Source organism: Lissotriton vulgaris, chromosome 6, assembly GCF_964263255.1.
Source record: "Lissotriton vulgaris chromosome 6, aLisVul1.2, whole genome shotgun sequence".
NCBI classification, from domain to species: Eukaryota; Metazoa; Chordata; class Amphibia; order Caudata; family Salamandridae; genus Lissotriton; species Lissotriton vulgaris.
Genome location: NC_141694.1, coordinates 1,438,087,079 through 1,438,231,257, shown reverse-complemented (window position 1 = coordinate 1,438,231,257; position 144,179 = coordinate 1,438,087,079). Strand labels below are relative to the sequence as shown.

At 43.8% G+C, this 144,179-nt stretch overlaps 1 long non-coding RNA gene across 2 annotated transcripts; it reads left to right on the top strand.

Moving 5' to 3' along the window:
• Positions 1–39,958: 39,958 nt before the first annotated feature.
• On the top strand, positions 39,959–104,927 carry LOC147708964 (uncharacterized). Of its 2 annotated transcripts, XR_015296529.1 has the most exons (4): positions 39,959–40,029; positions 41,012–41,133; positions 98,197–98,329; positions 104,414–104,927. It is a non-coding gene; the product is annotated as an uncharacterized LOC147708964 (long non-coding RNA). The 2 variants fall into 2 exon arrangements; XR_015296528.1 differs by lacking the exons at positions 98,197–98,329; positions 104,414–104,927 and adding an exon at positions 41,688–41,885 and having other exon boundaries at positions 39,978–40,029.
• Positions 104,928–144,179: the final 39,252 nt, after the last annotated feature.

The following is a 144,179-nucleotide window of genomic DNA, read 5'->3' as shown; positions in this document are numbered from 1 at the left end:
CAATTTTGGTAAGAAGGGGTGATTGCTTATCCGATTTACGGTATGCACATGCAGGACTGCACTTTTGGAATTTCTATTATGACTCTAGTTGATTATCGTGGTATCGGGTAGTATGCTATGAAAGCGCTCTATATAGGCAAGTGACTCTCAGTGGCTTTTGCTGTACTGTTATTTTGGGATTCGAAGTTTAACAAATTAGTATTTTTTTTAATTATCACACTGTTGTCATATAATTGGATGATTTTAAAGGTAGGGAAGAGACTGGCTCATAGCGATTTTTTGTTCTATTACTGTGGGATTTAAACGTTGCCATTGTTGTAAATTTTGGGGCTACTATTTTTCTATCATATAATTGTATGACATTAGGTAACTGACATAATACCTTTTGAAATGATACTATTGATGTTGTTGTAACCAGAAACCTGCTTCTCAGGGGTCTCACTGATACGTAGTCCATAAAAGCAGTAAGAGACTGAAACAGAACTCTGAAATATCAAAGGACAGTTTATTACACTCATATGAGGTGGGGCTGCGTCGCCCAAAAGCCGTGGCAAAAGAATGAGACAGTCTGAGGAATTCAGAAGGCTGGCGCCTTAAATACATTTCAGACTTACACAGTAAGCATACATGCAAGGGGCAGTCCTGGCTCCTGTGAGCACACAAAAAATACCTAATATGGACATACAAGTTCTCTTTGTTCAACCAAGTGGGAGGAGCTAACAGTTTTCAGAACGTAGTGAACACATTTCTATTTGAAACTAATCAGTAACAGCTGCAGATCCTACCGGGCATTTCTGAGCATGCGTTAAAGTGGAGGAGGCTAAATATATCCTGTTACTAGGCAGACTTCAGGCGCATCTAAAAGGAAAGTAGGACAAAGCACATGGTGAGCACATGGCAGCACATGGTAGGCAAGATGGCTGCTAGGAAGACAAAATGGCTTCTAAACAGCAGATAAGATAACTTCTAAATGCAAGATGGCTTCTGCTAACGCTAACCCATTGCTGCTAATTTACAACAATGTGACCTTTCTTTTTCTCATACTAGGTCACACACTTGTGATTCATATTAGCTTACTACGTGCCTTACTTGATATTATTTAGAGATCTGCCTCATTATGCACGGGATGCGTCCATATGCACATAGCTTATTTTAGTGAGACTTACTTTTTAAGTATTGTAGGGTAGATTTAAGCTAACAACATTTGACCTTATTTGTGATCCCTTTATCTAATTTAGATCCCCTTTTTATATTTTTCCTCTTAGATAACTTTATTCAGTACATTTTCATGGAGATACTTCTCTTTTGATGCCTACTGAACTTGCAAGAAAAGGCAAGTTGATTACTGATGCTGTGAAAAAATTCTTTAATTTAAGTTAATAAGTATCTCTAATTCAGTTTGTAATCATTAATCTAATATGGTTGTTTACATATACCGGTTTTTGAAGTACCTAATATACTAAGCTGTGGACCTTTAGAATGCTTTAGAACTTGACAAACAGACTGACTTTGGATTTTAGGGTGAATACACCTAGCCTAGATATGGGTTTCTCAGTTTCGGGTACATTTTTCTGCTCTCTTACAGACACTACTTGGTGATTTATTACTTAATAGAGTTGATGACTATCCTTTTTACACAGGGAGAACTAAGTTTTCCCTTCATGCTTACGGTCTTATTTTACTTTGCAAATTTGTTGGTAATTTTGAATTTCTTTGCAGCCCTGAAGAACTCTTCTGTGCATTATACTGCATGTTGAAACACGTGTTGGCAATTTTCTGCATTTGAGAACATTAGGATCAACCTCTGTTTTGAAAAACAAACTGCCTGGCTGCATTGTGATGTGAAGATTGCAAATAAAATCTGAACCTGGACCTGGATCAAGCGTTTGTTGGATACTATAAAAGATTGAAAGTGTGCTCATGGGGAATTTGCAAGTGATGAAACATGTAAGATGATGATACAGTCTAAGGTGGCTAGAAACTATCCAGAGAAGGCGTGGCAGGAGGTTGCGCTGGATATATTAGGGCCATAACAAATTGGAGCTGGTCAGTTGTATGTGATGGTCTTAATTGATGCTTATTCGAGGTGGTAGGAAATTTGTATTTTCACATGGAATAGAAACAGATAATGTTATGACATTTTTAAAGGATTTATTAGCAGGGGAAGGAATTCTGGGGTGCGTTTTTACAGACAATGGGGTTCAATTGGTCTTTAATGAAATGGAAGAATTTCTAAGAAGCACAGGAATACAGCATAAGAAATGTTTGCTTTATCGTCCAGAATCTAACGGTATTGTAGAAAGGTTTAACTGAGTATCAAAGGAACGCTTCCAACAAATCAACAAGCGGTGCAGGCTTAGAAGCGTGCGCACTGGTGTATCTTCCTGCTTATTTGTTTACTGTTAGTTGAAGCACACTCTACTCTCAGTAGTCCCACTGCGCAATTTTTTCCCTCAATATAACCTTAGTCCAAGAGGAGCGCCTTGATTAATCAACTTTCCAAGTTTATTGCTTCATAGTAACCATATTCACAGAAAGTCCATAGGCAGTCTACATATGTGGGGACGGATGAAACGCGTAGGCTGGCATTGAATATTGTGGTGTGACCTGGATTTGTGAAATGAAAATTGTGAAATAAATTTATTTGGATACATATGAAGACTGCCTATGGACTTTCTGTGAACATAGTTACTATGAAGCAATAAACTTGGAAAGTTGATTAATCAAGGTGCTCCTCTTGGACTAAGGTTATATTGAGTATTAAAAGGATTGATTCAAATATTAAAATGTCAAGGAAAGTGATTCAGGAAAGGGTGAAGGTTTATTGCTTGACTTCACATTCAGTCACAGGTAAGGTACCTTATGAGTTCTTCATAGGTAAAAGGCAGAATTCTCTGATGTGTTGTCCTGAATGAATATTAAAGAAGTAGGTGCCAGAAAGGAAAAGGATGAATGGGAAAAGAAGCAAAAAACAAGAAGGAAGGTATTGTTGAAACCCTCAGTGAGTTCAACTTCAGTGTCATTGATCTTGTGAGAGTAAAGATACCTCACGTGGGTGGTAAAGTGACATTTTCAATTATCCTTCGGGGTGAGCAAATAGTTTCAAAATACAGAGAATATCACAGAACCCAAGTTTTATGAAAGATTATGTCTAAAGTACAGTTAACATATTTATAATTTTCAAGTTTCTAATGTGATTTGGTTTGCAGTTGTTTTTGTTTTTCGTTATGATGAGGGAGATGTGTGGTATTGTTGCTTGTAGTGAGTACAGCTTTAAGATGTTAGATTGTAGTATGATTCTATATGTTGTGATGGAGAGCTTGTTGAGGGATCTAGACTTTGTCTCATGTGAAAGGAGGAGTTAGAAGGTAATCTGTTGGTCTCAGAAGTGGATGGGACATTTTTCTGTAATAGATTTTTCGTTAAGGAACTACATTAACTTCTTTCCATCATATGTGTGAGGACAATCATTTCCATACTGTAAAAAATGTATATCTTCGATTCCCCTTATTGGATTGTTGTCTTCCTGGTGTTATTTATTAATTAAATTTTACTCTGCGTTTCGAATTCAGTTTGGGATTTTTATTGATTGGCATTTTAACTTTATTATTGTTTTGGAAATGTGAAAACCTTACTTTACATATTGCCTTAAGTTAAGCCTGCCAACTCTGTGCCATAGCTAAATGAGGGTGAAGCTAAGGTTGCCCCTCCGACATACTGCGCTAGCAACTCAAAGCAGCTCGCTTGAAGTATAAAAAACACATCCAGAATGAAAAAAAACTTTTTTTCTGCTCCCTGCTGGATAAAGTAAAAAACAGGTCCAGGGAGCTCTTTAACATCATTAGACAACAAACCTCCAAGCCCGCTACATCCTCAGTGCAAGCTTCCAAAGAGCTCTGTGACAACTTTGCAAACTTCTTTGAGGACAATATCAACAAGACTGAGCTATCACTGGACATCAGCATCACTCCCCTCAGTAAGAACATCTCGCCTGGGACCAAGGACATTACATCCAAGCCTGGAAATCTCTCATCGATATACTGGAAGCTGAGATAGTCAACCTGATCTCCACATCCAAGTCCTCCTCACACGCTCTAGATACTCTTCCTCCACACCTGACCAAAAAGCTTAAACTCTCCCTTCCCCTGTTCTGTTGCAAGATCATAAACAGCTCCCTGAGATCCGGAGTCGTCCCTGACTGCCTCAAAGTAGGGCAAGTCACGCCACTGCTAAAAGAACCAAACCTAGACACAAAAGATTTGAATAATTTCAGACCAGTTTCTAACTTATCTCTTCTATCCAAAACCTTAGAAAGATGCATGCTCAGCCAACTAACTCAGCACCAGGATAGCATCAACCTCCTCAATGCCCACCAATCTGGTTTCAGAAAGGGCTGCAGCACAGAAACCTCAAACCTCAACGTAATTGATGACATTCACAAATCACTGGCTACGGACAAATGCTGCTTGTTCATTCTCCTAGACCTATCAGCAGCTTTCAATAAGGTCAACCACAAACTCCTCATTAAGGTGCTTCAGAAAAGGGCAGGTTTAGATGAGGTGATCTTACAACGGTTCTCCTCCTTCCTTCACACCCGCACCCAAAGAATAAAAATCAAACATTTTGCATCCAACCTGCACCCTGTCAGCAGGGGTGTCCCCCAAGGTTCAGTGCTCTCCTGACTAACAGACTGAATAGTTATAAAGCGCACTAATGCAGAGGTGTCTTGGTGCTGAGTTGTGTGCAATCCAGGAAAGCTAATAGATCTAGAACATGGTGAAGAGCCAGATTTGTATCATTCTTCGAAAAAGAGTCCTGCTCGACTGTAGTCACATCTGTATGGGGAGGGAGTTCTACAGTTTAGCCGTATGGAATGAGGAACCCTGTCCTCCCCACCTGACTCTTTTTATCTTGGGGAGAAGTACCAGTACCAGGACCTTAGGCATCGTAGTGGCACATATTGGGGGAATAATTGTCGTATATCTTCTGCGCCTCCTCCATATAGGGCTGTGTGCACTAGGAAAAGAGCCATGAAATCCACTCGCCGTCGAAGTGGAAGCCAGTGGAGTTGTTTTATGCTTGCGGACGTAGGGTGATGCTTAGATAGATCAAGAAATACCTGTGGCCTGCATTTTTGAGTGACTGGAGTTTAGAAAGCGGCCTTGCGCCTGCTCCCAGGTATAGAGCATTACAATAATCTACTTTTGACAAAACTAATCACCCGACTACCAATTTTGTTAATGAAAAAGGGATGAAAGGAAGGATCTTATGCTGAAATTTCAGTGTGAAGAAACACACTGAAGATACTTGATTTATTTGTGGGGCGAGCGTTAGATCTTTGTCGATTCCTAGCCTTTGCCACCGGGGAAGGGCACATACCGGCTTCCGGGGGCCACCATAGTTGGCTCCAAACTGATGGTTTCTGACCGAACTCTACTATCTCAGTTTTTTCCGTATTAGGTTTCAGAAAATCAGTCTTCATCCATGCCATCAATGCTGTAAGGCAATTGCGGAACCATTCTGCCATCAGATCCACGCTTTTAGTGACTGCTACCACTAACTGGGTGTCATCTGCATATGGCACAAGCATATGACCCTGTTTTTTTATTAGTTTTGCCAGTGGGGGGACGTACAAATTAAACATAGTAGGGGTCAGGGCCGATCCCTGGGGAACTCCACAATGAATTTTCCTGATTGAAGTCCATCCCAGTGAATTAATTGTTCCTTGGCAGACAAGAATGATGTTAGTAAGGCTAAAGCCTTATCCCTAATACCGGCCACCTTCAGCCTGCTCACCAGTACTGCATGATTTACGGTGTCGAAGGCTGCGGTTAGGTCAGGCAAAATAAGGGCGGCCCTATCCCCTCCATCCATCACCTTGCAGATCTCTTCAGTCACCATTATCAAGGCAGACTTAGTGGAGTGCCGAGATCTGAAGCCACTCAGAACCCTACTCAGAAAAGCCAACATCCCCTTCCACCTGTATGCTGACAACACACAGATATATCTGGAAACCACCTCCATTGATGACATTCAGAGACTCAACAACATGTTTATAGAAGTCCAACACTGGATGCCAAGTAATCACCTAAAACTTAGTCAAGACAAGTCTGAAATACTACTCACCTCAAACAAAGAATAGAACCCCCAAATTGTGGAATGGCTAAATGCGATCAATGCACTCAACAGAAACATCACCCTGGTGGACTTTGTAAAATCACTAGGCATCACTCCAGACCCGAAACTGAACATGACCAAACACATTAAGAACTCTGCCAAGAGTGCCTTTCTCAACCTGAAGCTACTGAACAAAATAAAGCCTTTCATCTCATCCAAGGACCTTAAACAAGCCACCCAATAACTGGTATTATCTAGATTAGACTATGGGATCGCAGCCCTCTCAGGCACATCAAAAAGGCACACCCTGCTCCCCTCAAAACAACGCTAAACGCAGCAGCCAGAATGGTCACAGGAGTGAAGAAATTTGACCATATCTCAGCCGCACTCAGAGAAATAAAATGGCTCCCAGTTGAACTGCGTGCCAGTTTCAGAATAGCCTAGCCTCACCCAAAAATCCCTTCACACAGGCAAACCTGAATACCTGTGCTCCTAACTCAAAAATGCCAGTCAGACCAGGAACCTCTGGAGCTTGAACACTCTACTACTCATCCCGCTAAAAACACGCAAACACAAAACCACTGCCCGGTCTTTCGCAGGCAACACGCCCAAAATGTGGAACGCTATTCCCCCCCACATCAGAACTATTCCCTCCTTCGCAAAATTCAAAGGACAGCTCAAACATCTTTTCCTAGATCGTTCCCTAGCAAAGGGACATGAGCAGCAGAAGCGCTGATGACATTACTCCCTGAACAGGAGCGCTGCCCTAGACTATGACCCCCGGCGAAGGAAGTACAAGTTTTATTGCCCCTTGGTTACTTAACTCGCTGAAACTCACCGTCCATGCTTGATACTGTCACTGTATTTGTGTTACTTGTATATTTGGTCTTTTGCAATACGACTGTTGTTAAGCGCTCCGATTCCCTCGGGTATGGCCAGCGCTATAAAAAACTTCAAAATAAATAAATAATACATAATAAATGCTAAATAAATACATAAATAAATAATTTAGTGGCTTTGAGGTTTGACACAGACAAGAAGTGTTATTATTCATTAAGGTGATCAGACGTCCACACCAAATAATAATTCACTTTCTTACACCTGCACCACAGGAAAATTACCACAAATGCCCAATAATCTTTTCTACGGCATGACTGGTATTTTCTTCTGTTATTGATTCACCATTATTACATATTAGGAAGATTTTGAATAGAATCATGTTTGTTCAATGACTCATAAATGGGAAGAGCAGGTGCTTATATGATCTAAGATGGCTCATTAAGTGAAATGCTTAGCAATGTTATCTTTAGTGGCCTTCAGCTTTCCATCCTTTCAAGCTGATAAATCTGGTATCATTCAATTGGTTACCTGTTACAGCTATTTTTTACAACACGTAGGAGCGTATCCACATACTGCATTTTTTACTATGTGAAGTAGTACTAAAGTAGTACTGCTCACATACTACAAAATGCTATTCACTAATCTATGGGAGTGGACACCCACCTCCCTTATCCTTTCTATGCAGAGACATCTGAAAAGGTCATGGATAATGATAATTCAAATCATTCTATTAAGCATTAATTAATTATTTTACAGTTTTAAAATGCATCACTAAACACATACTTTGAAATAAAAATATAATTAAGCATGTGTGTCAATAAATTAAAAATGTCAATTAATTTTACACATAATTTTAAGACAATGTAATATATATATATATATATATATTCAATAATGTTCCTGCTCACCACTCCATGGCGAGAACCCAGGTAAGGGCCTCTTTTCAATGACCATTGGAATATTCACAGCATCAGGCAACCAAGAAAAACTCCAGAGTCCTTTTCAAGTGAAAAGCAGAGTGCTTTAATCCATACAGAGAATAATCGTGGACATAATGTCATCCATGACGCGTTTCGCTCCTCAAGGTTCCTTGAGCACCCAGCCCAGGAACCATAAAGCGCCTCCACTAGTGCAACCACGCAATAGACGCGTTCCCACACTGAACAATAGTTCACATTTGATATGGTCTGTTAATTCACAGCCGCACAGGAAGCGCTTACCACCGCATTACCACATTAAATCTGGAAGCTGCACACTTACCTCACAAACACACATTCTTACAACAAAGACACAACCTGCGAGGCATCAAACAGGCACTTAGCCCGATACTGCAAACCTCCAAAACCCAACAGTTAAATACAATTGACGCAGACATGCCAAATACCAAGCGCGTAACACAATACATAGCGCAAAACAATGTACCATAGAGATGTAGAATGCATGTTGGTTAAATGACATTAATTTGACTACATAGCCCACAATGCAGTGCGTGTCACATGTGTATTTAATGTGAAAGGGAAAAGGGACTCACTGTCTGATAACTTGCCATGATAGAGAACGCTATGTTCGAAACGCGTAGGCGATCACAGTTGTTGAAATAAAACCCTTTAAACTTCCCCGAGTGGAGTGCCAAAATTCTTATGGAACTTTGCGTTGTGATATTTGATGGGATACTGCCTTGATCCCGACGATGGCACCAGCTCCTGAGTGCTCCCCCTGCGACGAGGCAAGTTGCGAGGTGATATTTACATATATATACATATATATATATATATATATATATAAATATATATATATATAAATAAATGTTACTGTGAGTGGGATGATTTTTAAATTATTCTTAATGGAATTATTTATAAATTAAGTATATACATTTTAATTGAGTAATTATTTAATACACATATATTTTAAATAACTTAATGTGCTGTAGCATTTTATGCTAGTTTCAGAAAAATAATAAATATTTTTAATTATTTTCAATTAGAATTTAGTATTAAAAATGTTTAAATCATCTATTTTTATAGACTAAACCGTATTACTTTTCTAAATACTTTCACTTAGGACAATCTTAGACACAAAATGCAATATTTATGACCTATCAATAAATGTGCAAATAAATTAAAAACACCTAAAAGTAAAATGTAAATATATACAGTGAGCCGCAAAGAACTGTGGCTCACTGGTTAAAGGAGGCAGACCTGGAAGCAGCGGTCAGCCCAGGACCAGGGTTCAATTCCCGGCTCGGCGGGGGCTTGAGTCCTAAAATGTCCATGAACTCGACAATTCTCGCTCCGGTGCCTACTCGATTCACGGGTTCACACTCTGTGACTCTGGGCAATAGCTTGCTTAAACTCCACAACGGCCCCTCGCGGCGGGATGCCTGGCTTTCACCTTGCGGATAACCTGCCGGGGATATCTCACAGGGGAATACCAGGATGGGTTCCCTAAGCAAGCGCTTAGAAACCGCTCGGTGATTTGTGCTATATAAATTCATTTACATTTACATTACGTCACATAATTAAACCAATTAGTGATACTACATTTATAATTGTCTCTGACAAGTTGGTAGGGGTTATCTGTGAGATGATTTACAATGTTTTAATTGCATCTTTTTCATTAAGGGTGGAGTCATGAACTTATGGTTTGCATGGCTGTTGTGTGAGTTAAGGATTGTGGTTCTACCCACAGCTTGAGTCTTTCAGAGTTTTTCATTTTTTTGTCCTCATCTCACCAATAAGCTTCTGCGGATCTTACGAAGCTGATATTTCGATCTGTGCACCCTTCGGCTTACCGCACTTGCTTAGGTCACCCAGCCCAGCCCGATTTAGTAGGAGCTTAGTGTAATCATTGGACTGATTATATTAGTCTCAAATTGCCAAATGTTAATCGGGCTTTCCCTTGCTCCATTCTGATCTAAACGAGCTATGGCAAAAGCCGCTTTGAGCCAGTCATCACTCTTCGGGGTAGAGGGTCTTTCCACTTCTTACAGACATCTCTTCGGGCGATAAGCACCAAGTATAATAACAACCCGCCTTGTGGCGGTGATGCATTCTGGCTAAACAATCCATTATCACCAAAAAACACTAGAGACAAGTTGACTTCAATGCACAATTTAAAAATGCCACAAATAGCATCTCCCACGCTTTTCTAAAAGTTTCTTAGTTCGAGACACTCATAAAAGATGTGAATATCGTTGGCATTAGAGGTCATGCACCTAGGCAAACGTGGCTATTTTGGCGTCCGTGTAGTAAAGCTTGTTAATAACAAAAAGTGGTTCTTTTTTAGGCTTGCTGGTTTAATAAATTTGTATAGTAATTTCAGAGAAGGCTCGAACAGGGCATCTATAATGGGTTCAAGGGGGGATTGAGTCAACACCGAGAATTTCCAGGACTTTCGCGTCCAAAAACTTGTTGTACCACATTGATATCTCTTTCTTAATTGAATGCAATGATAGAAGAGAAAGCTCAGTTCCCAGTTTCCCAATTTCCTCTAACCTCTTCTTTTTTCTGCTTCAAACCAGGAAACAAGATGTAGATACGTAAACTTGGAGAACCCAATACCGATCATAGTCTTTAAAACTCCCAAGGATGAATCCCCTCTGCGTCTAACAATTCCGACCAGATGTTGATTCCGGCCCTCTTAATAGGTACAGCCAAGCTGTGCCTGAGGCATAATGGTGTACTGGGGGAATCCCAAATAGGTGCAAAATCTGAATATTGTCCGCTTCCCCATCTGCGTCTCACTTTGTACCACGTTTCCAAGGCTGCCCTAAGGACCTTCATGCGTACTCGTTTTAAATACCTCGGGCCCCAAACTTATACAGAAAGCCCTCTCCACCTCCACCACCTTCCATCATAGCCATTTCACCCAGCAGCCTTACCCACGCTGACTCTTGTGGTTTTGATAGTAAAATCTGTATGGCTTTAAATTGGAATGCAACCGAATACCAACCAATATCCGGAAGAGCAATCCCCCTTTTATAAGCCTGCGCCTCAGCTTTTTCCAGGAAAGCCTCACACTTTTCTTGCCCCAAATAAAGCTCCTGATCTTACCCTGAACCTTACTTATGCTCTTAATGGAAAACCCCAGTGGGACCATGTTAAACAGGTAACTTAACTTAAGGAGGATGACCAAGGTAAGATTCCTCCATCTACTAAAGAGGCAGTCTATTTCGATTTTATTCAAATTCTTCAAGGGGATTTTATCCAGATCTTTAACAATGTGTATACCCAGGTATCTAAACCCATTGCTAGTTATACTCTCCCATTGGTCGATGTTCCAACACATCACCTCGGTTTTTGAGGTGTTGGCTTAGTAACCTGAGAGCGAACCAAACTCCTCTAGTGGAGCTTCAACCCAAGGGATAGTCACCTCAGGGTTGTTGGTATATAAGATTTAAGTCATCAGCATACAGAGCTAACTTACAGCTATATTGTTGAGACTTAAATGGGTAGATTGAGTCATCTAATCTAATGGCTTGTGCTAATGGCTCTAAGTAGATGCTGGACAGGAGAGGTGAAATAGGGCAAATAGGGCAGTCCTGTTGAGTTCCTTACTGGATATTACAACTAGAGGTCAACATGCCATTTAGAAGGATCCTAGCAGAGGCCCCTTGATAGCAGTTCCTCTGGGTTTAAATGAAGATGAGGCCAAAGCCCATTACCTCTAGTACCTCTGAGAGGTACACCCAGCAGACCCTATCAAAGGCCTTGGCCGCATCCAGGGCCACTGTGGCCAGAGGGTCAGATCTTCCAATGGCCAAGTCGATGTCACCTATTAACAATTGTGTCTGTCCCTGGATGTACCTCCATGTTACAAAGCCCTTCTGATCAATATGAACCAAACTGGGGACCAGTTTAACTATTATCCCGCCAAAATACCCATAAAGATCTTATAATCGGCATTCAGCAGGGAGATTGGATGATAGGAGTCGGCTTTTAAAGGATCCTTCCCAGGCTCTGGGATCAATACAATTGTACCCTCCTTCCAGGAGCTAGGGACTTCACCCGTAAGGCCATATACTGAGTCAAAGGTGGTACCCAATGCTGGGGTCACTTCTTCACCTAGAAGTTTATAGACTTCATTCGGAAGTGCATCCATGCCTGCTGCCTCTTTATTCTTGAATTTGTTTATTTGGTCTTTAATCTCTACAAGAGTGATGGGAGCATCTAGGATGTTACGGCTCTCATCAGTAAGAGTTGGCAAAGATTTACTCTTCAACCTAGTTTGTATATGACCAATACATGGGGCCAAATCTTCTTTATAAAGATCTGAAAAAAGGGAAAGCAGACAGGCTTGCATGTCCTCAACATTACTAGACTTATTTTCATTGCTGTTTATTATCAATTCATTGATGTTTGTTTTAGAGCGATCCGCTCTTGCATTTCAGGCCAATAGGGCACCAGTTCTCTCCCCATATGCAAAGTTTTGCTTACTCTTTGTGAGCAATTGTGCTTTATATTTTACATCTAATTTACCCCTGTATTCCTACTTAGCACATTCCAGGTCACCCTGAACTTGGGACAGATTTCCTGGGTTCCCGTGGCTGAGTCTATTACTCTCATCTTCTTACTGGAGAATTCTCTCCTCAATAGCATGGAGCTACGAGCCTCAGCCCTATTCTTAAAACATAAAACTCCATGAAGTCTACCCCACAGGTTAGCCTCAAATGCGTCCCAGATAAAATCCATGGAGGTAGAGCTCATATTCAAAGAAAAACATTCTAAGGAGGATAACTTAATGGCCTGAATTATCCCAGGGTCCAGGAGCATGGCTCTGTTATGCGTCCATCTAGATCGTAACTTAAATGTTTTACTAATATATAAAAAAAAGAACTACAGCATGGTCGGAGAGATGACTTGGTAAAACTGAAATCTCCATTAGGCCAACCAAAGTAGACCTATCTGTTAAAATATAGTTGATCTTGGATGAGTGACCATGTTTTTTGCTATGGAATGTAAACCCCTGAAGTTCTCCCCTCTTTGCCCTACAGACATCTGCCAGGTCCAAGTCAAGCAAACATATTTATCATTGCGCGGTGAGCACGAGGCACCCCTACGTAATGACTTTGAGTGGACCTGTCTTTTAATGGCTCAAAGAGGACATTTAAATTGCCACCTACAAACACAGGGGCGTTGCCAAAGTTAGTTTAGATTTTAACTTGCAGATAAATGTCTAATCGTCAACATTGGGGCTGTAGAATAAAGCACATACTAGCTCCACACCTCCAAAGTCCAGCTGAGCAACTACCCACCTCCCAGTCTGATTCGTCTGCACTGATTTAATAGAGCAAGAAGCCCTGTGCTTAATCAAAATTGCAACACCTCTGCTGTTAATCGTCTGTTGTGAAGTGCAGTAACATTTTATCCAGGGAATTCTGGAAAAAATTAAACAACTTTCTGTCAAACTTAAATGTGTTTCCTGCATAATACAGATCTGAGCTGGGGAAAGTTCTTATATTTCAAAATCTATCTTTGCCTATGATGGCACCTTAACCCGTTAACATTCCAAAAAATAAAGGTAACCTTGTTATCTTTTAATGAGGTTCCTACCATCAGCTTGTGAACCGTTTATACCAACAGGACAGACCTTCTTTAAAATTGAGTGAGATGAGGTTTCATTTCTTTTTGTTTTACCCACTGCACCCCACCCAGTGAACCCCTCCCTCCTCCTGTCCAGCCCTCCACTCTAGGACCCAACCCCCCCTTCCCATGAGGAACCCTCCCTTCCAATAGGCAAAGCCCATTCAGTCCCCGTCCAGAAAAATACATTAAATCTGGGGTCTTACTTAAGTCTTGCTGCCTATAAATTTCTGTCTATAAATTCCTCCCACCTCAGCGGCCCCCACCTCTACCCCCCAACTCTATTTTGATTTTTGCAATAAGAGCATCGGCCTCCTCGATTGTGTGAATCTGGTGCATATGGTTATTCCACATTACATGCAAAAGTGCAGGAAACTTCAGCTGAGCCTTAGCCTCCATATTGTTTAGCTCCTCGAGCCTCTTCTCCAGCTCCCACTGTCTCGTTGCGGTAATATGGGAGATGTCAGAGCTTTTGGAAAAAGAAAAAGGACTTAGACCCTCAGATATTATCGTGCCTTCCTTGAAAGCTGAAGATAAAATCAGCTCCTTAACAGAATACGACAAAAAATTAACCAGGATCTTCCTGGGTTTTTGCCTTGCTAGGTTCCTCTTAAAAAAGATCATGATGCACCCTTTGTATCTCACGAACGAGATCCACATCAGGTGAGTTCTTCAAAACAGTCCCCGTTAATAAGGAAATCACAAACCCTTTTATGTCTGACCCCTCCAGGGCTTCGGTAACGTTCAAGAGCCTTAAATTGTTCTTCCTGGAGTGGTTTTCTAAACATTCGAGATCTTCCTTAAGTTCTTTGTTCTGGGCCGATAGCTTAGCCATTTCTATGGAGGTGGCATACATAGTCTCTTTAATTTTAGGAATCTCCATCTCAATTGCATCAGTTCTTAGGGTAACTTTGTCTAATGTCTTCGTCAGCACTTCGCAAGAGGCTTGGATAGCTGCCTGGTTTGCTTCTGAAACCAAAAATCTGCTGGCCATCTCGGCCTGGTTCATCTCAGAGACGGAAAATCTACTTTACATTTCATCCTTCAGGGTGAGTAAAACATCTGCCAAGGAGCGTTTTGTGGGTCTATAGTCATGTAATCATCTGTGGTTTACAAATCACTCTGTGGTGTTTCATGAGTGTCATGGGTATCCAGAGTGGAATATCTGTTCCAAAGGCTCACTTCTGGATGTATAGCTGGTGCGCCACAAAACTCCCTACAGTGTCTTCTTGCTGAGCACTAGGCGCCTTCTAAGGTGCTGCACATGTTTTCTTCTGGGGTGACTTGCTCACCTACTGAGGGACAATCTTAGCCCATGCTCTTTGAGGGGTCACAGCCAGAAGCAATTGAGGCAGTTGACTACATAGTATTTTTTCGGTGAGGGGGTAATGTTTAGTTTTTGGGGTGATTCCTTCTTGCCCCTTTCTCTGCCCTTCCTCTTACCAGCCACATCCCCCTTAGAGACAGCCCCGTCATCATTTGTAACCCCTTTCTGCTTACGTTGTTTTAGTGATGGTCCTACTTTGGAGACGAGAGGGGAGACACGTGGAGGGAAGATAGGCTTGGTAATATCAGTGTTATTAGACAAGTGTGCCACTCTTGCCCTCAAAATATACCGATTTATTTTAGGTGGTGAGGCGTCCGCTATCACTGTCACTGTCTCACCACTTATCTCCATGCAGTTAAAGTGAGCCTCCTCCTCTGTGACCGATTTAGAAATTATAACGGCCGTCTTGTAAGGGAAACGCACATTGCCACCCAAGCCTCCAGACAAAGAAAAAAGCCTCCTTTCACCTTCGTCCCATCCGGTGTTCTTGGGGAGGAAATAGCTCCAATCTGGACTCCCTACCTGGGTGTCGAGTTCTGACTTCCACCTGCACTGTACACGGAGCCAGTGCTGGCTCTGCCCTGATGACCCGGAGCCAAAATTGGGCCAGATCCTGTCTTTGGTGCTTCAGCGCCGCCTATTCCCAGTGCCAGCCGCCGGACATGCCATTGTCACTGCTGGTATGCGGGTCCGAGTCCCCGCCGGGGCAGAAAGGAAGAAAATCACCATGCATAACCCCCCTTAAAGTACTAACGGAGGGTAGACTTGCCTTGGTACAGGAGAAATAAAATTGCAGTTAGACCCGTTAGAACACCATTAGCACCCCCCCGGAGAGCAGACCGCGTCCGTTTACCTAGCTGCTGCCATGTTCCCCTGAGTTTTTTTCTCTCCATTTTTTATTTTATAACCAAACTGTTATTTACCAGTGTTTTCTTTTTAGTGAATAAGTTAGTTTCTGAGGTTTTTCCAAACAAATCTTAAGGTATTATATATACTGTTGCTAACTATTGGTTTATCAGTGAATATATTGGATGCATACACTCTAAGGTGGGCAGCATATCTACCAATTTTTGGCATATCTCCAACAACCATAAAACTCTAAATAATCCCCTAAGTTTAAATCAGTGGAAGTGTTCAAATTAAGATCTAGTTTGCAGATATGCAATGATGTTGAGGTTTTTGTGGTGAGTGAAGCTGCGTGCTTTGTTGGATTATATTTGTCTCAGTGGCTGCCAGTTTTGAGATTGCTTATTATTCCATCTTTAAGAGTGTGATGTGTGTAGCTTTCAGATATTGATGGACTGAGAATCACTACTGTTGTTTGCGTATGCAGGCTTTTATCCTAAACAGATATGTGAAGCTAGACTTTACGAGCACACAAAAGAAATGGAAAAGGTTTGACAGAATAAGCTTGATGTCTGTCAATTAAATAGTGCAGTGATAGTAAGTATATGCCTGCTGGTTTTGTGACCATTCGTCTTCACGCTGTCATCTCTACTACAGGCTTTGTCAACCAAGTTGATGGCCCACTTCATGCCCATAACACTGATTGTCTAAAGCTTAGTTTCCTTTCTTTACCTTTTCTGGTCATATGTTTCCTCTCTCCGATTTCTTCTGTGTGCTTGCCTTTCTCACCATTGCTGTCAATCTCAAATGTATTCATAAATTCTCCATGAACTATTCTTAACACATCTAGTTCCTAACTCACAAACGCAATCTGAAACAAAAGTCTAACTTTACATCTTTTGCTATTTACAGAGGACATTTACGAGTTATTTCTTTACGTCCACAGTCGGCCCGAAATCTCCCCACCTGGCCGTTTATGGCTCGAGTATGGCCCGAGCAGGGTAACAAGACAAAATATCAAATTCAAAATATAGAATTACCAAAATATCGAAGTCAAAATATAGAATGGACAAACTATCGAATGGACAGAATATAGTGGTCAAAAATATTGAATTGAAAGTAAGTAATATAATATACATTTTTTAAAATATAGAAAGTCAAAATATCGAAGTATATAATTTAGGTATTAAAATATATGGAATTTTTAATAATATCACATTTTTTAAAGTGTTTTGTATGTTATAATATGTGTGAAAGTGTATATTATTTTTGTAATTTATTTTAAGTGACGAATTTTATGTTATTTAATTTTTGCGTAATTTAATTCTGTAGCGGGTTGTGGGTTTATAGGGAAATAGGGTGGGAAGTAATTTAATTATATTAGATTAAATATTAATTTTTAGAAATTACGAATTTTTTTAATGTAATTTTGCGTTTTATTTCTGTAGCGGGTTATGGGTTTATAGGGGAATAGGTTGGGAAGTATTTTAATTGTAATTATTAAATATTTTTATTTATTTATTGGTATTCATTTTGAATTAATTGTTAATTCATTTTTAATTGGTAATTCATTTTTATTAATTGATTAAATTGATGTGTATTGATAATTAATTTACTGTTAATTAATTATTAATTGGTATTCATTTTTATTATTAATTTGTTTTTGTTATAAACACATAATTAGTTGGTAATTAAATATGAATAGGTAATTAATTGTAATAACTAATATGTTTTTTGTATTTATAATTGATTAATTATTACATAATATTGAATTGGCAATTAATTTTAATTAATGTTTTAGTGGTATTGATATTTAATTTATTTTTATTAACATATTAAATCATTACTTTCCCTACTGTTAAATTCACTAGAGTGGGAATAGTAATGTGAACCCCTACGCTATCCAACGCTTTCCCTACTGTTGCACTCTCCGGAGTGGGAATAGTCATTTTTACCCCCACGCTATCAAACGCTTTCCCTACTGTTGCACTATCTGGTGTGGGAATAGTAATTTTTACCCTCCTGTTATCCAATGCATTCCCTACTGTTGCACTCTCTGGAGTGGGAATAGTAATTTTTACCCTCCCACTATCCAACGCTTTCCCTACTGTTGCACTCTCTGGAGTGGGAATAGTAATTTTTACCGCTACGCTATCCAACGCTTTCCCTACTGTTGCACTCTCTGGAGTGGGAATAGTAATTTTTACCCCTACGCTATCCAATGCTTTTCCTACTGTTGCACTCTCTGGAGTGGGAATAGTAATTTTTACACTCTCGCTAGCCAACGCTTTCCCTACTGTTGCACTCACTGGAGTGTTAATAGTAATTTTTACCCTCCCGCTATCCAACGCTTTTCCTACTGTTGCACTCTCTGGAGTGGGAATAGTAATTTTTACCCCTATGCTATCCAATGCTTTCCCTACTGTTGCACTCACTGGGGTGGAAATAGTAATTTTTAACCCTTCGCTATCCAATGATTTCTCTACTGTTGCACTCACTGGAGTGGTAATAGTAAATGTTACCCTTCCATTATCCTATGGTAAAAATATTGTATATTTTTTATTAATATTATATTAATATATATATGTATTAAAAAATACAATTGTATGTTTTTTTATAACTTAAATTAATTATGTAATAATTTTAAGGTTATTTAAGTATTTTTAAGTATGTTTTAGTTAATTATATTTATTATTTCAGATTGCCTTTGTGAATAGGGCCCCTTGTCTTTTAATATGATCTGCCATACACCCTTCTATAATATTTATAAAATCAGATCTCTGTATTACTTTTAACACTTGTTCTTTGTCAATTAAGCTACTAATAGCTCGAGATTACCATTGTTTCTCACTTCAGTTTTAATTTCTTTGTACCATGCTTAAAATGTATTCACCCTCCTAAACAATAAATTCAATGTTCCACAGTAGAATGGTGTTAGAAATGGAATCTCTGGTTGGCTGAGGCTTGCGCCAAAGCCAGGCAGATACCACCACTCCAGTTAGGGAAAGGGAGTTACACTCCTAAAATAACCCCTGCTCACCCCCTTGGTAGCATAGCATGAGTAGTAAGGCTTATCCCGGAGGCAATGTGTAAAGCATTTGAGCACGCACCCACCAGCTACAACATCCCAGGCCCCCCACAAACGGAACTCCACACAAGCTAATACCAAGAATAGCCTTTGTATTCTCAAAACACATCAGATAGTAATCACACAATATACATTGTGCTAACTGGCACAGGGCAATATTTACAAGGGATTATTTACACATGACAGGGCCACGTGGCCACTGTCATAATTATTACAGAGTGAACTTGGTAAAGAAATAGTAAAAGAATACATATGAACTTAGAACACAGCTAGTAATCACTGGCAGACACTATACTCAGCGTCAACCTGTAATATAAATCATAACAGGCACATTATTCCACAAGTCTAAATACATTAGACCCTAACCACCTAAGTAAAAATTACACTAGGGGCGTAAATCACACAGGGAAGTATAATCTCCCTAACACAAACCAAGATAGGTAAAACAACCTCATAGTCATAAACCATATTTTGGAGGTATCAAATGGGGTGCGCAAAACATACTATACACAATACATTTCCAAACACCCAAAAAGCATTAGCACATAAATCACATTAGGGCCTGGTGCCCTAAAATTTAATAATTCCCCAGGCCAACTGGCCATCTCAGAAAGGGGGGGGCTCAAACGCCCTATGTCTATAAAGTCAGAGCTGCTGCCTCAGCAGCGAAGGTCAAGGTTGCGCCACTGGGCAAAACCTAAAAGTTGCAGCTGCCTACTACTTGCTGGGCAGCTGAGAACAACAACATGGGGCCTAAACGATGCAGCTGGCACTAAGTGCTGCGCAGCTGTCGAGGCCAAGGTAGGGCGAAGGAGTGTGTCTCACTCCTAGACTCAAAAGACATGTCCCCCTAAAATAAAGAGTCCTAAAAGATGCAGCTCCCCACTACTTGCTGGGCAGCTGGGAAAGTCAACAAATGCGGTAGGGGCTCTCAATAGCCCTTAAAACAAAAATGTGCCACATGTTTTGAGCCCTCTAGGCTCTGGCAAGAACTATGCCCCAGGGAGTACACTGGCTCCTTAAATAATGAGGCCCTTTTAAGACAGGAACTTGCCCTTGGGCAATAGAGCGTGGGCCCCTCAGGGCCCGGGTCTACCAATAAACAATGGGGGTAGCCCCTCAGGCTCTAGAAATAACTGTGGGGTCCCAAGCTGCCCCTGGGCCACTCTGGCCCTTTTAGAGATAATTGCCCGATCGTTGGAGTGGCCCACTGACAGTCGGGCTACTCTGACGCGGTTCCTTGCACTGGCACCACCACAGGGTCTGCTCCCCTAGGGAGCGGGTTGCCACCATGTCCCCTGCCCAGCCCTTACTCACCGGGCTCCGGCGCAGGGGACTCCTCCTCTCTCAATGTGCAGGGGGGCAGGCACCAGCAATGTGCCTCGCGCCCCCCTCTGCAGGACATTGGCGGCAGCGCTTGTGGGGCTCTTCTTCCTCAGGAGAGCCCCACCTTCACAATGCGCCTGGCTTCACCTGGTCCCCCATCTCAGGAACGGGACTTGAGATGTGGAGACCGCGAGGCTCCCGGCTGCCGCCTTCTTCTTCCGGGGCTCGCTCATGGGAGCCCTGCAACTTCTTCCGGTTCTGCCACCGGCCATAGAGTGGGCACGGGGCTTTCCTCGGGGAAGAGGAAGTCCTGCCCCACGTCAGGCAGCTCCACCTGACTTCCGGTTTCAGCCCGGCCGCGGCGGTGACTTCTTTTGGGCAAAAATGAGGGGTAGGCTCCCTCAATAATAGAAATAAAGTTAGCACGCGGGGTGGGCACCCGCTAGGACTCCAATCAGTGGGGTGGGCAGCCACATTAATTTATAAGACAAAATGAAGATGCAGGGTGGGCACCTGCGCATAATTAAATAAGCGGGGTGGGCACCCGCGCTGCCATTATAAATGTAGCAATGAGGGGTAGTGTCCCTCAATATAACGGGTTAATCAAGATAAAGCGCTCCCAGGCACTAAGGGTAGACAGCACCCAGTTTAAAAGAGCCAAAAGGAGCAAAATAGAGCAAAAGGGTCCTAGGGCATCAGGGAGGGCAGTGTAGGGCCCAGGGGTCAGCACACAGGGCACTCCAGCAAGGAGACAGCCCCAATGGCGGTCCCTCCTGGGCCCCACCAGCAGCACGCCCCTGGTAGATTCAAGTGGAAAACAAGAACATTTTACATGGGGTCACAGCCCCTTTATATACACACATTTCCTTTGTCTCCAAAGGTGCAGGCAAGGGGAGAACCAGATGCAACTGGTTCTGGAGCACTTTGTTTGGCTCAGCTCCCCTCTCTATTCACAGGACAGGCCAGGGACATCAGACGCACCACAGGGGGTGGAGCCAACATTGTGGAGGGAAGGCCCAGCCCTATTCAGGTCCCAGGTGGAACTCCTCCCTCCCATCTACATGCAGATCTCCTTATTCACCACCGGACAGACCCATCCTGGGTCCTGGAGCCAAGCACACCAGCCAGCTCCTGTCACTCACAAGCCAGACAGTCAATTCACATTCACTGCACACAGAAATGCCAACTTCTAAAAGTGGCACTTCTACACTAGACACATTAAATCTGCACACACAAGTGTGCAGCATTTAATCTCACCGGTTCGCACATCCCAAACTCGCCCCTGCACTCCTCTCCCATCAGGAACTACCATGGACACTCATATACCCCATGCATTCCTATGGGAAGGCAGGCCAATCTCACCACACACACTAAGAGAGCGCACGCACTTCACACTGGGCCACAGTGCTAAAGTGTGCAGAGGCCACAAATCAACCAACATCACGTCACACCAAAAGGCAAAAAGTTCAAGGGTGAACCGGCCAAAAGGGCCAAGTCCAACAAATGTTAATTTTGTTTTTTGCTTAGAGGTTATCAGTCGTCTTTTTGTGTAGTGGACAGTAATTTATTCTTTTTACTTCCATTCAATCAATCAATCAATCAATCACCCGTGAGGGTCTCAAGGCGCTGGGGGGTGGGGAGTGGCTCCAGATCAGTCGAAGAGCCAGGTTTTGAGGTCCTTCCTGAACGTGTGTAGGGTCGGGGAGCTTCTGATGTTCACGGGGAGCTCGTTCCAGGTCTTGACTGCAATGTAGGAGAAGGCTCTGCCGTCGGTTCTGTGTCTGTTCAGTGAATTCATATTTTTAATAGATCATTAATCAATTCCCAATTCTGAAACAGTGTTTAAAAAGTTTGCTCAGTCCAGCGCAAATTGCCACTCACCTTGATCGCACCACTTGGACCTTGCCGCAGAGACTTGGATGGGGGTATTGCTTGCAGCTGCTTTGTTGCCGTTTCCCCCCGCCGCTAGCGCCACTGAACACCAGGCACAGCCGCAGAGAGGGGGAAACGAAGTACTACAATCCCCAGGAGCCCTCAGCATGCCCACGCCCATAACGCGCCCGGAGGCGCTTAAAAAGACGTGATCTCTTCGGCTGAGCGGGTTGCTCAGTGCAGCGCGAATTGCCACTCGCCTTGACCGCACTACTTGGACCTTGCCGCAGTGACTTGGACGGGGGTATTGCTTGCCGCTGCTTTATTGCCTTTTCCCCCCGCCGCTAGCGCCACTGAACACCAGGTGCAGCCGCAGAGAAGGGTAAATGAAGTACTACAATCCCCAGGAGCCCTCAGCACGCCCGCGCCCATAAAGCGCCCGGAGGCGCTTAAAAAGACGTGATCTCTTCGGCTGAGCGGGTTGCTCAGTCCAGCGTGAATTGCCACTCACCTTGACCACACTACTTGGACCTTGCAGCAGAGACTTGGATGGGGGTATTGCTTGCCGCTGCTTTGTTGCCATTTCCCCCCACCTCTAGCGCCACTGAACACCAGGCGCAGCCACAGAGAGGGGGAAAGAAGTACTACAATCCCCAGGAGCCCTCAGCACGCCCATAACGCGCCCGGAGGTGCTTAAAAAGACGTGATCTCTTCAGCTGAGCGGGTTGCTCAGTCCAGCGCGAATTGCCACTCACCTTGACCGCACCACTTGGACCTTTCCGCAGAGACTTGGACGGGGGTATTGCTTGCCGCTGCTTTGTTTCCGTTTCCCCCTGCCGCTAGCGCCACTGAACACCAGGCGCAGCCGCAGAGAGGGGGAAACAAAGTACTACAATCCCCAGGAATCCTCAGCATGCCCACGCCCATAACGCGCCCGGAGGTGCTTAAAAAGATGTGATCTCTTCGGCTGAGCGGGTTGCTCAGTCCAGCGCGAATTGCCACTCACCTCGACCACACCACTTGGACCTCGCCGCAGAGACTTGGACAGGGTATTGCTTGCCGCTGCTTTGTTGCCGTTTCTTCCCGCCGCTAGCGCCACTGAACACCTGGGGCAGCCGCTGAGACGGGGAAACAAAGTACTACAATCCCCAGGAGCCCTCAGCACGCCCACGCCCATAACGGTCCCGTAGGCGCTTAAAAAGCGCGCCTGGACCGGGCCTAGGGCCACCTCCCCTGCCCGTTTATCCACTCACAACCCTGGAACCGCCATTAGATACAATTCCCTATGCCTTCGTGCGCTAAATCCCACCTCCCACCATTGCCAGCGTATTAATCTAGCAAATCAACCACGCCACCTTCCGTACATTTGTCCAAAATGTTCGTTTGTCATTAATAATTCTCGACCTCTACCTACAACATTTACAACCAAAAAGGTATTACCTAAACCTTATCTAGCCGCTCTGCTAAATGTACGCTCCCTCCCAAAACATAAATATGAAATGTGCAATTTTATCGAGTCACAAAATATCGACCTCCTATTCATTACTGAAACGTGGGGCGATCTCTCCTGCGGACCAGATTTCGCCACGGCCACTCCTGAAGGATATTCCATTGTTAGATTGGACAGACCTCCTCCTAAAAGGGGAGGCGGACTAGCCATCATATACCGTTCAAATCTAACAGTACGAATAGAAACTATCCCCACCTCTAGCTGTGAAGCTCTGTCCTTCTCGATTGCTGTCCCGAACGCGCCTCCTTTCAAAGGTTCACTTATCTACCGCCCACCAGGACCTCGCAGTCCTTTCCTTACCAATCTACCCATGCTCCTGGAACCACTGGCAGGTGAAGATCATTACACCATTCTGGGTGATTTTAATTTTCATCTCGAGCTCCTGGACAACCCCGATACCTCTGCTCTGCTATCAGAACTTATGAACATAGGTCTCCCTCAATTGGTCACCGGTGCCTCGCACATTGCAGGCCATCTTCTGGACGGTCTTTTCTCTAGTGAGAAATCCCTAGTGATAAAGGATCTCCTCCCCGTCACCTGGTCGGACCACTCTGCCATTCTTTTTAACTTTTTACTTCATCCTATTTCCCCCAGAGCCCATACCACACCTCCAGTGAATAAATTCAGAGCCTGGAAAAGCATCGATATTCCTGCTTCCCAGTCTTCACTCTTAGCATCCCTACCACCCACAACGGAGGACCCTGAACTAGCTGCTAACAACTACACAACTTGGATTTGAAACACTGTCGATCAGACAGTCCCACTCAAGAGACAATCCTCCAATAGAACCACTAAGTCCTCACCCTGGTTCAATGACACTCTAAGACTAGAAAGACAAAATTGCAGGCGTCAAGAACGCAAATGGAGACGTGAATACGATCTAGAACAAAAAGCCCTCTATAAATCCATGTTGCTAAAATACAAACAATCAATCATCACAGAGAAAAGTAATTTTTACACCCATCAAATTAATCTTGCTCAAGATTCAACCAAACAACTCTTCCAGGTAGTGACGCATCTCTCTGGACAAACAATCTCTACCCTGGTCACGTATACCCAAGAACTATGCAATTCCTTGGCAAATCATTTTCCCAAAAAAGTCACTGACATCTTCTCCCAATTTGAAGCTCATGCTAGTGACACTGGACACTCTTACTCCGTCTATAATGATCAATCTCCTCCGGCCACGAATTCCACCAATCCCCATCAAACAATCCCTTCCAGCTCCTTCCAAAAGTTCTCTCAAATCTCTTCTGAACTGGTGTCCCATCTCCTAGGCACCACGAACTCCGGTTCCCCAGAAGACCCGTGCCCTCCCTCCATTCTCAAAAATTTCCCTGAAATCTTAAGCCCTAAACTCACCGAGATATTTAACGCTATGTTCCTGTCCACTACTTTTCCCTCCATTTGGAAAAGAGCCATCGTCAAGCCTCTCATCAAAAAAAGCTCTCTTGATCCTACCATAGTTGCCAACTACCGTCCAATCGCTTGCCTCCCGCTCCCTGCCAAGATTGTAGAGAAAATCATGAACAGACAAATCTCCGACTTTATAGAGCAAAACAACTGCCTGGACGAAACACAATTTGGCTTCCGTAAAGGACACGGGACGGAAACTGCGCTTATCAAAGCCACGGAGGAAATTAGGAAGTCTTTGGATGGTGGAGGTGTGGCGGTGCTCATTCTACTGGACCTGTCTGCGGCCTTCGACACGGTCGATCACTCTATCTAGATCGACCGTGTCGAATCAACGGGCATCACGGGTTCAGCGAAGAATCTCATTGCCTCATTTCTCACCAATCGTGTTCAATCTGTTACCTTCGGCAACTTCAATTCACCTTCCTTCATTCTTCCTTGTGGTGTACCCCAGGGATCCTCGCTAAGTCCAACATTATTCAACATCTATGTGTCGGACTTGGCGAGGACCATAAAAATCCATCACCTGGCGGTTACATCCTATGCCGACGATACCCAGATTGTCCTAGCCATAAATAATAACGGAGATGAAGTGGCCTCCAACTTCAATCTGGGAATGCTGGCTATAAGCAATTGGATGACACGAAATTGTCTGAAGTTGAATTCCGATAAAACGGAGGTGATGTTATTCGGCAATCTTTCCCCTGCCTGGTCTCCCACATGGTGGCCTGATGCCTTGGGACCTCCCCCCCTCCCCGTAACCAAAGCCAGGAACTTGGGAGTTATACTGGACACCAAGCTCACCCTCATGCATCACGTCAACGCGGTAGTATCTTCCTCATTTTACACTCTGAGGATGATAAAAAAACTTCTACCTTACCTTCCGATGATTATGAGAAAAACTCTAATCAGCGCACTCATCATGGCCCGCATTGACTATTGCAACGGACTGCTAGTCAACGCTCAAGAAGGTGTCCTAAAGAAATTACAACTGGTGCAGAACACGGCGGCCAGATTGATTACTGGATGCCCCAAGTACGCCTCTATCTCCGGAACACTCCGAGAGCTCCACTGGCTGCCAGTGAAGAAGAGAGCCAAGTTCAAGGCTCTCTGCATTGCCTACAAGGCAATTCATGGTCAAGGACCAACGTACTTGAAAGACTCCTTTCGTCCTTACGAACCTACCAGATCCCTACGATCCTCAACCGCTGGACTACTGCAAGTCCCTAGGACTAAGAAAGTCTCCTGGGGAGATAGATCCTTCATAGTCACCACCACTAAACTTTGGAATAGTCTTCCATCCTTCATCAAAACCTCCACATCTCTGCTCTCCTTTCGCAGACAGATAAAGACCTGGCTGTTTAAGCAATAACTCCTCATGAACTAGTTCTCTCACTCAGCGCCGAGACACCCACGGGTAGTTGAGCGCTCTACAAATCGCCTAAATAAAAATAAAGACGGATCTCTCCCGCATTGCGGGACGCGCGGGACCAGTCGGGCTAAGCCCAGGCAAAGGGCGGGCCCTCTGGGGCCCTCAGGGGCCAGAAGAGGCTGGGCAGGGCTACCCCCTATGCTACAGGTAATCCGGGACTTCGAAAGCAAGATTATACATTCTCCCTAGTATTACCACGTATTTGCCCCTCTGACTATATTGTTAACTTATTTTATTGTAAACTGTTTATTATCTGTACATAAGGACCCTAGTGCAGAATATACACAATACTGGAAGATGACCCAAAGGTGCAGTAAAGGAAAAAAATCCTTAGTGGGTGGGACAGTCAGAGGGACCTTAGATCAGTTTATCACCAGGGCGGCCTCAGTGTTGGAACACGAGATAGCCATTACTGAGCACCGCCTGTCCACTGAACTCCTCCAAAACAAACGTTTTTCCCTGGTTTCCTTTCAATTAGCGATCACTCCGACACCAGGACAGAAAAAATCCTCATACTGTGATATCAGCATCGCCTCCCAGCTACAAGACGTAACAGCATTGCCGGAGTTAAGCAGGGCGCATAGTAATAAGGACTCTAGTATAGATCCTGTGTTAGAAGATATTTCGGAGGAATCCATAACAACAAATACTCCTAAGCCTAACCCCAAGAACAAAATTCGGTCCACATCACTGGCAAAAGCGCCTACATTAAAAAGAAAGTGCGGAGGGATAGACACAAGGGAAGGCATACTAAACTACCCAAGATCCTTTCAAACTCTTTAACAGGACGAATGATAGGAACTGAGAAGTACGTATCTGATCCGCTACCCATACCTCTTTCTTCCAATCAAGGGATAATGGAGAACATCGAAAATTTCGTGAAATCCCTATTACTACCACTCGTGGAAAGAGTGAAAAGGATAGGTGATCAATTGGGGTCCATACAGGAAGCAATATCCTCAAATACTGCTTTAATAAAGGATCTGTTAGCCCATAAGCAGAATGAGATCACATGTGGGCAAAGCATGTGGCATAAATCAAACAATGTGAGCAAAAAAGCAGAACCTTTACAAACACCGAATTACAACAAATCAGTTGCACTGAAAACACACAGTGGCCCTACAACACTTGGGGCAGAAGGTCCTGTAGGACATACTAACAGCCTAGCGGACGGACCGGGAAACATCGTCAGGGAGTATCCAATTACCAAGAACTTCAAAGGTATCGAACAACATATGGACCTGCCACCGGAAGCGACTTTTTATGTTGCAGTACTGATGGGGGTGCATGAATTGGCCACCAGGAAAATTGAAGGGTACTCCAAACTTAAAAATAAAGTTATGTACTGGCTGAGAACCAACAGGCCACTACCCCCCAATATAGATGGTGAAATCCTGAATGTGAGAAGATTAAGCTGGGTGGGGCATAGGCCTAAAGACATCAAGGGAGACGTTATAATCGTCAACTTTAGGGATCGTAGGGTAATCTCCTACATTAGTGATTGGTATCTCGAGAGTGGTGGGGAAGGGCTAATGACACATGATTTGAGCTACTTCTACCCCCGGTCTCTACTACCTAAGCCATCAAGACTTGTGAATCCATATGAGAAGACTGCAGCAAGTTCTAGCTTTAATATTTTCTCCTCCAATCGATTTGCTGCACTCTCGGGACTGGAATGGGTAGATTGACTTCGTAAAGAGAAGTCAACGATTCTGTGTATGTCCAAGCATACTTACAGGCTGTTCCTAAGGGAGCTTTTCTTGTTTCTTCCCTGCCACGGATGGAGCATACTAACTGTTTGGCTGCAACAAAACCCATCGCACAGGAAACCCCACAGAGTGGGGGCTGGGGAAGGAAGCATGAGATGAATCATGTAGACAATGCTTCTTTGGTCTCCACTAAGGTTTTTTTTACCGAAGGAGGTCTTGACGAATATACCCCTAAAGATATAATTGGGGAGTTTATAAATAAGGAATATAATCCTAAACTGTTTAGTAGTCCTTCAAATAGAAATCATAAATCTCAGGTTAAGGGATCTACACATTTTCTACAAATAAGTATGGCCTTTAATACCCCCGCTAAAATTGCTAACTCTACCAATGTGAACAAGTTCCATATTCCTAATTCATCCATACCTAACACCTTAGAACCATGCAAGGAGCACCCATAGCATATTAGCCCTTTACTAATGCAGGGAACTGCAGCTGGATCGAAAGTAGGGGCTGATAACAGCGTCTCCACTATTGAGATGCCGCCCCCGAATAGCATCCTATGTTGGAATGTGGCGGGCCTGTCTGACAAAATTATTAATCCACTATGGCTAGAAGTGATGTTTAAGCATAGTATCATATGTGTACAAGAAACCTGGATCAGTAAGAAGGCACACATTCTGGGATATAAAACATCCCATACCCCAGCTACGCCCAGCCAATGCGGCAGACATAAGGGGGGACTATGTACTTACATCTTGTCTAATGCAGGAACCCCAAATGTAAAGTTCTCTACTACAGATTTTTACCAAATTATAGTCACCTCCTGGGGAGTTCTAAAACATGTGACACTGGTGAATTTTTATAACAATATTCCAATCCCTCTGATTGAGTCCGTCGTAAATAATCTCATGTCGGACCTCTTACAAATCGAGGAGCAGACGGCGGGTGACATGGCCCTATTATGGGTAGGGGATTTCAACTGCCCTTTCTGTCCTCGAGGAGAGGCGGATGTCTGTGGGATGGGTGATTATAAGGTGGAGGCCCGACCCATTTTCACCATTCCAAACGAAGGGATCTTTTGAATTCCCAGACCTCCCATTTTATTCTGTCTTTTGCCAACAAACTAAGCTCCCCTATTAAACCATTCAGACCCACTTTCAACGGGAGGGGATGTAATTCAACCATTGACTTTACGCTCCTATCATCAAGATATGCAGGGGCTATACTCAATTGGGACACTTTAGACACCGCCCTTAGTGATCAGTATCCTATTTCTGTAACTATGATGCCCAATGATCTTGCTGCAAATCCAATGAATAACATTGTATATAATTTAACACCAAGGCTAGCGAGCAGCAACGGGTATTGTATCAAATGGGATAAGGTGGTGCCTATGAATTTCACCCAAACTCTAGTTGAGAATACATATGAGGAATTTCTAATATGCCTCTCCAATGAAGGTGATCACCGAATTGTTATCAACTCCTTTATAAAAATATGTTCAGGAATAAAAACTCTATTAACCAGGGTGCCTCGCCATGCCCCAAAAGAGAGTCAGGGTTGGTTTGATAGGAGTTGCCCCAGGACACTTGCCGCTTTGAAGAAAGCCCTCCATTCTTCTCCAAGGTCTCAGGAAAACATCCAGATAGCCTGGCGTCTTTACCGGGCCACTATAACTAGTAGGAAAAAAGAACTAAAAAAGAAGGCTTGGTTGGCTCTCCATGAGGCATCAGAAAGGAAGGACAACGTAGCCTTCTGGAAGGCAGTAAATGCCCCTTTCCTGCAAAATAATCAGGGACCCCGAATAAACCTAGCAATACCGGCGAAAACCTGGGTCACACACTTCGAAGGCCTATATAACAAGGTAGAGGTCCCAGGATGCGTATTGAAAGACCTCGGCGCATCTGTGGAACATCAATCATTAAGCTCTTTCCCACTGGGCATTCAAATCCGATACGAGGAAGTCATCAGGGCATTGAAGGAAAGTCCGTCTAGGAAGGCACCTGGTCCAGATTGCGTCCCAATAGATGTATTCAAATGAGAGATCAATCTATGGGCACCCATGCTCACTAATGTACTCAACTCTTCAAATAATATTGGATTCATCCCAACCTGGCCAGAGGCTATCGTAGTACCGATCTTTAAAAAAGGGGACAGGAATGATCCCACCTGTTTTCGCCCGGTTTCGCTACTCGATGGCTTAATGAAGGTTGCGGGGAGGATCATCTTAAATAGAATCCAGGTTTGGTAGGAGGAGCACGATGCCATTTCAAATCTACAATATCGTTTTAGAGCTGGAAAAGGCACCATAGAACAGGGACTTAATTTGGCACTAATACCAGCTAAGTACACCCAGGCCAAAAAAGGAAATCTTTTTGTAACCTTCCTGGACTTAAGTTCCGCATTTGATTGCGTGGAACATGAGATGCTCTGGCTAACACTCTCTGAGAGCGGCCTGGATAACCATATTCTTATGTTTATTAAAAGAACTCTACAAGGGGGCAGGTGCACATGTTAGATATGGCAGGAGGGGTGAGTGCTCTGATATGTTCCAGATCCACAGAGGAGTAAGACAGGGGTGTATTTTAGCACCCCTGCTCTTTACCCTATACATTAATAAGGTCGGACAACATCTCACTGAGGACTACCATGATTATCCTACAGTAAATGTAACACCTATACCCATACTTCTCTACGCGGATGACGCAGCAATTATGTCCCAGACAAGTGTTGGCCTGCAAAGGGCAGTGGGAAAATTTTCTGAATTTATGAAAACCAGAGGTCTCCATTTGAATGTCTCAAAAACATACACTTTGTCCTGTGGAACAGGGAATAGAAGGACATCCTGGCCAATCTTCCTGGATGGGAGAAAGGTGGAGAATACAGATAGATTCTCCTACCTCGGCATAAATTTCGACAGAAAGGGCACATGGCAGGCGGCTGTAACTGTTAGGGGCCTAGGGTTCTCAAGAGCCACGGGCGCCTTGATTAACTTTGCAAAAAGCTTGGGTGGGAGACCAGTTGGAGAACTCCTACAGATCTATAAGGCCAAATGTATCTCGAATGGCACATATGGAGCTGGCCTCTGGGGGATTGAGCATGTGGATTCTATCCAACGCGCTGAGAACTGTTTTCTTCGATATTTATTGGCAATTCCCAAAATTACAGCAACATACGTTGTTCATAAAGAACTAGCCCTACAGTATATATTGGACATTATAAAATCTTCACCAGTTCTGCTGTGGCACAATGTCTGGGTAAATCAAGAGACAACCCTGAATAGAGAGGTAATAAAGGATTGTTTGGCCTTAGATGGCGTTCATAACATCAAATGATTCAGATATGTCAGAGAAATGTGGAAAGACATTGGGCATTCAGAATTTTTTTCCAATCCTGCAAGCATGGAGATGGTGCCCAGGGCAGGTTTGAAAACACTTCTTTTACAGCACTTAGACAGCAAAAGATGGTGGGTATAAAAGGTCAAAAGTTCGGTTATGGAACATCAATTAACCACCATTGTTGACAGGGTACAGCAGTATCTGCTTATCGAACCATCCCCCTTCAATCTCATGCTTCCGACCCGCTTTCGCACAGACACTTTTTTAGAATATTTACTTTTCCACACTGTAATTATTGGACAAGAGACAAAAAATGTGCCCGTGCGATAACATTTCATACCAGTCTAACATTCATTGTATGCTATTCTGCAGCTTCTATAGTTTTCCGAGGGAAAGACTGCTAAAACCTCTACTTAAAACATGGGGCCTACGAACCTGTAGAGGGGCATACAATAGACTGAAAACTCAAGATAACTACATACCATTATAGTTGTGTCTACCTATCTAAAGGCGATTGTTAGATTCAGGAACTCAATGTAACCCCAGTATAATTGTAATTAGCCTAGATAATATAATCAGTATCCTTACCATGAATGTATCGAATGATTAGGCACAGTGTGTCCCGGTTATATAAGGCTTTTATGAGGAATTAAGCATTGTATACTTTTAAGCTACTTTTTAACGCATTTAATTTATATGTATTGGAAGTTTTTATTATGCTATTTTTAAATGTATGCCTTTATGATTCTGTTTTTACAAATCGAATAAAGCTTTATTGAGTTGAGTAAAAAGTGCCCAGCATTAAGGGTTCAGAGGCAAAACTGCATTGGTGTTCCGAAAACCAGAATGGTCAATTCTGGTTATTTCTAGGTGTTTTTTTCCCTTATGAATGGGAAAAAAGGGAATTTATGTTTCTACACAAGTTCTTATACCCATAAGGCACTTTTAACTGCTTGTACACCAGTGGACCTTAATTCATAAAAATACAAAATCCTCATGTATGACTACTGTAAATTACTTTGACCTAGGGTGTTCACAATATATTCAACAATGAGAAAATGGAAATGTTATTAGTAATGCATATTTCAGCATTTTTATGCAAACATAAACATCAGTCCCTTACTGGTGGAGCACCTGATATCCATTTCCCTCAAAACTCACTCCTCCATGTCTGGTGGGGCATCCACCTTCTCTGTCTTGCTCTCTCTTCTCTTGTTCTCTCTCTCACTCACTGTTTGGTACTCTCTCTCTCCACCCTCCCACTCCTCTGTAGTGAGCAAGGGAAGAGTTGAAGAGGACAAATGGCAATGTGTGATCATATGGTTGTGGCCTCCAGACTGCCTGATAATGCATACTTATTTGCCTGTCCTCCCTCCTGCTCTCTCTCAGTCTTTCCCCTGGCAGCAGCCAAGATCCTGATACTGAGGGAGCCCACCCTCCTCACAGAGCCATTGCACAAGCCCCTCATTAAAACAACTGAGGATATTAGGAAGGTTGTGGACCGGGGTGGCAAAACAACCTTGGAATAGAGGCGCATGGTGAATTCATGCTTAACTACCTAACAGCAGGCATCATTCCATTAGGCCTAAGAATTAGAAACATCCCAGGCCTTTTTGTTGATGTAAACATTCCTACATAAATGGAGTATGATAGCCAGCAGGTGCTCGCGAGATCTTATGATCTTAATTATAGCGACATCTAAAGAGTTAGCTTCAGATTTAAAAAAAGAAATAGAGGAACTAGAGGATAAAATAAAAAAATCCACTACATTAGAGGAAGCAGACAAACAGTTAGAACTTTAAAAAAAGAATATTTTATCCTTTGGAGAATATCTCACAAAGAGAAAACAAGAGAAGTTCTCCAAGGATAAAAGATTTTACACATTAGAACTTATGTATCCTTATCTAGGAGATAGTTTCTACAAAACTGATTATCATCAAGGAGGAACTAACTACAATCAACCCAAAATAAACACTTTTTCAGATTCCTCAGATCCAGATTCTGACAATGACTCCAATTACCAAGAAGATGGCCCATATAATTCAAATAGTGGACGTAGAAACCAACGCCAGCCTTTTTTAGGGCACCGCGGGGGCAGACGAGGGAGACAGAGAGTAAGATTTCAACAACAGTCGAGAGGCCATTATCAAACTCACCAGTATCCCTCAGAGCCACAACAATATCTGGAGACCCGCAATAAGCAGTATCAAAGGCAATGGATATAAAACCTATTTTCAACCTCTCTAAACATATTCTCACAACATCAGATATAACTATACTGACAAAAGGTCTATCTTTTGTTCCTCACATTAATTTGTTTGAATTACATCAGGACATACATTCCTTTTTTAGGAAGATAAGACTACACAAATTCTTTATGAATAAGGATGATATAAATCTAGAGGTAGGAAATAATAATATTGTAGCCCTGCCATCCACTTTTACCCCTACACTGGACCAACTTGGCCCTGAGATGGCCATATTTGAAAAGGTTGTTCTAAATAAATTGGAACAGGCTCTTCAATATGTACCAAAACCAAAATACAATATCTCCAAAGAGGAATATGTAGCCCTTAATACCATGAGAAACAACAAATCCATTGTCATAAAAGGTAGTGATAAGGGAGGTGGTATTGTTCTTATTGATTCTACCACTTATGAAACCAACATGCTAAATATGTTGAATGACCTCTCATTTTACAAAAAAGTCATGAACAGCCCCACAGAAAAAGTAATTAAAACTATTCAAAAGATGACAACTGTGTGGTGGTGCTACATTGTACTACATGACGCTGTGCTAACTTATAATTGTGCCCCTCGCTCCCCCTTTGATTCTATCACCTAGAAAATAATAAGAGCTAACAGGACTTACCAATTTGGGTAAACTCAGCGCCGCCTCACTCCCGACCGCCATTTTGGGTGTGGGTTCAGAAGCGCTCCAGGGGCGAACGTTCTAGTGGTTGCAAGCACATTCTGGCAAACACTATTTAGGGGACCAGTCAGCCTCGCGCGGACAAACAAACAGGATTGTCACGCTGCTGCTGCTGTTTTAAAACCTTTGCTGCCTGATAATTATTTTAGGAACACTCTGCTCGTTTTATAAAAATTGTTCGGAATTTTAATATTGATTGTGTGGTGGTGCTACATTGTACTACATGACGCTGTGCTAACTTATAATTGTGCCCCTCGCTCCCCCTTTGATTCTATCACCTAGAAAATAATAAGAGCTAACAGGACTTACCAATTTGGGTAAACTCAGCGCCGCCTCACTCCCGACCGCCATTTTGGGTGTGGGTTCAGAAGCGCTCCAGGGGCGAACGTTCTAGTGGTTGCAAGCACATTCTGCCAAACACTATTTAATGTCCAGCATGCCAACGCGCAGCGCTCGCGCGCAGCGTTGCGCCGGAGGAGCGCCAGAGGAAAGCCCGTCTGTGCCCGTCCGTGCCTCGGACGGGCTCAGGACCAGGACCGCTGCATACTGTAGGTATTCTAGGGATGAGCTATTAGCCATAGGTAAGAGTGTAGAAGGATCTCCTCAAAATATCCTACCACAGTCCACTGTAGTGCTGGGTTGTGGACTGATCAATAGCAGATCCCTAGTAAAACATCACCTGGAAGTGTCAGAGTTGCTAAATGACATGGACCTAGATGCCCTATTCATCACTGAGACATGGACTACTGTGGATACCACTGTTGAGTTGGGCCTGTCATGCCCTGAAGGATATAAGTTATTCCATAAACCTAGGCCACTGGGAAGAGGAGGAGGGCTTGGAGTGATTTACAAAGATAAGTGGGACTTTTCCCCTTTACAGATCGATGGGGTGGCGGGGGTAGAGTTACTGGGGTTCTCCCTGCAAGAACCAAAAGGTAGAATGCTGACCGGACTGATATGTTACAGACCACCTGGTGTGGAAACACAATACCAGGCGCTGTTTGATACCATTGCTGCCCTTGCCCTGCCCCACTCCAGAATGTTGATCCTAGGAGATTTTAACCTATGGGACAACGGGTCCCTGGGGAGCCACCTGAGGGATCTGAAGGACAACTGTGGAAACTGGGGTCTGGATCAGTTGGTACAGAAACCAACACATTCAGAGGGACATATCCTAGATATGGTCTTCGCCAACAAGACTGAGACTAGGATGGTTGATATCCTACCTCAGCACTGGACCGACCACTCCCTAATCCACTTTGAGATCTCCATATCTACTGAGGGGAACAGAAGTGAACGACTGGTAACCTATAGGAAGGGACGGAACAGGTCTAAATTACCGAAGGATAAAACAAAGCCTATTTTTATGAACAATGTTTCCTATGATCCAAAGGAATCGGTAGACCTGAACTATCAAAAATACTGCAATTACATCATAAAGACCCTGGATAGAATTGCCCCCCTGAAAACTATAAAGAATAAGATGAAACCATCTGCCCCCTGGTTTAATGAGGAGCTGAAATCCCTACGCAATGCACGCCGACAGGCAGAAAAGAAATGGCGAAAACATTATTCAGAGATGGACAAAAAACAGCTGAAAGTGGAACAGGCTAAATACAAAGGAGCCATCGCCAAAGCTAAGGCACTCTTCTATGCCACTACTATTCTTCAGTCCCCTAACAGTACTAAAACCCTTTTTAACATAATAAGGGATCTCTCACATCCCACCTGTACGAGTAATAAGGTGGTTGCTACACAAGAACTTTGTGATGAGATTGCGATCTATTTTCAGGAAAAGATCGCTAAAATTGTGGGGGGGCTGAAGGAGGAAAGGGATAGCTGCAAAGATGCAGAGGCACAGATAGAAGAAGAGGAACCCTTACCAATATTGTCATCACTGGAAAATTTCACCCCTCTTACAGAAGAGCTCTTTCTTAGACTGGCCCAGAATGTATCATCTGGGTCCCCTCTAGACCCCCTTCCGCACAGGATCTGGAAAGAATATGGGCCAGAGTTGTTCCCCTGGATGCATCAGATCTGTCGCCAATCTCTCGAAGAAGGCATAGTGCCGGAAGCATGGAAACAGGCAGTCGTTACCCCCCTGCTTAAGAAGCCTTCGCTGGACCCTACTATCCCGGCGCATTTTAGGCCCATCTCCCTCCTGCCCTATCCGATAAAAATTTTGGAGAAGCTGGTCAGTAGATCCTTGTCAGGTTATCTGGAAGATAACTGTCTTTTGGATAAGGACCAATTTGGCTTCCGCCCAGGCCACAGAACAGAAACTGCATTGGCAACCATGCTGGACACCCTTCGAATGCGAGCCGACAATGGCAACTCCTCAGTCTTGGTGCTGTTGGACATGTCGGCCGCATTCGATACGGTCAGCCATGCAGTTCTGCTAAGCAGGCTGGAAAAACTGGGCGTGAAGGGCAAAGCCCTGAGGTGGATACAATCCTACATGACAGGTAGACAACAGGTGGTAACCCTAGCACCCTTTTCATCGCCCAAGTCCCTGGTCAGTCATGGAGTACCTCAGGGCTCCTCGATCAGCCCTATTCTTTTTAATCTTTATCTGCAGCCCCTGATCCCCATGATCAAATCCTTCGGCATAGATCTGATAAACTACGCCGATGACACACAATTGGTGTTCTCCTTAGAAGGAAGACAGGCGGTGACCATGGAGACCTTCCAGAACTGCATGAACAAGGTGTCCAGGTGGTTGACAATAAACTCCCTTCAATTTAATGAGGGGAAGACAGAGGTTGTCTACTGTTCGTCAGCCAAGCTGAGTCAACAACCCTCCCATGAGATTAGGCTCGCGCCGGGAGCAGAACCTTGCATCCCAGTTAAGACCGTGCGCAATCTAGGGGTACTGTTTGATGCGGATCTCCAAATGATCTCTCAGACCAATAAAACCATCAGTGTCTGTTATGGATTGTTGAAGGCACTCAGACAGATTCTGCCCCTCCTGCCTAACGAATCTAGACCACTAGTAGTTAGGAGTGTGATTCGGCCAGACTGGACTATTGTAACTCGTTATATCTAGGGGCCCCCCTATATATCCTACAGGGGCTCCAGAGGGTCCAGTCTATAGCGGCCAAGCTGGCACTCAAAAGACCTCGCAGTTCTTCCACTACGTCGGCGCTAAGAGATCTACACTGGTTGCCAATCGGGAGTAGAGTTGCCTTCAAGTCCCTATGTATCGTGTACAGAGCCTTGCACAACACAGGACCTATCCCTCTACAGGAAAGGCTCTCCTGGTATAGTCCTTCCAGGTCACTGCGCTCTGCTAGCCAGAGTCTGGCAGCTACTACCAGGATCAGGAGAACGAGGATGGGAGGCAGAACGTTCTGTACCTCTGCCTCTAGGCTGTGGAACGAGCTTCCCCAGAACATCAGACAGATCGACACCCTACTGGGTTTCAGAAAGAGCCTGAAAACCTGGCTGTTCGCCAAAGTATAATCCCCCTGACTCTATTTATTAGCTCTGGCGGCTGGTCTATATGTCATGACAGCTAGTGTATTGTTTACCATCTGATTACTTCCTGTTTGGGCGCCAGGATACCCGTAGGGTGACAGTTGCGCGTTACAAATAACTAAATACAAATAAATACAATACAACTAAAGCCTTCAATGAAAATATAATCACTAAAAAGGAACATGAATTTTTAAATAAATCACAAAAAAAGATAGCCTGTATTCACGGGACCCCTAAGATGCACAAAAATGAACAAAATCCCTCCTATCGCCCTATTGTCTCGACTATAGGTACTCCGACCGAGGCCTTATCGAAATATTTGGATAATATCCTTAGACCGTGTATTCAATTTACTCCTTCATACATTAAAGATACGGGGGACATTATCTCAAAGGTCGAACATCTGCCCTACAATGGAACTAATGATTTACTAGTCACGTTGGATGTTGAATCCCTTTATAGCAATATCCCCCAGAAAGGAGCGATAGAGGCCACAAGTTGGTTTATAGATTTACATCAAATTCCATGTAATAAACCATTCATTTTGGAATGTTTTTCAGTGGTACTTCAAGAAAAGGTTTTCCAATTTGGCGAGCATATGTACCAACAGACAAAGGGCGTCAGCATGGGGGCAGCAATAGCCCCATCTATAGCAAATATTTATATGGCTCAATTTTAATCTCGCCATATACACAATGAAATGGCTCCATTCTTTGAGTCTGTTTCCCATTGGTTCCGGTTTATTGATGATATTATTTTCATCTGAACCAATGGGGAACAGACTCTACAAGAATTCCTGGAATGGATCAACCTTGCAGACGATAATCTTCGCTTTACCGCACACATTGATGTGACAAAGGTTGAATTTTTGGATATATATATTAGAAATGATTCAAACAAGTTGGAGGTAGACTTATATACTAAGTCAACAGCAAGAAACACGCTACTCCACTTCTCGAGTTACCATCCTAGAAACCAAAAAGATGGAATTTCTTTTTCGCAATTTCTTAGAGTGCGAAGAAATTGCACTAACATCAAAGATTATGACTCTCAATCTGAAAAAATGAAACAAAGATTCCTCGTGCGAGGATACCCACATCGCCTTGTACGCGAAGCATACAAAAGAGCGCGGTACTATGATCGAGATGCATTACTTAATTCAAATAAACAACAAGAAGAACAGAAATTAGTTTGCATCACGAAACACTCTCCAATGAATGCCACTGTCAGACATATTATCAACTCTAATTGGCATTTATTAAACATAGAACCATCACAACCCAAACTAAAGAAACCTATGTTTGCGCATCGGCGCAACAAAAATTTAAAAGATCTTGTAGTTAGATCACGATTTATTGGAACCAGCACGAAGACCCCTTTTATCCAAAAATCAATTACTGGAGATAATGCCGTCAAAGGCACTTCAAGATGTGGCTCATGTCAATCCTGCGATGGAATTATACCAGGAGAAACATTTGTCTTTATTCAAGTTAATATACAGGCAAAAGAATTATGGACATGTAACACATGTAACATAATATATCTCATACTATGCCCATGTAACTTGGGATATGTTGGCGAAACCTCTAGAACAATGAAAATTCGCTTGACAGAACATAGGTCTGCCATTAAAACATGCAAACTAACAGCACCACTAGTAACACACTTTTCTGAATTTCGACATTCCCCATCACAAATCAGATGGCGTATTCTAGAAAAGATTCATACACCTAACAATAATGGCGGAGATAAAATAAGAAAAAAGAGAGAGGTGTATTGGATCTTTTCTCTGGGTACATTTACCCATGGTTTAAACAACGATCTACCATGGGAAAATGCGATCCTTTAACAAAGATGGAGAAGTTGGTCTTAATTTTTCTGTAACTTAAATAGTTTTACTTATGAGTTTAGGTTTTGAAAATAACTTCAGGAGTAATGTATATAACAATGTATACAAGAGAAACATGGTTGTGAAAAATGATTCACATCCATATAGCTCATAATGGCGAATAGTTCAGCTTATGTAATCAAAAAGCACTGTCTCAGTCTCTGAGCATATAAAAAGAGGGCTATACGCCCTTAAGGAACTAGGGATGTGAATCGACCAATAAACGGGCAGGTTATATAAACCAACCAAAATAATTGTTCTTATTCTTCTGCTGAGAACCGAGACGCTACCGCATGCATAGCCGGCCTGCTGCCTCTCTGCCAAACACAGGTGAGATAGAATTAGAAAATAAACGCGTGTTATGAGTCGGTAAATAATTTAAAATATAATTTAAACTAACAGGCGAATGTAAGTTCGTAAACCAAGGCAAACCGTAAAATTTTAATTGCAGCCCGTTTACGTATTCACGCGGTAATTCTCAGTGCTAGGGTTCCCGCACTAATAAAATGACCGTTGGTTTCTCTATTTCAGTACGTGGTAATCGTTAGTCGTAGAGTTTCCGCATTAACATAGTGGCCGATGTTTTTCTCTGTTTTATTAGATCCATCAATATTAGCATATGAGGTGACATCAAAAATATCGCGATACCGCGCTAAAAACTAACTTTATCTCTGTGAAAGATCCAAGAAGGGTAAGGCGCATGGAATTTATACCCTATAACTATCCATGTATTAAAAAAGGTAGTCAACTAATGGACCATTATTTATTTGAAGAAAGCTGTCGGCCTCTAAAATAGTTCAGCGTGTTACCGCGTTAAATACAACGGAGATAGAAACATGGTAACCAGACAACACATTGAAAGTTTGTCAACAGGTAAGCAGTGTATGATCTGCATACATGTAATATTTAATAGATAGGACACTTGGTTTAAATGCACTATTAGCAATATTAGCGAGATCATTCTCAAGTATTTTCCGTAATTCCACGGTACTGGAACGCCGTAGGAGTAGAGGTAGATCCTAAAGCGTCCCTGTGACACTGTGCAGTTATTTTAGAAACAATGAGTGATGTAATAATAACAACAAATACGTTACTTTATTCATCGAGAATGAAGATACAATATAAGATGTTTTTCTTAGAGTATCAATTGATTGAAGAACTTGTACTTCGGCTGTATAACAATACCAACAAGTAGAGATGTATCAAATACTTTAGAAGATCAGGCCTAATAGGTAATAGAACAGAAATGGACATACTTTCAAAAAAGCTCAGATATACCTAAAACAATTACAATCATACTATTTCATTACAGAGAACCATCTATCCACACGTATCTCAGCAGTGAAAATATATGGTTTAATTGATAGGAGATTTCCAAAGAAGTAGAAACTCCTTTGAGAATTAGAAACTCCCCTGAAAGATAAATGCAAACAGGTAAGCGTGAAACACTATTAGTAGTAGAAAATTGCCCTATTAAAAGACTCTCTAAACAGGTAATGGTGAACGTATATAACTAGGAAAGCATCCCCCTTTCTCTTTCTCTTCCCCATGAACTAGGGAAATCTTTTTCCTAACCATGCCTGTCTCTTTCTAACATCGTTTCCTTCTTCTGTTTTCAAACCAATTCGAACTGATTTATAGGAGACCTATGTATACCATCAAATCTGAATGTACCCAAGTAAGGGATTGAGAGGTGAATGTAAAAAGCATACCTGTGTCACCTAAAATATGAAAAACACAATGTATTGTGTTGATGCCTTTATGTATATATGCATATATATGCCTGTATCATGATTGATCTAATGTATATAGAAGTGGTTTTCTATCTTTGTTTATGTCTATACATGTAAATATTCGAATGTATTGTTAGGCGGTATCATCATACCTATATAAATGTTTTTCTGGTGCAAAAAACGAATTTTTAAAATGTAAACTGTTTTCTCACTAAAAGACATGATGGTAAAGTTGTTCTAAATATGTTTTTACAGCATCATGATGGTACAGTCCTGAGGAAGACACGGCTAGGTGTCGAAGCGCGTAGACAGGAAACCATCTATCATTTTTATTATATATTGTTTTTTGAATGAAGGAATGCATATGCTATAATGCTATACATTTTATCAAGTGTCAGTAATCACTTATCGATTTTTATCATCTAATATTTTACAAATGAAATTAAAATGTACTTTTTGTGTTAAAACAGTTGTCTATTATACTTTGTTGTGATTTGTGCTATTTTGTATGTGCCAGTAGATAGTGTGTTTTTTTGCCTGGGTGCTTTATTCACACACAGTAAGGGCATGTGGGATCCAAAACAAAGCATGAAAACTCCTTCAATCGTTCCTCTCGGACCGAGTTCAGATGGTGTATCCGGGTGATTACCAATCCAAACCATTTGTGCTGCCTTACAGAGTCCCACAGGGGTCCTCGCTTAGTCCTACGCTGTTTAACGTATACGTTTCCTCTTTGGCCCCACTAATTAGTGGTTTTGGATTTGATCTTACAACCTTTGCTGACGACACCCGGGCAGGAACCTGGGACTGAGTGGCGTTTTCAGGACTGCATGGAAGCAGTTGGCAAATGGATGGGGGACAACTGTCTAAAATTGAACTCTGATAAGACAAAGGTGATTTTATTTGGTAATGACCATAATTTTTGGACTCCTAATTGGTGGCTGCCATCGATGGGTTCCCTTCCTACACCTACGAAGAAGGCTAAGAACTTAGGCGTTATTGTGAACGGCAAACTCAACTTTGGAGACCAAATAAACGCAGTTTGATCTAAAACTGCATTTGTTATCAAAACAATAAGAAAAATATGCCTTTTTTTACCGTTAGGCAGGCAACAGACCGTGGTTACTGCTTTGGTTTTATCAAAGCTTGCCTATTGTAATGGCCTGTATTTAAACATTCAGGAACGCTTTATGAACAAGCTCCAGATGCTGCAGAATGCTGCAGCTAGGCTCCTCACTGGTACGCCAAGGTTTGCCTCAATTTCTGGAGGTGTAAAAAACGTAATTGGCTTACCGTGAGAAATAGAGTTTGTTTCAAGGCATTGTGTACGGTCTATAATGCTCTACATGGTACTGGACCGGAATTTCTAAGAAAACAATTCACATGGTATGCACTAACAATGAATCTTCGCTCTTTGGGGTCCAAGTTGTCTACCATGCCAGCAATCAAAAAGGCAACTTGGGGAGGCAAAAGCTTCGTACTTGGGGCAGCGGAGGCTTGGAATGACCTTCCTGTTTATCTCAGACAGTCTACTGATTTAACAACTTTCAGGAAAAGCCTGAAAACATGGCTGTTTGACAAATAGTTTGGTTTGAACTATCACACACTCTCTTTTGCCTTACGCCTTCTGTTGGGATCTGGGTATTGGAAAGGTAACTAGCGCCAGGACACCTCCGGGTAATTCTGCGCTATATAAGTTATCATAACATAACATACCATGTACCTCATGGTAACAGTCCAGCCCAAACTGCCATGCCAAGTACCCGATGGACCAGAAACAAGCATCCTAGTACCGGTTTCGGGGTTTCACCCCTCATCAGCCAGGATAGCTTGAATCCAGTGGCACAGTGAAGCCAGGACTCACGGCTGGGCATACCCGGTGCGCTTAGGGCAACAAAGCAAAAGACACACAATTGATAGACGGAATGCAGAACAAATCAAAACACTCCCCCCCAGTCAAGAGATCTGTGTTGAATCCATCATTCTTTTGGTCATCGTGCACCCCAGCTTAGACATGGCCATATGCAAATCAGTCTTGACCCTGTGCCTCATGGGAACAGTCCAGCCTGAACTGCCAAGCCAAGTCCTCCCAGGACAGGAAAAAAGCATCCTAGGACCGGTTTCAGGGTTTCACACCTCATTAGCCAGGATAGCTCAGATCCCATGGCACAGTAAGCCCAGGACTCACGTCTGGGCATACCCGGTGCACTTAGGGCAAGAAAGCAAAAGACACACAATTGATGGACGGAATCCAGAACAAATCAAAACATCCCCCCCAGTCAAGAGATCTGGGTTGAATCCATCATTCTTTTGGTCACCGTGCACCCCAGCTTATACACGGCCATATGCAAATCAGTCTTGACCCTGTGCCTCATGGGAACAGTCCAACCTTAACTGCCAAGCCAAGTCCTCCCAGGACAGGAAAAAAGCATCCTAGGACCGGTTTCACACCTCATCAGCCCGGATAGCTCGAATCTCGTCAACTGTTCTTTTTGCATTTGTGAACCCAAGTGGGACGGTATGCCCAGACGTGGGTCCTGTGCTCTCAATACCACTGGAGTCAAGCTATTCTGGCTGATGAAGGGTTAAACCCCCAAAACTGGTCCTGGAATGCTTGTTTCCAGTCCAGGAAGGATCAGGCCTGCCAGTTCCGGCTGAACTGTTCCCATTGGGTGCAGGGTCAAGACTGAGTTGCATATGGCTGGGTCCAAACTGAAATGGCATGGTGAGCAAAACAACTATGAATTTAGGCTCAGATCTCTGTACTAGGGTGAATTCATGACATTGTTCTGCATTCTGTCCATTAATAGTACTTTTTGCATTTGTCACCCCAAGTGGGACGGGTATGCTCAGTCATGGATTCAAAGCTCTCCATGCCACTGGTGTCAAGCTATCCTGGCTGATGAGGGGTGAAACCCCAAAACCAGTCCTAGGATACTTGTTTCCAGTCCATGGAGGAACTGGCTTAGCAATTCGGGCTAGACTATTCCCATTTGGGGCAGGGTCTAAACTGATCTGCAAATGGCTTGTTCCAAACTTATAATGGCATGGTGAGTAAAGAAACAATGGATTTAGGACTAGATCCGTGATCTGGAGTGAATGTATGACATTGTTCTGTCTTCTGTCCATCAATTGTTCTCTTTGCATTTGTCACCTCTAGTGGGACGGTTCTGCCCAGACATGGGTCCCGTGCTCTCCATGCCACTGGATTCAAGCTATCCTGGCTGATGAGTGGTAAAACCCCGAAACCGGTCCTAGGATGCTTGTTGACAGTCCAGGGAGGACCTGGCCTGGCAGTTGAAGCTGGACTATTCCCATTGGGTGCATGGTCAAGACTCATTTGCATATGGCTGGGTCCAAACTGGAATGGCATGGTGAGCAAATAAAACAATGGATTTAGGCTCAGATCTCTGTACTGGGGTAAATGCATGATATTGTACTGCATTATTTCCATCAATAGTACTTTCTGCACACTGGAGTCAAGCGACCCTGGCTGATGAGGGGTGAAACCCCGTAACCAGTCCTAGGATGCTTGTCTCCAGTCCAGGGAGGACCTTGCCTGGCAGTTTGGGCTGGACTGTTCCCATTTGGCGCAGGGTCAAAACTGACTTGCATATGGATGGGTCCGAACTGGAATGGCATGGTGAGCAAAAAAAAAATGGATTTAGGCCCAGATCTCTGTATTGGAGTGAATGTATGACATTGTTCAGCATTCTGTCCATCAATTGTTCTTTTTGCATTTGGCACCCCGAGTGGGACGGGTATGCCCAGAGTCACTGGAGTCGAGTTATCCTGCTGATGAGGTGTGAAACTCTGATTAGGTCCTAGGATGCTTGATTCCAGTAGGCCTGGGCAGTGAACCTTGCTCCGTTCATGGAGTTTGCGGAGTTTTCTGCACTCCGCAGACCTTGCGGAGTGCAGAAAACTCCGCTTTGCGATGTGCAGCTGAGTTTTTTCTCCGCTCAAGATCATGAACAGTAAACTTTCGATTGCGAAGGGTAAGTTTGCAAGCTGCTGTCGGGTAGAATTTCTACCCGAGCGGCAAGAATACCAGCACAGACTGCAGTTCGCACTGCACTCCGCCACTCGCGAACTTCGCCGAGTTGTTTTGTGACTTTGCGGAGTTCCGCGTAGCAGAACTCTGCGAACTACACCCAGCCTAGTTTCCAGTCCAGGGAGGACCTGGCCCAGCAGTTCGGGCTGGACTGGCGCCATTGGGCACTGGGTCAAGACTAAGGCTGCGCGGTGAACTACGCTAAGCTCACGGAGTATGCAGAGATTTATGAACTCTGCATTATGCGGAGCTTGCAGTGTTCTAAAAAACTCTGCCTCATGCAGCGGAACAGATAATGTTTCCTCTCTCAGGTTCGGCAATGTCAATTTGACGAGCGCAAGCGGAGAAAATTCACATCCCTTTGAAATTTTTCCTCTTTTGCGATCGTCAACCTCATGTTGGCGAGCATGAGTGTGGAAAATCAACCTCCCAGCAAGATTTCTCATTGCAGGCTGTCAGATTTCTCATTGCATGTGTTCGCATATGCTCGTGATCGCTTGCATTGAGAAACTGTCAGTTCGCGTTGAGAAAGCTGCCACTCGACTAAACATCTACTCGAGCAGCAGAAAGGAAGCAGCGCCCGCTTGCCGTTTGCGATGATTGCACAGTGCAGACAAGCACCTGGCACTGAAAATCTCTGTGAACTGTATTTATCCAACGTACCCTGCCGCTTGTGGAGCTCCACGTAGCACAGCAGTTTTTTTTTCACTGCATGGAGTTCCGCATAGCAGAACTCCGCAAACTCCACCCAGGCTTAGTCAAGACTGATTTGCATATGGCTGGGTCCACACTGGAATGCCATGGTGAGCAAAAAAACAATGGATTTAGACCCAGATCTCTTGACTGTGGTGAATATATGACATTGAAGCGTAGACCTATTGACACAATCAAATGCAGAAGTTAGATCCATAAAGGCTATATGCAAGCAGCCACTTTTGACTATAGTATATTTTCCAATGACCAGATGCAGATTAATGCATTGGTCCAGAGTCCCTCTGCCTTGCCTGAAGCCATATTGCAAATCTGAGATAACGTTAAAATGAACTAACCATAAGGTTAAGCGGTCCAGTACCACCTTTCTAATGATTTTAGCATGTGAATCCAGTGAAGAAATTAGGCGGTAGCATACTGGCTCAACCAATGGGCAAGATTATGGTTGTGGACCATGAGGAGGTAAAGGCACACGAGGCGGTCGCATTAAAGACCGGTGTCAGAATCTTTGCTCTGGTTACAGGGATGGCTTTATAAAATTTGGATGGCACCCCATCCAGGCAAGGCGCTTTTCTCCCAGCTGTGGCCACAATAGCTTTATAGACCTCATCCACATTAAAAGACAATGGTAAAGTATCAGTTCCGGGCTCCCACAAAGTGTGCTCTCCAGAGTCAACACCCTATACATCCCTTCAAAGTGTTGGACCAATTTATCAGCAGGGATAGTGCAGTCCACTCTGGAGTTTGTCAAGTCAGAAAGGACTGCTAACCATGTCCCAAAACTTGGAGCTGTCGGCCAGTACACTGGCCTGATGCAGCGCTTTCAACACCTGCTCCCTAATAACCTTTTTTCTTTGTTGAGTGTCAAATGTGTATGCTTTCCTGCATGCCTTACCCCTTTCCTTAACCCTGGGTTTCTGCTTCAGAGCAATAATAGGATTTTTGTGTGATCTAGAACATTCACTATCAAACCACTTTTTCCCCTCTGTGCCTCCAACTCTGCCTTGAACCGTTAAGTTGTCCACAGTCTGCCTGGTTAGATTACTGTAAGCTTCTAGTACCAGAGTATCCTGTGACCTGCTATCAAGACAGAGTGCAATATCTCTCTGCACCTTCTGCATACAGCTTGTCTAAAAAGGCCTCTGGTAGCACATTCTCCCACCTAATTCTGCATGCTTTGTCTCTTGGTTTAATTTTACTGTTCAAAACACTCTTACCCGCCTCCCCAGTGTAAGCCTGAGCCCACACCAAATCAATCAATCAATCAATCAGAACATTTGTAGAGCGCGCTACTCGCCTGTGAGGGTCTCAAGGCGCTGAAGGGAGGAGGGGTGTTGCTACTGCTTGAATAGCCAGGTCTTGGGGTGTTTCCTGAAGGTGAGATGGTCCTGGGTCAGTCGTAGGTGGGCGGGGAGGGAGTTCCACGTCTTGGCAGCTACGGAAGAGAACGATCTTCCTCCAGTGGTGGGACGGTGGCAAGGGCGAGTCTAGCGGAGCGGAGCTGGCGGGTTGGAGTGTAGAACGTGAGGCGATTGTTGAGGTATTCGGGGCCCATGTCGTGGATCGCTTTGTGTGCGTGGGTGAGGAGTCTGAACGTGATCCTTTTGCTGACGGGGAGCCAGTGCAGGTCTCTCAGGTGGGCATATATGTGGCTGTGGCGAGGGATGTCGAGGCTGAGTCATGCGGATGCGTTCTGTATGCGCTGGAGTCTTTTCTGAAGTTTGGCTGTGGTTCCTGCATATAGGGCATTTCGATAGTCCAGTCGGCTGGTGATGAGGGCATGGGTGACCGTCTTTCTGGTCTCGGTGGGGATCCACCTGAAGATACTTCAGAGCATGCGCAGGGTGTTGATGCATGAGGATGAGATGGAGTTGACTTGCTTGGTCATCGTGAGAGAGGAGTCCAGGATGAATCCCAGGTTGCGTGCGTGGTCCGTGGGTGTCGGTGCAGTGCCCAACGCTGTTGGCCACAAGGAGTCGTCCCAGGCGGATGGGGATGGTCCAAGGATGAGGACCTCCGTCTTGTCTGAAGTCAGTTTCAGACGGCTGAGCTTTATCCATTCCACGACGTTTTTCATTCCTTCCTGGAGGTTGATTTTGGAGGTGGCTGGGTCTTTGATGAGGGAGATCATCATCAGCCTACGTCGACGTAGGAGATGATGTTGAGGTTGTGTTTGCGTGCGATGGTGGCGAGGGGGCTCATGTAGATATTGAAGCGGGTTGGGCTGAGCGACGATCCTTGGGGTACACCACAGATGATCTCGGTGGCCGCGAAGCGGAAGGGAGGGCGGCGGTCTCTCTGGGTTCTGTCGGAGAGGAAAGAGATGATCCAATCCACGGTTTTTCCTTGGATCCCAGCGTTGTGGAGGCTGGTTATTAGGGTGCGATGGCAGACAGTATCAAAGGTGGTTGAGAGATCTAGCAGGATGAGGGAGGTTGTTTCCCCGTTGTCAAGCAGGGTCCTGATGTCGTCGGTGGCTGCAATGAGGGCAGTCTTGGTGCTGTGGTTGGCGTGAAATCCGGACTGGGATGGGTCGAGGGATTCATTTGCCTCGAGGAATGCAGTCAGCTGTTTATTGACAGTTTTCTTGATGACTTTAGCAGGGAAGGGAAGAAGGGAGATGGGGCGGAAGTTCTTGAGGTCTTTAGGGTCCGCTGTGGGTTTCTTCAGTAGGGCGTTGATCTTTGCATGCTTACAGCTCTCTGGGAAGGTGGCGGACGTGAAGGAGTTGTTTATGATGTTCCGGAGGTGGGGTGTGATGATGGTGTTGGCTTTGTTGAAGATGTGGTGTGGGTACAGGTTCGGAGGCAGGTGAATTTGCAGGCTTGGCAGGTGAAGGGTCCGTGGGTGCGCTTCGGGGTGGCTCGGTAGCAGGCGAGCGGTCGGCTGGTGTTGAGTGCGTGCAGGGCGGCGGTGTCATATCTCAGTCGGGTATCTTGGCTTCGGCGGGGGCAAGGGGTTCTGATGCTGGGCACCGTCCAGGCGCGGACGGGCTTGCCTTTGGTCCGCCTTCGGCACGCCAGTGGCGCGCCCGCTGAGCGGCCGCTGTTAGGCCTCCATATCAGGGGCTGTGGGAGGGAGGAGCAGCTGGGAGGTGGGAGCGGGGCGGCGGATGGGGAACCGCAGGGGACGCAGCGGCAGGAAGTGCTAGGGGGGAGCGGGTGGGAGGGTGACACAGAAGGCAAGAATGGGGTAGGGGGAGAGAAGGGTCACAAGTGGGCACAATAACAATATGAAGTACAGAAATGCAGATAAAGATACAGGCAGGCAGATAAAGATACAGGCAGAACAAGCAAATCAAACCCAAGCAAAACCAAGTAAAAACAGACCGCGGAGATGGAGGTAGCGGTCAGGGCACAGCGGGAAGCAACAGTGGGGCAACGGCACAGGAGGACCGTGTGGTGGCTGAGGGGGGCGACCTACCTGGTGGCAGGGTCAAGGGTCGTTAATATTAAAGGATTATGATCACTAAAGCTGCTCCAAATCGTTTTTAGATTGTGTGCTGCGGGGACCATAGGAGCGGATAACATAATAAAATCAATATTAGAGGTGCAACCCCTTCCTGTGAACGTTGGAACAGGATTTACTTCACTTGACTCTTTAAGACAGTGCAGATTGTTAGCTAGGAGTAGACCCTCTTGGTCCATATGTTCAAAATCGACAGTCGAAGATAATGCATTCCGAGGGTCTTTTGCTAGGGTGCAGTTGAGCTGACAGAGATGTACATTCATATAACCTAGAACTATAATTTCGTAAAATCGGCGTCCCATCTGCCCATAGTGATCAAGAAACCCTTCCAGTGAGCCGATGTGTTCAGTTTCTACAGAAAGAGTTATAGAAATTTACCACCAACTGAAGGGAACGATTGGTAAATGTTAGCTTTACAGCTAGTAGATGAGGAGTGTCACACCACCACTTTGCTCAGGCTTGGGAGCACCCGTGCAGTGGTGTTTTTTGTGGTGTTTTGTTTTTGCAGTCTGGAGCACTCACAGTCTTCTTTGGTGTGCCTGCTGGATGCAGTAAAGCAGCTCTGCTGCTCCACAAGAGTTCTTGAGTCTCTATTGAATAGAAGCAGTGCTTCCAGGTTTTGGAAGCACAGCAGCTGCAGGACGAGATGTCTGTGGTGCAGTTTCGACTGGGAACAGCAGACGGACCAAGTTGGTTACTCTACTTAAGCCTTCCGCTTGTACGTCTCTTCAGTGTTCTTCTTCTTTGGCCCACTTCAGCTCAGGCTAGGCGGCTAGGCTGCAGTGATGCTTTTCAGTGTCAAGTTTTTTGCGATCTTGGAGACTCACAGCTCAGATGCAGGTGAACAGCTCAGCTGTTCAACTGGAGTTCCTGTGTCTTTGGAGAAATGCTAGAAGTCCTCACAGACTTTGGAGTCTCAGCAGCCTGCAGGGTGTGGGGACTCTGGTTCAATTGTCAAGAATAGGTGAACAGGTCGGCAGGGTTGGTGCAAAGTCAGTTGCTTCTTCGGCAGTTCTTGCATTCACTGCTCTTTAGCCCTTCTTCTTCCGTTGGTCAGCAGGATCTGATTGCCTGGTGTAGGAAAGTGGGTTTCTGTTGCAGTAACCTCCCCACTTTTTGCCAGACTAGTGATGCACTTTTTCTTGGTGTGCCCTGGGTCCCTGCCAATCAGGTTCCCCGGGCCTGTGTTCTTTCCTCAAAACTAACCCAATTGGCATCTCTGGCCACAGGTTAGCCCCTGGTAAATGGTACCACAGGTACCCGGGCAACTTTGACCAGGGAAGACCTCTCAGGGCTGCAGCACTTATTGTGCCACCCTTAGAGGCCCTGTACCTTTACACACACACACATACTGCCTTTGCAGGTTGTGTGTTTTGGTGCAGAACAAAGTAAAGAGTCAACATGGCACACATCCCTGTGTGCCATGCCTACAACCCACTGCCCTGGCATAGATCAGTCACTCCTATAGCTGGGTGCCATATGCCAGTGGTGAGGGTGCAGGTGCATGAACCCTGTACCCCTACAGTGTCCATCCTTGGACATTGTAAGTGCAGTGCTACCATTAAGAGTATATGGTACTGGGAGCTTGGCATTAGGAATTCCACAGCACCATAATGGCTACACTGAAAACTGAGAAGTTTGGTATTAAACTTCTCAGCACATTAAACCCACACTGATGCCAGTGTGGGATTTAATGAAAAATGCAGACAGAGGGCATCTCAGAGATGCCCCCAAAAACTAACCCACCACTAGTGTCCAGGCTGATAGCTGCTTGCAGCTGCCATGACCAGATATGTTTCTGGGCCCCTGGGTCGAGAGCCTGCTCCTCTCTGGGGCCTGAAACAAAGCACATCCTGGGACAAGGTGCCAAGTCTCCCCCCCAGGATGGGCAGGGTTCATGAAGGGGAAGTTTCAAAGGCATGCCGACTTTGTGAGCCACCCCAGACCATTTGCTGCTTTTAGCAACTGGTCCCCACTGGTTCTACCCCCCACCTTGGGCAGATGAGATGGCAGAAAAAACAAGTGAGGGAAAAAGGTATCCCCAACTCTGACAACTCCACCCCTCAGGTGGGGGAGGTGAGGTGAAGCACAACTCTGAGTCCCGGCATCATGAGGATGGGGGACTCAATCAACCAGGAACAGGCTCCTTCCCCTGCCACTTGAGGGTGTCACGATAGGGGGTGTACCCACCCCAGGGAAGAGACCCATTGGTCCCTGCCCTTTACCTATCTGTAATGCCCAAAAATCTAGTATTTATGGGGCAACCTGAACCTTGCTTCCTCAAATCCAGCCTGACAACATGAAGAAAAGAAGAGAAGGACCCAATAGCCATGCCGCCAGCTAACACGAGGAAGACGCCCACTGACTTGGCCCCAGCCCTACTGGCCTGTCTCCCCTCAAAGCTGCTCCTGGGAAATCCCGGTATGTCCTGCAGCCAGCAACCTCAGAAACCCCGGAGGACCTGCCTACCTTCAATTCCAAAGACTGCTTCTCCCGTGAACACCGGATTTGTTCAACTGCAACCTCTGGCATCAGCTGGAAATCTGCGAATCCAGCGCACTCTGCACCCGCCGAACCCGACCCGAGCTTGATTGGAAAAATACCATGAGGAGGACACCCCAGTGATCCTGACCCGAGATCCAGTGACCCCTGACCTGCCTTAAGCCTCCAGCCAACGCCTGCAGCCTAAATCCCGAAGGCCCCCCTAACCGCAGCCAGGAGCTGGTAAGAAGATCCGACCTCAAAAGGCACTCCTGCACCCGATGCCTCACAGCCTTGTGTGCCCAAACCGACGGTGTCTAACCAACCCTTAACTTCCCACCTTACCTCTCCAAGTGGTGGTCGCACCCATAAGTCCTTTGTCTCCCTGCCTGCAGTGATTTTGCAAACCTGAGGTTCTCCATAGAAAACAACAGGGCACCCGACGTCGAACCAGCACTCTGCACCCGGCCACCCCAGTGCCGCTGAGGGTACACTTTTTGTGCTACTTTGTTTCCCCATTTGCCCTGACCTTAACTCTAGAAGCTTTTCTCCCACAACCCAGTGGCCTGCTTGCCAGCAGCCACCAAGTGGAGGCCACCTGTCCCCCTTTGGATAACATTGGGCCTCAACACTCTGCACCCAGCCACCCTAGTGCCGCTGAGGGTGCAATACCAGTGCATCAATGACCCTGGAGGACCCCTGAATCTAACTCCAGAACCTTACTTCCCGCAGTCGATTACTTACCTGTGAACTGATAACCTGTTTTTCCTCCATCGGATAACATTGACAATTTTCTTCCACATAAAGGTTTGGGGTTTTGAAATCTAAAAATATTCTTTAAAAACCACACTAATGACCAAAACGTATTTACTTAACTGTTTGTAGGAAATGTGCCAGTGCTGAATCTAGATATCCAGCACTGAGTTAGAAAAGTAGCGTCAAAAGTAACTTACCTGTAATTTACTGAAAAAGCCTATTCATTTCAATGTACTGTCAATTCAAAAAGTCTTTATTTTGATACTTAATCATGAAAGACATTTGCATTTGAAACAATAATAACATAACATTCCATTCTCATTGTAATAGAAAAATACCTTATATAATAAGTCCATAAATACTCGATCATAAAATACAATAAATTAGTCTAAAACACAATAAAAGTACCAAAATCCTAGGCCATAATACTATAAGAACTAGAATTTGCTTTAAGACCAGATTAAGAATACAATTTCTTTTTAGAGGCCTAGTATATCTACTGACAATTATAACTTACTCAGCCTATGAGCAAGGGACATCCACATTCCATGTAAAAATTTGGCAACCGCAATTAAAGTTGATTCCTTACTATCTGTTTTTAATATACTTAATGCTTCAGTGCCAGAATTGATCCCCATCATACAGATGGGCTTCAACCATGTGCGCCTCAATTTTTTATAAACCGGACAAACAAGTAGGATGTGAGCTATTGATTCTGACTGAGACGGGCAAAATGGGCATTCCTTATAGGTACCTGAACCTCATTTACCAGTGAATGAATTAATGGGGAGGGTCCCCACCTTAAATTGGTGGTACCATTTCCTGTCGCTGGGTACCGTAATAAGATCCCAATACCCTTCATAGGCAGAAGAGTTTTTGGTCTCCAAGAAGTCTCTTGACAAAGAGGGCCTAGTTAAAAGTGTGAAACGTTTCATGGTGACCATATTCCAATACAGCTCCTTCTGATCCTTTCGAGATGGGAACACATTATCAGCAGAATTTTGCCACAAAGCGTTAAGGCTCATATCGTTATAAATGGCCCTTACCTGTCTTAACCATGATATTTTACACGCACTGTCGGCATCCCTGATCTCAAGTAGAGCTTCTGCGTACTGGACAAGCTCAGGAGTGACCCAGAGCCTTCTCCAGTAGGCCACAGGTCTATAGCGTGCCACATCCTCTAGAAACTGGCATCCCAAATCATACTAGAGGGGTAATAATGGAGTAGATTGAGGAAGACCAATTATACCCCTCATAAATGTATTTTGGGATATTGTTAGTGCCGCTAAATTACTAAAGCCCCATAATTCGGCCCCATACAGGATTGAAGCTGTGATTTTTGAGTTATAAATTTTTAACACTGGGGGAATCTGCTTGGTGTGGGAAAGGTGCTGTTCTTTCAACAAGGCACCAGATAGTTGTGCGTGTTTAAGTACCAGCTGGTCTATATGCGATTCCAATTTAATTTACAACCCAGCGTAATATCCAGGTATGTAAAAACTTGAGTCTGCTCAAGTATGGCATCGTTCATGGTGACTCTCCCTCTTACTGTCTTTTGTTTAAGTAGCACCATGAATTTGGTCTTATCCACATTGATTTTAAAACCATAATCCCGGCAGAACACTTCAAATCGCTCGATCGCCATTTGCAGACCTTGTTGCATTTTGGAAATTAACAGAGTATCATCTGCAAACATTAACAGAGGGATCTTCGTTCCATCAAGAATAGGGGCATCAGTAGGATGATCTAAAAAGTACTGGGTCACCTTATTAATATAAAGGGAGAATAATGTTGGTGCCAGTACACACCCCTGCCGGACCCCTCTGGCGATTGGAAATCTGTCTGTCACTTGCCCTTGCAGACCCAAGTGAACTTGTGCAAAGTTTGCATCATGAAGTTTGATTAGAAACGCCAGCAAGTCCAAAGGCATACCCTAATCCGCAAGGACACTCCACAGCTTAGCACGTGGAACTAAGTCAAAAGCTGACTTGAGATCTACGAATGCGGCATATATTCTACCACCTTTAAGGATCACCACGTGCCAGTAAATTAAAAAAAATCTTAAAATCTGGTCTATTGTGCTCTGGTGTGAGCGGAACCCAGCCTGTAAAGGTGAGAGGATGTCAAACTCATCGATCCAGCCCTGGATTCTGCTCAACACAAGCCTAGCTGTCACCTTCTGGATACAATCAATTAAACTAATAGGCCTGTAATTACCAGCATCTGAGCGATCCCCCTTTTTAAAAATCGGTATGATCTCCACACCCAATGATGATCCAGGGATGGGAGAACCACTTGCGATGGCATTCAATAAAATCTGTATATGGGTTACCCACAGAGCCTTATTATACAAAAACAGGTCAGCCGGAAAGCAATCAAGCTTGGGTGCTCTGCCCCTAGGTACAGTACTGAGTGCAGTATCAACTTCCTGCTTAGTGAAGTGCAAGGGGGGTTACAAACATAGCTAATTGGGGAACCATTAAATAATTCACATTCTCGAGCATCATTGGTGAACTGTATCTTAAAGTGTGAGACCCAAAGTTCAGGAGCTACTTGGTTGGTTGGCGGTTGGCTGAGCTTTCCCTTGCCCCACTTAACCAAGTGCCAAAATGCAACCATGTTCCTGTATTTGCTAGCACAATACAACTCTTTCCAATATTGCTCGTCCTATTCCCTTTTTGCCTTGTGTTGCACTGATTTGTACTCCACCCTCGCACTTTGAATCCTGTCCCTGTTTTTAGATCTTATTGCCATTTCTAGTGATCTGTACGCCACCCTACATGATTTCCCATACCATGATTCAACAAATGGTTTGGCATCATTTTTGGTTTATTGGATACTATTTATAAAAAAACTTCTGCTTAATAAAAAAATCAGTATAAATGGAGGAAACAATGGACTTATTTTCTTGTCATATATGACAGTTTTGAATATCTATGGTTTCCTTTTCCACCAGTTGGTTAATAGCCTCTAACTGATCCTCTTAATTTAGTACATTCGACAATTTTACTCTCCTGGTATGAATACTTAAATGTAATTCTACACCTGCAGGAGAATCTACTGCAATGTTACTTCCTGCTAGGTGAAACGAAAGTACCATTGGGTTATGATCACTTTCCACCCTTTCCAAAACGTTCATATCTATTAGGAAAGGTGAATATACCTTGTTGAGGAGTATATAGTCTACACGACTACATCGCAACCCACAATTATAAGTGGGGGAGTCATGCTTGTCTGATTTCGCCCTCCAATTAACTGCCCATAATCTATTCTCCAAACAAAGGGCTTTTAGCTGTAGAGCGTCTTCCGACCATTTCTAATTAGGCTTCAATGTTAATTGTGGGATGTCCCATTGCAAGTCCTCCTCATGGCCTAAGTCTATATGGTTGATATCAAGTGGTTCGAAGGAACAGTTAAAGTACCCGGCAACTATTATATTTCCCCCTCCTTTATACTGTTTGATATAGGAATCTAAAAGACCGAGTATATAGCTGAGGGTTTCCCTCTAGGAAGCCTTCTAGCATAAACATTAAAAAGTATAAGGTCCTCGGCATCAGGGACCTTTATCTTAATTAATAAAATATCGTCAGTATCAGTGTCCAACTGCTGTACTTTATACCTACCATTCTGTCTCACCCAGATAGTTAATCCCCCCTTCGGTCTTCCCCTTTGGCCAGCAATAGCGGGTTTATAAAAATGTAAATAACCTAGTCTGTACTCAGGGTCCACTGACCATGTTTCTTGGAAAAACAAAATTTCATTGGTTTCAATCAGGGATAAGCAATCTGAGGACAATTTATTCTTCAGTCCTGCAATATTCCAAGAGGTCAGGACAGAGTTTGGTAGCCCTATGCTGGGGTTTTCACACGTGTGTACCCTGTTATCCTTAGGTACTACACTTGTATCAATTACATCAGGCAGTGGGCTCATTTCTTCATAAGGAATCTTAGTGGAACTATCGTCTGGCTCCAAAGTATTTGTTCTAATGTTTAGCCTATCTGATGTAGTATTTATTACAATGGCGGGACCCCCTAGGTTCTTACAATTTTGTTTGAGACCACACTTCCCCTTGTCACTTTTAACTGAATCAGCAGAGGTAGGATGTTTAGGTATGGGACCCAGTCAATCAATTTCCTCCAAGGAGCTTAACGCCTCGTATCTGTTATAGGTAGGAATTGCACAGTTAGTGGGGCATAGCAAGTGTGCCGGTTTCCTATATGTAGCCCTTCTGTGATTTGAGTTTAATTGGTAAAAATACCCCAGTGGAAGGACGTTAATGGCATTATTACATATTGCTGAAGAAGCTGTCCAATCTAGGATGCACCGTACCATCCTCAGTGACCTGAAGCTCAAAACCACACTGTCCCCAGCCAATCCTTTTTCCAATTTACCAACCTAAGCTACCCTTCTAACTATCATAAATTCATCAAACAGATGGTTTTCAAGCCCAGTTCTTAAATTCAGGATGTGGAGAGCCTCGTTCTTAAGTGAGGACCAATGTTTCTCCTCACCTAATTTCAGTCTCGGACATTAGCCAATACTATAGTATGGGGTTGTCCTCAGGCGGAAGATCGAGAAAAACATTCATCAGCTTGTCCCCTCCCTCTCTCTGTAGTCTCACTACTGGACTTTTCGGCCTTTCCTTACTTATTTTTGGGCCAAATGTAGAAGGAACAGAAGAATTTGGAGGGCTTGCTATGGGGGGGTGGGAGGGGTATGGAGGAGTCATTACTTGTCATGGTAGCCCAGAGGTGTTTTCCACCTTACTGGGCCCCATCGCCTCAGGGTAACTGCTCTCAGATTCAATAGATGGAGCTTTATAAATGTGGTCCTCTATTTTAGTTAATCTCTGATCTATTGCAGCTAATCTAAGCATAAGAGGGTCAATTAGGGCTACCAATTTAGCTTCCATCCGTATAAGAAAAGCATCTTGAGCCCCTCCCTTCCCAATGACTGCGCTCTTATTCTTAGCCTGCTTTGATACCTGAAGGCTGGCTTTGGGGGCACTACGCGCTTTCCTTTTCTTTGCTTGGACATAGGTTTGGGGGGCTGCTGCTAACTTTTGCTGCCTGGTGACCACATTAATAGTAGTAACTGAGGGTGAGGGAGATGAACTTTCCCCTATGCAAAGATGTGAAGAGCCTAACTGTGGGCTGCATGTTGTCAGTAATAAGGGTTGAGAACATGAAACTGGGGCAGCAGTTGGTTCTAGTAAGGGAATTTGCCCTACAGAGGAACATAAGGGCTCCAGTGAAAGCCTCCTTTGCGTTAACTGGATCTCGTAGATAAGCACGGTTTCCGCTAGACTAATGAAGGCATCCAAGGTCCCAACCCCTCCTGCCCCTTCCCCCCCCTTTACGTGTGGACTTACTCATACCCAACTATATGACTGCAAACAAATAGCAAGAATAAGGATCAACTTGTTATAGAAATACAATCATTAAAACAGGTTAATATGCCCTCCCCTCAGTTCAGGTCCAATAACCCAGCGTAAGCAGTGTCCCAGTGTCAAAGGTTGGAGAGGGGGCCAGCCCGGCCTCTTTCGGTCGTTGATGGGACCGCATCGCCCGGGCACGCCCGCGCGCGTCTAACGCTGCAGGAGCCCTGAAGCGTTTTTTAAGCTCTTCCTGGCACTTTGCTCTGACGCGGTGGTAGGCGCCACTAAGGAACGCTGGGAGATGTAGTCCCCATTGCTGGAGTGGCAGCAAATGTGGCAGCAAGTAAGTCATTGCAGTCCCCCCGGGCCTGTTCAGGCAGGAAGAGGTGGGCAAGCAGAATAGGCTACTATCCAGAGTTGGCGGTAAGAGATTTGAGATGGACCCGCGCTGCGGGAGACCTAGAGCATTTTTGAAGCACTTCCTGGCGCTATGCTCTGACGCGGTGGTAGGCGCCACTAAGGGACGCTGAGAGATGTAGTCCCTGTCGCTGGAGTGGCAGCAAATGTGGCAGCAAGTACGTCGTTGCAGTCCCCCCGGGACTGTTCAGGCAGGAAGAGCAGGGCAAGCAGAATAGGCTACTATCCAGAGGTGGCAGCAAGAGATTTGTACTGTATTTACTAAGTGTTGCAACCTACTGCATCCCCTGTAAATCAAACAAAGTATAACTTCTATTGCCTTTTCAAATTGTTCTATATTGTAATGTAATGTAATGTAATATAATGTTTTACTTGTAAAGCACACTGTTGCTTGTCGGCGTCCTGGCGCTATATACCGCTGGGGAACCCGTCCTGGGGATGCCTGATGGGATGGGGATCCCTGTGGGATGGTCCCTACTGGGAATCCCCAAGGTGGAGCCAGGCATCCCCGGCGTTAATGGGGCCGTTGTGGAGATTAGGCAAGCTAATGCCCAGAGCTGCCAAGTGGGACCCCTGGTTCGAGTAGGCACCTAGGCGAGAATTATCTAGTCTGCTGACCCTGGTCCACGACCCTGCCGCGTCGGGAATTGAACCCTGGTCCCGGGCCGACTTCTGCTTCCGGGTCTGCCGCCTCTTACCAGTGAGCCACACATCTCTCCACAGCATCTATTACTGAAAACAATTGAATGCTTACCTATGCCAGGCATGCTTGGTTCTAAAAATAAACAACAGTATATTTTTATACAAAAACAATTGGTCTAGAGTTCAGTTCTTGAGTGTGTGAAATCATTTGCTGACTGAGGGCGTACATCAAATGCTTAAAACTGTTCTCTGATACTGTCTTACTGATCGACCACTCTACCACAAATAGAGAGTAAGGTTCTACCTAACTTTAACCTCTGCGTACCTCTGGGGTCACCTGGACTCTATACACAATATACCTCATTTTGGTGTAGTATATATAGAGCCAGTTTCCTACAACTGGTGCCAGGGCTCCCCTAATTAGTGAATTTAGGGGAGTTAGGGGAGTATTGGGTAGTTACAAATGGGCTACTTACCCCTGGCGTCACTACGCCCCTTATATGACCACTTCCTGGGGAAGGTGGGCATAACCCTGTTCCAGAAATCCTAAATTTGCCATCAGCAAGATGCTCACTTTTGAAAAGTCACATCCACTTCAAGTAGCCCCATTCAGGGATGGTAATTGTCTAAGGGTGGACACGCCTGTCTTGCCTAGCTAATTTTCCTGCCTGCCCAGGTGCCAAAGGCTCTAGACAATGGGATTTTTTCCTCTCTTGAGAGAAGCCAGATTTGCATACCAAAGGCGGTGGACCTCTTTGAAGCCCTCTGACCCTGGAATGCTAATCTACAAGTCATCATGTGGGCAGGGCCGCAGAGCACCCCCCTGCCCATGCAGGCTTGGTGTATGGCCCTCGTAGAGCAAATGTCCTCACCCTTGGGGGTCAGCAAGTTGTCTCTCATGCCAGGCTGGTGAAAAACAGTCAGTCAACATACCAGTGGCTGGTAGGTTTTGAGGGGGCACCTCTAAGGGGCCTTCTGGGTGCATGTCTTACTAAATCCGACACTGGCATCTATATGGGTTTATGAATGTAAGATATTTGATACCAAACATTCTTATTTTCAGTGAAGCCATCATGTAGCTAAGGAAATAATGTACACCCTTCCCCAGCACATGCTTTTAAAATGGCATTCATGATTACTTGTGCTGACAGTAATGAAACTGACCAGTATGGGGGCCTATCTGCTCACATATAGTATAGTGCACCCTGTCTTAGGGTGGTAAGGCGTGCTGTACAGGTGACTTACTGCATGTAGTCTCGGCAGGTAGGGAACACAGGCTGTATGCCAAGTTGTGTTTTCGCTTTTGTTTACACCAAGGCATACAGCCTGCTGTGGCAGTTTTCATAAGCTTAGTGAGGGATTCCTTATGGTGGTACAACTTGTGCTGCCACCCCCTGGGACCCTCTTTAGTCCCTCAGGCCCTAGGTACCAGAGGCACCATTTTCTAAGGACTAATAGAGGGTACTAAAAGTATCACCAATGGTGGAAAACAATTCCACATTTTTGGGAACGAGATCTGGTACTGGTGACCTGGCTAGCAGAAACCCAGTGCAATTCCAGTCGAAAAGGGCACTTTCCTACAATGAGCTTAGTTTCTAAATAAATATACTGGAGCATAAAACATTCTATTGTAGAAAAAAACAAAGTCTGCATTAAACATGCAGAGATTGCTGTGGAGTATATTTGTGTCCAAATTTGAACCCAAATTAAGATAATCTATGTAAACTGTTGATCAGATTCCCATAAAAACTCGTTTTTAGATTTAGACCTATCACAGTGAGGCATTCTGAATAATTTAAGAATGACTGTGGCTTTTAAATGTATAGGGTTAGAAATTGGATTAGTCTTAATATCAGTGTTTGTGCACTTGGAGGGAGTCAAAGAAGTAAGTGTGAAGTGTAAAACATTTTTCACCTCTGCATATACTGCTCAAGCATTGTAGGAGCAAGTTTGAATAGGCTGAAAAAGGAGTCATGAAGGATATTAGAAAATTGATCTGTAATAGTTGAGCGATAGTAAAAATGCCCTTTGCCAACAATTTCTTCCATAATAAAGTCTTACCGTTTCTCTTAATCCATTTATCGTACCAAATGGAGCTCTTAACAAATTGATCGAAAGGAGATAGATTAGGGCATAAATAATCCTTCAATAAGGAGCACACATGCAATACAGTTGGTGAAGCCTAAACTTTGGGAGACAGGACATAAAAAAGGATATGCTAATGAGAAAATGGGGATACCATGGCAAAAATTGGGTTATTGGATGACTAAAGTGTGATCCCAGGTCAAGCAACAGCCACAATTCCCTGTAGGGTGAACAACAAAAAGTCACTAAATGAACCTGAACTAAACCCTTGGTAGCTTAGCTCAAAAAGCAGTCAGGACTAACTTAGAGGTAATGTGTAAAGTATTTATGCAGCACACAAACAGTAATAAAGTGAGAACACAAAATAAGAAAAATCCCACACCAATTGGGGAAAAATAAATAATGTTAATATCTTCACATCACAACCACAAAAATCCAATCAGTAGAATTGGAGTGATTAATTTTTAAATATTGTAGGTAAAATAGCATCAAAGTCCACAAAGCGCTACCTACGGATATCTGGTTGCACTGGACTGAGTCAACGTCATAAGCTCAGTCTGATCATGATGGTGCACAGGTTGGCTACAGTCACCAGATTAGTCCAGCTGAAAATGTTTACCTTCCCAAATCAGCACTGAGAGACCTGTTCATGTTGGAGAGGGCTGTGAGGAGCAGGGAGAGCGTTGTGCAAAGCTGGTGGAGTAGCACGAAGAGCATGCCAGGCATCGTGGACAGTCATTGTTGCAGCAGGAACATCCTGTAATCTTTGCCAACGGGCATTGCTGGAGCTTCGTGTTGGTAGTTCCCTGCTGTTGCACGAAAAGGAGGTTGCGGGAGCTCTACATTGAATGGCCTAGTTTGCGGCGAGTTCTTGATATGAATGGTTCACGTTGCGAAGATCCCTAAAATTTCAATACTGCTCTCTGAAACCACATCGGAGGTCCAGCCTGGTGGACACCACTTGGGGGTAAGGAACTCCCTACAGCTGGGTCCAGAGGCTGGAGCAGGGTGTTGGGGAACCTTTCACGCCCCCTGAGGCTCAGATCAGGGAGCCTGCAGACTTGCCCCTGGAGTCACTCTGTTAGCCCTGGGTTCAACATGAAGTTACAGGTTAAGTTCTCATCTCTCAGGGAAGAGGGCAGAAGGGCAGGAGGGCAGGAGGGCAGCAGGTCAGGAAAGCAGGAGTCCAGCAGAGTGGCAGTCCTTTCAGAAGCACAGCAGCGCTTCCTGGCAGAGTTTCCACAGATCCAGAAGTGTACGGAAGAGTAAGTGTCTGAGGCCCCTTTCAAATACTCTGGTACCCTTGTTCTGGAAGGTGAGAGAAGCTTCTAGAGAGTGGCTTTGTAATGCATGACACCCCTGCCCTGGATTCAAGCTGGCTGCAGTGACAAAGTGAGGTTGTTAAGCTCTTTGTGTGAAGGCAGAGCACAGGCTAATCAGTTGCAAGTGAGGCTGTGCACAGTGCCAACCACATCATGCTAGGAGATGGCACTTTCAGACACACCTAACCCGTCCATTGTGTGATTGTCTGGGATGAATTAACAAAGTCTAATTCTCAGTTTCACCCAGTCATGTAACCCAGGCCAGGCTACATGCACAAAAGGACTAAGAGTAGGAAAATGCCAACTTTCTAAAAGTGGCATTTTCAAAATTGTAATTAAAAATCTGACTTTACTATTAAGAAGGGAGTATCATCACACTTTCAGAGACCCCCACATTACATAGCTACCTGCCCAATATTCGAAATTACAGTGTATTAAATATAACAAGGAATTCATAATATTATACTATGGGAGGGTAGGCCTCACAGTAGTGAAAAAACTAAAGTGTTTTTCACTACCAGGACATGTAAAACTTAAATCTACACGTACAACCTTTTATTAACTCAGCACACTGCCCTATGGGTGACCTAGGGCCTACCTTAGGGGTGCCTTATGCAATAAAAGTGGATTTCAGGGCTTGGCAAGGGGGTTTTAATGCCAAGATGACAGACACAGTGGTTGAAAACTGCATTCAGACTGCAATGGCAGGCTTAGGACATGTTTTAAGGTGCTGATTAAGTGGGTAGCACCATAAATGCTGCAGGCCCAATGATAGTATTCAATTGACAGGCACTTGTATATGGTATCTCACTCCACAAGGGACTTACAAGAAAAAATAAATATGGCAATTGGGAATAAGCCAATTTGACCATGCTTTAGAGAAAGAACACAAGCACTTTAGCACTGGTTAGCAACGGTAAAGTGCACAAAGTCATAAGGCCAACACAAATTAATTCATCAAAAAGTGGAGGGAAACAGGGAAAATGTTTGGGGGTGAACATGCAAAGTGGGCCAGTTCCAAAAGTAACATTTTACTTGTCAATCCATCATCATTTTGTAAAGCGTAGCACTTTCTCCTATAGGGGTATCTTAGTGTTGTGAATCAGTTGAAGAGTCATGTCTTGAGGCTCTTTCTGAAGTCTGCCAGTGAGGGCAGTACAGAGCTGGAGGGAAAGGTCGTTCCAGGTCTTGGCAGCAATGTAGGAGTAGGATAGGCCACTGCTGCAGCTATGATGATATGGGGGTTTCTGCGAGGGCGAGAGAAAATGAGCTCAGGTGATTAAACGTTAGGTGAAAGTGCAGTCGTGGTTGATGTGAGCAAGTCCTAGGTCATGAAGGACTTTCTAGGCATGGTTGTGGATCTTGAACTGGCACCTCTTCTGGATGGAGAGTCAGTGGACTTATCTTAGGTGGGGGCGATGTGTATTCACTTGGGGAGGTTTAGGATGAGTCTGGTTGTGGAGTTCTGTATGGTCTGGAGTCTTCTAAGGAGGTGGCTGGAGATACCAGTGTAGAGGTCATTGCCGTGGTCGAGGGTCTGAGTGACGGTCTTTATGGTGTTGGTTGGGATCTATCTGAAGAATCTGCAGAGCATAAAAAGTGTGTGGAAGCAGGAGGAGACAACTGTTTTGACTCGTCATTTCAGGGTCATTTGACTGTCGAGGATGAGGCCAAGGTTGCGTCCATGGTCAGTGGGTGTAGGTCGGAGTTCTGCCGGCCACCAGCTGTGGTCCCATGTGGAGGTGTTCTTCCCAAAGATCAGTTCTTCAATTTGAGTTGAGTTGAAGGCAGTTGTCACTCATACATTTGGCTACATTGATCATGGCATTACAGAAGTTTGCTTTGACATTTCATGGGTCCTCTGTGAGCAAGAGATTAGTTGAGTGTTGTCTGCGTTGGAGATTATGTTGAGTCTGTGGAATCTGACGATGTCTATGAGAGGGGTCATGTAGATGTTGAACAGTGTGGCGCCAGGTGATGATCCTTGTGGTACACTGCAGATGGTGTTTTTGGGGGTGTAAGTGAAGGGAGGCAGTTGGTTGCTCTGTGTGCGTCCTATAATAAGGGAGGCGATCCACTTGAGGGCATCTTGCTGAATGGCTATGTTGATGAGGGTGTTGTGGGAGATAGTGTTGACCAAATACCATCCTTAATAGACAGTTATTGTGTCACACTGTCTCACACTCATTTTAATCTTGACACCATGATTTTCCCTAATAAAGTTTTCCTTAAATCATGGTAGCCAATTTTACATCTCACTTTTTGATTCTTTTTGCACACTTTTTTCTCACTGCAATTTAACATCCCACACCATTCCAAACTGATTTGACTTTTGGTACGATCCATCACTGGTGGTTCCTTGGGTTTGGAGAAGCACATAATTCCAACAGGTGTGTGGCTCTTTAACCGGACCATCTTTGGTTCTATCCCAGATGATGAAGCTCTGCCATATGGGTGGGCTGATGGGATTCATTTCCTTTTTGTTGTACACTCTTTATAGGTATACACAGAGTCTGTCACATTTTTCTTTGCCCCCATTAGTTGTACAGACCATTGACAGTCATTTTGTATTGTTAGATAGTGTTAAATGCCACAGTAATTTGAGAAGTATCAGTGCCACAGTTTCCCACCCATCGTCTATGGCAGAAGTCAGTGTGGTTTCAGTGCTTTGGTTGGCACGGAATCCTGATTGTGAGGCATCTAGTAGGTGGTTTTGTTCCAGGAATTTAGTGAGCTGCTGTTTCAAGGCTTTTGCGAGTACTTTTGCCAGGTACTTGTTTTATTCCAAAAGCTCTGTGATATGTGAAGAAGTCTTGAAAATGACCACCTCTAGTTGTCTTGGGTAGTTTAAATTTATCTAGAGAAATTCTAGGCGTCTTCCCTTTCCACGGAAAAAGTATTTTATATATAGTTACAAAGCTCTTTTTGGAAACATTTACAGGTAGCATCATTAAAAAACTTTAATAATAGGGAGAATCATCATTTTGATTGTATTCAAACAGCCCTACCAGGAGAGAAATAATGAAGACCATTTTTTTGTGAGATGAATTATCTTTAGGGACCATGTCATCTATATTAGTTTTAAGGGTGTCACTAAAAGCATTATGACAGCAGATCCCCAGACATTTTGTCTTATTAGGGTTACAAGATAGTCTAGCCCCCTCATGTGGGTTTTTATGCAGTATTTGTTTAGGAGCATGACTTTGGTCTTATATAAAATGTGTTTTGTATTTTGAAAAGTCTGAATAAAATTGCAATTCAGAGAAGAAGGTGAGGAGAGACAATTCTGGTTTTGAGACAAACAGAAGGACACCATGAACATAAGCAAAACGTTTAAATGTGAATATCCTTGATTTTAAACCCTGAGAAATTATCATAATGTTTTAATTGATAGGGGAAAGGTTCTACACCAAAGATAAATAACAATGTAGACAAAGGACATCCCTGTCTATTTCCCCTTTAAAGGGGAACATAAGGCTTATTGTATTCCATTGACTATAGTTGTTGACTGAGGCGAAGAGTGTAATAGAGTATCTATCTCTTTAAGAGATCTAAAAATTCAGGGCTAAAACCATGTCATTTCAATGCTATAAATAGCCAAGTAACTCTTTTAAAAGCTTTGTCTGCATTGAGAGTTAGTGCAATACAGAGTCTTTCATTTTATCTGCTTGGTTAATGATACTTCGAAATGTATCTGAATTTTCTGCTATGTTTTTGCTTTTAACAAATCCTGACTGTTCAAAGTCAACAAGTACCAGCATCAGGTTTTTTAATCTAAGTCCCAAGGCTTTAGCAAATACAGTTTTTACATAAAGTCAGATCGCTTTCCCTCTTGAGTATAATAAATGTTATAGTGTCTGAAAAAGAGCCAATTGAGTTATCTATAGAAGCGAAATGGTTAAAAACAAAACAAGTGATGGCTATGTCACAGTATTTGCACGTCCACAAGCATGCACAGTCAGAGAAAAGTTGCATAGAACAGAAACACGTTTTCTTTATATAGAGCAGGTGATTTCCTGTTACACACACCATGCCTTCTAGGATAAGAAGTCCAATTTGGAAGAGAGGCCCAAACAGGCAATTAGACAGACAGAAGGAACTGAAGCACACTAAGAACGCCACTGATTTTTGTCTACATCGAATGTCCTAAAATGCACAATAGCACCAGAAAAGTAGCGTGTTTGCAGCAATCTGAAAATCTTGTACTCTTTGTTCCAGGCCAAGGGTTGCCAAATTTATATTGTTTTATGATGGCCAAAGGATTGTCAAAGGTGTTGGTAAAGGAGTCAGTAGAAAAATATGAAGTATGTTGTAGAATCTATCTGCATCTTTGCCGTGTAAGGAACCCATACACAGACAGTTTGTGTCTGGGAGACGCCTTCGGCCTTGATAAACCTGCAGCAGTCAGCTAACTTTAAAGAGAGTTGTCCCACTTTCTCTGTGTACAATAACAAATGGACTTCCTAGTTTGCTTCTGTACTTTCTGTCTGTCTAATTGCCAAAAAGCAAAAAGGTTGATTAACTTAAGTAACATAGGGGAAAAGAGTTATGAATATTGCTGATGAAATTCGACAGTGAATCTGTCTGGACCTGGTGCATTGCCAGTTGGAAGGTGTTTAAGTATCTAATATAGTTCTTCAATCTTAAGTGATTGTTCAAGAGTGGACAGTTCATTAGAAGGTGATTGTTGGACCTTAAGCTTGGAAAAGTAAAAATGTATCTGTCCCTCTGAAGGAACAGTCTCAGGAGAATATAGAGCTTGGCAATAACTTGCAGAACAATATCAGTATCAGGGAACATCTTGACACCATATTTATTAATTTCACAGCTGGTTCTTCTTAAATAGCCAAAAGAGAACCAGCTCTATGTTTACCAGAATAGTATCTACATTAGGAGGAGAGTTCTACATGCTTCCAAATGTATTAAACAATATCTTGACTGCCATCCGAATTTATTTGATTGAGTTTAGAACGATAATATGTTTGTTCTACATCTTTATATTAGCTAACAATAAAGTGGATTTGTTTCTCAGCATTTTCTAATTATTAAACCACTAGAAGCCATTAAAGGCATCCCAAATTAAATGGAAGGGTATATTCCCTGTATCATTGTTCTCAAAGTATTCTGTGATGAACGCTTCAGTGTGATAAGAAAGGAGAAGAAAATTACATCTCTAACAAGATTTCTTTCTTTTATTATTATGTTTTCCACATCATTCTAAATGGGGTTTGATTGGAAATTAAAATTGAGCCAACCTCCATGTTGACCATTTTGACCAAATGTTGCTTTAAACTTTCCCTTAAGAGTATCTACATCTTGGCTAGGACTAGTGGGTATTATGTGTTTTTAATTATAAATGGGGGTGGGGTCGCACACTACTCACACACCGGTGGTGTCGCCCCTAAGGACTCTGGTCAATGTAGTAAAGTGTTCGCGATGCATCCTCTTTCGATCTTCTGCTATCTTCGCTGTCTTCCCCATCCCTGGACACGTGTTTCGGAGTTTCACCCCTCGTCAGCAGGGATAGGCAGTGTTCTGGGGTTGCCGATGGCTGCCAATATCTGCCAGGTATAGTACCACTCGGGCGCGTAGGTGCGGGATCCCAGGCTCGTCAGCCCGCTGCTCAAGGGAGCTTTAAAGTTACAAATGGGGGTGGGGTCGCACACTACTCACACACCGGCGGTGTTGCCCCTAAGGACTCTGGTCAATGTAGTAAAGTGTTCGCGATGCATCCTCTTTCGATCTTCTGCTATATTATGTGTTTTTAGCCTAGGATGAGGGTGATGCTGACTTGATAGGCCCCTCAACATTGTATAAGGTATTCTTTTAACCTGACTGGCATCGTAAGCCCAATGAAATTGCACAACACACTTCAAAATAATCAATACATCTGTATTATATTTCTTCAAAGTATATATAGCCATTTTTTTGTATGGTTCTTGAAAATAGTCAAACAGGCTTAGAACAAACCTGAGATCGGAAACTTACTAGTTAGCAGTTGAATTGATCATGTTCATAAAAAGAGAAACTATAGTATTATGTTATCCGATGAAGTTTTGTAAATGAGCAGGGACTACAAATGTATAGAATGCAACCTTGTGTGCTATCTTCAAAGAGCACTTGTATGTGAAACCATATAGAGCATTCATTGACTTTAAATGAGGACAGAAGTTAAGGTATTGTTGTCTTCCAGCAGCTTTAGAATTGAAAACATCTTGTGAGAAAAAAACTTTATTCCCTAACCATTGCAAATGTCCAGTCTTTTTGGCAGCCAAACTGGCCTGCATCAGCTAGGTAAACTGCAAGAAAAGAATAACAATACCCAAAGGTCTGTGAGAGAGGATAAAGACATTTTAAGCCCGAATGATGTGCTTGTTAAATGCTGAGGAACCTGATCAGTCATATGAGCAATGGAAGGAATAGTGTTTTGCAAGAATGATATTATATTGGGGTCTTCAGAGCCTTCTGTTATACCATATAGTCTGCTGTTATTTCTCCTATTCCTATTCTCCAAATCCTATGTTTATTTTTTAGTTTGCTCATTTTCTCGTACCATGTAGGAAATTACTGGTATAGAGTCTTCAACTCCACTTACCCTTTGGAATAATGTGAGAAAACCCTTTATCCTCTATGCATTGAAGGTAAGCATTGGTTCAATCCACAACCGTTTTTAGACTTTGATGTCTTCCATAACAACTTCGAGAGTCACTGGAGAATATGATTTAGAAGGAGAATTGCTTTTTAGGTCTTTTAATGGAAGTTGAACTTGTGAATTTTTCAAAACAGTGCCTGTGCCTAGAGAAGACACATGGCAAGACCTCCCTGATACTCTTCCACCATCCATGATGATTGGAAGAAACCTAGTGTCATTATCGTTTGGATGGTGATTCATCCAGATGAGATTTTCTGGTCTGAAGAAGCAAGACGAAGGTTTATTGCCACCTCCTGCTTTGCATGATTTCCCCATAACATTTTGAATATTAGTTATAGCATAGGAGGTGTTAGCAGAACCCAAAGACTTATTTGTGAAGTGTTTGCATTTGAACTCTCCAGGAAGCTGAACTGGCATCAGTAGAATACTTAGTTAACAGGTTGAAAAATGGTTTAGGAATCATATAAAGGAACCTGTTAAACATAAATTTAAAAATGTAAGTACAGCAATACTATTCTGGTGAATCAAATACCAGTAAAAGAGCAACTATAGAACAATGTGCTAAGTAAATGATGATGCTATTTAAATTCATTGTGGTAGAAAACCATCCAGAATTGGTTTATGAGAAATAAAAACATACTAGCAGCATAATGGGATCAAGCCTGCATCTTGCGAAAAAGGTATGATAAAGGCCTCATAATGAGCATGATGAAATTACCTCAAAACAAGATGGCTGTACTGTAAAATGTGCAATGAGGGACAAAGCTGTTTCAGTCCACAGTCAGGAAAAAAGGGAGATGGTAATCATCACTCTGCATGACAACTCATGTTTCAGTGACCATAGCAGTTATGATTTTAAAAGTAAAGTGGTGATATTTTGCATCTTCACGGTTTTGTGGGGGCGACTCAGGAGCGTCAGAAACCTGTGGCAATCTTGCACGATATGTAGCCCTCTCTTCGATGTTCGCCATAAATACATTCAAGTTCAGGAATATGTGCGCATCAGCACAGCGAACATTGTGGGATACATGAACCTTCTCAATAATGTTTATAACATGGAGTTCTTAGCTGCACTGTAGGCCCAAAAAGACGAGGAAATCTTGAGAACTCAAAATAATGTAGGATCATAATGTTGCCTTCCCTCACAGCGATGCTTGATGTAGGTGCTGCATATAGGTTAGTATAGGTTATGGTCAGCCTAAGTGGAAATGAGCTAAGAAGCAGGTAGTTAGGGGAACAGATCATTGAATGGTTGGTAGAGGTTTCTGAGACATGTAATGGGAACAATACAGTACTGAAAAGGGGAAGGTCCCTGTAATTTGGAGGAGAGTGGGAATTTAAGCCATTTATGAGACATTGAGAGGGCATGGCAAAGGATGTCCAATTGCCAAGATCGTTCTGGGCAGGGAAAAGTATGGGGAAAGTCAATGTTCTTGTGCACATCGGCAGGGAAAATTGATGCATTGCCATATGGGTCTCATCAATGTCCTCATTTTCAGACACATGGATTCACATAATAGAGTTTTTTTTTAAATAACTATTTTTATTACAAATGCATCAGTAAAATCACATTACACAGGGTCAAATAATGCAGCCAAGCACACATCAGGGGCAGGAGATTATACAATGATCATAGATATAAGGGGACTCCACGGAGAAGGGGGGTCATCCAGAGCGGCATTCCGGGGTGGCATACAGACTTCCCCCCTGTAACTATTCCAGGCCCCCCAAACCAATGAAAACTTTCGAGGGCATCCCCTCTCAAGATATGCAGTTTTCTCCCTGAACATGCACCAGTCCAAATCATTTGACCACGTTTCTAGGGTGGGAGGTTGCCCCGCTCCCCACAGTTGGGCTATATTTCGTTTGGCAATCATGAATCCCAAAGTGGCCCATTGCGTCTGTGAGGTATTCAAATCAGTAGGCTCCCAAATGTTAAGTAAGCACATCCTCGCCTCCAGTGAAAGGGAGATCCCAAGGACTTTATGTATGGTATCCTGTATGTTGCGCCAGTAAGTGGTGATGTTGTCATACTCCCAAATGATGTGTAGGAAAGTACCCACACGGCCACACTGCCGCTTGCATCGTACCCTGTCTGAGAGTCCCATATGTACCAACCGAGGTCCCATGAAGTAAATTCGGTGAAGGATTTTAAGTTGAACTAGTTGCAGGGGGGACGGAATTGCAACTACCCTAGAGGAGGGCACAGCTGTCCGCCAATCTTCCTCATCCAGCTCTATTCCATCCTGCATCCATTTATCTCTTAGCACCTCAAGTGGATAAGATCTGTGATTAATCATTTTTTTATAGATCAAGGAGATCGTTTTGTCAGGTAAGTGCCCATCTAATATCCTAACCTCCAGGGGGGAGGCTTCTGGGTGCTCCGTCCCCTCGGGGAGTGCGGAAAGAAGGGAGTGATGAATCTGTCCATAGCGAAAATATTCAGTCTTCACCAGTTTATATTCCGCCTGCATGCCCTTGAATGATTTAATTTCCCCCTTCCCCCAGATATCTTTAATCATAGAGATCCATATGAGATCCCATTTGTCAAAGCCTTTAGTTTTCCAGAGTGAGCCCAACTGTTCAGAATCCCACAGCGGGGTAGCCATAGTCAGTTTATTTTTCCAGCTCAGGGGACCCGTGGTCGTATGCCAGACCTGGACCGAGTGCTTAGTCGGCCCCGTTAAGACCAGTTTATTAGGTCAAGAAGAAGCCGTTTATCCATAGCATATTCAGGGTCATCAACCCGGCCATACGTGCCATGATGTGCCATGAAGTGGAGAAGTGTGGCTCATTGTTTAGAGAGGCAGACCCTGATGCAGAAGTCTGGCCCGGGACCAGGGTTCAATTCCCGCCTTTGCGGGTCTTGGGCTCAATTTCCTCGGACCTGTTAATTGTCGCCTCGTGTTTATTCTAATCATGGGTCCAACTCTGCAACTCTGGGCATTAGCTTGCTTAATCTCCACAACAGCCCCAACAACGCTAGGATGCCTGGCTTCACCTTGGGGGTGCCCAGGAGTGGGCACTTCACAGGGAAAGGCCAGGAAGGGTTCCTCAGCGGTATTCGTACAAGCACCGAGATGCCTCCGGGTAGTCGTGCGCTATACAAGTACCTCTACATTTACATGATTGATCGCGGCCAGTTGGGATGCCCAGTAATACCTCTTGATATCCAGGAGGGCTATGCCTCCGTCATACCAGGAGAGTGTTAAGTGAGAAGGGGGGTCATCCAGGGGGGCATTCCGGGGTGGCATACAGACTTCCCCCCTGTAACTATTCCAGGGCCCCCAAACCAATGAAAACTTTCGAGGGCATCCCCTCTCAAGATATGCAGTTTTCTCCCTGAACATGCACCAGTCCAAATCATTTGACCACGTAACTAGGGTGGGAGGTTGCCCCGCTCCCCACAGTTGGGCTATATTTCGTTTGGCAATCATGAATCCCAAAGTGGCCCATTGCGTCTGTGAGGAATTCAAATCAGTAGGCTCCCAAATGTTAAGTAAGCACATCCTCGCCTCCAGTGAAAGGGAGATCCCAAGGACTTTATGTATGGTATCATTTATGTTGCGCCAGTAAGTGGTGATGTTGTCATACTCCCAAATGATGTGTAGGAAAGAACCCACACGGCCACACTGCCGCTTGCATAGTCCCCTGTCTGAGAGTCCCAAATGTACCAACCGAGGTCCCATGATGTAAATTCGGTGAAGGATTTTAAGTTGAACTAGTTGCAGGGGGGACGGAATTGCAACTATCCTAGAGGAGGGCACAGCTGTCCGCCAATCTTCCTCATCCAGCTCTATTCCATCCTGCATCCATTTATCTCTTAGCACCTCAAGTGGATAAGATCTGTGATTAATCATTTTTTTATAGATCAAGGAGATCGTTTTGTCAGGTAAGTGCCCATCTAATATCCTATCCTCCAGGGGGGAGGCCTCTGGGTGCTCCGTCCCCTCGGGGAGTGCGGAAAGAAGGGAGTGATGAATCTGTCCATAGCGAAAATATTCAGTCTTCACCAGTTTATATTCCGCCTGCATGCCCTTGAATGATTTAATTCCCCCCTTCCCCCAGATATCTTTAATCATAGAGATCCATATGAGATCCCATTTGTCAAAGCCTTTAGTTTTCCAGAGTGAGCCCAACTGTTCAGAATCCCACAGCGGGGTAGCCATAGTCAGTTTATTTTTCCAGCTCAGGGGACCCGTGGTCGTATGCCAGACCTGGACCGAGTGCTTAGTCGGCCCGTTAAGACCAGTTTATTAGGTCAAGAAGAAGCCGTTTATCCATAGCATATTCAGGGTCATCAACCCGGCCATACGTGCCATGATGTGCCATGAAGTGGAGAAGTGTGGCTCATTGTTTAGAGAGGCAGACCCTGATGCAGAAGTCTGGCCCGGGACCAGGGTTCAATTCCCGCCTCTGCGGGTCTTGGGCTCAATTTCCTCGGACCTGTTAATTCTCGCCTCGTGTTTATTCTAATCATGGGTCCAACTCTGCAACTCTGGGCAATAGCTTGCTTAATCTCCACAACAGCCCCAACAATGCTAGGATGCCTGGCTTCACCTTGGGGGTGCCCAGGAGTGGTTCCTCAGCGGTATTCGTACAAGCACCGAGATGCCTCCGGGTAGTCGTGCGCTATACAAGTACCTCTACATTTACATGATTGATCGCGGCCAGTTGGGATGCCCAGTAATACCTCTTGATATCCAGGAGGGCTATGCCTCCGTCATACCAGGAGAGTGTTAATTTATGTAAAGCAATACGGGGCCTACCCTCCCACAACAAACTTCGCTGTAGACTCTCGATCTCACGAAAGTATCCAGATGGTACCATATCCAAAGTGCTTTGTAGGGCATAAAGAAAACAAGGGAGGACCATAATTTTAAGGAGGGCTGCCACACCCAACAATGAAAGAGGAAGCCTCCTCCAATTGGAAACATCACTCTTGAGTCTTTGGAGAGGAGGAAGAAGGTTACAAGCATACCTAAGCGAGGGGTCCAGTGAAACAAAGATTCCCAAATACATGAATCCCTCCGCGCGAACCTGTATAGGACAGTCCTGTGGAGGAACAGGGTGGTCTCCTTTCAATACAAACAACAGGGATTTCCCCCAGTTGATGGTAAGTCCAGAGTTTTTCCGAAGGCAGCCAGGACATCAAAAATCACGATAAGGGACTTACGCAGAGAGGTCAGATAAAGCAGTATAACGTCTGCGTATAATGATATACGGTCCTCCCAGTCCGGGGCCCATCAGAGACCTCTGATCGAAGGATCCCACCGTATCCAGGCAGCCAGAGGTTCCAGAGGCAAAGAGAAAAGGGGGGACAGCGGGCAACCCTGATGGGTGCCCCGTCCCAGCAAGAAGGGAGCCGATGTTCTATTATTTACTACTACCTGAGCTAACATCATAGAGTTTTTAATGCACCACTTGTGAAAAATGTCTGAACTACCTCTTAACAGCCACACCATGCTGCTGATCTTACCTTCCATTATAGTTTTGTCATCAAGTATCCAAGTATCCTCCTGAGGCGGAAGCCGGGAGTTAGCTGTATTTCTTTTTAAAACTTTGTGTGTCACTTATTTACTGCTGATTTTAAAAGCACCTACCTTCCCTGGCACCACAGGACTCGGATCCTGAGCACACCGCACAACTGTCTCTGCGCTGTCAGCGGACTTAGGATCTACAAACAATTCACGGCGCCATTGCCGGCGTGCAGGTAGGCCACGCCCCCTTGGAGGCCAACCCCCCCTCGCTCGGTATATAACGCTGAATACAAGCGCTGTCTGCCATAACCAAGTATCCTCCTGAGGCGGAAGCCGGGAGTTAGCTGTATTTCTTTTTAAAACTTTGTGTGTCACTTATTTACTGCTGATTTTAAAAGCACCTACCTTCCCCGGCACCACAGGACTCGGATCCTGAGCACACCGCACAGCTGTCTCTGCGCTGTCAGCGGACTTAGGATCTACAAACAATTCACGGTGCCATTGCCGGCGTGCAGTTAGGCCACGCCCCCCCTCGCTCTGCATATAACGCTGAATACAAGCGCTGTCTGCCATACCCAAGTATCCTCCTGAGGCAGAAGCCGGAAGTTAGCTGTATTTCTTTTTAAAACTTTGTGTGTCACTTATTTACTGCTGATTTTAAAAGCACCTACCTTCCCTGGCACCACAGGACTCGGATCCTGAGCACACCGCACAGCTGTCTCTGCGCTGTCAGCGGACTTAGGATCTACAAACAATTCACGGCGCCATTGCCGGCGTGCAGATAGGCCACGCCCCCCCTCGCTCGCTATATAACGCTGAATACAAGCGCTGTCTGCCATAACCAAGTATCCTCCTGAGGCGGAAGCCCGGAGTTAGCTGTATTTCTTTTTAAAACTTTGTGTGTCACTTATTTACTGCTGATTTTAAAAGCACCTACCTTCCCTGGCACCACAGGACTCGGATCCTGAGCACACCGCACAGCTGTCTCTGCGCTGTCAGCGGACTTAGGATCTACAAACAATTCACGGCGCCATTGCCGGCGTGCAGATAGGCCACGCCCCTTGGAGGCCACGCCCCCCCTCGCTCGGTATATAACGCTGAATACAAGCACTGTCTGCCATAACCAAGTATCCTCCTGAGGCGGAAGCCGGGAGTTAGCTGTATTTCTTTTTAAAACTTTGTGTGTCACTTATTTACTGCTGATTTTAAAAGCACCTACCTTCCCTGGCACCACAGGACTCGGATCCTGAGCACACCGCACAGCTGTCTCTGCGCTGTCAGCGGACTTAGGATCTACAAACAATTCACGGCGCCATTGCCGGCGTGCAGATAGGCCACGCCCCTTGGAGGCCACGCCCCCCCTCACTCGGTATATAACGCTGAATACAAGCGCCGTCTGCCATAACCAAGTATCCTCCTGAGGCGGAAATCGGGAGTTAGCTGTATTTCTTTTTAAAACTTTGTGTGTCACTTATTTACTGCTGATTTTAAAAGCACCTACCTTCCCCGGCACCACAGGACTCGGATCCTGAGCACACCGCACAGCTGTCTCTGCACTGTCAGCGGACTTAGGATCTACAAAAAATTCACAGCACCATTGCCGGCGTGCTGATAGGCCACGCCCCCTTGGAGGCCACGCCCCACCCCCTCCCTCCCTCAATAAATCATGTACATTCACCGTACGCGCAGCGGACGGGCGCAGCGGTCGCGCCTTAGGCAAGCCCGTCGTCGCCCGTCATCGCCAAGACATCGCCTCTCGCCAGTCCCCCTGTTCAAATCACTCGGATGGCGTACCACTATGATAAAAACTGCCTCCTTGCACTTAACCCGGGCCAACGATGTGACAAGCTAGTGGGCTGCATTGGACAGACCGATCTACATTGTAAATCCTGCAACCTCGTCATACCTAAGCCGAGCCTACCTCGACACAAAGCCAGCACGAGAAAACATACTCCCCTCACGATCCTCCAGCTTAATGTCAGGTCACTGGTAAAGCACCACCCTGAGGTCCACACTCTATTGAACGATGAGAACCCAGACATACTGTTCCTGTGCGAAACATGGCTGAAGGATGAGCTAACCAGCATTCCAAATCTCACGCTGCCGGATGGATTCTCTATGATAACCATCAATAGGGACTCTAGGGGAGGCGGCATTGCCGTTATCTATAGAATGATATACTCCTGCTCCTTTCTGAAAGAAGACATCACGGGATGTGAGTGCGCCCGCTTCAAAATCACCACTAGCCCCCATTTCTCCCTCTCAGGTCTTTTTATCTATCGACCCCCGGGGCCCACCTCTAAATTCACGGAGGAACCCCTAGATGTAGCCCACGCCTTGGTCATGAGCTCCCCCAACTTTACTATTTTGGGAGACCTCAATCTCCACTTTGACTCCACCTCTGACCCCACCGTCAGTAACCTGGTGGCGGATCTAACTGCCCTACAATTGATCCCTCTTATTCAGTCCACTACTCACTCTGCTGGTCACCTACTCGACCCTGTTTTCACTAATATCTTGGAAGCCAGAGCCGATCCAACTAAACCCATGGGTTGGACCGATCACTTCCTCATAAAATTTGTGATATCGGCCGATATCCAACACAACAAGGATTTGCCTCCTTCCTGTCTTAAACGGCCCTGGCATAAACTACAAAATCAGGATCTCTCTGCTATCTTAGGTGAACCTACTTTCGCAACCACTAATGACATTAATACGTCCTATGCCTCTTTTCAGGACTGGATCACTAAAGGACTCGACGCATTCATACCTGCCAAATGGACTAGAGGACGTAGCACCCCCTCTAACCCATGGTATGATGATAATCTGAAACTTCTTAGAAAGGACTGCAAGGTAGCAGAACGTAACTGGAGAAAGGACTATACGGACATGGACAAAGCTCTCTACCTGTCCAAACTAAAAACATATCATAAAGCTATACGCGCGGCCCGCGCATCCTTCTACGCTAAGGAAATCGACAACAGCCCTGACCCCACGAAAACCATTTTAAACTGGTCCAAAAACTGCAAAATTGTGGCAATCCTGTCTCGTGCATTTCTTCCACGCAGCAGTGTGAGGAACTCGCCACCTTTTTTATTGAAAAGGTGAGGAAAATTTATAACACCTTCCCACAGAATCCTCCTGATCGCACTAATTCTTCCAACTCTTCTCTTAAAGGCACCAGACTTACATGCCTGCCTGCAATCTCCCACGGGGATCTAGCTAAACTCTGTAAAAAGGTGAAATCAGGCGCCCCCTCAGATCCCATGAGACCGGCTCAATTTCTAGAGGCCCTGGACTTCTTTCTTCCATCCTTGGCCACACTCCTCAACCTCTCCTTCTCCTCAGCAATTGTTCCTACCTGCTGGAAACAGGCATGGGTTATCCCCATTATCAAAAAGCCGACCCTGGACCCCACAAAACCGGAAAACTACAGGCCCATCTCACTGCTTCCCTGGGTGTCCAAACTAGCAGAGGGACATGCCAACACAGTACTTTCAAACCATATGGCCCAAAATAACATCTTGGACCCCTCCAAACACGGGTTCCGGCCAGGGCATAGTACGGAGTCCGCCCTTCTATCCACCACCGAACATCTCCGGAAGGTACTAGATGCCGGTCAAAGCGCTGCGCTGATATTACTAGATCTCAGCGCATCCTTTGACACGGTCTCCCATAACATCTTGCTGGGTCGCCTGGAAGATATAGGGATCAGCGACCTGGCCCTCGATTGGTTCTGCTCGTTCCTGACAGGTAGATCCTTCTGTGTCTCAGCACCCCCGTTCACCTCCCAATCTCACTCTATCGGCCAAGGAGTCCCGCAGGGTTCGGCTCTCAGTCCATCCCTTTTTAACCTGTATGTACAGCCCCTCGCGGCAGTGGCTAGAGAATGGGACCTCACGCTGGTGTCGTACGCCGACGACACACAGCTGGTAATCACCCTCACTGAGGCCCCCTCAACCTCTGCCAAGCGATTCAGGGATGGACTGGCTGCAGTCGCCCATTGGATGACGGGTAACTGCTTGCAACTCAATGCAGGGAAAACCGAGGTGCTGCTCCTTGGCAAGAACACCAGTTGTTGGAACGACCAATGGCGGCCATCCTTGCTAGGCCCCATTCCTCCCCCTAAATCCCTGGTAAAAAACCTGGGAGTCTGGCTGGACTCCTCGCTGAGTTACCAAACTCACACCAAAAAAGTAGCAGCTACGTGTGTTGGCCTACTAAGAAGCCTCAATCCCATTCTTGGGTTTTTCAATCCCAAAACACGGCAGCTCATAGTCCAATCCATCATCCTCTCCCGGCTGGACTATGCTAGCATCCTACTGTTAGGCGCTAACACAGCAGAGACAACTAGGCTTCAACGTATTCAGAATTCTGCGGCCAGAGCTATAGTTGGCCTTCCAAGGAGATGCTCTGCTAGAGCCACCATACGAAGACTCCACAGGCTCCCAGTGGAAGCACGAATCCGATTTAAGGCACTTACCACTGCCTTTAAAATCCTCAAAACCGATGGCCCTGAACTCCTCCGCCCGCTCCTAACACCCTACACCCCCCAGCCCAATTTGCGCTTCCTAGGTCAACATCTTGTAGTGGTTCCCCGCACAAAACTCTGCCGTGTCAGGGATCGCTCCTTCAGAGCTATAGGAGCTAAACTCTGGAATTCCCTTCCCCCGAACATCCGCTGCCTTGACAATCTACCCGCTTTCCCAAAGGCAACAAAAACTCACTTGTTCCCACTGCCTTAAACCCTGACCCCCCCCCCCTCTCAGTAGGTTATGCTATGGTTCTCAGCGCTGGGACGCCCCGTTGCTGGGGCAGCTGTCGCGCTTCAACAAACTCGTAACATAACATAACATAACATCATTCTTCTTTCAATTACTGCTTAAGATTTACATTTTTATTTGTGCACGTCTAGAGTGACCCTGTGTGAACATTTTCCTCTGCAGCTATTTGCGAGGGCAAAGAAATTCTGGGTGTCATTTGTGTACATTTGAGAGAACAAATTTCACGTTTTTATCAGCTGTTGAAATGTAAAGTGGAGAAGGGGTTTTGTTTCCTGGAACATGAATATGGTCTTTCTGGCTAATCTCACATGTAAACTGTGATGAAGAGCACAGTGCAGTATGAATTAAATCATTGGTTTACTGTTGCTAGTACATTCTCACAAGGTCACACCATATATCCAACAGTGACAGGAGGTTGATGCATATAATAGTTTCCCAGCAACGGAACTATATGCAGGAAAAAATAAGAAATTCCAGGTAACAGCGATTGTGTAATTCTATTAAAGTGGTGTGCCTGTTTTCTGTAAATAGTATGCAGTTTTCGATTTCTTAACATTTCCGATGCAGAGAGTGTACTTTTATTGTCAAGGATGATCTGTTTACCTTGGAAATCTCTCTAATTTTTAAATCACATTTAACCTTCAGAATTATAAAAAATGGGCTGAAGGTTTATCCGACCAGTGTTGAAAAACTGACCAATGGAAGGCACATCTGGTCTAGGGGAAGATTAATATGTGATTTGATGCAAACTTATACAATCCAACTATTAATTCAGCTTTATTTTAGAGAGTTAGTGTAAGAAAGGAACCCATCTGGTATGGCCAACAACAGCAACAAAAAACAGGATGTAATTCTAACACTAGCCTAAGGGATGTAATGAAAGAGAAATATATTAGAAATCGATCCTGAAAATACTGGGTCATTCTTTGTCTAATAAACGTCTTGAATTACCACTCTGGGCTATGGTTCACTTATCCACTTTCCTAAATAAGTAATATCAGTTAACCTTATAAGGTCTTCTCAAATGACTCCAGTTATGTGCTTCCTTCAGACTTATCATCTCCATTATTATATGGGGTTACTTAATGCCCATTCAACAGAAGTAATCTCTTCTCACTAATTTTTCTCTTTTCCATTTTCAATGGCTTTTAGTCTGAAATACAGGTGAGTATAATACACCATTCACAGTCATGTCAAACCGAAATATGCATTGTGATAGTAAAAAATACAACACACCCTCATGTTATAAAATACAACACACACTCATATTAATAATCAGTTACCAGATATGAATTTACAATGATTCATTATAGTAATAGCATCATAGGGAGTAAAAGAAAGACTCGGGAGGTTGACAGAATGTGGTTTATTAGTTATCCTGCTACTGAATGAAATGTTTGTACAATGAGTACAAAGTATATTCTCCTGAGCTGGAACAATTTAATATACTCATGATTATAAAATTGTATTCTTTCAGGTTGTAGGGCTTATTTACAAGCCAATTGTGCCGCCGATGCATCACTTTTTTTATGGCTTTCATGGCCTTGTAAATATGGCCCTCTTTCACGCAATACTCTGCGTGGAAGGGTGTTCCATGGGTGTTGCTGTGGGTGTTCCCACACAACATCCATGGAATCTCAAGCATTCCCTGATTTACAAGGTTTTGTAAACCTAAAAATGCATCAGATTTCCACGCCTCCCCAGGGGAGGCATAAGGGAGGATCAACGAGGAGAAATACATTTATTTATCCTCGTGTTTCCCTTTTCTATGTGTGCTGCTGCTTGTGCTTAAAAATATAAATCTGCCCCTAAGGCCCTTTTCGTGCAGGGAACACTTCTGCAGCTGCAAATTGTGGGATCACAGACAAGCAATAGTATAACGTTCCCCAGTTAGTAGGTGTGCAAACTCTGCCCAATTAAAGTGGAATAGAGAATCACACACATTGTTACTCCTCATTCCTGCCCATTCAGGCAACACCCATGCACAATTTACTCCTGCTATTTACATTAGTTTTTTTCTGTTACAAATTGTGAGTTCAAATTCCCACAAACTCGGGACAGAAAGTAATCTTGTTTTAAGAACAAACGTGTTTGCACACAGAATAGAATTTAGTGGCTCATAGTAATTGCGCATAACCACAAAATGTTGTAAACAAATGTCAACGGAGCTGGTACATAGGGACTTTAAAAGGCACAGCACATTGACCAGAGTTCCCAACACAACAATCACGGCAGCCTCTAACTGAAACAGTTATAATACATCATCCTAGTTCATATCATACAAGCAATTTATACATTTCATGTTTTGAAAATTTGAAATAATCGAAAAGAAAGTTACAGAATACATCTTATATCTTTCCTGCAAAGCTGCTTCATTATCAGAAAGGTAATTTAGAGCAGTCTTAGGGCCTGATGCACAAAACTGGCTTCTTGCAGCACATTTACAGCAACGAGCCTCCCCCTTGCACAACAGAGGGCATTCTTCACAAAAAAGCATGTCTCCCGACTCACTATTGAAGCAGGAATCAGATTGTGACTATGTGAAAACTAGCAAATGCTGGGATGGAGACCCCAGTATTCCAGTTGACAGAGTGTCTGAATGGTGACCACAAACCCCTAAGGAGACAGGGGTCACCGTGGTAGGGTGTGGCTCTCTCTGACTGTGAACTTAGAGACAGCCTGCAGTGCGTCTGTAGGAACGCTGTCTGCCACCAGCTCACAAGGTCTTCAGCCAGCTCATGTAATTTTGACAGCTTACACTTTGTCAACTTTGACTGAAGGTAGGTGCTAATTATGTTATACTTTGCGCCTATAAATTCGCCACAAATAGCGTGTGCATTACATTAAGAATGACAAGGAGGGAGGTGAAGCTAAGTACTGTCCCAGAAGCAGCTCCTTCTGGACAGCAGTCTGAGGTGAGCCCAACATTGCTGACTTTACATGCAGTCCCAAAGGCCTGGGATGGAGGAATACTTCATATGCATTTCCACAGTGGCATAATGCAAAATGATGCCCTCTCCCCTGCTGAATTTTATGAGGGACCCAGGTGCCTCACAGATCTCACAGGTCTTCATGGAACCCCACCTGAAGGGTTCCCCCTCCCTACACCATAGAGGCATGAGAAGTGGAAAAGTGTGGCTCAATGATTAGAGCGGCAGACCCTGATGCAGAGGTCTAGCCCGGGACCAGGGTTCAATTCCCCGGCTAGGTGGGTGTTGGGCTCAAAATTTCACGGACCTGATCATTCTCGCCTCGGTGCCTATTCCAATCATAGAGTCCCACTCTGCAACTCTGGGCAATAGCTTGCTTAATCTCAACAACAGCCCCCACAACCCTAAGGATGCCTGGCCTCCACCTTGGGAGTGCCCAGGAGTGGACGCCTCACAGGGAAAGCCAGGATGGGTTTCACAGCGGTATTCGTACATGCGCCTTGAGACCCTTGCGGGTGAGTAGTGTGCTATACAAGTATCAATTTACATTACGCCTCTGCCAATGGCATGAGGACACAGGGTACCTTTTGCTGGCCCTTTGTCTGCCAGCAATGTCACATGAACAGAGTGGCTTTCCAGAGCATTTTAATGTTTCTTGTTCAATACCACTGCAGGCATTCTTCCGATCATGCAATGGCATGTCTTAAGGGTTGAGGGGCCCCCTCCAAATCAAGGAACCATGGGGGCCCCCACACCACGGGGGCTGCCATGGCCTCTGTTATGCCCCTGGGTGGTGGCCTGCAGACAGCTGTAGCATGGCCTGCTGTGTGGCCTCTCATTCCCAGCAGTGAGGAGGAGCAGAGGAAGTGGGTATGAACGGACAAGGGTTACCTGCTGGGCATGGCTGGGAGTCCTTTACTGAGTTGTTCCCTCTAGTGCCTTGGGCATGCACCAACTTGATGCACCTAAGGGCAATGCACATGCCACATCGAGGGTGAAGCCGTTCCAGGCTGAGGGAGGTTTGAAGTGAGGCACAGGGTGAGACATTCTGGGTTGGGAAGGTGAGTGGATTAACACAGGCATAACAGGTAAGGGAGAACCCCCACTTTAGGGTGTGGTGACCTACACATATAGCAGGGCTAAAACGATTAACAGAAATCTCAGGAGAATACTTAAGTGTAAGCTCTAACTCCCGACAGTGAAGGGGAATGAAGGGAGAGAGCTGTAATTGTTGCTGACAGGTGAGCGCAGTGGGCACATCACAAATAAATGTGTTGTGGGGTGAGTATTAGACACTCCCCCTTTTAAAGGAGAAAACTGACATAGAGCTTACTGTAATAATTGTTGTAAACTTCAACCCCCAAAGACATTGCAGAAAATGACTAAGGGTAGCAGAGACAATTAGAAAATTAAGCTATAACTTAAGAAGGACACTGCACATGACATAACTCAAGAAGATTTTGCAACTAACAAAGATCCGTTGCATCCTACCCTGAAAACAGCATTGGATAGAGTAACGCTGAGGATAGGGTTAACGGATATGTTTCAGCTGGTGCTAACATCCAGCAACATAGTTAAGTGGGACTCATATGAGCACCCCTAAGACAATGTACCCCCATGTTCTGAGATACAGTGAGGATGAAATACCTCAAATACAAATAGACAATCCCCTCAATAGCTACACTGATGCCTCTGAAAAAGCATGTACAGAAAAGGGTAACTCGTTTCTTCACCACTTCCACCACTCAATCTGAAAGACAGTTAACTCAACCACCACATTTCAGGATACATAATAGAATACTACTCCAAGCAACAATATGCTTACTAAAGTGGACCTCCTTAGCAGCCCCAGAGCTAAGGCAGGAAGTCAAAGTAAACATGATAAAAAAAACTTGCAGTCCTGGACAGAGATTGGCTCTAAACTAGCTTCTTTCCGAAGAGATGTTGACCCTGTAGGAACATTATTGGATGCCACAACCAAGATTGAATGCTAGGAGAGAACTCAACTATCTCTGAAATCAGACTTAGCTCCCCTTAAACCTCAAGATGACAACGTGTACATCAGAGGATTAGAGGAAGACTCACAGGGAACAGAAAATGAAACATTCTGTGTTTAATGAATCCATCAAGTGAGCCCATAACAACCAGGTGGAATGATATGTCCAAGAGACACTTCCACCAAATCCCACAGTTACAAAGAAAAGGTAAAGGTCCTGTTGGGCTCAAAGAAGAAAAGAAGAGTACCATTCCAAACTTCTAATTGCACTACCTACCAGAACAACTCAATCCACTGACAGAGAAGCTCTGTAATGAACACATCAGAATACTCAAATACTGCTGGTGCCTAATGTGAGCACCTCGTCGCTTTTAATGTGGCAACGCACATTATATACGCTTACTATTTGCACTTCAACATGTATGAGATTACCAAGCGATAGGAGATAGCCCCTGATGAAGTGCCCAGCCCAAAATACATTGGACTTGCCAAAAAGGAATGAGTTAAGGACACTATATTATGAAGGTGTAATGTGAAAAGAACATTACAGACTGTTGAAGAACAAAATAAAACAAGAGAAAAAGAAAAGAAAAGCAAATAAATTGAAATTCAGATCACATTGGGTTAAAGTTTCATTCCTTTAAACACCATTGTGTTTACAATTATAAGTGTTTATTTGTCTTATATTTGTAAACTTAGGCAGAAGGCAGACATATAATCTAAAATTATTAAACGGAAATGGAAATACATTTAAAACACAAAGGGAAGTCAAATATCGAAGATCAGGAAACAGTAGCCAGTGGCAAGGCATACTGAAGGAAGATTGAAACACACTACAAGATGGCCACCGCGATAATGGTGAAATTGTAGAAATGTGAAAATGCACTTTAGATAATGGATACTAATGGAGCAATTATGAGCCAATTACGAGTAGTATAAAGAGAAGACAGATAGTTCCCAAGAATCAGTTGCAGGACGAGCAGGACGGATGCCCAGAAAAGACTCCCCTTACTCAGAAGTAAGTGCTTAATAGATATGAGGCGAGTGACCATCCAATTCCTAGGGGGTCAAGGAGTAGGAGAAGTTTTTCATCAGGTTATGCTTCCCTCATAGCTTATGATTCTACAAGCAAAGAAGGAGACACCCCAAAAAAGGTGGTAGAGATGATACGGCTAGAACCTTCCTCCTTAAGGTAAGAGTGCCAATAATGATATGGGTCTAAAATGTAAATGTAAGTGAAAAGAGTTAATTTTGAAAAAAGATCAGAGGAGAAGATTGGGTAACATAAGTTTTGCCCTTTTATAATACATTTTAGAGTACAAGAGAGGGAGGTGAAAAGGCAGAGACTGTGCTGCAAATAATCTTCAGAAATCATTAAGGTAAGGGGCAAATAAGAAATCTAAAATATATACAACATCTGAATCAAGAGATAGACTTGTCTTACCATAAATAAATCTGGTTGGCAGGAAAGAATAATCCTAAACAACGACAGGAGCAATTGGCTAAAATTGACAAGTCATCGATAGACGAAACATAATTTTGCACCAAGGTATTAAGACCTATACCTTTGATGGGGAATTCTTGGAATTACTTTGATATGCGATAACCTAGATTTGAGTCAGTAGGTTCAAATTTGTCTCATAAAATGTAATATAAATTAAAAAAAAATGTTAGTAGCTGGTCGGAACAGAAGCAAGCCATCCATGACAAAAAGTCTAAGTGACACAACAGTAGAAATTATTAATTAAAGGTATTAATTAGAGGTATTTAAAATTACGATTCTTTGCTGTAATAATAACATGAGACAGTGTATCCGTCCTATTAAAATTAACTTATCAAGACACGGTTAATAAACTAGTTTTTCTCTTCTTGTAGTATTTTACCAAAAAGTATTGCAGGACTGCAACAGTACATGTAGCCTATTGATTGAGGCTTGATAACAGTACCTATTCAGGTATGCAATTGTAGTTTATTCAATTGACATATATAAATAATATGTCAACAAAAGTACTATCCAATAGCTTTGTTTAAGGAAAGTGACAGAAACAGGAGAGTCCACAGGTTACCAAATAACAGGATTACTATTTTTGTACATATGTTTAATGTCCTAGATGAGGTGTGACACCAGAACAGACACATGTTTAGTATGAATAAGAAATAAAACATTTAAGGAGCAAACCATTGTCTAGTGAAAATGTGAGGAACCACAGTGAATTTACTTGTCAATGTTGAAGGATTTGGGGTCAATAGAAAAGAATGTGCAACGCGAATGTGGTAGATCACCTTTATGTATCTCTTGAGAGCAAGTAAAGGAATGTTAAAATAAAATACCAGTTTTGTGTAATAATATAATGTTTACATTTCTGTGTAGATGTTTTTAAACTTGAAATAGTTGTCCTGAAGAAGGTGACAATCTTTTAGAACACCGAAACTCCTGGTCAACAGTCTTTTTCGAAGATTTTTTTTTATTATGTATCATATGTTTTTTTAATAAAAATTATGTTTTTATTATAGTGTATCAATAATGATGATATAAGAACTAACTGGTAATAAAATAGGTAAATATCACATTCCTTTGCATTTGCATTTGTTGTTTGGTTCTCTCAACCATGAGATGGGGTATAAAATTGTTTGTGTAAATTTGATAACCTGTTTTTGACTCTATCCTACACGTGGTCATTTTCTTTGTAAAAACAGTGGGTCTGGATGAAGAAATTATCTCTTCAAAACTATAAACAAAGGAAAAGGGAATCTTGTTTTTGTCCCTTGCTCACTTTGCCACTGGATTCAAGATCGCCTGGCTGATGACGGCTGATTAGTCAGAAACCGGTCCCAGGATGCGTGTTTCCGGTCGAGGAAAGGCATGGCTTGGCAGTTCGGGCTGGACTGCTCCCATGAGGCACAGGGTCAGACTGATTTGCATATGGCCATGTCTGAACTGGGATGGCGGAGTGTGCTAAAGAATGATGATGGATTAAACCCAGATCAGTTGACTCGGGGTGAGTGCTTGCAATGATCAACACTCCCTCCATCATCCCCTTTGGTTTTGTGGTGGTGACGTGGGACGGGGGAGGGGGAGGGGCAGTGTGGGGGTAGTAAACTATGGAATACAGCCAAATGCAGGTAAGTAAACATATAAATAAATAAAATGAATTTTGTTGCGCGCACTGCATCAAATTTGGCGATGCAGTGTGCGCAACGAAATTCGCTTTTATTCATTTATATGTTTACTTACCTGCATTTGGCCATATTCCATGGTTCACTACCCTCCACCCTACCCCTCCCCTGCCCCACGTCACCGCCCGGCAGCACTCCCACCACCGACCGCTACTGGAAGTGAGTCGGCCCACAATTTCAGAGAATCCTCTAGTTTTCACATCATTCATAGTCACAGTTATATGTGGTATAATGGCCCTCATATATTTAATACTGTTTGATGAAATCCACGTTTTGTTCTCTTCAAACCAAGCACATCATTCATCCCACTCATAATACATTCTAGGAAACACCAAAATAAGATAAGATCTTGCACAATTATCTGGTAGATCGATATAAGTAGTCTTACATATAATAGATTCCTCTCAAAAGCATCTCTCACCAACCAGAAAATCAGAATTTATAACATAATTCCTTTCAAACTCACTTTTACCTGCATATTCAGCCTTTCCAATTGTTGTAGGTTCACTACAAACTATACACATCTCACCATCCCGCTCATGTTTCATTCTTAATCTAGAATGCAAATTCAGCAATTTAAATTCTTCTTTAGCTTTAACCTGCTCTGCTATTTTTTTTCAATGCTCACAATTTTAACTCTTATCTCGCTGTATTCTTTTACAAACTCACACTCCTCATTACATATAGAACACACATACTTCAGGTTAGTGCTTTTAGTTTTCTGCCTAATTTGGGCAATTGTATTACAACGTTTATCATGTTTAAGACTCTTATTTACACCCTCATATTCAGAAATATTCAAATAGTCAGAAAGAGGCTAGCAAAATACTGAAATCTACCATGTAAAGATACAAAAATAATAATTTGTTGTTGTTAAATACATTAGCAGAGACATAAAACCATAAAATATTAGTAGTTATAAATAGATATCGCCTTTACCTGCAGTAAAGGGAAGAAAGTTTTTAACATTCATTGAGCCTCATTTACGAGGTTTTGGCACAGGGCAGCGCTGCAAGGAATCTTGCTGCACTGCCCTGCATCGAAAAAAGAGTAGAAATTTGCCATATCTGTAAGATACGACGCATGCTTGTCCATTTCCCCTGAACTTGTGCACAATGGGCTGCCATGCGCCAAATCAGGCACCCTTTGGTCATTGTGCAAGGGTGCCTGTCTTGTTGGGGTGACTATTTTTGTGCAAGAAGGGACACCTTCCTGCACATAAACAATCACAAGAGATGTTTTCCTCTTTCTACGTGTGCTGCAGAATTCAGCACACATAGAAACAGGAAAAAACAAGGAAAAATAATGGTATTTCTTCTCATTGCACCTCCCCTACGCCTCACTTTGGGAGGTGTAGAAATATTTCACATTCCCAGGTTTAATAAACTTTGTAAATGTGGGAATATGGGAACACCCAAGGAACGCCCCCTTCATTCATAGTACTTTGCGAAAGGGGACCATATTTACAAGGCCATGAAAAGACACGCTTTGTGTGGCCTTTTATATATGGGATACGAGAGCATCTGAAAATGTGACACTCCTGTGGCGGAAGGGGTCTAGTAAATGAGGCCCATAATTGCAAAGTTCTTTCAACACTTTATTGGAAAAATTATCATGAAATCCACTAGCTAAATTTTCCCTGCTTGTCAGTGCACTATGTTTATTATCATTATGCACTGTGGATAAGTGAACCTTTGTGGGGACATATCTCATCAGAGACTATTAATATCATTAATAGGGTAATGCGATTAATAATATTGCATTAACTGCTATGTGCCATGAGAAAACTCCAAAAGTTAATACAAATTTTCTTTAAAACAATACTAAACCTGTCATATTTTCTTCTTTCTAAAAAAAAATCAAAATAAACTTCAAAGGAGTTTTGTTTTTTTCTCAGTTAATTTCAAATAATATTCACTAAAGATTTGTCTTCTCTAGATTTTGGTTGAAAATGCTCACAGTTTGGGTCAGTATTTGACGTATCTTAACATATATAAAACTGTTCTTTTTCAAGTTCACTTTCAGGTTCAGTTTAAAAGGTGTATGGCTACAGTTTATTGGACTGTGGATCTCTTGCTCCGACTCTTCTTCTTCATCCTCAGACACTGATGCTAAATATACCCATTCATGTGATGCATTCTTTCTATTTGGAGTTCATTTTCCATGCCAGTCATTTGGAAACTGGTGATTTACTTTCACTGTTTTCTGAATCTAGTTCAACTACTTTACATTCTTCATTGATTGGCTTTAATCTTTAAGTGCTTTCTTTTACAGGTTCTCTTTAGTGGCTTGTTCATTTCAGCCCTTTCCCTTTATTTTTACCTACTGCAGAATCTTTTCGACTTACTGATGCGTTCAAACCCTGAACAGCATCAACAAAACCAATGCTTAATTTGAGCAGGTGGTTAATGGTGCCCGGCACTGACACTAAATTGTCAACCCCTGCACTTATGACAGTCTGCCACATGGTGGTGCTGTATCTATAGTTTAGAGATGAGCACAAAAGTAGTTATTTAATAATCCAATATACATTCAAAATGACTAATACCTGCTGCCCAAACCATTCTTATAGTTTGAGGGCCTGGATGTGTGCTGGTTAGTAGTTGAGTTGGTAATGTCATTGGCTGCGCTGGCAGTGAAAATGGGGGTGCAATCTGCAGTGGCCTCCTGACGAGGGCCTGACAATTATTTATTTTACAAATTAAACACTGCAGCCTGACTCACTGTGAGCGTTTTTTTTGTTCTGGGGTTTTTTGTAACCTGAATTTTCAACAAAAGTCTTTCATTGTTTGGATCAGAGACCAGGTTTTCTTGCTGCCATTCTTGCCTTTGACTTTGACATTGTAACAGCTCTTCACTCTAATCCTCTCTTTGAAACTAGACATCGTTATTACTGGTACCTTCCCTAGAGTCTGGATCTTTACTTTCCTCAACCAAAAGCCATAACTTTGTTGTCTTCACCAGTCAAATTGTTATCCCCCTCTGGATACATGCTGCAAACATTAGTGTGGCTGTCTGAATCAGTAGTTGTTTTCACCACTTCTCTATCCATACTCTTCACTCTTTTGGAGTGAGCGGGGTGGATCCACTGTGAAATGTCAGCGCACTTCACAGCAGTGTCAGTAGCTAGTATCACTTGATAAGGGCCACATTACCTTTCCGCAAGGCAACACTTGCAAACCTGTTTTTTAATAGCTCCCAATGACCTGGGTTTAATGTGTGGCATTGAGTGTTTTTAATAATAATAATAATAATAAAGATATTTGTAAAGCGCTATGGCTGTGCCATCTCGGCGTGTCCCCGCGCTGTGAGAGCAATACTAGCCAGGCCCTGTGACTGACCCACATCCGAGACCAGCACCCAGCTCACCTTTGGAACAGGTGAGCTTTTATCATACAACGAAACTTAGTTTCCGATTGTTGGAGGCGAAGACTGAGCGGGAGTTTATTCCAGCTTGTGGCGGCCATCACTCTAAAAGAGCGACTTCCCATTTTAGCCCTCTTAAAACGGTGGTTAACCAAGTTGCCCATACCGCAAGATCGCAGCGCTCTCCTCGGCTCATACCTAGTGATCAAATCAGTAAGGTATGGGGGAGCCTTCTGCCATGGGATACGGTGACATGTCAGGAGGGCCTTAAACAGTATCCTTTCCTTTACTGGAAGCCAGTGGAGGGTCACCAATGCGACTCTGGATGTCGCTCTCCTAGGTAGTCTTAGCACTAGACGTGGCGCTGCGTTTTGTAATACCTGAAGCCTCCCTATGCTTTTGCTGGAAGCTCCCAAGAAGAGGACATTCCCGTAATCAAGCCGGGATGTAACCAGGGCCTGGGTCAATGTGTGTCTAGCCTCCAAGGGGAGCAGATCCAAGGTTTTATTCAGGATCTTAAGCACTCCAAAGCACTTCCCCACCAGCCGCCCAATATGTGCCTCATAGGAAAGTGTGGGATCTACCCAAATCCCTAGGTTTTTAGCTTCCGTATACGGGGTAGGCGCTGTACCCAGACAGCTTGGCCACCAGTCGCACGTCCATTTGAGTTGATCACCACCGACCACCAGCACCTCCGTCTTTGAGCCGTTCAGCTTTAGGCAGTGGTTATCCATCCACACTGCTAAGGCCTGCATACATGCTCTAAAGTTGTCGGCTCCACCTGACGGTGCCTGGGAGAGGGTGAGCAGCAGTTGAGTATCGTCGTCGTAGGATACTATCTCTACACCAAACGATTGAACCACAGCTGCTAGGGGGGCCATGTACAAGTTAAATAAGGTAGGGCTCAAGGCCGAGCCCTGCGGCACCCCCTGTTCCAGTGCCATTTCCACAGATTGAAACGAGCCTCTCTGGACCTGGAAACTTCTGCCAGTCAGGAAAGATTTTAACCAGCCGAGCGCCCGACCCGTCACACCTCCCCTGTTCAGACACTGTAGCAAGGTGGAATGTGCTACAGTGTCGAACGCTGCACTTAGGTCAAGCATGACCAGTGCCATGGTGTGACCTGCGTCTGCGCCCTGCCTTAGCGTCTCTGTGGCACGCAGTAAGGCAGTTTCGGTCGAATATCCAGCCCGAAACCCCGACTGGGAAGGATGAAGGAGTTTGGCCTCCTCCACAAACGCCATCAATTGTGAGTTCACTATTCTTTCAGCTACCTTCGCAGTATATGGCAACAAGGAAATCGGTCTCATATTGTCTAAAACTGCATGACTTATGTTGGCCTTTTTCCTTATCGGTAGAACGATAGCCTTCTTCCAGCTCAGTGGAAGGATCTGGGTGCTAAATAAAGTTTCAAGGACATAGCGAATGAATGGTTCTAAAACCTCTAAGCTCCCTCCCACCACTCTAGGAGGGGCTGGGTCACGAGGAGATCCTGACTTCACACTAAGGCATGTTCTTACAAGCTCCTTAGATGTAGGTACTGTGAAGCACTCCATCCTACTGTCAGAGTCAAAGTACTCAGCCTCCCTCATTTCTACAAAGGTCTCCCCACTTGCAGGACAGCTGGAGAAGGAGCTGTAAATTTTACGCACCTTACTAGCAAAGAATTCTGCCACTCTGTTACATTCCATGATAGAGTCCGACTCAGGCGCATTGGCGCTGGAAACCGCTGAGATCTCCTTATAAATTTTAAAAAGCTCTCTGGCGGAGCATTCTGCCTCACTGATTCTAGTTTTGTAATGAAGGGCCTTTGCTTCTCTCACCTTTCTTTGATAGCAACTCTATACTCATTTTTTTTAAGAGTGTCAAAGTCCCTCCGCCAGCTTCTTTCCAGCTTCTTACACTCCGACCTGAGTGACTGCAGATCTGAAGTATACCATGGGGCAGATTTTCTAGCTCTCTTCCCTTGCTTAGCGGTATACAATGGCGCTACTGCATTCAGGGTTTCAAGGATACGGGCTTCCAGATTTAAATTGGAGCTTTCACTATCCGCTCCTCCCGGCATCCCCCCAATGCGTAGCTTCTCATTAAATACAGACTGGGAGAAGGTCTTCCACTTTCTGTGGGAATAGCTGTTATAACCCCCCCTCAGGATATCTTCAGCCCCAGAGATACAGAAATCAAAAGGAACCAGAAAGTGTTCAGTCCAAGGGAGCGGACTTGGGGCTCTTGTCATGATACCATCCCAGCTGGCAAACACTGGATCCAATAAATGTCCATGCGTATGGGTGGGGGTGTGATTTAGCAGCTCCAAATAATGATCCTGTAATTCCTGTTTAATCTCTACATCCTCTTTCAGTCGTGCATCCTCAAAGTGAATATTCATATCTCCCAGTAGCATAAACGTACTACGCCTAAGCGCCATATGTGCTACACATTCTAGCAGACTTTGTCTAAAATTGCCTAAGCTCCCCGGTGGTCTGTAAAGAAGGATACCCGATATATGACCCTGAGGGCCAATTTGTAGTCCAAACCTGCCGGCCTCACAATTCTCTATCCCTAGAGATTCAAAAGAGCACACAATAGGCACTTTAGTGATCACTGCAATCCCCCCACGTCTTCCTGAGGGTCTATCCACCCTAGCCATGCTATAACCCGGCGGTAATGCTTCAATGATCTCAGGGTCTGAGTCCGCCCCCAACCACGTTTCTGTCAGGAAGAGTATGTCCAGCTTCTCCTCTAAAAGAAGATCCCAAATTTGCAAACCATCTTTAGGGAGTGATCTGCAATTCAGTAGGGCCCCGTGGAAACTACTTGCCCCTGCCTTACATGTTAGCTCTCTCTTAGCTTTAAAGGAACAATGGAGACACTTGGTGAACGAGATTACCTCCAAAGTGTGCCTGCAACCATCCGCAACCGCTGGGCGTAATTCCCACAGCTCGCGTCCGTCATAGACTACAGGGACCGCGGAGGATTGAGCAGGGGGTAGGGCACTTGTCGGTGTTGTTCCCGAATCCACCTTGTGAGGAACAGATTTCATTATGTCAGAAAGACTTTACAGTAAACTAGAAGATTGTCATCTGCAACTGAGAGAAGTGTCGATGAAGGATTATGAACCAATCTCATTGCTCTGCCGAGCAATATTTCATGTGGTGAGAAACCAGTCTTTTTGTTAAGGGTATTTTGATGCTCAACAAAACACGAGGAAAGGTATCTGGTCACTTCAAACCCGTGGAATAACATTCTTCAGCCAATATGTACTATATGGTTCATTAATTCTCTCAACTACTCTGGAAGATTGGGGACAATAACTACAATAGAAGCTCTGGTCAATTTGGAGAGCAGTGCAAATCAATTGTAAAATCTCATTTCTAAAATGGGAGTCATAATCTCTCTCAATAGAGATTGGCAAGCCAAATCTTGGTATTAGTTCCCTTAAAAAAAGTTTGACAGCTGTAAGGCTGTCTGATCATTTAAAAACAGGCAGACAACCTTAAAAATGTATTTGAGATCATTGTAAGCAGGTATTTAAACAAAATCTGCTTGAAGAATTGTATATCGGCCCTGTGATTTGCCGGTATGATTTATTATAAGATTTATTCTTTTTCCCTGATTATTCCTTTGACATGGTAAACAAGGAACGCACAAATCCTCCACAGCATTTCTAACATGATGTTACACAGATTCAGGCAATGCACATATTCAGGTGTAGAATACACATCCTGATAATTGTTCTTGGAACCTAATCTTTCCCATTTTCTTTTCTCATCCTCTGGAACTTTCTCCTGGAAATTTCTTAATTCATTTAAAGAAGTCCGAACTGATCTTAGCAAGAAACAATTAACATTTTCTGTGTTCTCTGTAGGATTTACATTTGCTTCATTTGATTCTGTTTCTTGATACATAATTTTAGTTTCAAGTGTACAATATCTTGCCATCTGATCAGTGTACTTATTTCTGAGAGTGACCAGGTCTTTTCCAGTCTTACGGCAATGCACCTGACTACACCAATCTCTTTTGGTTGCTGTATTGCTCTAGTGGAAGTCATAAATCCCCGTTGTGACAACAGTTGCCCAAATCATGGATTTACTCCAAAACCATACTGACAAGCTGCATACATTGCTACATTCAAATGTTATGACAGGGAACAAGATCCTATCTTGGTAACCAACCCTGCCATTTGTGCTGAAGTGACATTCAGCAGATATGATGCCTCAAGGAGTTCAGAAGGGGAACATACTGCACAAGCAGTCTGCTTCCGGTGCTCAGAATGAACTGTAAGCAATCTCTGGAGAGTGGATAGTGCCAACATGCTGAAAAAAGGCAATAATCACACCTGAACTGAAAAAAGCCTCACTAGACCCAGCATGTCCAAAGAACTATAGGCCTATCTCACTGCTGCCCTATCCAGTGAAGATCACAGAGCAACTAGTCAGTAGAGCAATCTCCCAGTTTCTCTAAGCCAACGGGAAACAGGAGGATGTGCAATTTGACTTTCACCCAGGACATGGGACAGAGACTTCCTCAGTGACCGTATTGGATGATCTCGAAATGCGGGCGGACAGGGGACAATCAGAAATTTTGATTTTGCTGGACCTGTCTGCCGCATTTGATATGGTCAATCTTGAGTACTACTGGCCAGGCTCGCTGGAGCGGGTGTGGGAGGGCTGGTACTGGTGTGGCTTCAATCTTACCTCTCAGAGAGAAAACAGGCTGTTGCTCTTCCCCGTACCAATCACAGTTCATGAATGTGCAGCATGGTATGCCACAGGGGTCTGCCATCAGCCCTATTTTATTTAACATCTATATGAGGCCTTTGGTTGCTGTCATCAAATCACATAATATCAGCCTTGTGAATTATGCTGATGACACCCAATTAATTCTATCTCTAGAAAGCCACCAGTCACCCTCACTGGAAAAACGTCATGAATGTTTGCAAGACACTGCATCATGGCTACAAAATAACTATTTGTAATTCAATGGGAAAAAACTGAGATCCTGTGTTGCTCAGCTGGGAAGATCCCCCTTCCACTACCTTCTGGGTTTTGGCCACTACCGGTGACAGCTCAACTGATTCCCGCAAAGGTAGTACACAATCTAGGATTCAGCTTTGATGGTAATTTGAGTGTGGAGTCTCAAGTAAACAATTAGTTGGTGGCAGCTTCGCTCTGATGAGAGTCCTCTGAAGTATCCTTCCACTGCTCCCTAAAAAAAACAGATCCTTGGTAGTAGAGAATATTGTCCTGAGCTGGCTGGATTACTGCAACGCATTGCTGCTGGAGTCTCCTAAATATCTGATAGGGAGACTCCAGAGAATCCAGTCGATGGCGGCCAAGCTAGCTTTAATGAAGTCACACCATTCATCGGCTTCTAAGGTCCTCGCTGAGCTCCATTGGCTTCCAGTTATGCAGAGGATACAGTTCAAGTCGCTCTGCATAGTCTTTAAGTCACTGCATGGCCTTGGGCCCGCCATTACAGATTAGATTCAAATGGTATGTCCCCTCTCGAAACCTTCGCTCCTCCTCAGTTAAACTGGTGAGAGTATCCAGGTTCAGAAGAGTCAGATCAGGAGGAAGGGCTGTCAGCATTGCAGCAGGTTCGGCCTGGAACAAACTTCCAGCCGAACTTAGATGGAAAATCTGCTGCCGTTCGGGAGGAAGCTAAAGACTTGGCTCTTTCCCAGGGCTTAAGTCTGTGGCTATGGCCTTTTAGTGTCACTGACCCTGTGCCCTTCAATATACTCAGGGGTTGGCTGATCTCACATGCCTAAGCGCCAGGATACCCATAGGGTCACAGTACGCTCTATAAATGCTGATTACAATTACAATTACAATTACAGTTAAGATTACCCTACTCCATAGTGGCCTCTCAAACAAAAACCATCAACAAACAAAGTTAGATTAGCCATTTCAATAAGATTTTCTTTTATATCTAGACTTTGTTTGGTACATAATTCTGTAACACTGATACAGTGATACAGTAGAGCTCAGGTTCATCATCACAACCATTTCTGTCTCTATCTTCTGTGCGAGCAAAATTGGTACCACTAAATTTGGACACCACAAAATTTACCTCAATCAGAGTTCCCACATTTCACTTGATCAGAGATGGTGTTAAACCTCCATTTCTCGAGGCAATATTTCCAGAGTAAAGGCACCTTCTAAGCACCAAAATCAGAAAAAATAATGTTAATTATAATGTAAAGGATTAAATGGCCCCAAACATCAAATCAAATATACATCCCAGGTTTCTTTTACATAGTACAAAAATAACACTATACAGAGTCAATGCCATTAAAACTCTCAATTCAGAGGTATAGAGGGAATGCAAAAATCTGAAATTATTCTAAGTCCCAAATGTGCAGCAAAATCAGGAAAAAATAGATTGAAATCCTATTAGAACAGGAAAATCTTTTAGGTCACACCCAAAACCAAAGATGTTTTATACATTATTTTCAAATATGTAATGGCAAAATCTGTAGGCTCACTGTTGTGTGAGCAAATAGAGCATTTCATTAACAAATCGGAGCGCATGAAAAAAAATGGCATATCACTTTAACTCTCAAGCACTTGCCCGTACGTTAATAATTATTCAGCACCTTTCATGCTAAAGCTAATGTAATGATACTCGAACAATACAAGATACATTAACAATAATGTGTAATATGAATGAGTAGGAAACATTGAACAAATGGACGGTCCTTGGAAAATGTTTCATGTTGTGGCTGAACTAGGGAGAGTTAAAATAGGAGAGAGGCACAATAACAGAGGAAATAAACCAGTCAATTACAGCTTGCCTGTGTGCTGTGGGGCATGTGGGGAGTAAAAGGTGGGCGGGTGAGGAAAGCAAGATGAGTTACAAATATTAATTCTATCTTGAACAAGATGTTGTTTCTTATACAATTTAGCCTAGTTACCTTATGTCAGGAAAACACACTTCTACACATCATAGAACGTGTTCCAAAAGCCCTTCAACTATATATTCATTTAAAATCAGGTATGAAAAAAATGTATTCAGCATGTTGGTAATGGTGCATAAAATATAAACACTTAAAACTCTTTTACAGAAGCACCTAACTGGACACTGCATTCCTTAGAGACGGATCACTGACATAATATCGAGGGATATAATATCGACTACCAAAAATATCGGCGACAAAATATCGACAGACAGAATATCGACTTTGTATCTACAAACAGGTAAGTACCAAAATATTGAGTAAAAAATATCGTTTACTAAAATATAGTTTGTAAAAATATCGACTTTATTAAAAACAATGACAAATTAAATTAATATTAAAAATTATTTCCTAAAACATATTTAAAAATACTTAAATTACCTTATAATAATTAAATAATTAATTAAAGTAAAACAAAAAAAAATTATAATCATATTTGTTAAAACACATATATATATAGTAACATAATATAATTAAAAAATATCCAATATTATTACCGTAGGATAGCGGAAGTGTAAAATTGCTATTCCCACTCCAGAGAGTGCAACAGTAGATGAGGCGTTGGATAGTGTAGAGGTAAAAATGACTATTCCCACTCCAGAGAGTGCAACAGTAGGGAAAGCGTTGGATAGCGTAGGGGTAAAAATTACTATTCCAACTCCAGAGAGTGCAACAGTAGGGAAAGCGTTGGATAGCATAGGGATTAAAATTACTATTCCCACTCCAGAAAGTCCAACAGTAGGTAAGGCGTTGTATAGCGTAGAGGTAAAAATTACTATTCCCACTCCAGAGAGTGCAACAGTAGGGAAAGGGTTGGATAGCGTAGGGATAAAAATTATTATTCCCACTCCAGAGAGTGCAACAGTAGGGAAAGCGTTCGATAGCGTAGGGGTAAAAATTACTATTCCCAATCCGGAGAGTGCAACAGTAGGGAAAGCGTTGGATAGCGTAGGGGTAAAAATTATTATTCCCACTCCAAAGAGTGCAACAGTAGGGAAAGCGTTGGATAGCGTAGGGGTAAAAATTACTATTCCCACTCCAGAGAGTGCAACAGTAGGGAAAGCGTTGGATAGCGTAGGGGTAAAAATTACTATTCCCACTCCAGAGAGTGCAACAGTGGGGAAAGCGTTGGATAGCGTAGGGGTAAAAATTACTATTCCCACTCCAAAGAGTGCAACAGTAGGGAAAGGGTTGGATAGCGTAGGGCTCAAAATTACTATTCCCACTCCAGAGAGTGCAACAGTAGGGAAAGTTGATACTTCATATATTATTTCAAAATATATATATATTAATATCTATAAAAAATTAATTAAAAGTAATTACCAATGTAATATAATATAAAAATTAATAATTTCCAAATACTAATTTAATTACGTCATTACAATTAGTTATCTAGTCATACTAATTAATTACAAATTAACAATTAATTAATTTGTAATTAAAAACTTACTTAACAATTTAAATCTTATAAATACCCCAACAAATTTACATATGTAATTAGTTATAATTAAATTACTTCCCACCCTATTCCCCTATAAACCCACAACCTACTACATAAAATAAATTAGTTAAATTAATATATTATCAATTAATCAATTAAATAAAATTAATTGTCAATTACAATGTAATACATTAAAAAATAAAAATTAATTTACAATCAATTATAAACAAATACCAAACAAATAAATTTACATTTTTAATTAATTATAATTAAATTACTTCCCAGCCTATTCCCCTTTAAACCCACAACCCGCTACAAAAATTAAATTAATTAAATTAACATAATTATCAATTCATCAAGTAAATAAAATTAATTGGCAATGAAAATTTAATTAATTACAAAACAAAAGTTAATTAACAATTAATTATAAACAAATACCAATAATTACATTTACATATTTAATTAATTATAACTGAATCACTTCCCAGCCTATTCCCCTATAAACCCACAACCCGTTACAGAATTAAATTACGCAAATTTAAATAACAATAAATTCATTAATTAAATTACATTATAACATAAATAAACACTTTTAACTCATAAAATACACTTTAAAAATTCAACATTATTACATTTTCGATATTTTTATTAACCTTTATTATGTACTTCGATATTTTGACTATCTATATTTTAAATTTCGATATTACATTACTTACCTTCAAAACAATATTTTTGATGTCTATATTCTGTCCATTCGATATTCTGTCCAGCCTATATTTTGTACTCGATATTATGTCCATTCGATATTTTGTAGTCGATATGTTGTCTGTTTACCCTTAGAGACCAGTATTCTAACAAAGTGATGCTGTTACTTCCTAGTTTTATCATTTGTTTGGGTTAGGGGAGGAAGAGGGATGGAACATGGTGGGGGCTGAATCATCCGTATAAAACGACCTCCAACAATGATTTTGAGGATGATGTGCTATGTATGGAAGTCATTGTGGATAATGTATAACATTAGGCATGTTCTCAAGCTTTAATAAAAATGATGTGCTCATAAAAAGGTCAGAAGACCACAGTAATTCCCCATTCTGGAACCCTGTAGTATGGAATCCTGAGGTATAGATATATCTCTAAATACCTCATTTTGTGAAGGATTTTGGCTCCTGTTCTCAGTACTCTGTCATCACTCCAAACTCAAAAAACATATTGTAGTCCCTGAACACCTGTTCAGATGTTTCCAAGCTTAATGCAACGCAAGGCCCTATAATCAATCATCTCCTCACAGTTCTTGCTCATTTGTTTAATGACACACCGTTTCATGATGCAACATAAGCATCTATAGCATTCCTCTACTTATTCTTAGTGCTTAAGCATGGCCTCAGACTAAATACAAATTAATAAAACATACTTAATTTGTCCTGATAGAAAAACATTTGTGCTGGGCAATGGCATTCACTCTTAGCAGCAGCCACTTTTGCTAAACTGCAGCTATCATGTAATATCCCTTCCAATATAGTGTTCTAGATAAAAACTATGAGGGTGGTGTACTTAGATCACCCTTTGTTATTGTCATCAATGGGTATAAATGCACCTCATGTCTTTGGGGACATGAGGTGCATTTATGTCTTTGCGGACATGAGGTGCATTTATACCCTTAATTACTAACATGCTGCATGCGGTAAATGATGTCCTCTTAGCAGTACAACTACACCTGGTATTCATTTCATCATATTTTCCTGATTAGAAATAACCACATCATTGCTCTTGTACTAGTGAGTTGGTCATTGATTCTCTAAATATCTTTCCCATTCTCTTAGCTTGGAACGGTCAGAGAAAGAATAACCGTGGGCTTCTGCAGTTTCCAAGTGGTTATTTTTGCTGTTCTTCTGTTCATTCCAGTGATAAGGTTGTGGGAATGTTGATTGTTTTGACTGGGCCAACACTGTGTTGATGTGGATCAACATACAATTGTTGTTAGTTTTCGTAGGCCTTCTTCCAGGCCTTTTGATTTGTTGAGACCTTGTAATAGTGCCAAGAGCGAGACTACATTTGCCATGTACTATACAGGTTACTAGTTACTAACAGGCACATGCATCAAAGCTTTTTGCGATCGCAAACGGTGCGAATCGCAAAAATCGTCCGTTTGCGATCGCAAAATCAGCTTTTGGGATGCATCAAGGGTGAAGGCCCTCGCAAATTGAGAATTCGCAAATATTTGCGAGTTCTCAAATTGCGATTGCATTTAAGGAATCGCATTTTCTGATTCCTTAAATGCAATGCATGAAAGTTTTAAAAATAGCGATTTCGCAATTAGGGGGAGCAAATTACCATGAGGTTGAACCTCATGGTAATTTGCGAAAACTTTTAAAAATGCACTTTTGTGCATTTTTCAAAGTTTCATGTTGTGCACACACATGCCCTCAGGGCATGTGTGTGCACAACATATGTGCACAGATTAATTTCAGGGGTGCAACAGGGTGTCCTTTGGACACCCCTGCACCATTGAAATCGCATTCTCAATTTGCGATTTGCTAATTGCGAATCGCAAATTGAGAATGTCTTCCCATTCATTCCTATGGACCTCTAAGCCCATAGGAATGAATGGGGAGGCATTCCTTAATTGCGACTCGCAATTTGCGAGTCGCAATCAAGGAATGTTTAGAAATCGCAAATTTTTCAGCGATTTCTTCATGCATAGGCTTTTGCGATTTCTTAATTCCGATTCCTTAAAAATCGCAATTAAGAAATCGCAAAAGCCAACAATGATGCATGTGCCTGTAAGACTACAGTGGGAACTGGGACATGCCAATAATCCCTGACTCTCCTGTACACCTTACCTGACGAAGAGCTTGCCGACCTTAAATGCATTGGGTGGATATTATTCATGATTAATCAGGACAAATAGTGCAATCTAACATACATATTAATAATGTCTGGATGGGCAATTCTTGTGCCTTTAAAGTTGGGAATTTGGCTGTTTCATTAACCGCATCGCTGCAGCGGTTATTTTCGCGCTACGCGGCTTTTTTCTAAAAGCCGCGTTAGATGACGAGCTCAGCTCATCATCCGCACACGCCCCCCGTGGCTGATGACGAGCTGAGCTCGTCATCAGCATCAAAGGGGTTAAGAGTGAATACATCATGATTAACATGGAATAAAAATGGATTTCTTAGTTTAAATTTAGGATTCTTGTCTGTTGACGTTTTGCATTTTTGCATTGTGTGGCTTGACTTGGGCATGTGGTGACAGATCAGATACTTTTAATATAGGCATACTTGTGCTAACTGGACAGAGCATGCATCAAGTCTGCACACAAACACTTGCACTAGAGCATTTTTAAATGTGTTATATCACAAATGGAGACCACTTCTAGAATGTGACCAAGTTAACATGAGGTGCCAAGTAGGGGCATCTCACAAAAAGTGGCTGAAACATGTTGACCTACCCTCTAAAACTCACATAGCGGTGATTGGATGATTGTTTTCTGAGTCACCGCGCCTCTGCTTTTAGATCCCACATGGTTCCCTACTAAATAAAGTTATATTGGGGAACTTTTGATGGCTTTTTAAAATCACTATTTTCTTTGGGCCCCCACTCACTTTAGAAAGTGCATCCCTGTCGTCAGGTGTATGCCCATCCTCCACCAAACGGGGTTTCTGGAGGGCGAGGACTGGCAGATGATGAAGCATGACACCTGGTGGTGTGTGATGCCAGTCCATCACTTTTTGTGAGATGACCCTACTTGGCACCTCATGTTAACTTGGTCACATTCTAGAAGTGGTCTCCATTTGTGATATAAGACTTTGACTGGAGGCTGGCCACTTTCTAGAGACCTATTGCCTCTTGTTCCCCCCTCGGGTCTGTACCCGAGTCTTTTTGTGTTTTTCATTTTTAAATGTGGTCAAGATTGAGAAATTTGGAGTGCATAGTATCACTACCTTTGATAAAAAATATATTTTGCCAGGATGTAATGGCAGTTGAAACAGCACACACAGGCTTCAATGGCAGGCTTAGTGCTAGTCCACAGGAGCCCCAGGGCATCCCCTTCCTTCTGGTTCACCATCAAGTCCAACCTATTCTGTCACTGAAAGGGAGGCAGAAGCCTTGTGCCACTAGCTCTGGAGACAAAGTTCAGCAAAAGCCTCCAGAAGCTCAGTTTCAGTTTGTCCTCTAACTACAGACAGGAGTTCATATCAGGTGTGGGTTCATTCTTCTCCTTATTTTTTTCAAAGGTTCTTCCCTATACAGAGATAAAAAATGGAGGAGTATTCGACTTTGTGGGAACCCTACCGAATCCAGAAATACCACATCACACCTCTACCAATTTTTACTCTCACACACATATATACTTTTATAATTTTTTTTAAAAGTTGGGAGTCGTGGACCTGTCACAACTTCAGCGTGATTTTGTCAGTAGTGAAACAGATATGTAGAAACTTTAAGAGTTTTGTTTAAGGTAAATAGTTTACTAATAAATTAATAAAATTAGTATAAATATAGACGAAAAACAGCTTTAAGGTCATTTTAATACATTTTCTGGAGTCAAGACCAGTGCTGTCACATACATATATAGACACTTAAAAGTTATGTTTAAGGTACGGTAAAAGGTTTACTAATAGGGCAATAAAAGTAGAGAAATTATAGAGAAAAAACATTTTAAAAGCTGTTTTAATACATTTTGAAGATTTGCTACTTCACCGCGATGTAAACGCAGTGGCATTGCGAACTACATTTGACACAGTAACAAATGGATTTGAAAGGCTAAACACCTTTCTATCATTAATAAAGGAAGGTCCTACCCCATTTCTCCATCTTTTTGGCATGTCTGTGTTTTTTGACACCTTTGTATTCTGACTAAGAATTGTTCTTTTTGGTGTTTAGCTCCCTATTTTTGGAGACAAAGATGGCATCTGCTGGTCCTGAGACTCCAGAGGACCATGGCAACACCTCCCAGGAAGATGAGCCTGTGAAACCGAAGAAGCATAGCAATGTGTGGACCTTCTTCTTCATACCACTAGGAGAAAATAAGGTGATTGCAAGGATAGTGACTTACACGATTTGCAATAAGACTCTCTCTAGAGGGTGTGAAAAAAGGTACTCTTGTTGTACTTCATCTATGATAACGCGAGTGGAGAGAGAGAGAGGGAGACCAGCCATCAAGCAACATCTGCTGGAGATGGTGCACAACCAGGCACCTCATCTGCTCCTGCACTTTTCTCTGATCCTCCAGCCAGTGTTTTGGAGTTTGCAGGTGTTGGACATTTTTTTCTAAAATGTTAAAAAATATCCCTGCTCTAGTTGACAGCATTAACACCCATAAGTGTTAGATTTATTTGCCCAGTTTTGTGCTTTTTTGTTAATAAGCACTATGTTTCAAACTTTTCTCTCAATAAAGTAAAAATAAAAAAAACACAAAAACACAAAATTGTTAGAAATTACAATTAAATGTAAAAAAAATAAGGAAAAAAATCAATGGTTCTTTTTAGAACCACCAATTCTAGTTTAAAAATGATTATTTACATGCTATATGTATGTTTGTAACAGTGTGAATAAGCATTGTTCTGTCTGTCAGTCTGTGACCTAGTGTATAGTTGATTGACTGGGTGTGTGAAAACCCCAAATTGTTTAGAAAGTCCATATCCCTACAGGGAACACAGACCTGGGACAGATCATGTCAATGCAGATGGCCTTTCCAGTTTCTCAGTCTTAGACGATGAAGACTACCTAGGGGAAGGTTAGCTTCATTTTCTTTATTTTTTTGGGAGGGGGATCATGTAGGAAAGTGCCTCTTTTTACATGTTTTTTTTGCTTGATGCCTGATGTCATTTCGAGCTGTAAGTGTACTGCGTCCCTGCTAACCATATTCCCTGTGCCTGATCTCTTTCCAAAAAATGAACCATGATTAGCACAACTTCAGACACTCCTGTAAAACCCTAGTAAATGGTACACCTGGCTGGTACCTAGAGCATGGGTACTGAATGCCCTACGAATGGGTTGGTATTTGGCCAACCCAGTGACACCTCACCCAAACCATGCAAATTACCACTGCATGCTGCATGTCTTGGTGCAAAGAGACCGAAGAGTCTACATGGCACACAACCCTGTGTGCCAGGCACCCATACACTACAAGAGGTATAGGAACGTTACCCCTATCGCAGGCCTTACAGCCCTAAGGCAGGATGCACTGTATCCCATGTGTGGACATATCTGCATGAACAGATATGACCCTGCCATATCCAAGCCATTCTTGGATTGGATATTGTAAGTGCACAAGGAAGCCACAAGGAAGCCACAGAGAGTACATGAGCTGAGCCCAAGCTCCCTGATGGCTTCACTGTACCCTAAGATGCTTGAATCCAAACATATTGAGTTAATAAATCCTCTCGGATGCCGGTGTTGGATTTCTTAGTAAAGCCACACAGGAGACGTTTTAGAGGGTCACCTGGAAACCTACCAAGCACTGGTGCGGTCTGTGACTAGTCATAGCAAGCCTGTGTAGTAAACACCAGCAGGCTGTGATGATTTAAGTGTAGGTTTATTGTATAAGCTGACAACCCAAGCGGAGAACAAACCATCCGTAGTCCAGGTAGAGACAGAGATCGCCAACTGTCCACAGTGGAATACTCAGCGCAGCTGAACCACATAGAACACTGGCAACCTAGGACTCCAAGACAGAGGGGAGAACAAGCATAGCTAAACACAACCTAAGATACTACATATGCCTTTCCTTAAGAAAGAAACTTGAGAACAGAAGGAGAACAGAGCAAGAAAGAAAACGAAGAGAGAGAGAAAGTGAGAGAGAGAGAGAGAGAGAGAGAAAACAAAGGAAATAAGGAAAAGAGAGTTGAAACTGAACCATTGAGAAAAGGAGAAAACTAAACTCTATATCTATGAGGAACAGACTTAGAGCGAGAACTGCGCTTCAGGACCATTTGTCCCGTACAATCTTGGTCTAGACTGGAGGTAGAGGAACTCATGTGAGAAGTGGAACTACCGTGTGCAGCCGGTAACGGATTGTTGACAGAAGAGGAACAAACAGGCTGTCCTAGCAAGGAGCATTTGGCCAACCGACTCTTATTCCACCAACACCCAATAGTCAGTTTAACTGAGTTCCCTCTGACCTCACACACTTGAACAGGAGAAGAGAATTTAGAATGCCCTTTTTTTACATGAACAGGTTTTTTGATGGAGACGAAATCTCCCGGGGCAAGATCAGTCACCATGACATTCTTCCTCTTATCAAAATACACCTTCTGTTTAGACTGAACGGACTCAACATTAGAACGCACATCTTCATCATTCCAACACCCACCTTTCACCCACTTGGACATCCATCCGGGACAGGACAAGGTGGAAGCCTTCCGACCGCGTAACAACTCAAACGGAGAGACCCCAGTGGTGGAATGAGGTGTGGTCCTGTAAAACCACAACATGCTACTAACAGAGCTACTGACAACACAGCTATTCTTCAGAGCCCACTGAATGCATTCCCCAAGAACTTTGTTCATCCGTTCCACGAGACCATTAGTTTCCGGATGATACAGGGAACTCTTCAGGTGTTTGATACTACACCTGGCCAAGTAATTTTCAACCTCAGATGAGACAAATTGGGTGCCGTTGTCTGTGACCAAGAACTCTGGAAACCCTTCCTTCAAAAAGACATCACAAAGGAAGTCAACAACAGTCTTGGCAGTGACCTCTCTGACAAACTTGACCTCCGGCCACTTAGAATAATAGTCTATAAGGACCAGGGCAAACCTAGAGGAAAAATCAAGAGCATAGAAAGGACCAACAATGTCCAATCCGAGTTTCACCCAGGGTGCAGGAGGAAGCTCAATGGGGGACAAAGGCTGAGTACGTAGCTTTACAACCTTATCACAGCTAGAGCAGATGACACAACGCTTCACAAATTCATCGATCTCCCTGTCCATGTATGGCCACCAGAAGGAAAGACGAACTCTTCTCTTGGTCAATGTTGCACCTAGATGCCCTTCATGTGCGCACCTAATCAACCTTTCCCTCAGAACCACTGGAGGAACCAATTTGTCATCTCTTAAAATCAACCCACTTTCAAGCGTAAGCTCATCTGCAACTTGCAAAAACGTTTTGAGATCAAAGGTGAGATTCCTTTCTCGGGGCCAACCATTCCTGACGAAAGTGACGACCTTCTGTAACATCACATCAGAAAGAAGGGCTTGTCTCCACTCATCCTCGGTCACCGCACACAACTGGGGAAGGTCAATAGAAGCGACCAGGTATTGGTCTTTATCATCCTGATCAGCATCTAAATCTTTATCAGACATAACAGAGGAACGAGAAAGAAAATCAGCACACCCATTTTTGTTCCCAGGGATATATTCCATCAAAAAATCAAACTGAAGTAACTTGGAAGACAGGCGTGCGATTCTCGGTGTGAACCCTCTCACATTCTTCCCACTCAGGATAGACACAAGGGGTTTATGGTCAGTCCTGATACAAAATTTCTTACCCCAAAGAAAGTTCCTGAATTTCATTACCGCCCACCAGCAAGCTAGTAACTCTTTCTCGATGACAGAATACTTGGTTTCAGCACTAGACAGAACCCTTGATGCAAAACCCAAAGTATTAAGGTCACCATCCTTTTTCTGTGACAGGACAGCACCCAACCCCACATTGCTGGCATCAACAGTCAGAGTACACATTAACGAGGGATCAAAATGCTTTAGAACATTCGGTGAAATCAGTTGTTGTTTCACCCACGCAAAAATCTCCTCACACTCCTTGTTCCACTCAAAAGGAACCCCACTCATTAACATTCGTGTCATAGGTCTTAATTTGGTCGCAAAATCCCTTATAAACTTAGAGTAAAACTCACACAATCCCATCCTCGTCGCCAAAAATAGATGTAGTAAACACCAGCAGGCTGTGATGATTTAAGTGTAGGTTTATTGTATAAGCTGACAACCCAAGCGGAGAACAAACCATCCGTAGTCCAGGTAGAGACAGAGATCGCCAACTGTCCACAGTGGAATACTCAGCGCAGCTGAACCACATAGAACACTGGCAACCTAGGACTCCAAGACAGAGGGGAGAACAAGCATAGCTAAACACAACCTAAGATACTACAGCCTGCCACCACAGACATGTTTCTGACCTCATGGGGTGAGAGCTTGTGTTCTCAGAGGCCAGACACAAAGCCTTCCCCACACCTCCTCCAGGCCGGAATGCTCTTCCAGAGCAGGAAGCTTCAAAGGTGGTGTTGCCTTTGAAGTGCAAACCAGGCTTCTCCAGATAGTGGGGAATGACAACCCCCCCCTGACCTGCTCCACATATAGCAGGAAGAAAGGCGTGGAAATTAAATAGATGAGGAGAAGGGTCAACAGTCAGCCAGCACCAACCCCAAGGTGAGGTGTACAATGTTGACCCCTCTCTTGAAAATCCACCATCTTGAGATGGTGGTAAAATAACCTATAAGGGCTAGGGTAGTGCCCCTTTCCATGGGGAGTAGTAACTTGGAGGGTGTAGACACCCTAAAGGTAGATTTCCATATGGCTACTATCTGTGTCCCCCTTTAACACCCCAAAATTAAAAATGTAGGTAGCATCCCTGGGCCTTGAACCTGAGATTCAATGGATTCACTTCTTTTATTTCCATAGTTCGGAAAGTCGAAATGGCAAATGCCATTTAATTGTTTTGTTGGCAGATGGGGAGATGACAGCCCACATGGGTTTTATTTTTTACTGCACTACCATACCCAGAAATCACAGCATTTGCCGTTTGGACTTTCCGAACTATGGAAATAAAAAAATTAATTTTTTTCATTAGTGCAATTGTCGTTTGAAACATGGAATGCTTTTGATGAGGGCGTTGGCCCAAAACGCGGGACATGTCAGGCATGTTTTGGCAGGGGAATGGACTTCCACGAATTGCTTTCTTGTGAGGATCAACCAGCTGGTAGAGCATTTCTTTTGGGGCAAACTTTTTTTTAAACATATGTGTATATATATATATATATATATATATATATATATATATATATATATATATTATAGTTAGGAGCTAGTTTCCATAGGATATCCACAAGATTCTATTTGGAATAACTTTGGAGCAGATTGAGGAATCTTCGTGAAATTCTCAAAGAAGATGGCCTGCTCAGTTCCGCTCCTGGGGGTGATTCGTGAAGCGGGGGCCAAGAAAAAAGGGGGGCTCCAAAACGTGTTTTCCCCATGCAATTTTCCATAGGGACTGTTGGGCATGGCTACAGCCCGAACTGCTGAACCGAATTACACCAGATTTGGCACCCAGGGACCCCCAGTATGCAAGGGGAATTAGTTCCCCCTCTGCAAATGCACCAGGGGGCTGCATTGCAGAGAGTTGTAATGAGGCCAGGCCCCTTTTTACACCTCTCTGCAATGCAACCCCCTGGCGCATACTGAAGGTTCCTGGTGGGCTAGTTTGCCCCCAGGGACCCCCAGTATGCAAGGGATATTAGTTCCCCCTCTGCAAACGTGCCAGGGGGCTGCGTTGCAGAGAGGTGTAAAAATGGGCTGGCCTCATTACACCTCTCTGAAACGCAGCCCCCTGGCGCATACTGAAGGTTCCTGGTGGGCTAGTTGGCCCCCAGGGACCCCCAGTATGCAAGGGGAATTAGTTCCCCCTCTGCAAATGCGCCAGGGGGCTGCGTTGCAAAGAGGTGTAAAAAGGGGCATGGCCCCATTACACCTCTCTGCAACGCAGCCCCCTGGTGCATACTGGAGGTTCCTGGTGGGCTAGTTGGCCCCCAGAGACCCCCAGTAGGCAAGGTGACTTAATCTCCCAACTTAGAACGCACTACGGGGCGCATTTGCACAGTGGTGAAGGTAGGGGGCGGGGCTTGAGATGATATGTGTGCAAACATACCCTGTGGCACGTTTTAAGTTGGGGAATTGTTGTTGTAATACTTTATTCGATAAAAATTATCATAAAAGTACATACAATTTCATCATAATAAAAGAATAAAATCTTTAAAAAAAAATTTATTCAGCATATAGAGACAATAACAGTTAAGAATAAGATATGAGTAAAAAAACCTTAAGACAGAGAACTACAGGTATTTGTTTCTTTGGGTAGTTACATTAATTGTCATACACAGTTTCCTACTCCATTCTCAATTTTACTAGCCTTGAACGTATCTGCCAAGCTTTCCCCAGGAACTTTGCGACTCCACTGACGACCCTCATAGATGTTGTGTCCGTTACCAATATACGGAGTGCCGTCACGTGATGCCTGACTCCCAGTTCCCTGCAGACTGGTTTTAACCACCTTCTCATAGGCCCACTATATGCTTTACAAGCAAACAAAAAGTGGGCTACGGACTCGGTGGGGTTAGCACATCCCGGGCAGTTAGCATGATTAGACAGAGAAGCCTTCCAACGCCTGGTAAATGCATTCAGGGGAAGTGTTCCATATCTGAGTCTTAAAATCAGGGTTCTGTCTCTGAGTACTTTAATAATATCTAAAAAAAGGTTCCAACTTCCTCACCGGCTTACACTCTAGGAGCTGATCAGTTAGAACACCCCAATTTGGTTTTCGAGCTCCCTGGCTTGAACCCATTCCCAATATATTTTCTTGATGGTTTCTTTCGGGGGCGGTGATTGGGACGACCATGCTTCACTTAGCCCAAAGTTGATAGTCAGTTCCCTCAAATTGTTCAGCCATACAATCTTTGCCGACCTATTCAGGGTGATAAGTTCATCTAAGGCTACTGCATAGTGTGCCAACTCCGGTGTCCTTCTCAGTCGCACCCAATATAATAATGGACGGAGGCTGACAATATCTTTAATTGAGCGGCGGCCCATGTCATGAAATAATGGTTTCAAGGGGGTAGAAACTGGGAGGCCCACCAGGTCTCTTAAAAACGTATTCTAAATTTTGGCTAATTGTTGGATATTGTCCAAATCCCATAGTTCTGACCCGTAAGTTGCTGCGGCCAGTGCTTTCCCCTCATAGAAAACAAGGGCAGGGGCAATGGGCCTGCTGGTGGAGGCTTGATGCTCTCTAGAGATGGCTCCCGTAACTCTTTTCAGACTTAGGAGCATTTTTGCTAGATGGGAGTCCCACTTCATTCTGCGGTTCACCTTTACTCCCAGGTAGTCAAAAGCGTCCACCTCTTCCAATAAGGATCCATTGAGTGCCACATTGATCTTCCTGGGTCTCTTGATTTGGGACAATATTATTAGTTTTGTTTTTGTGGTGTTGATTGTTAGCCCGCGTTCTTCACAGAAGATATCAAACCTATCCAGAAGGTTCTTGAGACCAGAGGGGGTTTTAGACATTAAGAGGGTATCGTCCGCGAAGAGGAGGGTTGGTATTTTTTCTCCTGCCAGGGTGGGAGCGTCCGCTGGGTCCTCCCTCAAGTGGTCTGCCACCCCATTTATAAAGAGGGAGAACAGAGTGGGGGCCATCACACAACCCTGGCGGACCCCCCTGTTCACTGGTTTTTATCAGTCAATTGACCCTCACTCCCCCATCTGATCCTTGCATAGGTGCCATTGTGTAATCTTTTTACCAGCTCGAGGAGATAACGTGGGAAGCCCATATCCTGAAGTACCTGCCATAGTTTAATGTGCGGTACAAGGTCGAAGGCTGTTTTCAGGTCTATAAAGGCCAGATATAATGAGCCTTTATCAATGGAAACAGTTTTCCAATATATCGCTGTGAATCTGAAGACTTGGTCTATTGTACCCACCTTCTGCCTAAATCCCGCTTGTAGGTGTGTCAGGATGTCTTCCTCCTCTAGCCATGTCACCGTTCTGGATATGAGAACCCTGCCAACCACCTTCTGAATTACATCAATCATACTTATCGGTCTGTAGTTGGCAGGGTCCTCTTCAGCCCCTTTCTTGTATATTGTGACCACTTCTGCTCCTTTCCACGACTCAGGGACTGGGTAGCCCTGTGCCAGGAGATTCTTCAGAGGAAAAATAAGGTTAGACCATAGGGTCGGATCATGTAGTAAAAGGTCGCCAGCCAAGCCGTCCGGACCAGCGGCCTTTCCAGGGGCTATAGTTTTAATGGCTGCTTGGACCTCAAGAAAAGTAAAGGGGTCAGCTGGTTCAGTGATCAAATTTGCTAGCTCTGGTTCGAGTTGAACATCTAGCAGTTGTTCAGAGTCAGCCTCACAACAATAAAGATTCAAGAAGTGGGAGTGCCATTATTGTTCAGTTATATGGTGTGAGACAGAGTCCACTCCCCTTCTTGATAATTTATTTATTAAGTCGCAAAAGACAGTTGAATCTTTTTGGAAGGCTGCCCTCCTAAGTTCCTGCCAATGATCTTCCTCCCATATCCATTTTTCCAATTCTACTGTGCTTTTATATTCTCTTCTAGCTACCTTTAAAGCTATGGGATCCTTTTTACGGACAGCTAGTGAAATGGCTTTTCTCTTTTTCGTACAGTCTAATGAGAACCAAGGGTTGCCATTTTTAAAAGAATTGTTTTTTCGTCCTCTGGGTCCTGTGGTTTTAAAATAGGAGCCTATGTTTTCTATGAAATCCCTGTAAATTTTACTAAGATCTGAACTAGGGATATCGACCTGCAAGACATTGAGCATACTAAGTTCCATACCCTTTGATGCTGCCAAGAGGCCTATACTAGTCAGAGTTTCCTCTTGGCATGCCACCTTGTGCCACTTTAACCTTCTATTACATTCAGATGGGACTACTTCTTTAGTGCATGGGAGGCTAATTAGAGCCTTCCTCTTTAGATCCCATCTAATTTCTGCACAAAGGGGATTATGGTCCCTATCCGGCATCTGTTTAACTTCCATATCAACCACGTTCCCCCATAATCTTGTGTCCAGGAGGATGTAATCAATACGAGACTGGCCATTGGGGCTATTAAAGGTCATGGCCCCATTAGGGTCCAAAGTCGTTCTACCGTTTAGTGCACGTAGATTGTGTTCCAATGTCAGGGCATTGATCTGCAATGCCCTAACCAACCATCTCTTAATAGGTCTCAAATTCAGTGGAGGAATAGACTGTTTGCTATCCTCCTCAATAACCCCCAATAGATCATCCTCAGTTAAGGGTTCATACGTGCAGTTGAGGTCTCCTCCCACAAAGATGTTGGATCATGGGGGGTGCCCTCTAGGGCTAATTCCAATAATGATATTGTGGCCGAATTTTTAGAAGCTGGCATTCCTCTAGCATACATGTTAAACAAGTCTACTCTATTACCCTTCAGGGGGCCCCTGAATGATAGGTGCAAGATATCTTCTAAGTTTGAATTATGGCGGGTAATATCCCAGTTCAATGTTACCTGTTGGGGAATTAATTCCCCTTCAATCCAGAGGTCCCCTAGGGCCCAACTAGTCCAACAGGTACCTCCAGTAAGCGCCACGGAGCTGCGTTGCAGAGTGTTGTAAAAAGGGGGCGTGCCCTCTGAACAACTCTCTGTTATCAGGAGAGACCTCAGTGCTGCATCTTTCAGCTCACTACTGATCCTGAAAAGTAATTCTAACCATACTTAAAGTAACTTGAATTTCCTTCTATAGGCTAGCATTGACTGGTTTCACTTGGAAATTCTTCTAAGTGTGGAGTTTTGGAACTTTAAAAAATTCCTCCAAAATCAGTCGAACTACGAATTCCCCGATTTACTCACCTGTTATCAGGAGAGACCTCAGTGCTGAATCTTTCAGCCCACTACTGATCCTGAAAAGTAATTCTAATCATACTTACAGTAACTTGAATTTCCTTCCATGGATATCATTGCCTGCTATATAAAATATATATAAATTAAAAACATATAAAATTAAAAAAAATATTACAATTTCAATATTTTTAAAACATTTTTTTTCAATGTATATTAACAATATGTAATGTAATGTAAAAAATAAAATATCTAAAAATAATACTTTAAAACAATGGAGTAAATCAGAATAAAAAATATAACAATTAATACATTTAAAAATGATCATTTACAAAACCTAGAAATTCACTGAAAAAAACCATAGGTTTCAGCCACGTTATAGTTAGGAATTAGCTTTTAAAAAGCCTTAGAAATTCACTGAAAAAACCATAGGTTTCAGCCACGTTATAGTTAGGAATTAGCATTTAAAAAACCTTAGAAATTCACTGAAAAAACCATAGGTTTCACACATGTTATAGTTAGCTGGACATTTCACTCGTACAAAACCACTGAAGTTCCCCCGTTATAGTTAGTTCAGCTAACTATAACTTGTGCGCCCTCAATGCACTGCTGATGATGTCACATATTACATCACTTATGACATGGTCAGTGACATCACTCATGACATCACTGATGACATCTCAAATGACAACACTGATGACATCATCCTTGTGAAAGAGTGGCAGACCTCTCACCCTAATAGAACCTTTGATACACACATTCAAAAATAGAAACTAACATTTTTGAAAAAAATGGAGATACCAATACCAGTTACAACAACCTATTCAGTAATTCCAACATCTACATACACATCCACTCATTCACCAACAGTTCTATATAGTCACTCATACATGTACTCACTCATCATATGTACTCATACACCTAAACATCCTGTTACTCACCGATGCTCATCCATAGAGTTACTCACACACATACTCACATATGCGAATAAACTATCAAACATCCATTTAATTGCATATACAGCTATACACTCACCACTACTCTTACTTCTACAGAAACCTACACATACTTACTCTCTTAAACAATCACTTATAGAAACACATACTTATTTAAACAGGAACTCTTCCAATCTCTCACTCTCAGATATACTCAAATATATACATCAATACTCACATATACCAGTTTAAAACATATGTAGTTACTCAGAAATATACTATTGAGACAGTTATTCACTCACTAACACACCCATACACACACTCATCCACCCATACAGTCCTGCACAAATTCTGTCACGTGCAGTGTGTTGCGGCCACGCAAGTTATAGTTAGCTGAACTAACTATAACGGGGGAATTTCAATGGTTTTGTATGAGTGAAATGTCCAGCTAACTATAACATGTATGAAACCTGTGTTTTTTTCAGTAAATTTCTAAGGTTTTTTAAATGCTAATTCCTAACTATAACGTGGCTGAAACCTATGGTTTTTACAGTGTGTGTATATATATATATATATATATATATATATATATATATTATGCCCTCTTGCTACCGACTGCAATGCAAATAAAGAACCTGTGTAGCGCATCAGCTGGTCCGTCTCCTCTGTTCCTGCGCCGACCTGACCTCTGGTCTGACTCGGAAGTGGTGTGTGGAGTTTTGTGCATATATATATATATATATATATATATATATTCACTAAGAACTGAAAGGTTACAGAGACGTTATAGTGAAGCTCAGATTTTACATGCACAAAACCACAGAAATTCTGCATTTATAGTTACCTGAACTAACTATAACTTAATCCACCGTAATGCACTGCTTATGACCTCACATACTACATCACTCATGACATGCTCGGTGATATCACTTAGGACATCTCATATGACATCACTAATGACATCATCCAGGGAGTTTGTTTCGAAAGCATTTTTTTAACTTAAAGATATATACAAAGCTACTGCATAAGTTAAATTACTATTATTTCTGTACTACTAATGAATGAGGGGCGATGCCTCAAAACCTTTTGCAGGATGCTTGTTTCCGGTCCAGGGAGGATTTGGCTTGGCAGTTGGGGCTGGAGCCCATGAGGAACAGGGTCTAGACTGATTTGCACATGGCTGGGTCTAAAGGGCTGGCATACAGCGGCAGGTGGCTCAGGTAAGGGCGGTGGGGTGGGGGCGGGGTGTGGCTGGGAAGAGGGGGTAGTCGATAGAGGTATGATTAAATAAATAAATAATACCTATTCTGTCGTCTGTCGGCTTCCCCCCTTGCCGTACCCGCACCACCCTACTGCACTTACCTGAGCCGGCCACCGCTGGTGGCATGGTGAGCAAAAGAACAATAGATTTATCCCAGATCTCTTGACTGGAGACAAATGTTTGATTTGCTCTGCATTCTGATCATCATCGGTGTGTCTTTTGCATTCTATGCTGATGTCATTGAGAGATGGCAAGACAATATAGTTACATGACCCACTCCCTCTCTCTAAATACACAATTTCATGGAACAGCGGGAGTACAGATGTGATATTTAAGACAATTCTCGTAAGGTGAGGTGCTCCATGAGAACAGTTTTAACTGCTGCGAGCAGAGTGATTGAGCAAGTTTCGGCTGGAACAGAGTTCCTGTTTAGTGGCCCTAGTAACTGAAAGGAATGGGACCCAGAGGCTTCACTACCAGGTTTGATCATAGCTCAGAATATTCTGTTTGAGTGTTGGTTGCAAGTAGGCATCTACGGACTCAGGATTATAGAGAGGTGGTTTGGGGAGGAGTCATGTATGGATGTGAATACTATGATGGGACCCTATTTGTAGGTAACAACCAGCCATTAGAGGTATTGTGAGCTATGTGGGTTTCTGGGGAGATTCAAGAGTGATCTTGTTATCTAGTGAGGGACAGCGTATTGGGGCAGACCAACTGCAGAACTCACTAGTGAGTTTTAAAGAAGGGAATTTTACTAAATTTTACTTAGGGGGAGCAAGCTGAGTAGCTTGGCTTTTGAAGGAAATGTATGTTAGAGCACGTTTTCATCATATTCAGTATTAGAAATGTATTGGTTAAGAAGGCACCTATGCTGTATGTAGGTACATCAGTGGGGTAACAATAACCCCTGCAGCCCCATGTGTGGGGTTGCACCAAGCTGCAGGGGGCCCCTTCCAGCACTGTGCATGGACGGCTGCCCCTGCCTGGGAGCTCCTGACTGGGTCTGGAACAAGGGGGGCCCCTTCCATGCACTTTGCAGGGGGGCCCCCTCAAGTTTTGTTACGCCAGTGTCGCCAACTTGCACTCAGTCACAAGTGCAAGCTGCTGCACCAAACATTTTGGGCTCTACAACTCACAGGGCTCCTTGCCCCCAGGCAACTGCTAACGTGATTTGAAAGGTCTCTTCTGGGAGTTCTCCTTCCGCCTTTGCTAGCAATGGTCATTTGCACTAATAATTAAGATCACCATGCAGCATGCCTGATACTCTCGAGCTGCATTGATTTCAGACATCTCTCTGAACCCAGGATAGCAATACCTTCAATTAAGTTATTCTGTTTTCATGTCACACAATGTTTCATTCCACCGGACTGGTGTGAAGAAAATAGGTACCTTCTCATGGGTCTCACTGATACCCGGTCCTTTTAAACCAACAAAGAAGAAATTGCCACAGAAGCTGAAATATAAAATACATATTTATTTACCTCAAATGAGGGAGACTATGTCACACAATACCCTTAGCAACTGTATGAGGCAGTCTAAGGAGTACAGAAAACTGGGGCCTTATATATGCTTAGGGTTACATAGTCATCATAAGACCAAGGGGGGGTCCTGGATAGCGTAAGCTTGCAAAATGACTAATATGGGCATGCAAGATCTGCTTGCTCAATAAAGTAGGAGGAGAGTTACTTCTCAATACATCAGTAAAAATAGCCTGACAGTTATATAAGAGGAGCAGGTGCATTCTACTAGCTAGGCCCTTCTGAGCATGTGCAAGGCTCTGAAGAGGGAAACAACACATGGGAAGCACATGGCTAACTAAAATGGCTGCCAAGTACAAAAATGGCTTTCAGCTCATGCTAACAAATCCCTGCAATCTTTAACAGGTGGATAATCTCAGGAATGATTTTGATGTCCTTTTCGGAGGTCCCAGAGCAGCAGTTAAGGGCTTTGTCCATTCAGCCATCATGTCAACCACACCAATACAGACCTCCAGATTTTACATAGCTAATATGTCCTCAGAACGGAGGACATATTGTTACTGCATAATGCTCATCTCAGCATGTCTCAGATTCCTCAGAATTCCTCAAATGTCCGAGATTCCTGATTTGCCCGATATCTCCTATCAACAGCTGGATCAGAAATGTGCCAGCTTCTGTCGCCATCAGCTTTTACTTCACTGCCATATTGGAAAATGCAAATCTGCTTTCTTAGTAGGTGCCCTCCAAAATGGTGGGATTCCAGACATTCCATATTCTAATGACAGATTCATTGCAAGTGGCAAACTAAATTACAGTAGCTGAAGTCAGTGACAGAACTTCAACCAATATTGACCTGCACAGCAACTGTATGTTTATTGAGGGGTGGGGGAGCCCAGTGGCACCTACCTATTTCACGAATTCGCTTGAAAGTAATTGATTTTTCTCTTTTCCCTTTCTTCCATTTTCAGTGTGAACTCCTGCAAAACCCTACTGGATTTTTAGCTTCCTGGTACGTTCAATTGTGTATCACCTGTTTCAGCAGTTTTACCACCACTGCAGAAACTGTGGCACCCGGCAAACGTAGCGTGGCCGAAAATCAGATGACACTGGATTGGTTATTCCTTTCCTCGAAGAAATACAGGGGCATATTAGCAAGGGAGTTTATCTTCAATTTTTTTGGCTTTAAAAGCCAAGAAAGCGGAGATACAATTATCTTCCTATTACCTAGCTGTCGCTAACACCAGTTAGCGACAGCTAGTAGGAGATAGCGACCATCTTGGGCCCCGCTTTGCATGTCAGTGATATTTATCACTAATGACATGCAAAGTGGGCGTGCCAAGATGTTAGCGACTGGAAACCGTCGCTAACATCGCTATCTCCTATTACCAACTTTTGGAGATATTCGCGCTAAGCGCGAATATCTCCAAAAGCTAACACCTGCCCCTGAGCAGTTCTAAGCCATGTTATCCAATGGTAGGTGGATAACATGGCTAAGAGCATTAGCTCGGTAATGCATGAATATCGCTGACTTTTCAGCGATATTCATGCATTTCGGCCGATTTTTATCGCTTAGGAGATAAACCTTGATAATAGCAAGGTTCCTAAGCGATAAAAATCGCCGCAGCTCGGCGATAAAAATATCGCCGCTAAACCAACATAGCGATAATTATCGCTAGTTGTTGGTAATATGCCCCACAGTGTTGACAATTGTTGGTTTATTTTCCATTAGAGTACTCACCTAATGGAGGCGGGTTGTTTAATAGCACAATTAAACAATATATTACATCTTAACTTTATTTTTTTTATTTTTTTGCGACGCTTCCACCATCCTGACCGGTAACTAAAATCAGGACTGAAAATCTACAGTGCAGAAGGTGAAGGCAGACTGAGAGGAAACGGGTATTAAAAGGCAATGGAAATTGTCTGAAATGCTTACATTAAGCAATTATAACGAAAGTTTGGAACAAACGTATGCCTTAGTTTCAGCAGACTGTTCTCATTGCAGTAATACTCCTGAAGAGTCTCTGGAGCTCAGGCCTCCGCAAGCAATTTTCAAGTGAATTTTGTAATAATGAGGAACAATTTGAGTGTTTTACTGCAAGCCCACGTAGTTGGTGCGAAAAGCCTCTGTGACATATGGCCAGCCTTTGAAGATGTCACATTTTGTTCTGGAGGGTTCTTTGACAATTTCCTTTGAAGAAAGAAAGATGTGCCCTTTACATTCTCAGATGTGCACATTATGATTTCTTCAGAAATTCTACCTGAGCAAAGAAAGTGCCTCCAGCCATTAACTGTTAGCGACATACGAGACCTGCAGGCTTACCTTGGTCCATGGTCAAGTATCCGAAGAATATGTTCAACTATTTATTCATGGTGTTTAGCGCATAACATTTCACCCGTCCTTCACTGCAGACGGGAATGAACGAGGTATTTTCTAATACTTAATTTACCCTAATGCCCCTCGTTGCTTACAACTTTAATACCCATCATAATCCCCACCTGTTACCTTTATAATGCAATAGGTGCATGGGAAGAGGTAGATGCTGCTTTCTTCTTAGCTATTGCCCCAAGGGTGGGTTAATGTTAATCGTCGTATAGTTCAAAATCACTTTAGTTAAAGTCTGTAAGTCAGTTGATGGGCCACAGTTAGTGAAACTGACACTATAATAGAATAGGTAATTAAAGTGTAAATAGTTATGATTATTTACCACAGCATTTTAAGGGAACACTGGGCTAAAATTTTCAAAAAATTTCAGGAATGTATACGTCCGTTTTTAGGCACAACTTGAACAGATGGCTAGGACTGGAAAACAATAGGTTCAGCATTCATAATTAATATTTGTGAAAAAGTGAATTATAGTTTGGAGTAAATGCTATTCCACTCCAAGTAATAATGTCACTCTCCCTGTTAGTGCTACGCAAACAAATAATGAAGGGAATGCTGAATAATCATACATTCACCCCGAGTCAAGAGATCTCGGTTAAATCCATCGTTCTTTTGCTCACCATGCCACCCCAGTTTAAACCCAGCCATATGCAAATCAGTCTTGACCCTATGCCTCATGGGAACAGTCTGGACCGAACTGCTTAGCCATTTCCTCCCAGGATCGAAAACAAGCATCCTGGGAGCCAGTCCCTGTTAGGTCCCGTAAAGGTTTCAACCCCTGGTAGCTATGGAACAGAACTGACAGTTTTAGCTTAAAAAAACGTTTACATTATTTAGAAGTACTAAACAGTTACAACATTGAAAGCACAACAGAATAAAAATCCCAATACAATTTGCAAAAACTGGGAATATTCTAATTAGCAAAATGACACTAAGGTGACAAAAATCCAATAAGGTGAAACTAAGATGTGCACTTTGAAAGTTTTAAATAAAAATTGCAACAAAAAACTCTAAACCCAATCATGGGCAACCGGTCCTACTAGACCGAGACAAGGGTAAGAGTTAAGGCTGACAGTGCTGGAGTGTGTGTTAGATACTGAAACCATATTCGTACCGGTCAGAAATTTTACCTTCTGACTTAGTTTCGGAAATGGTAGTCAAAATTCCTCAGCTAGGCAAGGAAGCAGACTGTGGCTGGGTTGGATTCCATTAAGAGCCGGTGAAGCGGTTGATGTTTGGCAGTAAAAGCTCTAAGCATGAAAAATTTAAAATTTGCACACAAGGAAGGTCCCTAACCACCCAGATATTTTGGGGCCATCACCCAGTGAACATTTCTACCTTCAGACTTTGTCACATTTGTGGAGCTCACATTCCTCCAGCAGAGCAAGGTTGCAAACCGTAGATAAACAGGGTTTCTGAAGAACAGATACCTTCCCCATGACGTTTAGCTGAAATGTATTTGCTGCATCAGAAAAGTTCTGAGCTGGATCAACCTGAATCTTTGGCCCAGCAGGAATGCACCTTCATCAGATTGATTTGGCAGGTTGGTCCTGGTCTTCTGTTGGTCTTCCAGGCAAAAATCATTTAAAACATCTCTAAGTCCCAGAGTTTAGGGTTAGGCAGGAGGAGTACACCCTGACACTTCTCTAAGGGCTCAATGACCTTATGGACACCATTAAGAGATCAGGACCGCCAGCAGGGTCCTAGGCAGGTCCAGTTGGAGCTGGTCCGTTGATCTCTTCAGGAAATTGGGCTTCTTGCAGACTTTATATCCCTGTAGCTTAACAGGAGGTCAGCCAACTGATCCTTGACGTCCACTTCTCCATCATGGGTACAAATGGGAGCAGCTCCAGCCCTTGAGGGAATCCTTTTAACAACAGCAGTTGCAGTCCTTCTTCTGTTTTCCACTATAGGAATACTGAAGAGGGTCCTAGGGAGCCATATTTATGGCTATTGGCTGGTCCAGAGGAGTACTGAAGAGGGTACTAGGGTGCCATATTTATGGCTATTGTCAGCCTCTGGTGGAGGAAACTCATGACCACTCCCTAATAAATGGGGTAAACGTTCCCAGGGGTGACCCTACCCACTTTTGCATCACCTTCAATGCGTTTTACTGTAAACTATAACACAGTGCCCTTCTCTAGCTAAAACTGACATGGCATGACCTTTCTCCCCCTGTGCAGATCTCCCTGTGCTCTACCAGGGTGTGGTTATGATAATGGGCAAACCCCCCTGCTGGCCACTCACTATTGTGGACAGCCCCTCTTCTACTGAGATGGGTGCCTGGCTGTCTAGCAGGTCAATAGAGCAGGCAGGCTCAGGTGTGAGTTATATCTGCCTCAGACAGTTTAGGCACCATTTAAAGCTAATTAGGTTCAGGGAGAAAAAGATCTCCCCACACCCAAGCCCTTTGTCCACTGTCTGGGAACAATACACTTTTCACCACAGGGGAGCCATCTACAGACAGGTGACATAGAACACTGGCAGAAAGTCAGATTTTCCTCATGCAGAACAATGACAATTTTCAAAAACTGTCACTTTGTCACTTTCAAAAAAGTATTCTAAAATCCTACTTGACTGCTAAGTTAAGTTAGATTTTAAATTGCCCTTAAAATGAGCCCTTGAATCATTTTCCTAACTATTCCCAACTAAATTACAAACTTAACTAAGTTAAGCAATATAGGGTGTTATAATGTAACCCTATGTTTTCCTATGGGAGAGCCTGCATTACCACAGCAAAAGACAACTGTAGAGATTTTTAACTGCCAGGACACTGAAGACACTTCTTTAATTACCACGCACTCTGCCCTATGAGCATGTAGAGCTTTCTTTTGGTGTGACTCATACGTTTTAAAATGGAAGGTTTAGTCCTGGAAAAAGGTTTACTTTACAAGTTGAATTGGCAGTTTTAAACCTGCAGAGCCAGGCCTGGTGGCATGCTTTTAATGGTCACTTTAATGGCTGAATATATGCTGCAGTCCTCTGGTGAAATTACACTTACCATATACTAGGGACTTATACAAAAGTTAAACTTGCTAATTAGGAGTGTAGCTAATTTCAGAATATTTCAGGGGTAAGAGCATTTGAACTGGGGCCTGATTAGCCATGTGCTAGTGTGCAGTAAAAACAAAAGCTGCATCAGTCCAAAAAATAAGAAAGTGACTATATAAAAAGAGGCACTTACCATAATATTCATTAGGCAGTTCATTTTTGTGACCATCTGCAAATGTTAACTTTTGCTATGCAACCTATTAGTATATAAGTGCATTTCAAATTTCATTTCCAATCACATGCACATTCATCACACCTGGTTTGAGTTAGGAATAGCACATCAAGCCCTTAGTATGGTTCCACTTACTCTTGCATTTGTCAAGTCACTTCTTCCAAACGTTTTGCTCAGCAATGGTGGATAAACGTATTAGAACATTGGATTGTAGAGCACTCCATTGATTACAATGGAGTGCTCCGAGCGTCTACGGGCCGGCCCGCAAAGCAACATTCCAATGTTGTTTTACAAAGGCCTCTCGAAACCCAAGGGGATTTAAATCCCCTCGGACTCTGAGAGGCCTTTGTTTTATTTGTTAGAAAATTCTGACCTCTAGTGGCAGAATGTTCTAATAGCCTTATAGCCCTCTTTAGCTGGGCTATACCAGCCATTAAAGGCCTGCTTGCTTGTTAAAGCCCCTCGCCTTCGGCTCAGGCCTTTAATGCTGGAGCAGGCCCTTAATGGGTGGTATAGCCCGCTACAGTGGGATATAAGGCTATATTAAAAATCCAACTTCAAAGAGAGAGAAAAATGAAATGTTAGTATGATAGGAGACAAGAGTACAACAATTGTAAAAGGTGCACATCTACACCCTCTATATGTGAAGTACAATTGCTACTTATAAAGGACTCACAAACATACTCGAGAGTAATTCCACTACCGTCATAGATTTTTCCGATGTACTGCCTGAGTAAGTTAGATGGAAATATGTCTTTTCACATTTACCTTTTTCAGCTTCTTACCTTTGTGAAACTCCTTACTTGTCTACACCAAAATCACATTTGGGAGCATTGCCTACCTATTCCCACCAACATTACGCCATCCCTCCTTTTGACATGAAATTAGTCAAAAGTTTCCCAGCCGGGAATGGCCACCCAAGAAAATGTCAACACAATGCCTGTCATTGTCATCACAGTATGAATAACAGGCATGCTGTGGGAACACAGATGCCTGACTTATCTGGGTGTTAAAATATATCACAACCCTGTAGATTTACTAGAGGGCAACATAGGGCGAGTGATACGAAGCACCAAAAGTAATTTTGAGTTCTGGGGGACCCTTCCACTGTCAATGGCAGGCAGGGTAGCACTATTAAAGATGGTCATCTGCCTAGGCTGCTCTAATATTTTGGATCGCTGCTGCTCTGGATCCCGCACAGAATTTTTGCTATCTAAAAACACTGATCACGGGATTTCTGTGGGGTACCCGAAGGTGGAGATTAGCGCTTACCACCATGATGAAGCCCAGGGCAGAGGAGGGATTTGCAGTGCCAGATTTTGAACCCTACAACCATGTAGCTCAATAGCAGTTGTTCACGAAATGGATGGCGGGACATATCCGGAACGCGGAGGAGTCTCGAGGCTCGGTTCCGAGTTTACAGCTCCTATCCCGTGTGTCGTTGCACCTCCCCTTGTGAGACGGGAAGGCTCCTTCGGATCTACGGGCAGTGTGCCGGTGTTGGAATTGGTCCTTTAGACGGGAGGATATAAGAACCCTTTATGCGCCAGAGATTCTGTTGCTGGTCTGCGAGACACTGCCACATGGTGGGGACTGGCATAGGTTACGAACATGGAGGGAGGCAGGATCTCTACTATCGGAGATTTATATGAGGACACATCCTTGCTCCCTTTTAATGATCTATTTGAGCGTTACAACCTCCCAAGAGGGGATTTCCTGCTATATGCTGCCCTGATCAGCCCTCTCAGCTGCCATCTTTTATCCCTAATTGAGCCTGAGGAATCCAACCTTAAAGAAAAAGTAGTGCCACCCACTACAGATGGAGTCTTAGGATCTGCTTTTCAATCTCAAATATTTCTCAGTCCAAAATAATTGATATTACTGATGTAGAATGGTAAATGCTTGGATATTTTAATGGTTGTAGCAAGAAATAATGTGCCCTATTTATAGCTTTTTAGATCCATAATGAATAGATTTTCCCCACAGATCCAAGGTTCAACTATCTCCTTCCCTTCCTTTTTGCCCTTAAATTATTTCTCCTTTGTTGATTTTGAAAGAACTTCAACCTCATACTGGAGTTGCACATTTATTTTCTAAGATCACCTGCTTCTTTAGCGGTCTGCGACACAAAATGTTCTATCTTATTCAATCCCTTTGCAATTTTTCATACTTTGACCATGGCAGTTGTTTCAGGCTATTGTTGCTTGAATTGGGTGTGTCCTCCCAGAAATGTGAAATTGGGGCATATTAACCTGCAAACCTTATAAGTCTGAGTTATCATTAAGTTCTCCTGAATGAGGCAAGTGGGATGGTTACTATCATTCAGGGGGGTGAGGTTTTTTAACTAAACAAATCAATATCATCTGTGTTATTTTCTTTGTGCACACCTTCACCACCTATCCAAGGTCCAACCAAAAGTTGCATTTTATGAGATTCTCAGTGTTTTGTTTTGGTAATATGGTCTTTTATATCTTTTAATTGCACTCAGTGCGATGATGAGGTGGAGGACACCACATTGTTGCTCTTGAACAACTGCTTTTGACCCATGTCTGAAGAACAATTGCACCCAACCAAAACACCAGCCCCAGAAATAGTCCCAGATAAAAACAAGCACCAAAGCAATGGGGATGATCCACTTCCCAAACACCAATCAGGACACACAAAAAACTGCATAAAATACCCCAAAATTAGACTGAACCCATCTTACTATCTTTCCCAAGCACCTCTGGTTTCAGCCGATCCAGCCGCTTAGCGACCTTGACCCGGAAAGGCTGCCCCAGCCACCAGTGGACCTGCAGACTCCATCACGGCATCCAAATGCACACGCTCCACACCACTCCAACGAGGACCCACAGGATGGCATCTAAGCAGCTGGAGGATCAGCTCCAGATGCACCGCACAGGCTGTAACCATCACTCAATGACCCCTGGCCCTGCCAAGGAGGGGAAATCAGCCAAGGTAAGTCTCATTCTGGAGACTAAAAATTACAGGAGATGATGGGGGTCGGGCTATATTTATAAGTTGGGGATGGGTATTGGGGAGGCAAAGGGCCTCAATGGTTAAGAAGGAAGGTGAGGGAGGTACAGGAGGTAATGGTTATTAGAGAGAGGTGCGTTGATTTGGAAAATGCTGCTGAGTGTGTGTTGAACTGGTGCTTTTTGCTCTGATCTGAGTCTTCTTAAATCCTACTCATAAAGCTTACCTTCTCTCTGTCCTTCTCCATGACTCTAAATTCTATTTTACAATCTGTCCCCTGCATGAACAAAAGGTGAATGTTGATCTCAACACTCCTGCTTACCTACAGAACCAGTCCAGACTGGCACCCAGTAGTGATGGTTATTCCCAGGGAATGCAGCTGCATCACCTACTTTAGAAATACACTATCATTTTTCTTTTAACACGCATATTTTTAGAACTGGGGTTGGGGGCGCTCTTCCATAATTTGATTTTTTCAAACCTAGAATACAGAACATTTAGAAGTCTGATAACTTGGGTCTCCGGGGCAGAAGAACAGTTTGCACTACAATTAACTGAATTGTTCATACTCATTCCTTAGTTTCTTTCAGCAACCAATTGATCATAAATGGTGTGATGCCAATTGGCCAGATGAATATTGCCCTTGTGTTGTGCTTGTCTTTGTCTCACCTTTCCCCAAATCCCCTTTCCCAGCAATTCATCAAACCTTTATTGAAGTTCGACTTAATTTATACCATAAATGGATCACACACTGGGGTGGATGTGGTGAAAATGAGACCAACTCACAGCAGGATCTTCTGTTACCTAAGCAATAGCCAACTATAGCCCTATTTACCCACCTTGACATAGAAGAACATCAGTCGTCAGCATCATCATTCCTGCCTTGTGTTTCATAAATGCTTACCCTTCTCCACTCAGACTTTCAGACCACTTTTCATGACTCAAGGATTTCGTAAAATTAGTTTTAATTAAATACTATCTCCTAACTACTCAGAAGTTACTACTACTGCTATTTTGTGTTATTTTATCACTATCCATTATTCTTTGTTGTGTCATGTAGGAGTAATTATTTGTAAAGCTATGATATTATTTTAACCCACAAACTCAGTATTTTGATTTGCATTTAGTTGCTTCTAATGTACAATCCTTCCAATAATACTACAGTTGGAGATCATCTGGGTTGGAGTGGGATTTCGCTTGTGAAGTTGTGATGCCATCCCTGTTATTGCTTCATCTATAATCAGGTGAAAGAACTATGGGGTGAAGTGAACTAGTTATCTTAGTAAATAAGCTACTAACTGCTACTGCAGATACGTTATCATTTATCTAGGTTGTTGTAGTCAATATACGTCATGGCTCATGGCAGCATCGCCTCTAATTGTCAAGGTAGTTGAAGAGGTATTTATAACAAACTAACCGGTATATACTTTTATAAGCAGATTTTTAATAAATAGGCAGCGTAAAAAAACAGCAGTGCAAACTAAAACACAAATGAGCTACTTCAGGCATAAATTGTGTAAAAATAAAATGTTACCCTTTATTTTTTTTTACAAAACTACCCACCCTCTCCATCCACAACAAGCCCACCCCTCTCCTCAAACAAATTGACTCATCCCCAACCAATGTCCAAGTAAAAGTCCAAGAAAAGAACATCCAGTCCCAGCTTCCTTCTCACCCTCTACACCCACAACAAGTCCCTCCCACTGAAACCAGTGTTTTTAACAAATGTCTAAAAGAAGGCATTGTCCATTTGGGTCTGAAGTTGGTCCTGGCTCTGCTAAATCCTGCCCAGCCTGCTCTCCATTTGCCTTTCCATGCTTTCAACCCCCTGCAGGATGGGCCGCAGAAATGGCCTATAAGTGTCAGAGCAGAAGGTGAGTCAGCAATTCTAGTCCGGACCCCTGACAGCTGTCGACGGTACCTGCGATGGAATGGCTGGGAGACTGGAGGCTGTGTGTGACTGGCTGCACTGAGGCCTGAGTTAGAGGCAGCTGTTTCAGCCTCTTCTTCTTCATCCGCCTGGGCCACCAGCCACCGATATTCCAGCTGGATAGTCTCCGGACTCTGCCGCTGCAGCAGGGCTGCTATCTCAAAACATTCATTCACTTGGCAGTAAGGAAAGGAAACTTGACATACTCTACTGAAGGGTGAGCTAGAAATTAGGCTGGAAAGTAGACCTTTTGCTATAGAATAGAGGGGTTTCACTGATTATCAATTCGTCATGCACCTAAGCTTTGGCTTATGCAGTCACTGTAATAGACAAAAGTCTAAACAGGATGATATTAATCTGTTATGGGAAATCATTAAATATTTTGGAATCACTTCACATGGCCATAAAAATGTGGTACATGCCAAGAATCAATTTTCCAATTCTTTGGTAGGATTAGATGGAAGAACTTAGGAATGAATAAAGGAGTGAAGTACTGAGAGGTGACTGAGTGGGTGAAGGGAAACATTACTTGTGTGTTCGATTTGCAATGTATTGAAAACTTTATAAATGCTGCATTAACTGAAGCAGACACACATTACACAGCCAACACTGCAGTTACAAATTGAACCATACTGCGCTTCGGGCATGTGTAGCGAAATGCCATGGGCAGGGAGGGGGGTGATGAATGTTGAATGTTGATGGGTCGGATACATTTCTCCCTAGAGTAACAAATACAGTGAGTCACAGGATTAGAAGAACAAAAATCCTCCTATTTTGAACCATATCTTTGACAACCATAAACAAAGTAAGCGAAGTAGGTGAGTAGCATGCCCCTTTCCAGAAGAGCTCCCTTGTTTATTAATCCAAGCGATTATTCAATCACCCTTTCATTCTTCCTACTATATTCACCCATAGCCACCATGATTAAAGCTTTACTTTCTCTCCTCCAGTCTTTCACCAAAATTTCCAATCCATTATCCATCCCAGTAGTATTGTCCACCCTTTCTTTCAATTATCATTTCACCCATCCTTCCACTTACCCAATACTCACCCACGCATCCTTTGACCCACACAAGCATCCTTTCACTCATACATGATTTCACCCAGCCTTTCTTTTCACCTTCTGTTCTTTCCAGTTTCCATCAAGCCATCATTTTTAGCCTTGTAAGAAATGGGGATCTCTGGTTGGCAGGTTGATGCCCGGTCCAAGTAGGGACACTTTTCCAAATCCGGATATGGAGGATACACTACTGAAACAACCAGAGCTCACCTCCCTTGGTAGCTTGGCACAACAGTCAGGCTTATCTAAGAGGCAGTGTGTGAAGCATTTGCACATAACCAACAGTAATACAGTAAAAATATTACAAAAGGACACCACACCAGTTTTAGAAAAATATCCAAAATGTTACCTGATAAAACAAGATCAAAAACAATAAGAATCCACCATAATTCACCATACAGCTCTCAAAAATCTCAATAATCAAAAATAGACTTAAAATACAGCTCCTTGAAGTCAATAGCTTCATCCAAGGCTATAACGGTATCGTGAACAACAAATCCAAACAGTTCTGGCTGACCGGGGCATCGCGGACCAGCTCCAGTGTCAGGGAGACCCGCTAAACAGTACCTCTTTTGAAATGCAGGATGTCAGTGACCTCTTGTTGAGCTCTGAAGAACTGGCATCAGCAGGTGTCAGTTCCGAAGGTCGGTGCAGGAGTAGTCAGGCCCTTGAAGTCACACGTGTTGCAGATCAAACTCCTCTCGGTTGAAGTTGGGAGTGCCGGCAATGGCAGGCATCGGGCTTTGATGTGAAATGCAGTGGTGTGGCGTGCAGTGGCCTCAGGTCGCGATGCAGGCAGAAGCTCGGTGACAGTCGTCCAGAGGCAGCGGTGAGACCAGGGCTGCAGTGCAAAGTGATGTGTTAATCGTTGCGTTGCTGGCAGGTCACGGCGCAAGCAGTGGCAGCGGCGGTACTAAAGCACTGTTTTCGATCATGAACTGAAGTCGATGCTGCTGGTGCCGGTAGCTCAAGGCTGTGGTGCAGGATTGGGGCAGTATTTTGTGTAACTTACTAGCTGTGCCCTCCAACCATGGTGCAAGCGGCGGTGTCGATGTTGCCATGGAGTGGCAGCTTTGAGATACCAGAGTGGCATCGTGAAGCAAGGCAGTGCGACGAGTGGTGCCCACAGGTTGCGGTGCAAGTAGCAGCTCATCAGAGGTGGCGAATGGCGTCATTGGTGAAACCAGGGTTGTAGTGCAAAGTGCAGTGTTGCCCTCTGTGGTGTATTCAGACCTGGAGCCGGCAGTGGCATTGTTGATGGCATCTGGTTGCTTTTTTGTCTGTTGCAGCACAAAACACACATTTCCCAGTGCTGATAGCAGATCAACTTGAAGTCTTTGCCGTTCCTGAACAGGGGACAAGCTCTACCTCAAGCCCTTGGAGAAACATACAGACATTGCAGAAAGCTCAGTCCAGTTGTTTCTCTGCCCAAGACACAAGCAGCCATTGCAGGCAAACGCAGCAAAGCACACACCAAAGTGGTAGTTCGTACTCAAAGATTCTCTAGCTCTTTTCCTGAGTCAAAAAGAGTTCTAAAGTTCTTTGGTCTGGCCCCAATATTTATACCACATTTCCCTTTGTTCTCTTGTGGCAGAGATTCTCTGTGTTTAGTCCAAACCAGTTCTGTCCTTCCAGTCCCAGCTTCCTGGCTGGAGGTGGAGATGGCATTGGTAAGGCAGACCAGGCCTATTCAGGTGCATGGATATCTCCTCCCACTACTCTAAATACAGCCCTGGTCTATTCAGCGCAGCCCTGAATCATCATAGAAAGACAGGACACACCTCAAAACCCCCAGTTGCTGTCTTCAATTAATGCACATCCCAAGCCCCTGTCACTCCAAAGTCAGACAGTCAATCCACAAACCAGCAGAGACACACTTGATTTTTAAGCAAAAAATGCCTACTTTCTAACAGGGATCACTGTGCTACTGGATTCAATCTATCCTAGCTGATATGGGGGGGAACCCTGAAACCGATCCTAGGATACTTCTTTCCAGTCCAGGGAGGACCTGGCTAGGCAGTTCGGGCTGGACTGTTACCATTAGGCCTGGGCGGTAAATTCCAGTCCCCTTGTGGAATTTGGGTAATTTCGTGTTCGGCGGAGAACGCGGAATTGCCCAAAATTCCACGAACCGCGGCATTGGGGAATCTTTCAAAATGCTTGTTTGCAAGATATTTCCCCCCGAGCACGCAAACAGCATTCGCGAACAGGAAAAAAGCATCGCTAACGGGCGGAACAAACAATTCTTTGACAGTTTTGCGGAGCTTTGCGTAGCACAACTACCCAAATACTGCTCACCCCTAGTTAACATGAGGCACAGGGTCAAGACTGATTTGCGTATGTCCAGGTCTAAACAGGGGTGGCATGGTGAGCAAAAGAATGATGGATTAAACCCAGGTCTCTTGACTGGGGGTGAATGTTTTGATTTGTTCTGCATTCTGTCCATCAACTGTGTGTCTTTTACTTTCTAAGGGTGGCATTTCCAAACACATAATTAAAAAAACTTCTTCACTAAAAGATGCATTTTAAAATTCGGAGTTCTGGCATACTAAACTCCATTCTCCTATTTTATTTTATGCCGATGTTGCAAAGTATCTCCCATTTTATCCTATGGGACATATAGCCTTTCAATAGCCTTTCAATAGTGAAAAACAAAATACACTGTATTTCACGATCAGGACATGCCACATACACCAGTACATGTCCTACCTTTCACATAACCTGCACCCTGCCCAAGGGGGAGTGGGGGGGATAACTTAGGCCTACGTGAGGGTTGCCTTACATGTAAGAAAAAGGGAAAATTTAGGGTCTAGCAAGTAGGGCACTTGCCAAGTTGACATTGTAGCCACAACTGCGTGCGGACGCTTTAGTGGTATGTCCTAGAACCCTTTGAAGGGCTGCATTTGTGGATGGCACAACCAATGCAGGCCCACTAGCAGCATTTTATTTACAGGCCCTGGGCACACACAGTGTACTGTACTAGGCACTTAAAGGTAAATCAAACAAGCCGGACATGGAAACACCAATCAAAACCCAGAGGTCAGAAAGCAAAAAGACAGGGGAAACACTCCAAAAGATTCCAGGTCTAACAATGCACACATTATGTGAGCTTTTGCTGAGTTGCAGATAGAAGAGGCCATAACTCAACCACTGCTTTGACTGGTAAAGTAGGGTGTTCACATTGACGAGTGAGTCACAACGACACCCTCGTATTTATTGACTATAATAGTATAGGTCAATAAGCAAGTAATGTTACTTACCACCGCCTATCTCTGCCACCACTTCTACCCTTCCAACCAAATCTCCTCCTCCTGTAGTGGCACTTGAGCTTGCTGCACTCTGTGTTGCTAGGAAACAACATTATCCATTTTTTAGATACCAGATACGCCTCATCTTAATTTTTTAAAGAAACAAAATACAACTTCAATTCATCACTACAATTCGGTTTGCAACTTAGCACTGGAGTATCTTGTATTAAAAATATCACTCTAGGCATTGGGTTGGTTAAAAATGTTAGAAATGTGAGGTAGTCTAACCAACCAGAAACATTTTGAAATGGAGCGGCAGAGCTATAGCCCATGATGATGATTATGATGACTATGAATCATTGAAGGTTGATAAAGGTGTGGAATAATCAAATACATATGGAGTTGGTTGGCAAATGCAACGGACCTCATACTTTCAAGCCATGCTGCACTTTCACGGGAACTGCTGGTATACTGTATAGATGATTTTCACTGCACAACATTGGGGGTTGAGGGTGTGGTCCCTCTCTTGATAACTATTAGTGCATGAACAAGAAAAAGAAAGCCTTCTCAACAAACATACATGGTGAATATTATTTATATTACTAGCTTACTTGAGCCTGCAATCTCCATCGTAGACAGTAGAGTATCAAAAATCTGACCTTAGTCTTACAGTACCACAAGATATATAGGGGAGTAGGAAAGATGAACAACAAGGCAGAAGAAAACTATGGACCAAAAAAGTCAGCTACCCCCCAAAAAACATATAATTAGGGAGAAAAAGATAATGCAGGGTTAACAGGATTGGATAGGAGAGTTGATATAAAAGAGGAGCTAGTATAAAAAACTAAATAAGGCAAAATCAAAAGTAGTACAAAAGCGGGAAGAGGTGAAAGTTAGAAAATAATAATAAATAATAGGAGGACTTACTGGGCTGAGCAGAGCCCGCAGCAGTGGCGCTGGTGGTCGATGCATCCTCCACAGCACTTTTGGAACCCACCTGTGCGCTGCCCCTCTTATTCGCCATGGGCGCTGATGTCAGAAATAAAGAAGATTAAAATAAAGAGATTAGTGGTACAGTTAATCTCTACAAAATGATCATGGCACGCAACCGCAGTAACATTATACTTAGCCTGAGTGGGTGTGGCTAGTGAGCCGAGATGGTGGATGCACCTCAGAATGGCTCTGCATCCCACCCCTCTTATTCTGCATAATCCTCCAGGAATATTAATTATTTAACCCCCATCAAGGGCGAAGCTACTCCAGACAACCAGTGCCTCAGTATGTGGTGTGCGGTGCTGCTATAGGCCAACCACCTGCGGGGGAAACAAGGAGGTGGCCGTAGCCTGAAAGGTGGGCCTGGACGGTGAAGAAGTCAGAGTAGGTCCAGGGGTCAGAACGGACCAAGGCCTGTCAGGAGCCTTAGCTAAGGTGAGGGGAAGAGAATGTACCTGAGCCAGAGTTGCCAGCTTGCTTTTCTGATGCAACGGTATCCCGACTCTGCTGGCACAACAGCTGCTCAGAACACCTGGGATTAGAAGGCATTTTTGCCCCCGTGGCACTGATCGGGCTGGGTAGAGACAGACGGCAGTTGGCTGCTCGTTGGAAATGACGATGCCCATGCAGATTAAAGGTGAGCCCGGGGGATAGAAGTGAGGCCCGTGTGACTGCTGAGTTGTCCAGGACAGGAGGTGCTGGGCAATGTTGTGAGAACAGCTCAGGCCTAGGCCCACACAAGACACATAACTGAAGGCGACAGGCAGTGGTACTGTGTGAACCGAAGAGTGGCAGCAAGAGGATAGGCTGGACTCACATGGGCCCCTCTTAGGCCAAGATGACTGGCAGCTGGAGGCACAGTGTGGGTTCTAGTTAGGGGGACTGAGACCAGGCCCAACTGTTATAACACACATGAACCATTGGTGTGCAGAGGTAATAAGACGCTGAACGAGACCAGAGCTTGAGAGCTTCCAGTTGTCAAGCACAGCAGATGCTCCAATTGGGTGAAGTGACAAGGCCCTGGCCTGTGGAGCGTTGCAGGAGTGAGATGAACGGTGAGCCAAGAAGCTGTGGGTGCTCAGGGTACACTCTTCCCACACTTGGAGAGCTTTATATTTGCTCACCTGTAGTAACACACCGACATGCCGGCCAAATCTTTGGCAGGAGCACCCACACCTAGTGAGGCCAGCATGGCCTGTGGGCAAGGGGAAATAGCTCTGGGCACATGCCTCCAGAATTTGAATGGAGTGACCTAAGCACCAATGTGTAAAGCGGCGGAATATAGGTAAGCCTATGGGGTGGACACCCAGTGCCCGATCACATTGACCCTGACAGTCAACTAATAAGAGCAGCCACCCCAATCCCCTCCCCCTGGCTGAGGGCACAGCCTAGGAACGAAGAAGGGGGCCAGCACAGAATCTAGTCTTGGGCGCAGAACCACCCACTACTCTGCATGGTGAGCTCATGTTACTGGGCTAAAGAGGCAACATAAACCGAAAACCTCCAATCATCTGTAAGGTGACACGGGCTGGGCCCGGGTGGAAACACAGTGTGAGGCAAGCGGCTCCCCCAGAGTTGGACACACGAGGAACCCTGCAAGAAGCTGCCACATGCCCACCACCCAAAAGTTAGTCATGGGCATCCTACAATGCACACTCCAGAAACAGCAATGTGTCCCAGAACAGATGAGACAGTGCATGCGGAAGACACTTCAGATCAAGAGAAACTGCACCTTGTACTAGCTACTAAATTCGACACAGTGCTGAAAGCCATCGAGAAGATAGGAGCTGTCCTCGACCAAATGCGCACATCCCTGGATTCTAAAATGTACAAAGTCATGTTGGACTTCATACTACTTTGCGCAGACCACCGTAAGCTGGTGGACAAATTCTGCACAAATGCAACAGCGCTGCAGAATGTACTGGACAGGGTGTGCACTCTGGAGGATAGGCTAGGAGATGCGGAGGGCCGGTCATGCCGGAACAATATAAGAGTGGTGAGCCTTTTAGAAGGCCAGGAGGGACAGGATCTGATTCAGATTCAGATTCAGAAAATGCTTTATTTGATTTTAGCAATAATAAAATCATAAAAGCGACAAAGATATATACACCATTTCATGGTAAATTAATAACAGCCAATCATTAAAACCATTAAAATAGTATTAAATTGGTACATTATCAGAGTAAAGCATTTGCATATTAACAATTTCATTAAACAATACATTAGTCATTAATCAGTAATCATTAAATTCTGCTTCCTCAGGATGCTTTTTAAGAAACCAGTCATGACCATAATACATTTCCCATTTTCCAATTGCTGTAAACTTAGATACGCTGGTCGACATTGTCGCCAATAGCCCTGTTTCAAATATTGTTTAATCCACCTTCTATGTTCCTTATCATAGTACTTACAAAATTAAATCACATGGAAAGTGGATTCCGAGGATAAGCCATTGAATGGGCAAGATTCCAAAGTTCCTGGCCAGTCATTTTTTGATGGAAAGGTTACTAGGCCATCGAATAATTCAAATCTAAACCTGGTCAGGATTAAACGGTCAAAACCCACAATACAAATGGATAGGTAGGGTTGAATCGCATAATAGGCCAGAGTCATTTGGTGATGAATTACCGTGATTTTGGTAAATTCGCCTGAAGATCTTAACATCTCAAAATGGTTCATACAAATAATTTTTAATTCCTTTCTAGATAGCCCACTGATTGGTTCCGGGATATTGTACAATTCTGGTCTTTGCAAATCAATAAATGTTTTCTTACCATATGCCAGCCATTGGATGTGTTTTGCATTATCCAGGGCCATTACGTCCTTTATAATTTCCCGGTTAAGGCCCAAGGCTTCTACAGTCCATACTCTGTGCCAGAGCAAGATTGGTTGTAGTTTTATTAGGTCGGAAATAAATTCCATACCTAATTCTGCATGACAGTTGAATACTGATGTACCCTGGGGAAGCGCTAACAAAAATCTTAAAAAACAATTTTCGGCTATTTGGATAGGTGCTGCGTTTTGGATGCCCCAAAAATCCGCCCCGTATAGGGCAATACTCCTACATTTAGCCATATATATTTTTAAAAGAATATCAGACGGTCTTTTACCCAATTGTTTAGAAAAATTCATTACTGTCGCTATAGAGCATTTAAATAGTAGAGTCCTACTCTTAACGGCTGGAGCCCACAAACCAGAGCCATCAAGCAACACCCCCAGTTAGGAAAAGGTTTTAGTATGTTCTATTGAAAGGCCATCTGCCTGGATAGCCTTGCATTTAGCCCGTCCTTTCCCACACATCATCATAAATGATTTCTTGGCATTAATTTTTAGACCCCTTGTTACCATAAACTCGTTATATTTAGAGAGTGCCCTTTGGACGCCTATCCTAGTTCGGGCCATAAGCACTGCGTCATCCGCATAGAGGAGGGAGACAGCCTGCTTTTTACCATATCTAGGAGAATCAACTGTGCTGGCCTCCAATTCCCCCTCCAAGGCGTTCGTCTAGATGGAGAAGAGGAATGGGGCAAGCACGCAGCCCTGTCTAACACCCTTCTCTATGCGGAAAGGCCCAGTACATTTTCCCTTCAGCCCATGTCTCACCTTAGCGGTTGCACCAGAGTACAACTGTCGGAGGAATTGTACTATGGCAGGTTCCACACTAATTTCTTCCAGGGTTTGCCACAACTTCGCATGATTCACACTGTCAAACGCGGCTGTGAGATCGACAAATATGGCATATAGACATTCTCTCTTTACCTGGGTGTATTTCCCTTGTATCAACATAAAGTTAAGGACCTGCTCCACGGTGCCCATCCCCTCCCTGAAACCATATTGGACCGGGCTCAAGATATTATTATCGCTTGCCCATGTTTGTAATTTGATTAGAACCACCCTGCCTGCTATCTTCATGAGAGAATCCAGGAGGGATATAGGCCTGTAATTTGCTGGACTCTCTCTATCCCTCTTTTTATAAATAGGTATTATCACTGATTCGGACCGGGTTTTGATGAATCCTTTAGCACAACATGCCAAAAGGACACAAGTGCAGATTGGGGCCCCAAAAGTGGTCATTTTAAAGATATCATTTGGGATTCCATCTGGGCCCGGAGCCTTACTTCCTTTACTGTTATTTATTGCCAGTAAGACTTCATCATATTACATTTCTAAGTCTATCGGCAAGTGTTCCGGCTTTTGAGTATCCAGCTCAATTGCCTCAGAAGGAATAACCAAGTTCCCACCATCCCTTTTGTATACGTTCGAAAAGAAGTCTATCCACGTACTTTCGTCTATGGCGACCTCTATTCTTACCGTATCTTTATTTGTAAAATAGGGAGCTTTTACTGCCTGCCAGAACAGTTTAGGGTCTCTACATTGAGAGGCCTTCAACAGGTTTTGCCAAGCCAATTCTTTGATTTCTTTTTTTCAAAGGATCCGAGCTAAATAGTATGACCTTCTACAGGCTCTAATTTGTTCATGGTCCCTAGGTTTAGTACTAAGTGCAACCTTAAGCTGGGTGTAGGCTTTTGTACATTGAGAATTGAACCGTCCTTTACTCTTATTACATTTTTTGGTGTTGGGTTTAATGAGGGAATCCTGAATGACCCCAGTAATTGGATATTGGATATTGGATAGGTATTTATAGAGCGCTAACGTTCGCTCCCAAGGGAGCATCTTGGCGCTGTAAAACCTAGGACCAGATCACCGGGGGGGTGTTGGGGGACTAGATCGCTGCTTTAGTCCAGTCATCGGAGAGGTTGAAAATCCACGTTTTGAGGAGCTTCCTGAAAGGCTTCTCCTGCGTCTGAAGTCTAAGATGCCTTGGCATGCTGTTCCAGGCTCTGATGGCAAGGAAACTGAGTGTTTTTCCACCCTTAGCCTTCAGGTTGAATTTGGGGGGAGTCATGAGATTTTCTTGCGAGGATCTGAGAGTGCGACCCGGGGAATAGTGAGGGAAGCGTCTCGACAGGTAGGCTGGGCCGGATTTGTTGAAGGCTCGGAAGGCTACAATGAGAATTTTGAAGAGTATTCTCTTGTGCAAGGGGAGCCAATGTAAGGATTTGAGGGCAGTAGAAATAGAAGATTTGCGTGGCAGTTTGAGGACAAGCCGAGCAGCAGTGTGCAGGACACTGTAGTTTCAGTCGGGTGGATTTTTTGGTCCCTGCCAGGAGGCCATTACAGTAGTCTACTCGGGAGAGTATGAGGGCTACCGCAATGGTCTTTCTGGAGTCGAGCGGGAGAAAGTCAAAGAACTTTCGCATGGACTTAATAATTCCAAAGCATTTACCTGCTACGGTTGCGACGTGGGTATCAAAAGAGAGATCGGAGTCGAAAATGACTCCGAGGTTTCTGGCCGATGATACTGTCTGCGGTGGGGCGGCAGAGTTGTCGGGCCACCACAGGGCTGGACTAAAAGAAGCATTCTTTCCAATGGGCAAGATTTCGGTTTTATTGGAGTTGCAGCGGAGGTGGTTGGCGTCCATCCATTGAAAGACCGCTGTAAGGCAGTGCTTGAGATTAAGTTCGGCCGTGTTTGAATTGTCGTCGAGAGGGATGACAAGCTGAGTATCGTCAGCATAAGACGTGACAGTTATGCCGAACGATTCTATGAGAGTAAGCAGGGGGATGAGATATATATTAAAAAGAAGGGGACTAAGAATGGAGCCCTGGGGAACTCCACAGAAGATCTTTTTCTCTTTCGATTGGAAAGGGCCCAGTGAAACAGTTTGGAACCTGTCACTGAGGAAGGAACTGATCCAGGCAAGGGCCGAGTTGGTTACGCCGATGTCCATAAGCCTGTTAAGCAGAATGGAGAGGGAAATAGTATCGAAGGCCGCTGTGAGGTCAAGAAGGATCAAAATGGCCTTCTTCCTTTGATCTTGGAGACCTTTGATGGTATCGGTCAGCTCGATCAGGGCGGTCTCGGTAGAATGTTTAGACCGGAAACCGGATTGCTGGGGGTGGAGTAGGTTGTGGGCATCAAGAAAGGACTTGAGCTCCTTGTGGACTAATTGTTCTGTTATTTTGCCCAGCGCAGGTAACAGGGTGATGGGACGAAGGTTGGTTAAATCAGAGGGGGGGTTTGTTTGCCTTTTTCATAAGAGGTTTCACCACACCCTTTTTCCAAGAAAGAGGAACAGAGCCAGTTTTGAGGGAGAGGTTGACTATTTCATTGATGATGGGCTTAATTTCATCAATGATGGTGTGGAGGATCTTGGGGGGACAAGGGTCAGAAGGTGAGCCAGATTTGCATGAGAGAATCGCTTCTCTGGTCTGGGTCAGGGTCACCGGGGTAAAGTGTTTGAGACTGTTAGCGGTCGGACGAGATTGGTCTCGCTCCATGATTGAGTACACCGGAGGGGGGGGGGGGGAGGTTTGGTGGATAGAGCTGATTTTTTCCTCGAAGTAGTCAGAGATCTTACTACATAGTTCTAGGGAGGGGGGGATTTCTGGTTGGAGTGCTTTTGGTTTGGTGAAGGATTTTACTATGGAAAAGAGGGTTTGTTGTTTTTGCTTGGCCTCTTTGATGGCGTTCACGTAGTAAGTTCTTTTTGCTGATTTAATGGTTGAGAGATAATTTTTTCTCTGTAGGATGTAGTTGTTACGGTCGTCGTTGTCGTAGGATCTACGCCATTTGCGTTCTGCTTTCCTGCAGAGTAGGTGAGCGGCTGTTAGGTCAGGCGTATACCAAGGGGCTTTAGTTTTTTTTTTTTAGGGTGTTGGCTTTTGTATTTGGTGGGCATCGTTTGGAGATTTCTAGAGAGAGCCAGTTGTCGAGAGAGATTGCATCTTGATCGATGTTACCAGAGGAAGAGGGGGCATTGGTAAAGGACAAGGGGTGAGCAGTAAGATTTTTCTGGACAGTTTTCCAGTTAATGGGGTGGATATGTTGGCGAGTAGGTTTTTTGCATTTCAGAGGGGGATCGTTGAGGATATGGAAAGGGATCAGACTGTGATCGGTCCAGATTTGGGGAATGGGAGACAAGGTGGAGATGGACGGGAAATTGGAACAGACACCATCGAGGGTGTGGCCAATGGAGTGAGTAGGCAGCTTGACACTTTGTTGCAGATTGAAGATATCCAGCGTCTGCTGAAAGTTTTTGGTGAAGGGGTCAATAGGTGTATCGAGATGCAAGTTAAAGTCGCCCAAGAGGGTGAAATGAGGGTAGCGGAGTAGGAAGTGTCCGAGTGCGTCATTAAGGGCGCCAAGGAATTTCGTGGCATTACCGGGTGGGCGGTAGATCAGACCGCCTGAGAAAGAGAGGGTTTGACTAAGTTTAATGGAGAAACCTAGTCCCTCTGCATCAGTGAGGGGGTCGAGGCAGAAGGTGTGACAGGTAAAAGAATTCCTCAAGATAAAGGCAACGCCTCCTCCTCTACCTTTCTGTCTGTCCTGTCTGTGAAAGGAGTAGCCTAGGGGGAGGGCGATGGCTATGTCAGGGTTACTGTCTTCAGTGAGCCATGTCTCGGTGATCATGAGACAGTCCAGGTCATGTTCGATAATGAGATCGTGGATATCCTGACTATGTTTGCACATCGACCTGGCATTTATCAGACCTCCTGAAAAGTGAGGTCGTTTGGAGGATATTGTCTGCTTGGAGACGAAGTTGAGTGACCAACGACATTTGTTGCAACTGGTGGAGCCGAATACTTTAGAAAGATCTAGCTTGCAGGGGCAGTCAGAACTGCCTCGAAGTTTAAGAAGGTCGTTGGGAACATACCTGATGGTTTGAGGATGTTGGGCAGGGGTTCCTGCGCCTGGCGCGGTCTTGGCGCGGACGGGCACAGACGGCGCGCAAACGGCGCTCCTGCTGCGCTCGTCCGCTGCGCTTCCTGTGAATGCACATTTCTAGGGGAAGGTAGGGGCGTGGCCTAAAAAGGGGGCGGAGTCAGCGCGCACGCCGCTGGTGATGGCGGCTGCAGGCAAGAACCAGGAGAGCGCGAACAGCTATTACTATCAGCTGTGCGCTAAGGTGAGAGCGAGCGCTGAGTAGTGCTTAGTGATTTAAAAGCAAGGAAATCGTGACACCACACATGAGCGCGAGTGCAGTGAAAGAATACAATTTTAAAAACAATGGAGTACCTCCAGATCCCGGCTTCCGCCTCAGGACTGGGACAAGGTTTGCTAGTTCCGCTAGAAGTCAGCGGGTTTAAGTAGGACGATCAGGGGGCGTGGCCTAAAAAGGGGGCGGAGTCAGCGCGCACGCCGCTGGTGATGGCGGCTGCAGGCAAGAACCAGGAGAGCGCGAACAGCTATTACTATCAGCTGTGCGCTAAGGTGAGAGCGAGCGCTGAGTAGTGCTTAGTGATTTAAAAGCAAGGAAATCGTGACACCACACATGAGCGCGAGTGCAGTGAAAGAATACAATTTTAAAAACAATGGAGTACCTCCAGATCCCGGCTTCCGCCTCAGGACTGGGACAAGGTTTGCTAGTTCCGCTAGAAGTCAGCGGGTTTAAGTAGGACGATCAGGGGGCGTGGCCTAAAAAGGGGGCGGAGTCAGCGCGCACGCCGCTGGTGATGGCGGCTGCAGGCAAGAACCAGGAGAGCGCGAACAGCTATTACTATCAGCTGTGCGCTAAGGTGAGAGCGAGCGCTGAGTAGTGCTTAGTGATTTAAAAGCAAGGAAATCGTGACACCACACATGAGCGCGAGTGCAGTGAAAGAATACAATTTTAAAAACAATGGAGTACCTCCAGATCCCGGCTTCCGCCTCAGGACTGGGACAAGGTTTGCTAGTTCCGCTAGAAGTCAGCGGGTTTAAGTAGGACGATCAGGGGGCGTGGCCTAAAAAGGGGGCGGAGTCAGCGCGCACGTCGCTGGTGATGGCGGCTGCAGGCAAGAACCAGGAGAGCGCGAACAGCTATTACTATCAGCTGTGCGCTAAGGTGAGAGAGAGCGCTGAGTAGTGCTTAGTGATTTAAAAGCAAGGAAATCGTGACACCACACATGAGCGCGAGTGCAGTGAAAGAATACAATTTTAAAAACAATGGAGTACCTCCAGATCCCGGCTTCCGCCTCAGGACTGGGACAAGGTTTGCTAGTTCCGCTAGAAGTCAGCGGGTTTAAGTAGGACGATCAGGGGGCGTGGCCTAAAAAGGGGGCGGAGTCAGCGCGCACGCCGCTGGTGATGGCGGCTGCAGGCAAGAACCAGGAGAGCGCCTACAGCTATTACTATCAGCTGTGCGCTAAGGTGAGAGCGAGCGCTGAGTAGTGCTTAGTGATTTAAAAGCAAGGAAATCGTGACACCACACATGAGCGCGAGTGCAGTGAAAGAATACAATTTTAAAAACAATGGAGTACCTCCAGATCCCGGCTTCCGCCTCAGGACTGGGAAAAGGTTTGCTAGTTCCGCTAGAAGTCAGCGGATTTAAGTAGGACGATCAGGGGGCGTGGCCTTAAAAGGGGGCGGAGTCAGCCCGCACGCCGCTGGTGATGGCGGCTGCAGGCAAGAACCAGGAGAGCGCGAACAGCTATTACTATCAGCTGTGCGCTAAGGTGAGAGCGAGCGCTGAGTAGTGCTTAGTGATTTAAAAGCAAGGAAATCGTGACACCACACATGAGCGCGAGTGCAGTGAAAGAATACAATTTTAAAAACAATGGAGTACCTCCAGATCCCGGCTTCCGCCTCAGGACTGGGACAAGGTTTGCTAGTTCCGCTAGAAGTCAGCGGGTTTAAGTAGGACGATCAGGGGGCGTGGCCTAAAAAGGGGGCGGAGTCAGCGCGCACGCCGCTGGTGATGGCGGCTGCAGGCAAGAACCAGGAGAGCGCGAACAGCTATTACTATCAGCTGTGCGCTAAGGTGAGAGCGAGCGCTGAGTAGTGCTTAATGATTTAAAAGCAAGGAAATCGTGACACCACACATGAGCGCGAGTGCAGTGAAAGAATACAATTTTAAAAACAATGGAGTACCTCCAGATCCCGGCTTCCGCCTCAGGACTGGGACAAGGTCATAAGTCCAAAGGCATCGAAGATTTCTTCATGTGTGGAATCCTCATCTAAACAAACCAGAATATGTGACAGTGCCCTAGAAATAATACCATCATTGGCTTTTACAGGGTCTATTGTACTCCACTTTACCGCAAAGCCATTTTGGCGTGCCAATACTATATCTTGTGACCATGCCAATGATACGATGGTGGTGGATTTATTACAATCAGGTAAGATAAGATGTAAACTAAGGGGCAAATCGTCACTAAGGCCATTTGGATGAATCACTAAAATTCCCCACCCAGTTGGGATGTCTAATAGGGACAAGAATAAAATCAATGGTAGACTGAAAGCCCCTTGCTATAAAAGTCGAGCTAAATTTGACCATCGGGGAGCACATCATGTTCGCAAAACCGAGATCGAATGTGGCCATGCTGTCATTTATTTTTTCCCCTCTATCCAGATGTACGAAGTGGTTCATACCACTGCTTTCTTCCCAATTGTTTTCCTGTGAACTACATGCATTTGAATTACACAGACTTATTTTGAAATCCCCTCCTCATACTAAAAATACGTCTCTTCCTTTGGCTGAATTTAAGTGGGTTAGATCTTCTAT